This window comes from Balaenoptera musculus, chromosome 8 (assembly GCF_009873245.2).
Source record: "Balaenoptera musculus isolate JJ_BM4_2016_0621 chromosome 8, mBalMus1.pri.v3, whole genome shotgun sequence".
NCBI lineage: Eukaryota > Metazoa > Chordata > Mammalia > Artiodactyla > Balaenopteridae > Balaenoptera > Balaenoptera musculus.
In genome coordinates, this window is record NC_045792.1 from 83,293,623 (window position 1) to 83,417,644 (window position 124,022).

Genomic DNA, 124,022 nt, shown 5'->3' on the forward strand with positions numbered 1-124,022 from the left:
TAAAAGTCATCATTAGACTAATATATCACAATGGCAATTCAACAATGATGTCTAAAAGTTTTAACTGTGATTTTAGAGCAGCCAGTACCAAAAAAGCCTTGAATATGGGGTTGGGATGTTTTTGTTCATACGATTTGGGGGTGACTGAACGCTCTGAGACGTGTAAGATGCCGTGAACCGTGGAAAATGCATGTGCATTCACATAAAATTTCAGGGTGCATGAACTCCTGAAGTCCATTCGTGGATTCCCCTGGGGATCCACGGGCCCCTGTTTCCTGCTCTAAAATTTACACTCATGGAAAGATATCCAAGATATTTTTTAATGAAAAAATAAATAAATTGCAGACAGTATATACAGCATGATTCCGTTTTTCTCTTAAATGTTATATATATATGAACATTCCATACCTGAGGCGAGTGGGATCAAGGGAAAGGATTACTTTTACCGTTTATTCCATATACTTCATTTTGAATTATTTCAGATAGCAAACATTACTTTTGTAATAGTAATTTTCTTGAAAATTTAGCCTCCAAAAATAGGAATCATGGCCATGACTGAATCAGACAGTGCACACTTACCATTTCTGGGCAACTGATCTTGACTGAGAACCAATACTTACTGGAGACTGTGGTGTGGACCAGAATAGAAGGGGCTGAATACAAGGTCATGTGGAAGGTCTCTCTCAGGGCAATTTAGATATAAGGTTGCTGGATTTAAAAGAGTTCAGTTGGAAAGCCATGGAATAATTTGGAAGTACATTTCTGAATGCATTTGTTTAAATTGAGGAAAGAGTAAATTAAGCATGCAGAATGGTCTCCTCAGATGATTTTAGGTTACATTGCAGAGGTCTACAACACAAAGCATTTTGATCAAAGATCTCTGTTCTTAGAGACTGATGCCAGTAATAGCCCACGATGAGTCCTCATCAGAAAGAAGCAGAGCTGACACAGGCAAGGGAGCGATGAATCCAGCTTCCACAGTTCCAAACCTGGGCACCATTCGCAGGGAAGTCTTACATCTAGGGGGTATTTGACGATGCAGAGAAATTGGGTATCTCGTGTTTTAAATCATGACCTCCCTCCCATCTGACCTGGAGCTGCTCCCTGCTAAGGTGGTGAGTAGAACAGATAAAAGTATTCAGGGGTCTTTGGTGGTCCAGTTGTTAAGGCTCCGTGCTTCCAGTGCAAGGGGCGAGGGTCGATCCCTGGCCAGGGAAATAAGATCCCACATGCTGAGGCCAAACAAACAAACAAACAAACAAACAAAAAAGTACTGAAAAAGGCACTTTGCATTCAGGAACATTTATTGTTCTGAGCGTGGGTTTTTACAAAACCATTCAGCTTAGCAGATCACACGGTATGTAAAAGGGAGCTCAGCCGTGCAAAGAAGAGAGACCGGTCCCTCCTCTGAATTAAGTCCTGGTCTGCCTTTGCTGCTTTCCTCCCACCGCGAAACCACGAGCTGCCGAGAGCAGGCGTGGGTCAGCTTCTGCTCCGTTTCCCCTGGCCTTGGGGAATGGAGGCCAGTTACATTTACTGGAGCCACTCCATCTGCTGCGCACATGCCCAGGCCTCTTGAGCTTAAGCCGGACAGGGTTAATCACCACACTTCAGAATGGCTCTTCCAGGGGAGGCAGGAGAATGAGGTGATTAAGTTAGCTATTATCAATGTGATTTTAGTGATACAGCAGAGCTGCTGCAAGACAAGGCCTAGGTCTTGCAAAGGTCTACCTGGCATCTGGGGCGAGGGTGACACTTCTGTCCCACGTCCAGAAAGTGAAAGCATTTATGGAGTTAAGATCATTCTGACCCCTCCTATCTTCCATCCCCTGTCCCTCCTTGAGACCAAGCCCATCAGAGGGTATTGGGATGGCCCATGGCATCAATAGCCTATTATCCAATAGCTCATTCATTACTACCACCATCTTCCATCCCTAGAGTGCTTTCCAGCCTACACAGTACAGCCCCATGAATTAGTTATCTAATTTGAACTTCACAATATATCAGTGAGCACCAGATGAGTGTCCCCACTTGACAAATTAGGAAACTGAGGCTTGGAGAGACTAAGGAATTTTCACCAAGTGCGCTCATCTCATTAGTGGAAGAGAAGGCACTTGAAACCAAGTTTTCTGACCCCAAGTCCAACGTTCTTTCCCCTCCACTAGGTGAAATTAGGCAAGTCACCACAAACAAAGCACAGTCCAGCACTGAACCAGAAAGCATCCCTGGGCGTGATCTGTGTTTTTCCTGGACACAGCAAAGGAAGCAATCCTTTGCCCCCCAAACAAAGATAATAATAGCTAGCTACATAGTTTTTACTCTGTATCAGACACCTCATGAATATTACCTCTCCTGCTCCTCAAAACCACCCTAAATAGAAAGTACCATTACTCACTTTATTAAGGAAGAGACTGAGGCTCAGAGACATCAGATGACTTGTCCATAGTCACAGACTAAAAGTGGCGGCGTCAGGACTTCATCCAAGCTATGGGACTCTTAACCACACACTTGCCTCCCGTTCCCAGTGGGCTTGTTCCTCAGTTCATTTGTCAGGCCACCCACCCCAGGCCCGACGCCCTCAGGACCTTTGCTTGGTAGCAGTTTACTTGATTGAATCGAGCAGAATGCTTCCACCTCATCTGTTAACACCCCTTCAGCAGTGGCGCGTTAGGGCCCTTAAACCAGCAACACAAAATCCTCTCTTTCTGCCAAATTGATCTTTCAGATCAGTCCATGAGGACACACAGACAGATTCCTCAAACAGAGTCTCACTCGGCAGCATAATTAATAAATGTCCTGAAAAGGGTCAGGGGAAAAGATTTGCTGCCGTTTTGCTGGGCATCTGGGGAGTGAAACACAAGCAATTGAAATACATTTTTTATTTCCACTCATTGCCTTTGTCAAGAACCTCCATATTCCATAACGCCAGATGAATTAGGGTGGTTTTTTTTTAATAGTTCCATATTTAAGTGAAATAAGACACCTCCCACCTCCGCCTGATAAAAAGAAAAACCACATACAAAGAAAGAGGAAAGGCAACAACCTAAGCCTCTGCTGTTGACAAATGCCATGGAAGAAAACTTCCTTTTGTCCAGTACACTTGCCCTCGTGTTTCAGAAAAGAAAATTTTTTCTGAAGGAAATAAATGCAAAATTGATACAATTTTGGTGGAGAGAAGTAAACTTGCCATGGATTGCCCCCACAAAAATGTGCTGATAATGAAGGCGGGATTTAAGATTTTGGAGAGGGTTTATGCCAAAAAAGAGAAAGCAATGCCTTTGCCTGTGACCTGGAAGTCTCAGCCCTCCGAGTCCCGGAGTTCAGCTTCGGGTTTTGGTGTTCTCCTTGAAGACTCTGGATGATAGCTGGTGTCTCTGAGGATACAACTTGAATGAATTCCCAGGATAATGACCCGGCCTCCCGTGATTTACTAACCTCACCGCCGCACGGCCGCCCCATCAGGGCCAGTTAATCCTTTAATGGTCCCTGCAGTGTGTCCAGGGCTGCGCCGAAAATTCCACAGCCCTCCCTGGAACACTGAGGGGAATTGAATGCCCTCTCCCCTCCCCTCCACATCTCCCCAGCCTCACCCCCTTATCTTATCAGGTAGCTAATTCCCACAAATTATTGTGTGATTCAGGCAGAAAAATGAAACTGCTCTCAAATCATAAATTTGTCACTTTCCGGACAGCTGCTAAGTCAAGAAAATCTTGACCAAGTGGCGCTGAGTCATTGTTCTGGACAATTAAGACCCATCCGTGCATTTGGTGAACTCTCTCTCAAAGCAATGTTTATTGATGGGTCGGAAGAAAACCGTTTATATAGAGATTTAACACGGTATCCACTCTTAAGTGGAGTGTAATCCTTCATCACGGGTAATGGGACTCCAGCATATTGTCCCAGGCAAAAGGTCTCTGTGGCCCACAGCACCCCATCACTGTGGCCATCCTCGGGCCCAGGACTTGCCTTGAGATGAGCAATACCCAGGCTTCCTAGATCTAGTCCTGCTCAGTGTTGAGGGTAAATACCGGAACTCTCACAGACAAAGCCCGTGGGGGCCTCAGAGGGGACACCGAGGAACTCTCCTTTTAGGTTGTGTATACAAATCTGCCGACTTCTCACCACCTCCACCACTACCAGCCTGTCCAAGCCACCTCTCTTGGGCTGTGGCAGGAGCCTCCTTACAGATCTTCATCCTTACCCCACTTCGGTCTGTTCCCCATACAGAAGTCTGAGGGATCTTTAAAAAAATTTTTTTTATTGAGTTAAAATTCACATAAAATGAAATTAAACATGTAAAAGTGCACAATGCAGTGGCTTTTAGTGCATTTACCACGTTGTGCAACCATCACCTCTATCTAGTTCTAAAACATTTCATCATCCCCAAAGGAAACCCGTACCTAGTAGGCAGGCACTCCCCATTCTCTCCTTCCCCCGCCCCTGGCAGCTGTTAATCTGCTTTCTTTTTCTATGTATTTGCCCATGCTGGACATTTCGTTTAAATGGACTCATACAATATGTGACCTTTTTTGCCCGACTTCTTTCACTTAGCATGTTTTCACGTCTCACCCATGTTATACCGTGTGTTCTTTTTTATAGTTGAATAGTATTATATTTTCTGGATAGACCACATTTTGTTTATCCATTGATTAGTTGATGGACATTTGGTTGTTTCCACCCTTTGACTACCGTGAACAGTGCTGCTGTGAACATTCTCCTACCAGTTTTTGTTTGAACACCTGTTTCCAATATTTTTGGTATATACCTTGGATCGGAATTGCTGGGTCACGATCCTTTTAATTTTTAAGTCAGATCATGTTACTCTTCTGCTCAAAACTCTCCAATGGCTTCCTGGCCAGAATGCAAACAAAAATCTTTACAGTTCCCTGCAAGCTCCCTCCATGATCTGGCTCCTGAAACTTCTCATCCATTACTTGCCCACTTGGCCCCAACAAACTGGCCTCCTTACTGGTCCTCAAGCACATGATGATGCCCCATCCCAGGCCTCTGCACTTGGCTGTTTTGCCTGGAACACTCTCTTCCCTCACCTCCCTCAGATCTCTTTCCAAATAACGACCCTATTCAAAATGGAACACCTATCCCCTTTACCCTGATTTGCTGTTCTTCACCTGACCTAGTAAATATTCATTTGGGTTAGTTGTTAATGTTTTTTCTATTTCCCCCAATGCAATGTAAGCGCCATAAGAGCAGAATTTTTTGTTTTGTTCATTGACATTCCCGGTGTCTGGAACAGAGCCTGCACAGGCTAAAAACAACTAGCCTGACCCACCAGCAGAGTGCTTTTCATATCGAGCTATCGTCTCTCTTTATCTCCAATTACAGCACGCGACATTAGTTCAATCTTTATGCATATATCAGATTTTTTTTAAAGGTTCAACACAAGTAAATTAGGCAGCGCATGCAAACAGAAGTATTCTACATATATTAGCTCAAATAATCTTGACAAGAAGCCCGTGTGTTAGCCTAGTTCATAGGCTTCTTGTAAAGAGGTTAAGTGACTTGCTCAGGGTTACACAGCTAGCAAGAGAAAGAGCAACGATTTACACCCAGCAGAGTGTTTGGTCTTAAGCACTATACTATATAATCTTGCTATCTGAATGCATTGAACTAATGAATGAACACACAAAAAATATTAGGCTTAGAGATCCAAATTTTCATTTCGAAAATCAAAAAAATAGGCTTAAATCACTTGCTGTGGTATGGGATATTAAAATATATTTTCTTTGACAGCTAAGAAGGAGTTTTGCGTTGTGGCAGGATAGTTACTTAAGCCATAACAGAGTTGACTTTTGCAGATATGTGAAAGCAAGAAGCACAGACATCAAGCCATGGAGTGGTTCGTTCATCTGATGGATGCATGTGGTGGGTTCGAATTTCAACCCACACATTCAAGAGCATACGCAATATAACTTTATTTTCTTAGAATGGAACTTAATTCCTATACGTCAGACTCCCACATCACTGAGGTCTAATCTTGGTCAACTTTAAAAGTTCTAGCCTATGTTTCAGGGGGACTCATTGCCAAAGCATGGAAGGTAGTCTTTCTGCTGTTCCAGGAATCTGTGTGTGTAGGTACCCACTGAGACGCTTCTCCTGTCTGCCTGGCCCCTCCAGGCCGGGAGGGCACTAGATATTCAGCTGGGCTGCCTAGGGTCCTCCTCCACCCTGACTACCTAAGACACATCACTCAGCCACCCCCTCCTGGGGGCTTCCCTACTCCCTTCTCAAGCCGCATTTTCTTTTTCCACCTCCTCCTCCCTCAAGGAATGTTTTTCTGGTCTTCAAGAGAAATCCCTCCTTCTTTTAAATCTTGGTAATTTCTTCTTAGAGTCATTCCCTTTATGACTTTTTGGCAAATACAAATATAAAAATACATAAAAATTCAAAAGCAGGACCAGCTGGCCATTTCTTCTTGTCATACCTGTTTCCTGAGGAAAAGAACCCAGGGACTACCTGCTAGAGTAGGAAGAGGGAGAGCAGAAAGCTAGGAGAAAAATAAAGAGGATAATATTCCCAAAATAGCATCTGCCACATGTTATTGAGTACATACCATGAGCCAGTCACCGTTCTAGGTGCCAGTGATATAGAGGGAACAAAATCTGCACAGAGGATGTGTTTGTTTTCTATTGCTGTTACAGGAAATTACCGCAAACTTAGTGGCTTAAAACAACGTAAATATTTTTATAGTATACTTCTGAAGATCAGCAGTCCAAAATGGTCCTCACTAGGCTAAAATCAAGGCATCATCAGGGCTGCATTCCTTCTGGGAGCTCTAGGGGAAAATCTGTTTCTGTGCCATTTGCAGCTTCTAGAGGCTGCCCCTTGGCTCATGGCCCTACATCGCTCTGAGCTCTGCTTCCTTTATCGTATCTCCTTTTCTGATTCAGACTCTCCTGTCTCTTTTCCTATTTATATGTAAGGTCCACCTCAAAAATCCAAGATAATCTCCCCATTTAAAAATCCTTAACTTAATCACATCAGCAAAATGCATTTTGCCTTGTAAGGAAACATATTCATAGGTTCTAGGGATTGAGACATCTTTGGGGAGCCATTATTCTGCCTACCATAGGAGGTTTAAAGTCTAGCGTGGCATGGTAAGTGCAATAATAGGAGAAATGTGGGATTGTGTGAGGGGTCACAGGGGTAGAAGGCTTGGGGATCAGGAAATGCTTCTCTGTTTAGGCTGAGACCTGGAGGATGAATAAGAGGGGTTTGGGAAAAATGGGAAGAGGAAGCTATAGAGGGAGGGATTCAAACAAAGTTTAGAACAAAAGCTCAGAGATGAGAGAGAATAAAGTAGATTATTGGAGCTATGAGTTTTGGGGCAAGGTAAGGTTCAGGTGTTCAAAGCCCTGGTAAACCCCTGGGAAGTTTAGGCTTTATCCTAAGGGAACCAGGTGATGAGGTGAGATGACTTGCATTTTACCCAAGTCCCTCTTGGCTGCTGAGCCAGTATAGATTATAGGGAGCAAGACTGATGACGGAGAGGATAATTATGAGGTTGTTATGATAATCCAGAGACAGATGATGGGGTTGGGGGCTGGGGACAAGTGGAAGCAGTGGAGAGAGGTTTAGATTTGGACTTAGGGCATCATGAGTGATTGGATGTCGGATGGGGGCATAAGGAAGGAGGAGTCCAGGAGGATTCCCAGGTTTCTGGTTGGAGGCACTTTGGAGCCACTGAGGAGGAGAAGGAGGAGGGTTGGGGAGGAAGGTGATGGGTTCCATTGTGAACATGTTGATTTGCTGATACCTGTGGGAGATCCAAGTGGAGATGCCTCGGAAGCAGCTGTGTCATTGGATTGTGGGGATTAAACGATCTATGGAAAGCACTTAGCCCAGTGGCTGGCACATAGTTAAGTGCTTAATAAATATGAAGTGCTGTTATTATTTTTTAGTTTTATATTCCGGTGTGGGCTATGCTTCAATAAACCATGCTCTGAGAGCCATCGGAGGGCGGGGTGGGGGGGACAAAAAGAAGGCAAATAAATGAGAGGAGAGCAAGGAAAAGGGTTATTCCACAGCTGTATCCATGTCCATGCTCTTATTCTGAATCCCTTGGATTAACAGATAAAGGATGGCAGTTTGCCTGCTGAAGTGGGGTTATCAATTAGCATTAACCAAATACAGAGAAAGCAAAACTATCCTGAGTGCACTTTCAGGAATTTGCCAATATCCCCTGGAGGAGGCAGGAGGGAAACTTGGGTCCATTGCTAGGATTAACTCCAGGCTGGTTTGTTTTTGATGGGGAGCTGGGTGGGCGTCAGAGGTGGGGCGGCCCTTTCTCGGCAATATCATCAGCAGCGACAAAAGCGATGAGTTGATTCTTTTCTTCACTCTGATTTCAATCTCATGTTGTCATCAAAGAGAGTTCTCCGTCTACACATCTGGGCACACAAGTACTTGTAAGAAGACTGGGGCAAATTCTCCTAGGGTTTTAATATTAATACTTTCCCCTCAGAGAGAGGAATTAATTAGTACTTGCCCCTCAGAGAGAGGAATTAATTTTCCTGGGCGAAAGTACCATTTGGTACAAGGGAAAGTTTTGATTTATGAGGCACCAGAGGCAATTTATTTCCTTTAAATATTATCATTATGAACGTAGCAACTTCATAAGAGAAAAATGGAATTCAAGGGACATTTACCTCTAAATAGTTACAGCATTTCAAATTCCTGTCCTGTCTTCATTGTCCATAGGATAACTTTGAAAGTTGTGAGCACAAGGTCAGACAATGCAACGAGAAATATCCAGGATCCAGCTGGGTGTTGTTTCAGTATCTTTTATTTGTTGTTGGACTCCAACACTGGAAAAATATTAAAAGAATGCAGGATTCTACCAAGTTTAGAGGTCTTTAAAACTAGACCAGAGACATTTAAATATCTTAAGAATCAAAGAAATGCAAAATCCAGTCAAGTGAAGTAACAGATTGGGATGTATACAGACTTCTGAAAGTAGAGACAAGGGTTAGGCATTTGTGTGACCTGAATCCAGGGGAGCCTGAGATACAGGACCAAAAATAAAGCTCACTGGGTCCCATCAGTCTCATGGAAAGTTTTGTAGTCAGCATCCAGGCTCAAACATACCAAAGGTAACCCCAAAAGCGTTTGGGATAATGAAATTGTTTCCTTGGAGGGTAAAAGCTTCCTTAATTCAAACACTGGGGGGACTTTGAATACTTAAGTATAGACATGGCAAGAGAATCAGACAAAAAATACCAGTATTTTTGTGTTAAGACATCTGTATGTATTTGGTGTTTAAAGTGTAATGCTTAAGAGAATTTGTTCTATCAAAGTTGTATTTCACATACAAGGCACAAATAAAATCCATTCTAGTGAATTTTCTTATATTTTCAGCTGCTGGACTCATTTTCTCTCACTAATCTTTCTTGGGTGCTTTCCTGAGATCAACGAGCTATATAATTATGTAATCTACAAATAAGTGATATTTTGAATATATTTTCCTGTGCATCTTCCTCGATGAAGTATCTGTTCAAAACTTTTCTATTTTTGTATTTTGTATTATGCCATTATCTCTTGTCTCTATATATCCTTGAACAGTCATTGCCAGTGTTGCCAATTCCTGTTAAATAGCAGTGGTAACAAGGGACATCCTTGTCTGCTTCTATTATGAAAGAGAATTTCTTGGGTTCTTCTACTTTGGCTTTTGCATTTAATTTTTTAAAAATATTATGGAAATTTTCAGCATGTACAACGGTAGAGAGAGAAGTACACTAAACCGCCATGTACTCAACAACCAGCCTCAACAATCTTTACCGCATCTCCATTCTTATTTTATCTACTGACCTTACTCCAAACATTCTTTTCCCTTCCTCCTCCTCAAAGATGATGAGGCAAACTGGAGTATTTTTTTAACTGAGGTAAAATCAATGAAATGTCTTGATTTTAAGTGTACAATCTGATGACTTTTGATAAATGTATACACCCACGTAATCAAAACCTCAATAAAGATAGAGAACATTTCTATCACCCTAGAAATTCCCTTATGCCCTCTTCCCCACTCTCCATAGGCAACCACAGTTCTGGTTTCTATCTATGAGTAATTTTGCCTTTTCTTGAACTTCATATAAAAGGAATCATGCAGTACATTCTCTTTTATTTCTGGCTTCTTTCATTCAAAATTTTTTGAGATTCATCCATTTTGCTGCATTGATCATTCATTCATTCTTTTATTACCAAATAGCATTCCATTGTATGAATGTACCACAATTTATTTATTTATCCCTTCTCCTATTGGTGAATCAACAGGAATCAAGAGGACAGGTTCCATTTACTGAAAGTTATCAGGCATTGTGATAAAGACCCTCCATGGTCTCTTTCAATTAATCTCTCAAACAACTCTTTCAAGTCTTGTTCCAGTTAATCGGTTTATTGCCTCTCAGCTCCAAATTCACCCTTCAGTACCTGCTTTGCAATGATAGACGGGATTCTTGATGTATTTCTTCTTCACACTAAGCACAGTGTTAAGCTTTGTCAGTAGAGGGCAATGGAGAGACATTACAGGAGGAAGAAGTTTACCTGGTTTTGATGTGCTGTTTTGCCTTTGCTTGTTGCTACTGCTCTGTGCATCTGCCCATGCACGTGTGGAGACGTCTAGTGGTGTTCTATCCCACCCAGGGTGCCTAGTTCCGCAGCAACCTTGAGCCCTGTCCGGAGCCCAGTGACCACCTCGCTCTGGCCTTCCTGATGCAAACACTCCAAGTGTTCCCCAGGCTCCCTAATCCCCTGTACATCTGCCACCAGCCTCTGCTTGCCTGTGCCCTGGACAACTGTTTACCATGGCCTCCCAACATCAACACCATGAATGCCAGGCCAAGTGTCACCTGCCAGGAAGTAGACTCCCAACACCCTACTTCTCTTTGCCCACCCACCTTGGCTCACCTGTACGTGTGCTGTTTCCTACTGCCTCGCCACTGGAACAGCTCTGGGCCAAACAACCCAGCAGACCAGGTGGGCTCCACCCATACCTTCTCCAACGGAGTCTGAACCTCAGCCACAGGTAGTGTTGCCCTCAGCCCTGGCGTCCCCTTTAGGATTCTCTTTATAGCTTTGTAATTAAGCACCTATCTGAGTTTAATACTTCTTTAGATTAAACCACCCCTGTTCAAATCACTGTGTGGTTTCTGTCTCCTGATTGGACCCAGACTGATACAGGCCAGTTCTATTATTACTTCCTTTTGGAAGATAAGAGAATGAGATTGAGAGAAGCTGCATGATTGCTCAGGATCATATGAGGAGTATGGCGGCAGAGGTGGATACAAACTCGGGACTGTGGGCTCTAAAGCCTTGGATTTTCACCACTCTGCTCCACTAACTAGGAGTCAGTGTAAACATACCACATGAGACAGAGCGATGGGCTCACCTCCCCTCACCCCCTCCTTTCCCATGCTTATATGTCCTGGGTGTTTCAGATTAAAACAAGGGCAAAAAATGCAAAAATGAGACCAGCTCCTAGAGGAAGATTTTCAAGAGTCAAGAATGTCAGTAGTCATCTCGAGCTAATGGCCAAAATAAACACACAAGAATAGAAAAGGGAAAAAAATCTACTTAAAAATCACTTTTACACACTTTACATATGGTCAATATTCTTCTCCAGATACGTTTGTTTTGAGGCTATTTGATTTTTGCCAATTTCCCCAGCTTTGTCTTATCTGCTAAAATGCCTCATTTTGCTAAAGAGAGCTGAAACCTCAGTTTCGGGTCTCGTCTGTATTTGTATTTGGCTCAAGGCAGCCAGATTTCTGGATGATGTATGTCCCATAAGCTCTCAGGGACTCTGGTCCCCACTGGGGTTGTGCTCAGAGGCAACGTGTAACAGCTTCCATATTCCTGGAAATGAAGCCCCAGCCTTCTCGTACAGTTTCTCCCTTGGGGAACACAGCAATGTGAGTCCTAATTAGCCTCAAAATAACAAACCGCAGTACTAATGATCTTCCTTGAGGGTTGTTCTGGTCTTCCAGCTTCGATAGGAAAAAAAACAACAACAACAAAGTCCTGTGCAAGGATTAACCATTTCCTGCTGGTTAGATGCAGGGAACTCTGGACTCTGAGTTGGGATACCTGGATTTGAGTCCTGCCTCTGCCACTCATTATGTGGCCCTTTGTTTGTCTGCAAACAAGAAGACTGGATTCTAAGCTCCCTTCCAGATCTATGGTCCTTTGACTCAGAATCCTTTCAAGCCTATTTCATCACAGCAATTTAGATCATAGCGGCTTCCATCATTGAGGGCTCTCAATGTGCCAGGCAAATTGCTGAGTACCTTAAATGCACTATCTCGTATGATACTCACTGCAAACCTATTATTATCCACATGTTACAGATTCAGAGAGATTAGAGCATAGTGATAATAAAGCCACAGCTGTAAGTTCTCTCCCCGGATGGGTCACTGACTGTTCCCCTAACCTAACGAATGGGGTCCAGCAGAAGAAATGTAGGTAGATCGGTCATTGATTTTTTTAAAAAAAGTTAGCATCAGCCTCAATTCACTAAATGAAGATAAGGCAGGGGGTGGGAGTAGTCAGGGCAATAGGGGAGGGAAAAAGACATTAACTAGCAAAGCCAGGTGCTTTGTACACATAGTCTAGGTTAATCTTTACAGCAACCCTATGAAGTGAGCTCGTTATTCTATTTCCACGACACAGATGAAGAAAATGAGGTTCAGAGAAGTCAATATACATTTGCCAACTTGTATACATTTGCCAACACTGGTCAGCAGCAAAGCCACGGTCTGAACGTGTTTTGTTTGACTCCTTCTATCACACTGCCCTGGGACAACTGTTTGTGGCCACAGGTTTCAGGGTCTGAGCAACTATACACACAGTTATCAAGCCCAAGGCTATGGCAACTGACAATGAAATAACTGGTCAATTCAGTGAAAGGAAGAAAAATATATTTCTTTAAAAAGTCAGTCCTTTTTTGACTTTGGCTGCGCTGGGATCTCCAGGGTCTGAGGCCCAGCCCCTGCCCTGCAGGATCTCTTTCTGGACAAGTGCTGTCCCACCCACGAGAGAGGAAATCAAGGGCGTGGAACTGATCACAGCGGGGACTGACCCTAGGTTCTAAAGTGACGGAGGCTTTAGAATAGGCACGTGGGAGGAAGTACAAGAACGTAGGCAGGGACACAGGCCTCGCAAACCAAGCCATCTTCGAAACAGAAAGAATCAGATTGTTGTTCTATTTCTCTTTAGAAATTGAGTTGTTCTATTCCTCATCCTTTAGGAGCAGCTGTTGAAGAAGAACCACACAGCCGGGCCTTTGGGAGAAGGGAATAACTGACTCTGAGTACAGAGAGACACGTTGCCCAGACTCTACTGGGATGTAACTACACATCTACCACCCAGAGCAGCCTACAGCAGTGTGTGTAAACCGGCTCTCTAAAAAACAAACTAACAAGAGCAGTCCTGCTTTGCAGCACTTGCCAATTTCCACGGTATAAACACTCCCAATTCAAGCTACTAGTGTTTTGACAAGCGGATTGCAGAAGTCCTACGTATGTAACAGCTGGCTCTCACAAGGGAGTGGAAGCCAGCTCCATGCACCACTGGGTAGCCAGCTCTGAGGACGTACCATCTGGAGAAAGCAGGAGTCTTTTTGGACATGGCCCACTGCCTTCCTTCCCCACTATGGTTCCACGTGTACCAAGATATTCCCGGTCCTTTTAATCCTTACAGTTCCTTCTGCCTGGGGTGTTCTTCCCCTTCCTTTCCTTCTAAGAAAGGAAGGAATGCATCCTTCATGTCCAGGCTGAAAACTATTGTCTGGTAAGCCTTCCCTAGCCTCTTTAGGCAAAGCTCATTCTTGATCCTTTGCCCACCCCTGTATTATCTGCTTAAATTTCTGCTTCTCCTACTAGATTGTGAGGTCCCTTGGGGAGAGGGCCATGCTTGCTTCATCTCTGAACTAGGAGCCAGACACATAGGAGGCTCACAATATATGACTGCTAAATGAATGAAGTTATAAACTTATCTCTGATTTTAAGTTAGGCAGTGAATGACATCACTCCTTAACCTAGTTTAAATGTCCCTGTCTCTGGAAGGTCCATAAAAGCAGTTCTACTGGTAGTGGTTGGACAAGAGTGGCTAGCAGGGTATGTCTTTTCTCTAGCTGTGGGCAGGAAGTGCCCACTGCAGGGTAAGAGCTCCTTCTGGCCAACCTCAGCTCCGAAGGGATGTTCTGGGAAGACTCAAGCCACTACAGTTGGCCTTAAATTTTTTGGCAATCACAAAAAGGCGGTGGATGAGGTAGATGTGAAGGCAAGAACTTGATTCTTCTCTTAAGCTGCCCCCAAACCGATAAGCCTTCCACAAGGATGGACGGTGTCCTCTAAGATGTCCCCTCAGGACTGACACAAGAACCCCAGAGTCAGAAGGAAGAGCTAGACCGACCCTCTCAAACTGGGAATTTCCAACCTGCAAGAGAGAAGTAGAGGGAGGGAATGAAAAGGGAGAGAGTGAGAGGGGAAGGATAAAGAATAAGAATGACCACAGAGAGTAGTAACGTTCCCTATATACACAGGTGATAAAAGCTGATAACTGCAATGACAAAATTAAGAAAATAAAAACACTGCTCTGAAGATTTAAGACCAGCTAACCCAGAACTAAATAGGCAATAACTCGGGCTGATAAAAAGCAACAGGGCATCAACCACATAAACACCCGGCCACTTCAATGCTTCTGTCTGTATTATGATGACACTGGTTTGTTGACACCACACCGTCCCCATGACCCCAGGCACCAGGAGTGGTGCCCTGACTCACGGAGGGGGGAAGTTGTGCGGGGTTGATGCGGACGAGGAGCTTTTGGGGAAAGACAAGTTATCCTTGACTGGATGCAGATGGCCCAGTGAAAAATGAAATCTGCCAGCAGAGGCTGCCTTTATCAGCTGGAGAGGTTCAGCAGGGACAAGACTTCCCCATCCCCGGCCTGCCTGAACGAGCCTCCGGTTTCAGCAGCATATCACAGACTGTCCTAATGAATTCTTCTGACGGGCTGGAGCCTGCACGTATCTGCTTCTAGGAGTGCATCCTGGCAGGCTGGGGCATGGTACGGAACTCGCCTGGTGTTTGCATTCCGCCTCATGGAGTTGGCAAGGAATGCTTGCCACGGGGAAAGAGCTGTCAGGTTCACCAGGACTGAATGCCCTGACTAAACCGGCCATCCTGCCACTATCCTGGGCTCCCCTCACTGACTTCCAGGGGGCAGGGGGGTGCCCAGGAAAGGCCAAGCCAGACACCCAGTGGGTGCCCACAGTATCAAAGACAAAATTATAAGAACAAGCTGCTGTTTATTAACTAACTTCCCATTATGTGCCGAGCCCCACACCAGGCACTTTGCCACGTTTATCCTGTACAACTGTCCCATGAGGTCAGTGTTACATTCCCACCTTAGAGGTGAGCAAACTGAGGTTTCCGTCCAGCTGTCCAGAGTCATGGGGCTGGTTAAGTGGCGGATCTGGGGAATGAAATTGAGTTTCACCTATCCACACAGCCTGTAATCCTAAAAGGACTAGTGTGGAGGAAAATAGGCACAATGAAATAAATATCTGGAGACTCTGCAGTAGCTAGTCAGATAAACCTTTCCTTTTTCATCCAGGTTTAGTAGCACCGTGAGGACCGTAGTAAAATATTGATAAAATATGAATCTATCATTGGGGTTTTAAAAAACCCACACACTATAAATTCGTCTCAGAACCCAGAACCAGGAGTTTTTAATTGCCGCTGCTTTTGGTTATTTGAGCCATTGTTCTTCTCGTTCAGTATACCAACCAAGGAATGCGGAGCCAGCAAGGTGTTTCCGAAGACCCGAACTGGCCCCCAGACTGAGACCCACAGCTCTCCCGGTTCCTTGATACTGTTCCTCTTGCTGACACACTCCATGTTTCGTACCTGAGCCAAGGCCTCTGAATACTTTCTTCCTCTCCTCTTCCTTGGGAAGTTGAAACCAGCAGCAGGCATTTTGATGGGTTCAGAGAGGACCTTTATACGAAAGATGCCTCACGACACCTGGGCATGGGCCTGACATCTGATGAGGGTGGGTCCCAGCTATCCTTGCCTGATTAGCCACCAGCTGGCCAGGGTGACCTGACAGGTGGCGAGGTGACCTTGTGTCCCAGTCCCTTCAGTCTCCTGGAGGATCACAGAGACAACTGTGGGACAAGTGGAGTTTGGCAGTTGCTGACTACCTGCCCCTCCTGGCTTTGCCCAGCGCGGCCCATGTCTCCTCTCTGCAGTGGGCCACGGCTTGCTGGTGGGGTGGCCCAGGGCCAGTGCGGGCGAGAACCCAGGGACAGGCTCTGACTCAGTCCTCGATGCACAGCTGGAGACCTGGCTACCCTGCCTGAGCGTGTGGACTAAGCCCCTGTGGCATCCCCTTCCGTGGAGGGGAGCAGTGTTGTTAATCTGAGCAGAAGCTGAGGTTCAAGTGTTTCAGGTCTCATGGTCTGAGCCTGTATCCCATTGCTGGGATGCTCTCGCCTCCTGGAGGGCACGCCCACCCCAAGGCCTCTTTCAACAATCCTCATGCTTTGCTTTGGGCCTTTCTAGACCGCTCCTGATAGAGGTGAATGGAGGGACTCGCCAGGGGCGGGATCAGCAAGCTGAGCCATTGTATCGTGCCACCAGCAGTTGGAATTTACTAGACACTTACAGGTGGGGGGAGGGTCTTCCAAGATTCACAGCCCCTCAGCTGCTTCTCCCAGGGCCTAGGAGTCTCTGTCTAAAAACAGTGGCAGCTTGTCTCCACGTGACAGCATCAGGAATCTTCCTCAGAACGTGCTTTGTGTTGCCCACCCAGCGAACTCAAAGGCATCTTCATCAGGAGGGGTCTACAAGGAGGGATGAACTCTGCCTCACTCGGCCTGGTGCTAGGATGAGGGCAGGGGCGGCCTCCCTGGACTTCTTCCCCCATGAGACCTTTGTAAGCCCTTACCAAGGATCACTGTGCCCCTTCTCCCCTGCCAGGGGAGAAGGTCTGCTGCAGTGGGGACCGGAAGGAAGGCTGTGCCCATGGTGAGTGATAAAGGCCACTGAGATGGATCATTATATTTGTAGACCTCAGAAAAATTAGGACAAGAGACATCTGTGACAGGCTCCCTGGCCTTCCTCCTTTGGATGGTAAGGACCCAGAGACATCTTAGAAAAATGGAGGCTGCCCGCGGAGACAAGGGGATAATCCTATCCATGGGACCCGTCAGGAGCTTCCCTCACCTCCACCATCACCAGACACCAGCAGCTTCCTCCTGCACCCGCTCCCTCTGACGTAGAACTCCTGGGGAAAGCAGGATGCTGCTTTTATAAAGTATTCATTGACCTTGAACTTTTAAATGTGTTTCTCAATTTTCCCCTTTTATCACTGTCTGGCTAACATTATGCTAGGTCATTTAAGTTCCGGTATTTAATATAAAATATTGAATGAAAACATACTTTACGAACAGGCTCTGCAACTGGAAACGGGAGGAGGGAACATTTTGCCAATCATGCCTATTCTTCCTCTGGACACCTGGCAAACATTCCTAGTATCCGAACAAGCCGGTGGGCAAGAAGGCGCCACTGTTGCCTTCTCTCGGCATTCCTGCTCCTCCTCCAGGCCAACATGCCCTGAGACGAGGGGGATAAATACCGTAAAATGAAGGGGTTGAGAGCGTGGGCTCTGAGTCAGAGTTGGGTTTGAATCTCTGCCATACGCGAGCTGTGAGACCCTGTGTGAGCTACTTCGTAGGGTCTCAGTTTCTTTATCTGTAAAGTGGGAACATTCTCAATAAGAGAATGCATGTACAATGGCACTGGTCTGTACATAAAGGTCCGATAAATGGCCCCATTATTATCATTTGCATGTTAGCCCTTGAGCATCTCCCACTTGGGAAGGCCCTGGGTGCGTGTTAACAGAGCTGGGGTGGGTTCACATGGGGTGTCGGGCCCTGTCAGACAGAAGCCCCCTCTTCCTGTCAGACCTCCCTGATATCCGCACTCCACCCCTCATCTGTCTCATCTTTCTTCCCAGAGTTGTCCCCCTCTTTCTACCCCTCCTTTCTTTCTCCTGGAGTCCAACTGCCTCCTCAGTGGCCCTCAGAATCCCTGCCGTGTCAGGCTATCCTTCTCACCCAGTGTCAACGTCAATGCTCCCAGGATGCCGAGAAGGGGAGAAGCCACTTGTTTCAGCCAACCCACCCTCTACGCTAATCTTAGCCCCTCCTCCTGGACCACCTCTCAATCCTCCCTGTTCCATAAAAATATCTTGTTATCTCCTAAACTCACATTTGCTAATTTGGTCTGCCTTAGCTGCTTATATCTGAGATCTGTCTGAGACTTCCACTCATAGCTAGCTGATTTTCACAGTGTGCTTAAAGGCACTGACTTTCCTGCATCTGCATCCTCAGGATTTTGTCCTCATCCCCTCACGAGTCTCTGAAACAAAACTTTATTCAGGAGGTCCTGACTGCGTACGGCTGTCTGCTGGCTGGTCTGGTGGGTTTCCATCCCTCTGAGAGATGACCCTTCCTATGCTGCCTGACTCTCTCTTTCCTTCTCAAGGCTGCTTGAAAAATGGAGAAAAGCCCAGAGCCCTCCACTGAAGCAGCTACTTTCTCAGTGTAAGAAATCAGACCATGTGGTCATCAACATTGTATCATTTACATTTATTTATTAAGTTTTGTGCAGATTTCAATCATTTGAAATACAATAAAATAGTCACTAGAAGCAAAGACCTGAATAAAAAGGGCCAAGACCTTCATGTTTTCTTGGGGATTTGTTTCCCTTACTGTAGTTCTTATACATTCACCTGTGAGAAGTTCCTATGAGCCACTCTGCCTGCTGCAAGCCTTTGAAGAAAAATGCCCCTAGTTGGGAACCACTGTTCTATTTACACACACACACACACACACACCCCTACACCTGTTCTTGACACACCTGTTAGTCCAAAATCAGTGATGCAAACACCCTGCAGGGAGGACAGGGCTCTGGAAGACATTGCCTTTTTCCTTTTCCCTTTGGTACCCAAAGAGCTAAGCAAGTGGCTCCTCGTAGGGACAAGACGTGGGGAATTCCTGCCTGGCTCACAGGGAATAAATCCGCTCCAAAGCCACGAGGTTTCAGTTTGCGGGTGCTGGAAAACACGCCTCAGGGAGGGAGAGGCCTGCTGTGGAGATGTGACCTGAGTGAGGTGTGAGGGCTGGATATGCAGGTGGGACCGTGTACCGCCTTCTCCTTACCTGGCGGAGGGGGTCTCCCTTGCTTGGGGAAAGTCACTGACAGAGGACGGTCAGGCTGTTTTGGAAACAAAGCTCCTCACGGATGGACTCTCCTGCATACAGCTCTTCTGACTGCATTCAGCACCAATGTCCTGTCCCACAGCCCCGGGGCTCATCGCAGTGGGCCCCGGGCCATCTTCACAGACGCTCTCTACAGGCTAAAAAGGTTCAGGGCAGTCTCAGGAGCGTCAGGTGCAAAGCTCATCAGTCACCTTATAGCAAGTATTTCTCGAGCCCAGCCGTTAGGTCTTTGTAAATTGTCGTCCACAGACCAGCAGGGTGGGCGTCGCCTGGGAGCTTGTTAGGAATGCAGTCTCAGGCCCCACCCCAGAACATGCCTCAGGGAATTCCTCAGGGAATGTCTATCGATATTAAAGGTTGAGAAGTCCTCAAGGAAGTAACACAGGAAGGGAGACGATCCACTCCTCTAGAAGCTCACGCATGGTTAGGAAGATACGACTTGTAGATATGAAACCGTGGAGCAGAGTGCATGTCTATATCATCGAGCACGTTTTGGAAGAAAACTTGGATACAGAACACCTAAACCAAGTCCTGCCTCAGCCACTACTTTCACCGAGCCTCAGCTTCCTCATCTGTACAGTGGGAATAATACTTGTCCTGTCTACCTTATAGATAGATGGTCCTAGGTGGGAAAGCATGATACCCATAAAAAATACTATTGAATGTTATGTACTCTAAGGGCTACAGAGGTGCCGGGATGAGAGAGTCTGGGAAGATCCACTGGGGGGCTGAAGGTGGCCTTTTAAAGATATTGGACCATGCACTTTACTAAAGCAAGATGGAAAAATGTACATTTTGACCTTTGCACCTCATATAGACTCTAGCCTGAGCTACAGAGAGCTCCCTCTGACCAGCTTTCATCCTGACAATCTGCTCGTGGTCAACTCCACGGGTCTCAAAACACACACTCAGTGCCACTGGGTGTGTTACAAAAGGCACAAAGCAAATAGATGTGGTCTCTGTGGGGAGGCTGACAAGAGCCCTCTTGCTGCAAACCTTAACTCTGGTTTGTAGCATATGGAAATGGATTTGTTTGTCATTTTGCATGAAGATGTCTGGACACCGCAAGAGGATGCAGGGGGTGAGGGGGGAGGTAAAGGAAATTAGCATGAGTTCTCAGGTAATCATTTTCCTAGATGATGCCTATTAAGCCTTTGCTATGTACTAGATGCTTTCATGCTTTTTCCCCCCATTTAATCCTCACTACGACCCTATCAGACAGATAGGGACAAAAAGTCCCCACTTCACAGATAAGGAAACCGAGGACTTAGGATCTGAACCCAGGTTGGTCTGCTTTCCAAAGCCCATGACCTTAACTGCAAGCTAACCTGCTAAAGTAGTGTGAGAATCTCTGGGCTTCCTAGTGCAGATGAAACAATGTGACTGCTCTTGTGAAACCTGGCTCGCTCTGACTCGCTGACGTTTGCCATGCTTGTCCTGAGCTTCTCCAGAGAAATGCCGTCTTCTGGCAGGAAAAGATAAAAACTGCTGATACAAATGAGTCACTACGCTGGCTATAATTAACAGTGATGCAAGAGCCAGATGCAAACCAACAGGGGCCTCAGGACCTGACTTTTCAGCAGCCCAAACTTTGAGCTGCACTTCAACGCAGAAGAGTCTCTGTTGTGAGCTGCTGTCTGCTCAAGATACATTTTAAATGAAGAAATGAAGCCTGGAATGCACACGAGCTCCCAGATACCGGAGTTGAGAGGGGTGGCACCAAATTAATCTCCTTATTTACAACTGAAAAACCATCCACCAGAACCAGAAAGAGAGTTTATAGTTTATAGATAACGTAGATATTTGCCTTTCACACTCGGCTGCCCTGGAAAGTCTAAGCAGTTTCCAACCTGCTGAGCTAATTTATAGCAACTACAATTGTAAATTTGGTTGTACTAGGTGTTCAGTTTACTCTCCTGATTGCAGTGTATACCAGTGAACTTTTCAAAAAAGACCAGTTATCATTTGCATCTCTCTACTCTGTTTTGCTGACCTGGAGTAAGCAGTGATACAATGAGAGCCCAATGAAAATGACTCTGAAAATACAATTCCCCCCACGCCATCCACATGGCATGATGAGAGGTGAAGGCGGTGCTCTCTGGCTGCTTCTATGACCAGTAATTGCCTCTTGAGGTTCAACTGAGAGAAATAACGAGTGGTCAGGACCTGGACAGACTTAAGTGGTCATTGATGTCAGCGTCAGCATCTTACCTGTTTAAAAGAGGCTCAACTGTCCTCAAGATTTGTACACAATACAGCTGATAGAATCTTACCACTTTCCTTTTGAATAGACTTTAATTGAGAGCGAAGTGAAAAATGCAGGTTACATTTTTAGTGTTACTTAGTGGTATACGTTGGAAGATCAACACCAAAACAGTGATGCATCTAACATTTATACATTTCCTAACTTTAGTTGTCAAAGAGCAAATCATTATCAGATATATATATTTACACAATAATTTCAAGCAACAGTAAATAATAAACTCCCTCCCTTAAAAAACAAAAACAAAACACACACATACACCCAACCACCTTTAAACAATGGATTTCCTCACACTAGTAAGTCTCATTTTTTTTCACATATACTTGTAGACCCAAAGTTACTTAAGTTACTAAAGAACAGTCTTATCAGTGGAGATCCCGGACCAGCCCTTATTTTCTTTTAGAGTCACTTTAATTTTTACAACTTGAATCCACATAACCAGTGTGGTCTGTACACTCTTAAGGACACCCCAAATGATAAAAATGAATTCCACTTCCTTTGTGTGAGGAGATACGTACATCTCTGAAGATGCATATGATTACAACTCAAAAAAGTCAAAAAGAAACACAAAAACAAAATCTCAGATCCTCAAGCACGGTTTCTTAAGAGCATTGTGCTAATGTTAACATTGAATTAACTGAATGATAAGATTCTTTTAGATATCTCTGCAGAGGTACTGGTTAGTTCTGATTCTTTTTTCAGCTGCTTGAAATGCTTGAGTTTTAAAAGTTGCCTGGTGGCGCTACATCCTGCTTTCCAGGTTAGCAGCCTGCCTAAGCTCCGGAATGTCGGACGAGACTCACCCCCAGTGCCTTGCTCTCTGATTTATTTCTTGCTGTTGCTGTTAGTAAATGGAAACCATGACAAAGTTTACATTAGCAGACACATCCACATGCCCTGGCCTATAAATATTCTATGATGGAAAAAGGTACAATGACTCCATTCCTCATGAAAATGAGCGTAAAGGGAGAAGGGGCAGGGGGGAACATTACCAACAATGGCTCTTCTTACAGTGGAAAATCCAGACCAAATGGCAACGGGCTTTTAACTAACTGGACGCTGACAGCCACTTCTCCAGAGCCTTATGAGTCAACTAAAAGTTGGCTAAGCAGAGACCAACTCCTCTGAGCAAACCTGGTAGGATCCAGTGGTACAGGCATCTTTCTCGGAAGCTGGATGAAGAAGATCAACCTCCGTTTCCTTCTTAGAGAGGCGAGTGAGGAGGAATTTTAAAGTCAGCTTTGAAGGTAGTTCACACACAGTCCTGCCTGAGACACAGAACGGTGCCTGGCGTGGACCCCTCAAAGCGCCAGCTGGAGTTTGCTCATGTTTCTCTGGTGCATGTTGTGATGGCGGACTAATTCGTCTGACCGGGCAAACTTTTTCTGACAACTGGGCCACCGACAGCTGAAGGGCTTTTCACCTGTTGACACAATGGCCAGTCAGAGACACTTGCGGTGGAGAGATGGGGCGCAAGTTCAATCATCAAAGGCCCAAATTAAATCATCACAAGACACCCACTCCAGATTCTCTCTAGCTCTTTCCCTAAGCTAACAAATCGGGCTCATCTCGCAAGCAGCCTTGAAGTGGCAGCACCTCTGGGGCCTTAAGGATTAAAATACTGTGACAATTATAAAGTGTTATTGAGTCAGAAGACTTGGGAAATGGGAGAGAAAGAATGAGTCTAGTTAATGGAAATGTCTGGGCAATTCATATTTAATCAAGGGGGAAAAACATCTGGTAAAACCCCTGCCATTAGACTGATTTGTGAACTGCGTAAATGTTTCCCCTTTGCTGTTTAAGGAGGGAATTGAGCTTAACTGGGAGGCAAGGGCCTCAGGATCATCACCCTGGATATTGCTGATTGACAGCCATCCAGTAGCGGAGCTGTGACTGTAGCTTTAATATCTCTGTCTGTATAGATATTCTGGATGGGCTGGGTGTTTTTAAATAAATCACTGACATCAGTGCACATGGTATTTGCTTCTTTCACCTTAAAGGATTACTCAGCATAATACCCATTATACAGAAGATTCTAACTGAGGCATGGTTTTGAGATTTTTTAACAAGCTTGCCAAAAAATCGAGGCTTCTCCATCTAAGGAGGCCTCAGAAGATCCTTCCAAGCCTCATTTTGGATAGGGAAGATAATTAGCATTTATGAATGCCTAATACATGCCAAGCCTTGTGCTGGGGGTGTGTGTGTGTGTGTGTGTGTGTGTATATATATATATATATATATATATATATATATATATATAACACACACACACATATACATACATATATATTCAAATATATATATATACATACATGTACACACACACACACACACACACATATATATAATTTCGTGTACTCCTTACAGCAGCCTGTAAGGCCAGCATTATTATCCCCACTCTACAGATGAAGCTGGACCTCTGGTGAGGGCAGACCCAGGCAAGACTTAAATCCAGGTCTGTCTGATTCCAAAGCCCACACACTTTGCTGCATCATACCTCTTGGACCTTGACATAATGGAAATACAGCCATAGCTTTATCCTAAGTACAAACGTTGCAGGAGCCTATTCCTGTACCACGTGGGGATGTTCTCAGGATATGGCTAGTCCCACATTGCTTTCTCTGAGAACTACTGGATGGGACAAGCACTGAGAAATGTCCCAGGAGAGGCGCTGTTCCAGGGTCAGAACTGGAGGCCAGTCAAATAGAGCATTAAACAGTCTGCTGGTGACATACGTCACTTTGTACATATACAGATATGCACGGGGGGTAGGGGGCAGGGTACAAGCGATGATAACTCTTTCCCACCAAGTTATGAGCTCAGGACTAAGGCAAAGAAGTGACACCAAAGGCACCTGAGTTGGGGAACGAGATGCCCATCCCACCAACTCTGGGGCACAGGTGCCTTGACTGTCTGTAAGTACAGCCTGTTGGGGCTGAGAATCCAGGACTTCACAGGGGCTCATGACCTCCCGTTTCCCTCACCTCCTACTCACTGTCCCTCTGCTCCCCACTCCCACCGCCAGCCATGCTGTCAAAGATCACCTCCTAACGGACAAATCCCAACCTCTTCTCCTGTCAGTCATCATTCTCCTCAGTCTCTCAATGGAATTCAACTCTGCTGACCTTGGGTCTCTTCTTTATTCTCTGTCCTCCCTGGGCTGCAAGGTGAACCCAGGCTCTTTCCCCAACAAAGAAGGCAGTGGGTAGGTGGGCTGGGAGAAGACAGAACTGGGTTTGCTACTTACTAGCTTTGGGATTTTAGACAAAGTCATTTTATCACGTGCCTCAGCCTCCTCATCTGTAAAATGGGGATACAACGTGCCTACCCTACTCTTCTTCCAAGGATGTTGTGAAGATAAAATGAGATAACCTAAGCATTGGCCCTCCCTCCAAAGCCAGAAAATACACAACAAAGATGGTGCTGTTTTCATTATGAATCACACCAGCCTTGTGGAGAAGCAAAAACTTTCAGCAGCCAGTGAATTAATGTCCTTTTCCCCTCTCTATTCTAGTATGAAGGAAATAATACCCACACACTGATATGGGTCTGGCAGAAACCATGACTGCTCCTGCAGCATTAACTTTTAGCAGAGCAAAGATTCAGGCCTCTGAAAATAGTGTTGTGAAACACAAACTTTCAGGAAAATAAGTGTTTGGCTTGCTAAAATTTTTGCTGTTTTTCTGTAAGGTTGATTATCCTATCAAACTGAGTTGATAAAAATGTGATGCAACAAATTGGGAACAGCAGGGACCTAGCTTATCTCTTCACTTCATTCTGGACACTCATGAAGAGTTCTTTTCACATCTCTTATGCTCTGTGTCCCCCACCCTCATTCCTTCTTAAACAATGTTGTTATTTAAAGATAGCCATGCAGTGTTCTTTCTCTCCACTGAATCTAAACCTGTTTAGAACCTTTACACTTGTTTTTTCCAATCTCTCTCATCACAAGCAACTCCATTCAACAGTAGTTTAAAAAAATAATGAAAAATAAATGTGAAGAAAAGTTTACGCACTTGTTTTACCTGTATGAGTCCTGGTGTGGGTCTTCAGATGGTCAGACCGGGAGAACTTTCGCTGACAAGTTTTACACTGGAATGGTTTCACACCTAAACGGACAGAGAAGGTCTAGCCGTGGCCCTAACCATGTGGGGCAAAGCAAGGCCCACAAGGCCTGCTTCCCGGCGGCCCGAGGAGCCAGGCATCTCCAGCCACGCCTGCAATATCTGCCTCGCCCTCAGATTTCCCCAGTACCCCAGGCCCCGCAGGAACCACCTGATTCTACACAGTAATCCTTGAAGACCTGTGGTCTTGGGAACAACTACTGCTTAACCACAAATGTCCAGCTTCTCACCAAGTTCTCAGTTGTGTCTGAGACTGAAAAAGTGAATCACACACTACAAATGGGATTTTGCTCTCCACCACCCATGTTCTTTACTGACACTCAGTGTATCATCAGCAAACTGCTAGTGGGAATATCATGGCTCTGTGGTTTTCAGGGGAAATATGGGATGTTTCTTTTTCTTTCCTTTCTTCTTCTTCTTCTTTTTTTTTTTTTTTCCTTAAGGGAAGGTAAATCCCCAGAGATTAGGGGGGAAAAATTATTGGAGAAACTAAACAAATGGCTGACCCTCTCACATCCATATTGAACAATAAAGAGAATCACAAAATCAACCATGACCCGAGGGAACACACTGCCAGCAATGAGAAGTGAGCCTACAAACCTGTGTGTCTCCTTTGGTGTCTTTTGAGCTGGTCTGAACGAGAAAACCTTCGCTCACAGTCCTTGAAGTCACACTGGTATGGCTTCTCACCTTGGGGAAGACACATATTCCGTTGGAAAATGATACTGGAAATGAGGATCTCATTAGAGGCAACTTCTCTTACTGGGACTGAAGGCATCCCAAAATGCTGAAGGCACTTGGGTGGAAGGTTTCAGGGATGTGCTGCCAACTGCAGTGTGAGGTTAAAGGCCCACCTATACATACACTCATGGGCAAGAGGCGTAGAAGGGGGTTGCGTGAATAAGGATGTGTTAGAAGTGAACGGAGGGGGACTTCCCTGGTGGCACAGTGGTTAAGAATCCGCCTGCCAATGCAGGGGACACGGGTTCGAGCCCTGGTCCGGGAAGATCCCACATGCCATGGAGCAACTAATCCCGGGAGCCACAACTACTGAGCCTGCGCTCTAGAGCCTGTGAGTCACAATTGCTGAGCCCACGTGCCACAACTACTGAAGCCCGTGCGCCTAGAGCCCGTGCTCCACAAGAGAAGCTACGGCAGTGAGAAGCCCGCGTACCGCAACAAAGAGTGGCCCCCGCTCGCTGCAGCTAGAGAAAACCCGTGCACAGCAACACAAGACCCAACACAGCCAAAAATAAATAAATTAAATTAATTAATTAAAAAAAAAAAAAAGAAGTGAAGGGAATTCAGGTTCTGGAGTCTGACGCTGGGGTCACATCCAGCTCTTCCACTTAAAGTGCTGGTTGAGGTGTCATTTCCTCACTGTGAAATGGAGCCAATAATCCGACAACTTCCAAGGATTTATAAGCAGATTACAACAGACCATCCACATAAGGGTCTTAGCCCAGTGCCTAGCACAGAGACAGTGCTCAAAAAAGTACTGGCAGAGAATATTTAAACAAATAATAAACCAAAGCAGTCTTAAGCCCTAGGCTGAGTCTGAGGCAGAATTTTGGGATGGATATGCCTTGGAGCCAGCCCCGTGAAATAAGTGTTTTATGTTTTATGGACTGAAGATCTGGTGTTCTCTGCTACTGACTTCCCATTCCTGAGTCAGGGATAAACAGCTGCATGATTATGAGGTGCTCAAGTTAAACCAGGAGCCAGAGCCTTTAGAGTTTTTGGTATCCCTTTACCCGAGAGAAGTCAGGAGTGGGATTACACAACCTCCTGCCTCAGAATGGAGAAGCCCCACCCCTGTCCTCGCTGGAGAAAGTTCAGCCAAATCCTGGGAACTGCGCCCCCTGAACGCATTGAGCGACTCTGGGCCATCCCACCTTCTTATGAGAATTCTGAGTCACCAGCATTCTGGATGGAGAGCAAGGCTTCCCAGGATCAGCCGGCTCTTTCTGTTGCTGGGCAGTCCCTGGTTACCTTTCCAGCCTCATGACCCCCTCCGTTTCCCTGATTAATCTATATTCCTGCTATACAGAGCTCACCATTCCCCAAAACTGCCTTGTACTTTGCTCACACTAAACATCCTTCATCCCTATCTCTGGATTCCTAACCCATCAAAAACTCTACTGCACATCCCTCACAAATGCCGCTTCCTCTGCGATGCCTTCTTGGAAACTTCATGTTCACATAGAAAGCCCTTCCTTCCCTCATTACAGAACTTATTACAGAACATCTAACATGGGGCCGTGTCCAGGTCTAGTTCTACCGCGAGCTGGAAAATCCTGAGGGCAGGAGCCTTTCCTTAACTTTCTATTGATATCCAGCCCAGCAACTTAAGCTTCACCTCTTCAACCTGGGAAAAGCAACATTCCTGTTCAGTCTCATGTCTTTTCTCTGCCTTTCTGCTTCTGCTCATCCTTTATTTCCTCTGCCCAACCTTGTCAATCCTTTGATGGTTAACCCAAGCCCTTCCTCCTCCAAGAAACGAACGACGCTCACTCGAGCAAGTCTTCTCAGCACCTCCAGATTCACACACTCTCTGTCCCTTTTCATTTGTGTATGTCTTGGCTCCAAAACAGACCACAGACTCTTTGAGAAGGGGGCTTGTGACTTGGAGTTGAAAGTCATGAGCTTAAGTCCCGCTTCCCTATATCCTACCCACAGGATAATTGTGCGTGAGGATTAAATTAAATAATGCATGTAGAGAATTTGGCACATAAAAAGTATTTAATATAAAAGTACTTAACATAATAGTCTGTACTATTATTATAAATAAATACAAAAAGATGGCACTCTTTCAAGAAGGGGACTTCAGCGTTGTTAAATACCCTGCCCTCCTCGTCTTCTGCAAGGAAGCGCTTCTTAAAGGTTCCAGCAGGTCTGGGGGTCGTGACTATCTTGCCCACTGCCTTCCCTTCCCACAGACATCTAACCCTGTTTTCTAAGTGCCTCTTTCCCATTAAAATTTCTACAACCACATTGCCTTCAATGTATTACATCTGTCTAGGCAGAATTTTACCTTATCATTTTCCTTATAATCTTAACAGATACTTTTCAAATGATCCCATTTGGGGAAATACGTAAAAATATAACATGCAACTGGTTCTCTCATCTTTAGCTTCAAAGCAAGTGGTTTACTGAGTGCAAACTCAGGTCTATGCCAGAAATACATCCTCAAGACACAATGGCTTAGCAAAGACCAATGGTCTAAAGAGATCTGAATGCAGCTCACTTTCTTCTCCAGCTTCTCCAAAGCAAAGTCCACAGTAACAATAAAATAATAATGGTAATCATAACAATGTAGCTTCCCTTCTGTCGTGGAAAGAAAGGTACCAACTCCCCAGCAGGAAAGCCTGTGCTTTGCCCGGCTTTTCTGCAGGGGGTACCTAGCCACACTCCTATCTAGTGCCCACAAGGCCAAGAGCAGACATTTGTGAAATGGCTGTTCACATTCAAGGTAGCCAACAACAGCACATGGCCAATTCTCTCTTTCCCAGAGGCAGACCCCTTGACCTGTGGGAAAATCCAGTTTTCTTTAAAACATCATCAAAAATCATCATCTCTTTTTTTTAAGATTGAAAACAAAAATTAAACCTACAATCCATTTTCCCATTCCCATCTGGTTGGTTATTACTATCCCAAGCAGTTAAGTTCTTCTTTGGACCATCTTTTCCTAAGTCTTATGATGACCTTGCATATCAAGCTCTCAGAATCATCTGATTACCAAGCTCCCAGGCTAGCTCCTCTCCCTTAAGAGATACTAATAGAATTATAAAAGTAATACTATCATCTATTCAGACCTATTAACATAGGAACTGTACGTTTCATATCTCTAACTCCTTTAATTCAATTTGATTTTAGAAGTTAATCTAGTCTCAACAATTGTATAAGGTAGGTGAGGCAAGTGAAGTTTGAAGAACAGTTCCGTAACTTGCTCAAGGTCACACCACCTGGTGGTGAAGCCAGAATTCAAACACAGGTCTCTTTAATTCTGTGGAATTCTCCCTCCACCTACTCTGCTCTGCCCTTCTTTAATAAAGGATGGACAATCAGGATACAAAATGACCTGGCATCCTTTTTCCATCACCTGGGCCAGATCTTTGAAAGCAGCACCTACTTTCCATCCCAGAAATCACCTGTGTCCTGGCAGCGCAGGAGCCAGGAGCAGGAGCTCCTGGGCCACCGCTGCCCAAAGGCCACCAGAGCCAAGGCTGGACAGTGGACGCACTTACCAGTGTGCTTCCGGCTGTGCATCTGTAAGTGAGACAGCTTAAAATATCTCTTATTGCAGCCCGGGTAAGCACACATGAAGGGGCGTTTCTCACTGGTCTCAGATGCCGACCGAACAAGAGTCGGGGCTACTCCGGGCACTCGCCGCACGTCCTACAAGCAGAGTGTAAGAGAAACGGAGGTTTTAAGGCACACGTGAACATTCATGTTGGTCCCAAGGAAAGTGAGCCTTGAAGTATTCCCAAAGAAGGGATGGCAGATGTGAGGCCTAAGCCACTCCCCGTCACACCCGAGGCGCCCGTAGCAGATGTCACTAATGGGTGACAGAGCAGTACATTCTACAGTGCAGTGCTCTAACATCGTCATGGCTATCAACCAGAACGGGGACTTGAAATAAAGTCTGTCTGCTGCTGCTGATCCGGAGCTTATGGAAAAGAAACGCTGGTGACGGGAAGAGCTCCCAGTGCATCCTGTCTCTCAGCTTCTCCTCTTGAGGCAGTGAGGTCTGGAAGTCCGAAGCTCCAGATTCTATTCTATTCCCTCCCACTCGGGACACCGGGCCACATGACCTCGGGCCCAATCTGCAGTGGGTGGGGAAGTCCTTAGGAGAGAAAAACAAAGCATATTAAACGAACCCCCAACTGAGCAGACCTTCCACCTATGAGTAAATGACAAGGAAGAAGGAGCTCCTGGGATGCGGAGGTTCTGTCTGTGAAGGGAGCTGAAACTCCAGGAGGGCCATGGTGTGGCCAGGGCACTCCTTTACTAGAGACACTCAGAAACACTGTGTCCGCTTTCCGTCCACTTCACGTGTCCGTCTCAGGGCATTCTTCTGATCCCCCTTATCTTGTGCGAGTGAGTGTGTGCATGGCCGGTCCTCCATGAAAAGGAGCTACAGGGAAACAGTGAGGCAAAAGCCCCTTAGGCTCCTGGGACCAATGAGTCATAGACAGGAACAGTGGAAGTGCCTGAGGGATCACTGTATCCCTTGTGCTCTCACAGATGTGCAGTCAAGGCCCAAGAGCACGGCCACAGTTTGTGTTAAGACCTGGAAACACTTCTGAGCTTAACCCACTCCTGCCCTGTGCACCTCCCACACCACCCCCAAGCTCCTGTTTGAGTTCCTATTTCATACTGCCTTGCACCGTGAGATCTTTTTGAAGAAAACGTACAGTAGTCTCATACAGCTCTGCTATTGATGGGCCACAGTGCCTCAAGGCAAAATGTGGCATAAGTTTAAATGGTGAGCCAGTGGTGTCCGATTGGTCTACTCTAGCAGAAGATGAACACCCGTCTGGTCTGGAGTCTATCAGAGGCCATGACAGCAAGTCTGACAAACTGCGCTTGGTGGAAAGGAAGGCAAAAGGAGCTTTTTACATTTCCTTTAATTCATCCTAAAGGCAGCCCACACGGCAATAGGATATAAATCTGAGCTGTCAATGTCAGCCGGTCCCGGTGGAAGAGTCTGATGGTACTTGTCTGATTTCCATCTGATTGCCATCATATTTCTGTAACCCTTGCCTTTATTCCCACCACTGGAAGGCCTGAGATGAGGGAGCATGCTGTTCTATCACCATGACGCTTCTGGAAACATTAATCAGAACATCTCAGAGCACTTGCCCCACACATCACGTGAGGACTTGGCCCACACACAATTTGTTTCTAGTGTGCTGACTAGGCCGGTGAAAGTATCTCAGCCGTTCCTCATGTTGCAGACACTGAGTCACATGCCAGAGTCACAAACACAAACCCTTGGTAACTGTGCATGGTTCTGAGCATCCAAAAGAGGCTCCCTGGAGGTGGCCTTCCATCGAGTTTCCTGAATTCTCTGAAAACGTCAGCCTTTTTACTTTACTTTCTTTACTCTCCCTTAGAACTGCACAACACACAAAGTGAACCCTAATGTAAACTATGGACTTCAGTTAATAATGTATCAATATTGGCTCATCATTGTAACAAATGTACCACCAATACAAGATGTTAATAATAGGGGAGACCAAGGGATGGGGTGGGAGGTGGATATGGGAACTCTCTGTACTTTCTGTTTTTCCTTACACCTAAAACTGCTCGAAAAAAATGAATTCTATTTTTTTTAAAAAGTCCATGTATAAAACTGAGCACAATGCCTGGTATATAGAAAGTGTCCAGCCATACATGGTGCCGTTATTATTGTTATTGTTATTATTAGCAATGATAGACTCTAACTTTGGGCACTTTACCTTGCAGACCAAGTCTCCTTACAAGTCAAGAGTCCAGGTCATTAATTCAAGCTCATTTACCCCCCCCACCCCGATACAAGATGTGCGCGGCCCACCCTGGAGAAGGCGAGTTAAGCAGTGAAGGAGGAAGGGAAGGGGTTCTGCAGGAAGCATCCTGGTCTGAGTCAGGGAGGCGGCCACATCCACACCGGCCTCTGGAGAGGAGGAGGCCCCCAACCTGCCCCAGTGGAAGAGGAGGGGTCCCTGCTGTCACAGGAGCCTACAATTAGGAACAGACTTGCCAGGGCCAAATGGCCTTCAGCAAGGAAGTGAAAGACTGTTGGGAAGGAAAGAGGCAGCTGAGGCCCGGGCATACTCACCTGAATGCCCCTGAAGACGCCGTGGGTGTGTATCCTGTACTGGGCACCACAGAGGATGGGGGTGGTGTGGTTATCACTATCGTACCCCGTGCTGTGGCTGCAAACACAAAGAAGGGAGAACAAGACTCAGGCTGGTTCACAGGCACCCTTTGGAAACGCACATCTGCAGCGGAAGGAATGTTCTTTAAAAGCTCTCGGGACGATTTGGTTGGTTTCTGTCTTCCTCCACTGGGGCTGCTGGAAGCAGGGCTCTGTGAAAGGCGGGGCTGCTCGATCCTCGGGTCACCCTCATGCAGCCCCTCACGCTCAGATTCTCGAGGGCACACCTCCTATGCCTCTCTCAGACAAGACGGGCAAAGTCACAGTGCAGGATTTCATCCGCAGCAAGTTGTTTACCATCAAAACGGGGCTGACAGCTGTGAATATCTCAGGAATGAGCAGATGCCTCAAGTTTCACATTGAGTGCAAGGAATTCTTGTCAGCACCTCATGACTCAGTTTTTACCAGATAGCACCAACTAAGTGATGACACTTACAAGAAGAGACATCACATCCTCAGAAGTGGGGATTACACATCTGTGGCTCTGCTCCGCTCAACCCACAGATCACTTTTCCAGATCAACTTAACTCTTTGCAGCCACCCCATACCCTAGGTGGACACTGGATAGGAGATCTGTCTCCTTCCTTCCTCTGACCAGTCCTCTAGTCAGAGCTCAGCTGACCTTCGACTACTATCAAGAGCTGAGGGATGGAGAAGGTTGAAAAGAACACCTTGGAAGGGGTGGATGTTCTGCTCTAAAAGTATTCTCCCCTTCGGATACAAGCTGATCTCTGTTCTGCAGTTATTTTACTTCCAGATGAGGCAGAGTGAGGGTTCCAACCCACACGGGCAGCACAGTATAATCATATCTAGACCCACCACGGGGAGCTTTTATGAAACGCCTCTGTAAAATGGTACAGCTGCTTGGACAATGTCTGGCAGTTCCTCAAAAGGTTAGACACAAAGTTATCATATGGCCCAGAAATTCCACTTCTAGGTATATACCCAGAAGAAATGAAAATACATTTCTCCGCAAAAACTTGTACACATTGTTTACTGGCAGCATTATTCACAACAGCCAAAAAGTGGAATCAACCCAAACATCCATTGGCTGACGGTGGATAAAGAAAATATAGTCTGTTCTTAAAATGGAATATTATTTGACAATAAAAGGAATGAAGTACTGGTACATGACAATGGGGACAAACCTTGAAAACATTATGCTAAGAGAAAGAAGTCCGTCACAAAGGACCGCCTGTTGTGTGACTCTCTTTATAAGAAACGTACAGAATAGGCAAATTTATAGAGACAGAAAGTAGATGGGTGGTTGGTTGCCTAGGACTCAGGATTTTGAGGGGAAATGGAGAGCGACTGGTAAAAATGTCCTCAAATTGTGGTCCTGGTCCTACAACTCTGTGAATATACTAAAACCACTGAACTGTACGCTGCAAATGGGTGAATGGTATAGTATGCGAAATATATAAAGCTGCTTAAAAAATTACCTTGGGGATGGGGGAGGGATAAATTGAGAGACTGGGACTGACATATACACACTACTATATATAAAATAGATAACTAATAAGGACCTACAGTATAACACAGCAAACTTTTCCCAATTCTCTGTAATGACATATATGGGAAAAGAATCTAAAAAAGAGTATATATGTATATGCATAACTGATACACTTTGCTGTACAGCAGAAAGTAACGCCACGTTGTAAATCAACTATACTCTAATAAAAATTAAAGTGATTGTGCCAAAAAACTAAAACAAAATAAAATGGCAAGCATTTATAAATAAATTACCTCTGGGGACTACTATGCATTTTTTTAAGCCTTTGGGTGCAATCAACTGTCTGTCAGAGCTGAGAACCCCTACCCTCTGCCTCTGTTACTCTAGACATTCCCAGGGGCCCGATGCAGGAGGCAGGCGGCCCACTCCATCTGGGACTGGCTCAACTCTCACTCACCCAGGAGACAGAACTCCTGGAAGGGAAGAGCACATGCCAGGGCGACGGACATGTCCACACACCCTGTGGCCACAGCAGCTGTGGCATTTCACATTTGGCTCTGGCTCCAAACTTTTTAGAAAGAATTGCCTTGTCTCCTTCGCACAGAGCAGTGAGAGCAGTTGGGGGAGGTGGGTGGCAGCTCTGCTCCCACTAACCTCCTACACCTCATCTCCACATCCTTCAGGTGATTTCTGACATACCTAGGGAAAATGTCCCAAAGAGCTGACCCAGGGTCAGACACACAAAAACTGGAAAGAAATGCCAAACTCAGATAGTGTCTGCCCTTCAGAACCTTAGAATGCGCTTGCCAAAAGAAAGAGGCCCTATCTACCCTCCTTACAATTACATTATATAGACAGTGGGGAAGGGAGAGCTGACGAGAACGGCGATGTGGCAGCAGAAAGAGACAAGAATGGTGCTGCCAGATTTTGCCTCAAAGGCTGTGAAGAGATGCTGCCTTTGCTAGGTTTAGCCTTCTGCATGGAGCCAAAATGTGACTTACAGGTTTTGTAGGGCTGAGGGATTTTTAGGGACCCAACGATAGAAGTCTGACTTATTTTAAAGTTCCACCATCAAAGAGGAAGAACTTGGGCTTCCCTGGTGGTGCAGTGGTTGGGAATCTGCCTGCCAATGCAGGGGTCGCGGGTTCGAGTCCTGGTCTGGGAAGATCCCACGTGCCGCGGAGCAGCTGGGCCCGTGAGCCACAATTACTGAGCCTGCGCGTCTGGAGCCTGTGCTCCGCAACAAGGGAGGCCGCGATAGTGAGAGGCCCGCGCACCGCGATGAAGAGTGGCCCCCGTTTGCCGCAACTGGAGAAGGCCCATGCTCGCATAGAAACGAAGACCCAACACAGCCAAAAATAAATAAATAAATTAATTAAAAAAAAAAAAAAAAAAAAGAGGAAGAACTTGGAATCTAATCTCTGGATGTTATCTGGATTCCTGGCCGGGGTGGGGGGGGGGGTTGCAGGGGGGGATGACATAGGAAATAGACTTTTCTCAGGATACTTGTCCCAGGAAATGAAGTGTTGCACCACTCAAAGGGGATGTCATGATCCTCAGAGCCAGATGCAACCAACAAACAGAAGAAGCAACAAGATTGTACCTGCCAAATACGCCACTAGATTCTTCTACCAGGTCCGTGAACAAGAAAACCAGCCAGGTCCCTGCTTACTGGCTCTTGTGTCTCCATAAGACAAACTCACCAGTGCAATTCCACACAGTAGAAACCCTGCAACCCCACACTCTTCCCAGCGTGGTCTGCCTAGAACACTGAGTACAACCCGTGGGCATTCAGTATGGTAATAACTCTCTTTGGGTAAGTAAAGGAAAGCAAGTCAGGGGACTTGGAACCATAGATTAATAAAGGCAGAAAAATCATCTACTCTGACCCCCATTCAAAGCTCCTCCAGTTCATCCTCATCAGCTGGACAACATGACTGGTGACTAGCTTTGAAGGCAGCCCACTCCACCTGGGGAGAGCTCTAATTGTTAGGAAAGGGCTTTCTAAACTGAGCAGAAATCTGCCTCCTCATTTCTGTCTTCTGGAGAACCAGAGAGTATTACTATTTTACAGCCATCTCTGTGTATCTCCTCCACTGTATGGTAAACTTGGCCTTCAGGACAGACTGATTTGCTCCCCTCTGTATCCTCTCAACTTTGTGACTGAAGTAAGGTGCATAGTCCTGAAAAATTCCCGGAGATGGACTGAATCTAACTCCTCTTCCACATGACAATCCTTCAGGTATCTGAAGACAGCTCTCCAGACTACAGAGCTGTGGCTCTCACAACTACGACAATGTGAACTGGCATCTAATTTCCGTGCTTTCCAGATCATCCTCTTCTTCATCCCCTTCATTTTATGAAGTCCCTCTCAAAGTGTAAGCTTAGGATGGACCCCGGTACCCGTGAACAGTGTTTAAATAAGGGACTGAGAAAGGAGGACCACAAAAGTCTTTAGAGGGACTTCGCCAGTGGCACAGTGGTTAAGAACCCGCCTGCCAATGCAGGGGACACGGGTTCCATCCCAGGTCCGGGAAGATCCCACACGTCACGGAGCAACTAAGCCTGTGCGCCACAACTACTGAGCCTGCACTCTAAAGCCCGTGGGCCACAACTACTGAAGCCCGAGCACCCTAGAGCCCGTGCTCCATCCGCAACAAGAGAAGCCACCGCAATGAGAAGCCTGCGCACTGCAACGAAGAGCAGCCCCTGCTCGCCACAACTAAAGAAAGCCCACACGCAGCAACGAAGACCCAAAGCAGCCAAAAATAAAATTAAAAAAAAAAGTCTTTAGAATCAGAGAAGTAACATAAATACCTAACACTGGAGAGTATATGCCTTACCCAAAGAGATTCCATTCCGAATTTTTCAAAATCAGTATGCTAGTCAATACAATGTGTTATGCCCACAGGCTGCCAGAGCTCAATCCCTGGGCAGAGGGTCTGGGGCTTCCCTTCTCAACCTGGACAGAGCACTGCTAACACACCTAGGAGCACACCCCGTCTTAGGACTCAGGTCAGAGTGGTCTTCCTCAGTCAAATAAAATCTCCAACTCCCACCCTAGCACAAACCACAATTAAGGCAGGTATTCCAACCTTGAACTTGAAGGCGTGATTTTTTTTTTAACTGCAATTCAGGACTACACATTTATCCTTCAAATCCCATTCTATTTCTTTTAGCAAGCTATCCTCAACTGTTGAAATCTTTTTGATTTGGCTTCCAAAGCATTTGCTTTCCATCCCATTTCAAGTTATCTCAACATTTGAAAAGCACCTTTTCTGTTTTCATAAGAGGAAAAACTCTTCCTTGCTGTTGTTGGGAACTATTATATTAACAATATGTATAGTTATTCTCTGGTAACCAAGGCAGTGATAAGATTCTAGAAGGTCTCTCCACAGGGCAACCTGAGGGAAGCCATCATAAAGAATCTGGTCATTTAAATGGGGTCCAGTCCAACAGAGCATAAGCAGGAGTTAATCTGAGACAGAAAAGCTCAGGAAGATGGCAGCTGCCATTGGGTCCATAGCTATTGTTAAGACCCAGCTGCTAGCTTAAATGGTGGAGTGAAACCAAGCTTTACCCCCAAAGAGATCAGACTTTAAAAGTTCCAATAAGTATGCTGTGGATGAACCAAATAGGAATGAAGGTAGGATTCCTAGAGGTCTGAAACCATTAAAGGGCAAGGAGCTATCAGCCTAGAGAAGAGATTTCTGGGGCCAATGATATACCTTTCAAATAAAGGACAGAGCCCCGGAGAGTTGTGGGGCAAAAATTGGTCATGACCCAGAGACAAGGGTGTTATCATTCATGGAGCTGATATCAGAAAGCAGGTTCTAGAGCAGAGCATGAATCCCACCAGACCAAGCAGTTGAGAGACCCCGTATCTCCCTTAGGGTAGAAATGCATGCAGTGACTAGGTCTACCTTCCAAGCCAGATTAATGAGGGAAAAGTAAAGGAACCTTGGCACTACACACAGAAAGGCACATGAACCAAGCCTGAGTGAGGCTGGAATTTCTTAGGGAAAAAAACTGGCACTTTATAAAATGTTTTCATGTTTTTCTGTTCTGTTGCCTCATAAATTTCTCTTTGACAGTTAAGATACTGGACTTGGCTGAATGACAGGGGAAATGGATTTGTTGACTCTTTGGCCAAGATAATCAGGGAGAGCACAGGGAAGTACAGTTGGGTGTAATGAGGGCAGCCATGGGTGCAGCAGGTGGGGAGAAGAGCTAGTGGTAACCATATGGGAGAGGAGGCTAAGAGTAATGCAATTGCTTCTTCCTTCCTGCCCCGGAGCAGCTCTGCACGAGAAACCACTCACCAGCTTGATAAAGATACTTAAGACAGATCCTTTGGTTTTATTGTTCAACTAGGCACAAATCATTCATTTAAGCACTTGGCCCATAATTATCTTATCCACAAGGACATCAAAATATAACTAAGCTATATGGGGAGCAAAAGTTAACTTTCAGATGTCTTTTTGCAATAAAGATCCATTACATTAGTGACCTTCCACTGAGACTAGTAATTCTAGAATAGACTTGAGCACTGCCTTGCATACGATTAACATACCTTCGTTCTTAATCTCTCTTTTCTCCCCCATGTGCTTTCCGAAATCCAGCTTAATAGCTTTACCAACAACTCACGCTAATCTCACTGCTCTATGGGTTCCAGAATCTACTGGGTTTTTTTTTTCCCCTACTTTAAGATATTTGCCTCATTTAAGACTAAAACTAAGACAAAAGTCTCAACTCTTCTGTCACCTCTCTAATTCTCCATGAATTTCCAGATTATTGGCCAAGGGTCAATAATTTTGCTAAACTGGTCAGAATACAGATTTGGGTTTTTTTCCTTAAAGCAAAGTCACAAACTCAGGTACCTACAGGGACCAAGTAAGTGAGAAAAATAAATGACGAAGGCCCCGGAGAGAAAGATGGCACCGAACTGGCAGGGACAACCACCCCACCCCCTGCCCAAAGGAGGCAGCCAGGACCCCACTCTACCAGCCAAGTACTGTCGATCACATAAACCCAGTGTTGTCAGATCTTTCCAGTCTCCAGAAAAGTCAGAAATCAGGACTTTTATATGAGATCACCTGAGTTTTAAATTCTGGCAAATTATTGAAATTTTAAAGAATCACTGTCAGGTCAAACAAAACGTACCTCTGGCCTAAGGGCCACCAATTTGCAACCTCTGCTTTGAAGGCTGAGCAGTGAAGTTTAAGCCGCAAACTGGAAAATTCCATCTGGATTCTGTTGCTTCCTCCTACACGGCAACAAAGTGGAGGTGGGGATGTGCCTGATTCTTTGAGAACTGAGTATTAGAACCTTCCAAACCCTTGAAAGCTTGAAAGGATGCTGTACTTGAACAGCAGGAATGGCCAGTGTTGCTAGAGCAAAATCCAGAAGTTACCATCTACAGGGGTCAGTGGTTTACCTCTAAATGTCACTGGTCCATTTGAAAGTAGGCTTAAGCACTGAGGTTACAGATAGAAAAATGCAGTTGCTGTGCAGTAAGTTGAAGTGTATCTATTTTCTACAGTTACTGTAACAAATTACCACAAATTTGGTGGCTTAAAAGGACACAAATCTATGCTCTTACAATTCTGGAGACCAGAAATCTAAAATCAGCCTCACTGCACTAAAGTCCAGGTGTTGGCGGGGCTATTTTCTTCTGGAGGCTGAAGTGAGAATCTCTTTCATTGCCTTTTTCAGTTTCTAGAACTCACCTGCATTCCTTGGCCCCTTCTTCACATCACTACATCACTCTGACCTCTTGCTCCCTGCATCACATCTCCTACTTGTCTTCTATAGTCAAATCTTCCTCTGCCTTCCTTTTATAAGGACAGTTATTATACTTAGGGCCCACTCAGATATTTAGGATATCTCCCCATCTCAAGATCCTTAACTTAGTCACATTTGCAAAGTCCCTTTTTGCCATATAAGGCAACATTCACAGGTTCCAAGGATTAGGACTTGGATATCCTTGGCGGTCATTATTCAGCCTACCATACCAAAGGAACTGGATTTATTTGGTTTCTTCCAGATACATTTGCCAGAGCTAAATTAACCTGGATCCTTTATCTCCAGATTAATCTGAAAAACTAGTCTGAAAGAACATGGGTTCTGCATCTGAAGGCATGTGTTCCAGGCCCAGTTCTATCATTTATTTGCTCTGTGGTCATGGGTGAGTCATCTAAACCCTCTGTGACTGAGATTCATCCTCTACAAAATGAAGCAATAACCTATTTCATACATTTGTTTGAAAACCAAAGAGCTAAGCTATATGGGGAGCAAAAGTTAAATATCACTCAGTAACTTTATCCTAACAAAATGTTCAGGTCTATGGTTATATGCATTAGGTGACTAACAACCACAGAAATTATTTCTTGTATGCTTCTTATAAGCCTGGTGATTGAGATCTATAAAACATATATTTTTATCCTTAGCACAACACTAGAAGTCATTAAGGGTATCACTCTAGGCAAATGACTTAGCCTCCCTGGCCTCAGCTTCATGTAAAGTGAGAAAAACAGTACCCCCGCCATTAGACTGTTATAAGGTCAAATGAGATTAGGTAAGTAAAGCACAATGCTTGTTACATGGTATGCCCTCAATAAAGGTTACTTAATAGTATTACCCCCATTTTACAGCAAAGAATACTGAGGTTTAAGGAGAGATTGAGTTATTTGCCTAAAGTCAGATAGATGGCAAGTGGCAGAAATGGGGTTTGCGTCCAGGTCAGTGTAGCTCTTCTTCCTTCGAAACCAGCTAGACAATTCTAGTGGTGCAAGCCCATCCTGGGTTCACTTCTGTCATCGTGACACTTGAATAATTCCCAGCTCTTTTCTCCAGGGGTGTGAATGAAATTAGCTACATTTGAAGGCTTGAGAAATGCAGTAGGAGTGGGTAGGATAGGAGGATGGGGGCTGTGAGGAGGGGCAAGTTCAAATATGCACTCAGCACACTTCAGCTTCTGCTCAGAGGCACAATATTTATTTGGTATAAGAAAGCGCAAGGTAAACTGCAGGAAATGGCCTGCTTATGTGCGACAGAGCAGTTGAAACTGAGGACAATTTTTACAGGAAAATTTCTTTCTACCTAACTGGGAAAATAAACTAAGCAGAAGCAGTTATCAGCAGAGCATACATCTCGCCACTTCATTTCTGGCGGTGGCACGGACTGTACATTTTCCTAAACAGCTTTAAAACGCATTAAAATGTATCTTGAGAAAGTGTGCTCTTCCCAGACAGCTTTAAAATACATAAACATGTGACCTTAGAAAGTTTGTAAAAAGAGAAAAATGTCCCTCATATAACACAAATTATGAGCCCTATTCATGCTAAAAACTTGTACATTGAGGTTCGGCCCAGAGAAAAGTTAATGTTTAAAGAGTAGCTTCTTTAGAAATGATTAATTTTGATATTTCACAGGCACAAGAAGATTAATAAAAAGGAATTGAGGTTTTACACATGAGGAAAACCAGAGCTGCCCTGAAATCCCTTATCAACAGAAGAGGTTTAAAAAAAAAAAAAAAAAAAGAGCCTTTTGAGGGCAACTAGCATTTGATAAGAATATTCAAAAAGGGGAAACCACCACCTGTGATTTCTCTCTCCCACCTCTAACCTTTGGCCAGGTGGGCATCCCCCCATCTTCACCTCTGTCTTCTCACCTCTGCAGAATTAATCAGATTTAAAGGGAAGCACATGGGAAAACTTCATACTCTTGTGTATCCAGAAAATGGAATTTACCCATCAACCCTTCTTCTCTCTCCACCTTTGCTACTCAGGCTTATATATGAGATGCTTAGGTGCCTGATTCCTTTTGGTGTTGAAAATACATTTTGCAAAAAAAAAGAAAATACACTTTGCTGCCAGCCTTGAGAACCATCATCCCTGTCTAGTGTGCCAGTTTTGAGCAATGGAACCATGTTTAAAAAGTGTGCTTCCTTAAAGTTTAAACCCAAGAGATGAGACTGAACACACCACCACTCCTCAATTATTCTTGCCAAAAAAAAAAAAAAAAAGGAACCCAAATCTAATCAAGCCTCCAGATCTAACTACTTACTTATAGGAAATGCAGGGCATGGACATCCAAAGTTAAAAGACTATAAGAGGAAGTGATCTGCCAAATCCTGACTGTGAGATATTCTACTGACCAATTGACCTGCCATCTTCAACAAAACATAGCATGAGAAAAAAAGAGGAAGTGGGGGCGGGGAGGGCAGTTACAGCATAAAAGAGACTTAAGAGAAGACAATCAACAAAATAAAAACCAACAAAACAATAAGCCTCTGCACAAATGTTCACCGTGCACAAGGATGAGCCAGAGACAGCTGGACTTGAACCGTTCAGTTCTAGAGGCCTTAGAGTCAAGAAGTCCCCGCGGAAGCCTCAGTGGTCACATCAGAATGCTTGGGTTTAAAGCTTTACTTTAAAGCAAATGTAATTTCCCTACAGCCAGAGTAATTTCAAAACTCACTTTCATATTCATTTATAAAATCTGACTTGGGAAAATGAATAGATATAGAACTATCTTTTTGTACATATTCAGAGCTGGTGTCGACCTAGCACAACTACCTCTAGTTCAATATGAATGCTATGTTATTCTCTTGCCTGAGTGTTATGATCTACAGGCAATATTTAAATAAAATTCTGCACATATATTATCAGCAATGCCATCGAGCCATCCTCTTTTCTTTGTGTGATTTAATCTTTTATAGTGGAAGTATAACAAATCAATGTATATAAATATATGTGATATATAATGTATACATATATGTACGCATAATATAACACATAAATACATAAGATAATACATATAAAGTACATATCAATACAAAAAACAAAGGATTACTCTGCTACTGAGAACATAAAGGGAAAGGCTGAAAGATGCAGTTTCTTTTACTAATCCAGCATAGAAAGTAGAATCTAAAAATGAAACGACCAAGTTAAATTTGACTGAGTTTAAAAAAAACACAAATAATATCTGTAATCTGATAACTTATGAGTATAAAATTTCCTCAGTAGTCTACAGAAAACAATCAGCCATATTTTTACTTGAAATATTTACTTTCCTCCTGCCCTCAGGTGTTTCATTTCAGTTCACACCTCAAGAAAAAGACACATTTTTTACTTTTAATTTAAATATATTGTATGTCACTTTTCATTAAAAATTATACTATGGTAATAATTCTAACTATTGTACTTTTTAATGAACACTTTTCCCATGAGCATTAGAAAGAAAGCTCCTCCCGCCCACTCCATCCTTCATTTATTTTCTATCCGGGTCATGTACATCCCTGCAGCATCCAGCTCCACATAATATCTGGAGGGGAAGAGGACTCACCCCACTTTCACTAACTCTGACTTTTTAAATTCTCTATTGAGTATGTTTTTTTCTTTTTTGCCCACCGTCCTCTGGTAACACAGCCTCTTCTCCTTTCAGGGAACCATCTCTCTCTAATCCCACCCTCAGGCTCCAGGGGTGAGTACATGCCTATGGCCTGGCCAATCAGACCACTGCATTCTCTAGCTACCCAATCCAGGCCAATCAGAGGCTTCCCTGGGTCTTTTGGTGGAGAAGAACCAATAGGGAGGCAGTCTTCTTGTGAAGCTGTAGGTGCCAAAAAACAGCTATTTTCGCCACAGTGAAGAGAGCCTGTCTGAGAGGACAGCCAGCACAGAGGAGAGCAAAGACAAGGGACAATGAAACAGTGTTCTAAAGACACTGTCTCAGCCCCTGAATCCACACATGGGGTTTTAAAACACAATACAATAAGCCACTAAATTTAAATTCCCTCTTTGACCTATGCCAGTTACAACTAGGGTTCTGCCACTTGCAATAGAAAAAGTCCTGATAATACATAATCTAACAGTTATCTAGAAGTAATTGTATTTATTTTTCAGCAAATATATCAAAACATGATACCTATAAGTGAGTACTGCAAAAGGTCCCTTCAAAGTATTACCTTTTGGGAACTCTGCTCAATGTTAGGTGGCAGCCTGGATGGGAGGGGAGTTTGGGGGAGAATGGATACATGCATATGTATGGCTGAGTCCCTTTGCTGTGCACCTGAAACTATCACAACATTGTTAATCGGCTATACTCCAATAAAAATTAAAAGTTAAAAAAGTAAATAAATAAAAATAAAAACAGCCCTCCATCCACATTTCATGATAAGACACAAAACTCAGTGAAATGACATCAAGAAAAAGGTAAAAAATAAAAATTAATGTATTCATTTAAAAAAATATATTACCTTTTGGAAGATGCTCACTTGTTCCAACCATGCTAGCTATTATTGCTAAAACTTGTTTGTATTCCTCTTTTGTAAGTTTCTTTATAGTCACAGCTCGTATGTTTTCACTTCCATGCAGCCTAGTCCTTAGCCACTATTTAATAGGGAATACAGGCTGAGTGGTTAACAGCCTGATAACAACGCTTGTATAAATCAGCCATTATGAACCATCAAGCTTTCCTCACCACTTGAAATGGTACACAAACCTCTTCCAACTGACTTTTTTCTCTTATTTCACACTCAGAGCAGAGCTAGAAGCTATTTTAAATCTAGTTTCCCATAACAGTTTGGGGAGAATACAGCTCCCCTCCAAAAATAAAACTCCACACTATTTACTGGCTCCTACTGCTGGGAAGAATATTTTTAGGCATGACTTTCCTTCCTACTTCAACACATACAAACATAGGAACGCACGTTCTCGTAGATCACCTCATCAGACCATATGAGAAATATCTGGATCTCCCCTTACATGCGTCTGGTATTGAAGTGCTAGTTCATCAGAATCCCAGTTTCATCTAACTCACTGGGTTCTATAATATCAATGCTTTGGCTCCATGGCCAGAGACTGCTGCTAGATTCACGCCAAGAACAGCTGTCCCAAATTCACGATAGATAAATTCTACACAGGGAAAAGAAGCAGGATCTTTTCAGCCTGGGCTCCCACCCAGCTTGCTCACACACTCTTAAATCTGAAAAATGTGACTCAACCATTCTCAATTATTTAAAAAAAAAAAAAAGTCCTGCCTGAAACCCCAGAATCAAGCAGAGCTCTCTTAAGACTAAGCCCTTTTCTGCTTCTCCAGTTGAAACGGAGGTTTGTACACGTGAAGGCCACGTGCATAATCATCTCTACCAAAAGCACAACCTTTCAGCTGACATTAGTAACACAACAAAGTATTTCAAGGTAAAGAAACAAAAGAAATACCTTGTAATACATTCATAGGAATCACACTCATTCTCAAAGAGATTTATGAAGCCAGAGGCATTACTGTTAAAATTCCCGAAAAGGAGAAATTCAAAATAGGAACATCTGACATACAAGACTTGAAAAAGAGTTGAGAAATGCCATCCATGTTCTTGAAGAAAGGACTAGCAATTTTTCAAAGGTCAAAATTCTCCAAAATTAATTTTTAAACCTGATGCAATTCATTCAAAATTCCAATTAAGAGTTTTATAAAATAAACTTGTTACTTTAGAATGGGTCTTTATTTCTAAAGATAATATAGACAGTTGCGATATACTCTGCACTGTTTCCTCTATTCTTAACATCTCACATTGGTATGGTGTATTTGTCACAATTAATGAACTAATATTGATAAAGACTTTCTTTGAAATTAACAAAATGAATCTAAAGTTCATCTTGAAGAATAAACAAGAGATAATAGCCAGAAATAGTTTGAAAAAAGAAATACAATGCTAGGGAACTTTCCTATCAGGTATTTAAACAGACTATAAAATTATAGCAAAGAAAACAGTCTGATGCTTGACAAAAAGAGCCGTACTGATCAAAAGAAGAGAATAACGAGTCTAGAAATGGATCCAAGGAATTTGATAGGATTCAAGAATTGATAAAGGTAATATACGAAGTTAATGAGAAAAGGATGGATTATTCAAAGCAGTTTGGGGATACTGGCTAGTCATCTAGAAACAAATCAAGGTGGAATCCAATCGCAAAATAAATTCAGAATAAATTAAATGTTTAAGTGTTAAGAAGTCAATCAAAAAATATACCAAAATACAATAAGTAAATTTTTTAAAAATGGGGGGACTTCCCTGGTGGCGCAGTGGTTAAGAATCCGCATGCCAATGCAGGGGACATGGGTTCCATCCCTGGTCCGGGAAGATCCCACATGCCGCAGAGCAACTAAGCCCATGCGCCACAACTACTAAGCCTGCCCTCTAGAGCCTGGGAACCACAACTACTGAGCCTGTGTGCCACAACTACTGAAGCCCGCGTGCCTAGAGCCTGTGCTCTGCAACAAGAGAAGCCACCGCAATAAGACCGCGCACCACAACGAAGAGTAGCCCTCGCTCGCTGCAACTAGAGAAAGCACGCGCGCACTAACGAAGACCCAACGCAGCCAAAAATGAAATTTAAAAAAAAGAAAATTGGATATTTTTTGGATTGGATTGGAGAAATCTTTTCTATATAAAAGCCAAAACCTTGTAACTATGAAACATAAACTGATAATTTTTACTATGAAAATAAAAATTCCTGACAGAAAAAAAACATTAATAGTTAAAATACAAACCAGATAAAACATTTGCAGTACATATGACAAGCAAAGGGTTAATATCCTTAGAAACAAAGATCTGTTGTAAACCAATTTACTACTAGATGAACTATCCCAGCTCCTAGCTAACCAACCCCAGTTGCCCACGGAGCCTCTTCTCTCTCAAGGACCCTGTTCCAGCAATTCTATCCCCTCCCATCATTAATTATTTTCCCTCTTCTTGAACATTCTCAACAGCAAACATGCAGGTACTTCCATCTAAATATAGATAAATCAAAGCAATAAAAAACCACCTTCTCCCAACCCTCTTTCCCCATTGAGCTAGAACCCCATTTCTTTGCTCCCTTTTGCTGCAAAACTCCATGGAAGTGTGTTGACTTAATACAATGTCTCCAGCTTATCTCCTCCTATGATCTCTTAAACCCATCTCTATTAGGCTTTTTCCCTTTTCCTCTAATCTTTTCAGAGGCAACTACAGTTAATAGTTCAGTAAATGTTTCCAGAACTTCTTCTCTGCAGATACAAATATACCCCAATATGTTTAAAAACTAGTTATCTCTGTGTGGTGAGATAACAGATGACTTTTCTTTTTTTCCTTTATAATGTTTTGGTACTGTCTGAATTTCTTCAATATATAATAAGCCTGTGTTACTTTTATAATCAAGGGGAAAAAAGTTGTTTTCATTTTGATAAAGTCACTATCTTAGCCTTAAGAACACTACATCTGTGGCTTTGCTTTTAAAATGAAGAGTTAGAAATAAAACCAGAATAAATGAAATTGTTCACTTTTAAGAGGAAAAAAAACCCTACTAAAATAAGCAGTAACCCCTCATTCCAGAGATGCATTTATTTGGATGACTTTTTATGAGTGCAGCTTCTATATTGACGTCTTTCTAGCTAGAGGTTATGATTTTTTTCCTCGAATAGATGACAGGGAGAAGGATAAATGGTGAGCAGAGGGTCTCAGAAGGGCCTATGATGGGATCATAGACATGAGAGGTCCAAAAGACACCTTGAGGTCATGAAAGAGATCCTCCACTCATCTGATATACCTTCTTGCCCTCCAACACACACACACACACACACACACACACACACACACACACAAACCCTTTATCAACAGACTGGAGCCCTCATTAACCCCTCCCTGCACCGAGTCCACCATGCTCCTCATTCCCAGCTTGACCCCCTTCATCACCACCTTCCTTTGCTATCTTTCCTGCTTGGCTTCTTTCTTCTCCTGACCTGAACAAACCTGTTATTCATCCTCCCACTTATGAGATAAAACTAATTCCTTGCTTTAAAACAGAACAGTTAGAAACATAGTGTGGAGATGATAAGTCTACAAAGCCCAAAATACTTTTTAAAGTAAAGTATTTTTAAGACGTTGAGAATATTTTCAAAAACACTCTCATGAAGGTTGAAACACAGAACTCGGCAATGGCCTATAGAAGTGCAGTTGCTGAATTAGATCTAAGCCGAAGCCAATCATTTGTTATAAAAAAGAAAAGGACACAAATGTATACCGATGCATGGCAAAAGGTCTGAAAGTGTATGCAACATAATATTAATAGTAGTTTCATCTGGGCTACTGGGGGGAGTGTTAATTTCCTTTCCTATAAAGTTGTATTTTCTAACTGTTCTATAATTTATACATATTACTTACATAATAAAAAAATTAAATACATGAATTGAATATAAGCCCAAAGAGAAAAGAAGGGGAAAGACAAAAAGCTAGGGAGGGGAAAGTAGCGGCAGGGAAGTGAAGTGAAGGCAAAGAAACTACTGAATTAGTCCACATTGAGAGGTACAGGGGAGACAGCTCTAAATCAGAGTCCCCATCTTTATCCTGCAAACCCGGGAGAGTCCCCTGCTTTGTTCTGGTAAGTATGGCTAACAGACTCTAGCCAAGTCCAGCACAGTTGAAATGCATAAATGTAACCATATAAAAGAAGAAATTAACAGCTTTATCCTGGGAGTGGAAGTGGAGGAGTACCCTCAGGAATGCTGATATTCCCAGAGCTGCTTCTCTCCACCTTTGTGTTTTCATCACAAGCTCCAGGAGCCCCTGAAAAGCAAGCTATCCATTTTCAAGAAGTAAATCTCTTGGACGAATACCTTCTGTTCACTAGCTGGAGAGGAAAGGTGCTGGGCTGTGTATTGGAACTCCAGCTATCTCTTCTGGCACAGGTTCTCAGGGATGAGACCATGTCTAGTGGGGATTTTCTCCAGATTCGACAGCCTTGGCCCTACCAAAACACGCAGCTTTGTTTTCACCATACATCACTCAACCTGAGTCTTTCGTTTTTCCTTTCAAGCAACCACAGGTCAAATACTGTGTGTTCCCAATGGTCTGAACTTCTTGGACCAGCAAAGGGACATTCATTTTGCTCAGCACTCCTTTCACATTTCTATTGTGTTCGATTTCCCACTCCCCCTACCCAAGTCCCCAGAGAATAACTTCTTCCTTGTTTTAATAACTTGGACGGCACTCAAGGTTGATGTGTTTCTCCATTTTGCAGGATATTTTCTTCAGAAGAGACAAAACAGAGGCTGACAGAGTAGCCGGGCTTGGGAGCAGCGTTAGGAAATCAGCAGGCGTTAGGAACACACAGAAAATGATTCTAAAGAAATACAAAGCAGACAGCAATGCGAGGCACCATACACAGAATTATTCATAAAGGTGGACTAGTGCTTAGAAAGATTCCCCTGCAATTTTTTCTCCCAATGACCCACTTAGAAAATATAATTTCATTTGTTTGTAAGGAAAAGGGTCAGAGTTAAGAAAGTGGCTTCATAAAGTACCTTCTCTTCGACTTAAATTGAAACACAATATTCTCCCATTTGAGGTCATAAAAGTAGCTCTGATCCCTACGGGCACGCAGAGATTAGAAAATGAGTAAAGGGAGGAGGAGAGAGGAGTAAATCAGTGGTAAGATTCCCTCCTCCCCACCCTGTTTCATGTTTTCATCTCGTCTTGCCCATGTCCTCCCTACAATCCTATCCCCACCCAGTATAATAACACTGCTCCCCAACGCCTAACGAAAGATGTCTCTGTGGACTTGCTTAAGCAAGGAAACAAGCTCACTCTTTTTTTAAAAAGTAAAATTCTCAAGGAAAGGCGATGTGAACAAATATTTAGTGGGCGTTAGTGGGAGGCACATGATCTTTTAATAAAAACATTATAATGCCTCTTTTTTATGAGTGATTTAGAAATTATATCCTTTTTCTCCAAAACATGACTCAAACCTCCAGTATTCATGTTACAGATCTACCTTGTCACCATGATTTTTCTTACTACTGATTTCAGATAGTGTCCAGACACTAGTAACAGATAAATGTAAAAACACAGTTATTTCTCTTTGTCTTTCTTCATGGAATATCTTTTCTCAAATGTATTTTCCGTATTAACAGCATTTTCATACCATGGCAAAGGAAAGCAAATTTGGTACAGAGAATAAAGATACCTACCCAGATTATGTACCCCCTGGGAAAAAACCACTTTCTACTGGGGTATCAGCTTCAATTGAATCCAGTTCTCTGCTGTTCATGGGCTTGGAGGAAAGAGCTAAGGAGTCGCTATTTTTAGAGCTAAGAGAGGCAAACTGTGGGTCATGATCTATTAATGAGTTGTAAAATCAATCTACACATCTCAACCAGCATTTTTTAAAATGATATGGAATAAAGTAGAAAACATCAGTATGCACAGCATGTAGTAAGTATTGTTTTGTGAAAACTTCTACGTGTGTGGGTACATCTGATCTCAGTGTAAAAGGTATTTCTAACTGTGGTCGCAGTCTAAAAAGTTTAAGAAACTCTAATCTAGGGCCCAGATACTGGAGTCAGACAGAAGTGGGTTCCAACGTGGCTCTGACCCTTACTTGCTAAGTGAACTTAACCTCTCAAGCCTCCTCATGTGAAAGATGGGTGTGAACATAATACCCTAGGATTGTCATGAGATCAAAAGAGGAGAGGTATATAAAGCCCTTCACACCCTGCCCAATAATGTTAACAACCATCTTCAGGTAAATGTTCAGCTCACACTCAGAAGCAAACATTTAGTTGACTTACAACATGTGCTAAAGGGATAAAAACACAGTGTGAGAGAAGATATTAGGAAATTAGACAGTTGTAATGTTTTGCTCTCCAAAGAGTTACTCTTCTATAAGACTATCTACTGGAGGAGTCCTTGATGCTTTTTATACAACTCTCTGAATAAAGTATTCAAGAAATACATTTTAATTTCAGGAATCCTTTTCCAAAACGTAAGCACCAGATCAAGGAAAACACTTCTAGTTTTTGTTTCTTTCACAGGATTGAACAAAACAAATTATATGCATTTTGTGCTTCATCTTTGTAATATAGCTTCTGACTCCCTAGCAAGTGACTAATATCATGTGTCTAAAGATCTTAAAAGGTACCAAAATTATCTCACCTATGGAAAGACCCAGATTCAAATACATGCCAAGATTCTTTATATGTAATTTTTGCAATTAAGCAAATAAACTAACCCTGTACTCCAGCATGAAGAAATTTTAAAAACTGAAAACATACTACTCACTTCACAATCATGTTCTATCTATTCTTGGCAGGTAGTTTGGTGAGAGTTACTGAATTCTGATTACAGTAGAGAGAAGAAAAGCAAGGGATCCAGAAAGAAAGGCTGGGACCACGAAACATAGGACAAGTTTTGAGTAGGTGGAAAGATACAGTGCTAAAACTGTCAGCAGCCCCTTGGATGGAAGTGGGGAGAGAAAAAAATCCAAGTCAATAGCAGGCTTTTTTACTTTTGGGTCTAGAGAGACGAAGTGGAGATTTGGTTAAAATAGAAAAATTGGGGGCTGGGGGTGGAAAGAAGGATCTAATAGTGAGTCTTAGAAGATGAAAAACAACTTCACTAATCACTGAAGGATGATCCAACAAACAGGACTGAACCAACAAAAGAAAGATGAGAAGAGGGAGGCTGGTTTTGGTGTTTAAGCAGAGAAAACGAAATCAAAAGAAACAGTTACAGAAATGTCCAAGGGTGCAGGCTATAATAAGGCTGGGGAAAACACAGATGTTTAGGAATTTTCAAAAGTCTTTGCAGAAAGTCTGGCCATAGACTTGGGGTAAAAATTAAGTTCTCCCTGAGAGATTTAAAGGTAAATAGAGAAAAGGCTGAAAGATTTGACCGATCTAACAGGAATATGTGTAATGCCACAAATTTCATATTTTTTGAAACGTTCACCAGGAAATGAGCAGGGTTGCTACAGCATCATTTTTTTAATTGTTTTCCAGGAGTGTGTTGATGAGAAATGTCACCACCTCCATTTTTACCCACAGTATATCTACAATAAATAAGAGGAGGCAGAGAGAGACAGAGGGAAAAAATGAATAGATTCTTCCCATCCCTGTGCACCAACTGCTACCCTGATTACCCATCATCAGTCCTAACTCCTGCATCACCCCAGGTGCCAGTCAACAAGGCCTATGTCATTTGCTTTGCCATCATCGCATTGTCCACTCACTTGCTCTGCCCTTCTGTCCATTTCACTGAGCTGGAGCTCCCAGCAGCAACTCTAGAAGAGAAGAAGAGGTGGGGAATGGGGACTGGAGCATGCGTGGCTCTAGCAAGCCCCCCAGATCCCACAGTCCAATGAGAAGCCACTAAATACACAGAGATGTAAAGCCAGCTGTCTAGTCAAGAGTGCTGAACTGAGTCCTCGATCCCACTGGGGCTGATGGGGTGGGGGTGTGGAAGGCAGCACAGGGAGGCTGGAAAGAGCCTTTGCTTTGGAATCAGATCTGGACGTGGAATCCCAGCTCTACCACATAGTATGATGTGAATTTGGGAAGTTACTTAATTCTCTGAGCTTGACTGACTTATTTGGAAAACAGGATAACAGTACCTAGGCATCATAATGCCATCAGGAAGATTAGATGAGGTGACCTAGACGAGAACCTGATACACCACAGGTGCTTCATGACTGTCACATCCTACTGCCCACCAACTCAGATTCGAAACCAAAAGTGAGTTCTTTTACTGTTTAAAGCAAGTCCCACCTGCTTTATTTTTTTCACTTCCAGGTGCAAAGCATTGTCCCTACCTATGTTTGATTGCTATGTTCTCCCTATTCTGGTTGTGTATCAAGTGTGATAAAAGTCTGTTCAGGCAACCAGGTGTGAACACGTCTGACTTTGGATGGTCCAAATCATCTTCACTCAAATAGGAGTTTGGATCCTGGACTTTGTAAACTCAAAGCATTTCTTGATAAGATAATGTAATGATTAACCTCTGTGGTATCACTAGCAAAACACAAACATTAAACAAGTTTGAATGGACACAAGTTTGAAGAACTCTAAAACATTCAATAAGGAAAGGCCATATTTAATTTTCCCAGTATTCTCAACCCCCTTGTTCTAGACGAGAACATCCCCTATTTATATTCCTAAAAATTTAATACTGAACAACACTGACCAACTGGGAGAGGGAGGAAAGCATCTTAATTCTACAGAGAGCCATGCCTATTCTTCTAAAACTGTACTCTCTTCATACAGTATAAGGACCTTTAAAATGGTTCAAACAAGTGTAAGTTACTGTTTAAGGGAAATGGAGTAGAGAAGACCTTACCCCTTTAATGTGGCTCCTAAGTTCATCTGATTCCAGGTCATGCATTCAAGTTGGGAGGTCATTTGGTATAAATTGTCACTGTTAGAAAAACATTCAGAGTTAGAAATGCATAATACAAAAGACATATATATATGCAACTGTTTCTCCAAAAAGCAATAGACTTTTAACTTTTCTTTACAATGAAAGCCTCCACATTTTCCAGAATGACAGAATACACGAGTCTGAAATGATTTTCATTTCATCCCACTGATCTCTGCACGTCATTCACTTCACACACAGCAGAAAGGATGTGAGAATAATTTGGAAGCCTTTAAAAAACCTTAGTAGAGCAAACACTGAAGTTTCTAGAGAGGTACTAAACCTCTGAAGGGAAGAGGCTAAAGGGAGTGAAACTTTGAAAGGCAACACAGGCTGGATAGCTCAACATTAAAGTTAAAAGCCTGGAGCTGAAAGTAAAAAGACAGCAGATTAATTATTCGTGAAAAGGCCATTAAGTTGTTTTAATCAAAAGGATAAGTATCATGTGGATTATGAGGGCCTGAAAAGTCAAAGAGTGATGGGTGATGGATGGTCTAATACTCAAGGATGTGACAAGCAAAAGAAAGAGGATGATAAACTCTAGATACAACTGAAGGAATCATTCTCTACAAATTTTATAGTCACGGAGTTTTTTTTTTAAAGCCCCCAACTCAGTTCTATATTATATGAGGGAAAACAATGGCTGATCATTTACATTAAGACCCCAAAGGAAAAATATCCCACCATATAAACCAACCAAAAGTTTTTCTCTCCCTTTTTTTTTGCACATACAACTCTTAAAAACATCATTATAACATATGTTTTAAAACACATCTCTAAATGCATTATAGAAGAGCTATCACATCTATTTCCTGGAATAACACTCTTGTCAAAGTATCCTGCATGCACGACTCATGAACATCTTTATTATATGCTTTTATGTTTATTAATTTATTAATTTTATATTTATCTCCTGCCTAAAAAACTAGCACATAACTCAATTACCAGAAATCCCCTAAGTAACCAAGCTCAACTAGGAATAAATGTAGTTCTGAACTGAAATGGTTAATTATGAAATTTGAGACCCAAGAGATTAATGGTTTGTCTGGGAACGCTTGGTCTAAACACATTACAGAAGAACATTTCCACTCCACCGTCACAGCAGAAGGGAAAGAAGGTAAGAAGCTTTCAGTATGTAATGTATGATACCAGATTGCAAATTCTGGACAATATCCACCTTGTCACGGCATTCCTTTGGACTGCTTCATCCATCGGGCAGAGGTAACACCAAAGTTTAATTAAGAGAAGGTTCTGTAAGGCCAGCCAAACTGAGGACTTGTGGAGGGGTGAGGGAAATTACAGTATTTATCCCTTGGAATAAATGAACACCATGCTCTCTCTCAGCATAGCTTGATAAATCATGGTGGAGTCCATCTGCCTCTCATATAATCACTGAAAATTATTTGGAACTCCTTAGTGGTGGGTACACAGGATAAGGAGGAAATCAGATTCCAGGAGGGAATTTTACGTATGAAATGTGAAGTGACTTCAAACTCGAAGTACGTGTAGTTTCATTAGTCAGTGCATATCTGGACCCCATCATTCATCCCCGTGTCTGACTGGCTATTATGCTACTACAATATCCTACATATCAATGAAAAAAAAAATGATTAGTCTCTCCTGCAGCTTCCCTGTTCTCAGCAGCGGCCGGTGCTGGTCTGTGCCACTACGTTTCGCAATTCCACGAATTCTTGCTGTAAGGCCAGTGTAATTAATTCCTGAAGGACCCCAATTTTTATTAGAAGTGCCAGCCTGCTGCATTTAACATGGGAGAGTTTCTTGAACTTTCTTTGGGCTGACAGTTCATTAATAAGCGGCCTCCTCCACAATCTCTACTGGTTTTTGTTCTCCTGCGCCTTTTCATCAGGCAATCCATTTATTAATCTTGCCATTAATCTCAGCCAACAGGCATTGTATTCCCCAGGCAGCTCTCTATTTTTGTCACTGATTTTAAAAAATTGTTCACCAACTAAAATCACTCAGCCCCAGTTGACAATTTTCCTAGGTCCTATTGGGATGTGGGATCTTTCTGAAATTATTTCCTCCTTGCATAAGACTAAGAACACTAATTTTCAAGAGGTCTGAGAAGCAAGATGAGTGACAGAAGTTTACACACATGGGTCAATGAGTCCCAAATATCTAACTTTATGATTTAGGGATTTTCTCACAGACTTAAAGAATAGTCCAGCAGATTCCTAAAGAGAAAATAATTTTAAGGACATTTTCTTGGCCCCCAGAAAGCAAACCTTCTAAAATACAGAACCTATGTCTTATATATGTATCTTCCTAGTGGGTGCTTGATAAATACTCTCTACCACACTGCCCAATATGGAAGCCACTAGTCAGACATGGCTATTGAGCACTTGAAATATGGAGAGTACCACAGGTTGAAATAAGATTTGGGCTTTTGAGGTTAAATAGAATATTTTAAAAATTAATTTCCTGTTTCTTATTTTTTTTAATGTGGTTACTAGAAAATTTCAAATTACATAGATGACTTGCATTATGTTTCTATTGGACAGTGCTACTCGGTAAATTTTAAGACCTTGAGCATATCAGTTCAGCTCTCTGCACCTCAGTTTTCTCATCTGTTAAATGGGAATATTAATCTCAATCAGTCTAACTTTACTGGGATGTTGTGAAGCTCTAATACTGGCTCTTTCAAGACTATACAGATAATATATTTTAACTTTTTCTAATCCATCAAATTTTGTATAGTACATTCACACATCACCAATACTCCTCACAACAACTCTGTGAGGCAGGTGTAATTATGATTCCCATTTATCAGAGGAGGATGGGGGCTCAAGGAAGTGTCTAGTGCTGACTTGCCTGATGCCCCCACCTCTACCCTGCCAGGCCCCTTTAAAGGCTTCCTGGCATTATTTGACCTCTGAGTCTTGTCCTCTCACTACCATTTAAATGATAGTAAAAATAATATAGTAATACAAACAGGAGTCTGGAGGTGAAAGAGAACATACTCAAGGGAGCATCATGACCTACTCTGTCTCCAAGATGTGGTGTCCAACCACATCCTCTTCACCTGATTAAGAATAGTGTGCCAAGATCCCAGTAGGACCCTCACTTCGATTTCAGTGGTCCTGATAGCTCAGCTTGCAAATTCTCATAAGGGGAGAGAAGGTGGAAAGGGCCAATGGGGAAGGACTTTCAGAAAATCCCCAAGCAAAAACCAAAAAAGAAAAACAAACAAACAACAACAACCAGCAAATAGGTTTCCTGAGGCTGGTCATAGGATCAGAGCACAATTTTAACCACATCCTGCCTTCTGTTGGCTGCGGCTCCTCAGCAGCTCAGTCAGTCGGCTTGGCTGGCACCACCTTTCAGCTGGATGACAATGACAGTAATGACAATAGCTGCTGCTGGGAGAGGACAAAATGTGAATTTGAACTAAAAATACTGGTCCCAAGCATGCTCAAGCTCTGATCTCTTTGGGTAGTTGGTCAACACCCAGCTCTCATCATGAAAACCCACGAAAAGAGGCAGCACCAGTAAAGGAAAATATGACCCCTGGAAAATAAAGCATCTAATTACTAAATAACCACTGTAGGCGTCGACCACCTCATTCCCAGAGGAGATCAGATAAGCAGGTGGTTTGGCTCACAGTGACCACAGTGGTCATGTAGGCATTTCAGCTCCCCATCTAACTCTGTCTGTTTGGAAGTGAACTCTGAAATTGCTGGCTGCCAAAATATATTCCAAAAGTCATGGTGTCTTTTATATTTTTAAGTAGATCTTTAAACAGAAAAAGTCACTGGTTTCCTATGTAAGAAATGTTTGAAGCTGGAAGCAAGGCAGAGAGGAAAGAAACTTCTACAACTGGGATTAATGCAAGTTGGAGTAAAATAAAAGGAAGTCAGTCCTAGCAAAAAGGGGAACTTAAAAGGAAATCAGTAGTAGATCATATAGAGTTTGCTTTGGCCTGGACTGCAGTATTACTGAGTTCTTGACCTCCGCACAAAAAGAAAGGAAGAGAAAAGCTCTCGGCTATTATCTGGACCAGAACTCCCCCACTCTTCAAATGCATGTGTAATTCAAGTATATTTTCATCTTTAAGTGTGTTTAAGTATATTCAGCAGAACAAAGTAGAAAAGTCCTTATTACCACTGGAATGGAACTGTCGAACCTGATTAAGACTGGAGTTACCTCTGCCAGATGGTTGCTGGCTGGCAAACCAGTATCTTGGTAGAAGAAAAGTATTTCCTGAGATCAAGGAAAAGAAATTCCCAATAAGAAAAAGGCACATGTAACTGGCATCTGTGAACAGAATTCATGATGTTTCCAGAGTTTGCTGTAATAGCTCTGCCCCACGCCTCTACCTGATGACCAACGCTCATGCACAGAGGCTGCAGCCAAACTTCCACGCAGACTTTTTCCTGCGTTCTTCCCTCCAAGGCGCCACAGAGGCTGCCTGTTCAGAAATTTCTGCTCAGCAGGCCATGGTGAATAATCATTTTACAGTCAATCTCTTGGTATTGTAATTTCTCTCTAGCTCACCAGTTAACCAAAGAAAAACCCACTAGGGATTCAACTTCTATTAATAAACACTTGGTCAGCACAAATGTTGCAGGAATAATTGAAACTAGATTTTTCCCACTCCCTGGAGACAAGTCCAATTCAAGCCTTTCTTTGGCTTTGATAACACTGCCCACCACCCTGGAAACCATTTCAGACTTTCTGCCTTCATGCTTACCTATATGGGAAACAAATATCAGTATTGTCTTAAACGAAACTTGTACACCATGTAAAGTGTTTGTAGACGACACGTAAGAAGAGGCATTATTAATTATGATTTTATTTCTTCAGTGACAGATGTCCTCTGATTTAACTCTACATTGAAGGCTAACCTAAATGGTAGATCATGTACTTCCCACTGACCGGATTCCCCAGAAGCTCTATGGCTGCTAAGGAAGCTTCTCTCACATGACAGTCTACCAGTAACAGGCTCCACTGTCAACTTCATCATTGGATTGAATTGTCAACATTCAATTAAAAATATTCAAATTAGCAATTACTGCTTCTAAATTGGAATAGTTTTACCTGCTAGGGGGCCAAAGGAAACATGCATTCTCATTTAAATTGGTAGCACAGTTGCTAAAAATGAATATGTAAACCTAATAAGAGTGCAAAAAGAAAAGGAAAGTAGAATGTCTAAAAAAAAAGTGTGCGTGGGAATATTTTTCAAACACAGGGCACAGAACTCCTTTTCAAGGTAGCTGTGAGAATCAACCTGTGAAATGGGCATGGTCAGGGATTGTGGGCTCCAAGGAGCTCAGCAAGCTGAGGGAGAGAGGGGGACTTGTGGAAGAGGATTCAAGGGAAGTGAGCAGGGAAGGCCCAGCTAGCTGCCTGTTCTAGGTCAAAATCAGGGGAAAACTGTGCTTGGTGTGGTTGCACTTCACTACTTTTTCCCCTCAGGGTAGCACGGGGTCCCCCCCTGCCCTGGGAACTTACCTCTGAGCAAGCACAGACCAGGGTGGCCCTGGAAGCTGTCGCTCCCCCTGGGTCTGGATGGAAGGGAGAAAGGTCTCTGCCATTTCTGCCTGTTTCTTTAGGAGCCTGGACTGAACTTCAGTAGTTCACGCCCAGTGAGCGGTAAAGGGAAAGCTGGAGGAGTCTGGAGCTTGAAAGACAGCTGCTTTGTGAGTTAAGACTTCAGGAGACAGCTCACGTTGGCTCCTACAATACTCACCAATGAAAATACTGCCTCTGATCCACTGAGCGATTTCAATTGAAAACTATGGGTAAAACTAATGGATAACGGGGTTTCTTTCACAAATGTGAGGAATAAAGACCTTCCTCTAGCAAGACCTAAGGCAGATGCCACGTTTGGAAAGAAGTGGCACTTAACCATCAGGAGAGGCAGCAGGGTGCAGAGGGTGGGAAGATGGATTCTGGAGCCTCACACTTGCTCTGTCCCTTACTGTGTCACACTGGGCAAATTCCCCTCCAAGGGCTTCAGTTTCCTCCTCTGTAAAATGGGGGTGATAACCTATTGTCTACCTCAAAGAGTTTCAGATTAAATGTAAATAAGTCAATACTTGTGAAGTGCTCAGAATGGTTTCTGTAAGTAGTAAGTTTATATAAGCATTTGCTCTTATTATTTATTAGCAAAGGTGCTGGCACAGACTGTATAAGGGGAATATTCCAGGTGGAGGACACCAAGTGGCTTGGAATCCCTCAGCAATTCAGAGCACACATGAGCTTTGAAGGCAGAGAGACTAAATCAAATCCTGGTTCTGATTCTCACTCGCTGTGCAACTTGAGCAAGTTACCTGGAGTCTCTGAACCTATCTCCTCTGCAGTAGAGTGCGGATTACCGTACCAACCTCGTAGGTAATCAGAAGAACTAAATGAGTAAACTGAGTGCAGCACGCAGTGCAGTGCCCAGCAGCACAAAATATGCAGTAAAGCCTAGTGATTACGTAATGAGGGCTATGATCGCTGGGCTCCAGAAGGGCTGAAATCTGTTCCAGAATCCTTAGTGACCTTTAGACAAGATTCTACCCACTCTCAATACGGTGGGGAGAGAGTATGGAGAAAACTGTCTCCTAACACTTCGCATAAGTTGATTGGGATGTCACTTTCTATTCACTACTGATCACATCTGTGTATAGCTGTAACTCCTCAGATCTGTAACCTGAAAGAGAGGAGAGAATCACTTCACAGTTCTCTCAGAATAGGGAGAGAATTTTGAGAATTTCCTCAAAGCAAATTCACATTGTGCAGTGCTTATTTAATGTCAGTGTATGTACCATTACCTTTAGGTCATGTGGGAAGGGAGACTAAATCCAAGAATGGGGAGACAGAAGCTTTGGAAGGGCAGGGCAAAGAAGCTGGGCAGGCTGCCTTAGGGGGTCAAGTGCAACAAGTCAAACAAAATACAAGCAAGCCTTTCCCAGGAGGTCCCAATTTTAGACAGAAAAGGGAACAAAGCCAGGGATCAGAAGAACCACTGAATATCTAAAATCTAAAACTTTAGCCATTAAGTGATTAAAGTTTAGTCGTACTTCCTATGCTTTTTCAAACACTGTGTTCACAAAAGCATTTAAATATCCTTCAAACATTTTTAGGAGTAGGAAAGAAGGAAATGACATAACCGTAATGGTAGTAACGTTGATGCACAGATCCAATTTTAAAACATCCTTACAAATGTCCATCCATCATTACTGCAGGGGAAGTACCTGATCTTTGAAAAGTGATTAGAAATGCTGTCAATTTAGAGTGGATGGAGCTTCAAAGACTCAGTCAGCACAAACTTCAAGGAAGCAAACTTTTCCTACGGGGTCACAAATTCTTTTTCAGGAGATATTACTTAGAGATTTTTCTGTAACAAGAGAAAATGGTATTTTTATGACATTCATATAAAAATGAGCAAAGAAGTTCCAATTATGTAGAAAGAAGAAAGGGATAAGCAAATATCTCTGAAAGATGAACCTGACAAAACTGCTTTATACAGTGGCCAGTTAGAAGATGGATTAGAAAATGTGAAATTTTTATGTATAAAATGCAATCCAAGTGACTTTTCCTGCTTCCATAGCAACCATTAATTCAGTCCTAAGTCAAAATCCACCACAGGGACTCAGTTTGGAGAACTGCTGTTAAGACAGAAGTTGTGATCACTTTATCCCCTACTCATTTCTAGGCTGTTCAGTCCCTTCGTAGGGACCCACAAGGTGGATCTAGGCTTGAAGAGGGGAGAGTAAGAAATGTGTGTAACTGTGTCACTACTGAACCAGACTCCAAAGCCTCCCACTCCCCAACCTCCAAGGAGGTATCCGAACCCATCTAAATAGCACCCATTCCAGCATCAAGGTCTTCCTCTCTGCTTGGGGTGAGGCATCAACCAGGAGCCAAGGAAGAATGACTGGGTCAAAGTCATCCCACTGGGAGCCATTCCAACTGTACCCCCAGGGGCTAGAATAAGAGCAATGCTGCTCTGGCAATGGGCAGGAGCAGCTCCTTAAAAAGGATGGCAATGACCCCACCATCTCAGTTTTGCTTGGAGAGGGGGTTCACAACAGAGATTTCAGATCCTGTACCCATTCCAGTGAGTTGACCCACCAAGGGAAGGTGCAAAGATGGTTGCTCGGGACAGATCACTGGGTCTGAGGTGCCAAAGAACAGAACTGGGTTCTAACTAGAGAGGGAGAAAAGGAGGGTGAGAAGCTGTGACCATTCAATACCTCTATCTGGGCAAAATGCATGCCTTTCCCCCCCCTCTCTAAAATTATTTTTTAAAAAAAAGGCGGGGGGAGCAGGGAGGAAAAAAAGTTATCTTGAATACAAGATCAGATTAGATATGCCGGATTTCCCGATCAAAAGGAAAGGTTTCCAAAATCTGTGTACCGTAGGCGTACAGAAGTAGACGGGCTCGACCCTGTCCCTCCCCGGGATGGGAGAATCAGACCAGTCCTAGGCTCGGTTTCATAAACACGTCGGAACATTGGCATGAGCCGCCTGCGGGCTCAAGAGCGAACACTCCTTCCCCTCCTCCACCTGTGGGACTGGAGGTCCCCCAGGCGCGGCCATTCCTTCCACCAATCTCCCAGGGCAGGCGCTTTTCCTTCCTTTATTACCTCACTACCTCCTTCCCTTGACGTCAGCCCCGGGTCTTCCAACAGAGGGGAGGGAGGATGGAGATGAGTCTGGGGCAGTCGGTATCAGGATCCCCGCAGCACCGGGTGGGGGGTAGGGATGGAATATGAGGTAATGCGCGCCCAATCCCCGGCATCCAAGGCCGCGATCTGCCACTTCCCTCCCTCCGCCCCACCTTCCCGCCCAGCTCCGGCCGGTATAGTTACTAGGCAACCCTATCGGTGACGCGGGAGGCCGGCCAAGTTCACCCAAAGTTGAAGAGTAAATTTGGGGGAGAGAAGGTGGAGGGTGGAGCAAGAGCCTAGAGAAGGCACGAGGAGCTGGAAAAGAGTCTGCAAGGAAAAGAAGCTGGTCTTCGGCCTCAAGGGAACAGGAAGAAGGGCGGGCGCGGGCTGGAGCGGTCTCCCAGCAGGTACCGCTGCCGCCCGACCACAGTCCCGCACACAGTCCGGGGTAGCTGGGCGCTGGGGACGACGCCCACAGAGTGGTGCCGCAGCCCGAGACTCTGGGGGACAGGAGTGGGGAGAAGGTTGTGGCCCGAGTGTACGCGCCCTCGAATTCGTCCCAGAGAAGGCTGGCGGGTGTGGCCAGTGCGCGAGGAGGGGCTTGAGGAGTGAGAAGAACCGAGTGGGAGTGGACCCCGTGTTTAATCTTTGATCCCGAGGAAGCTGAAGTCCTCCCAGCAAAGAGCCCTTTTAAAAAAAACTCCTCAAAGCGCCGCTCTTCCTTCTTCATCTCCAAACAGTAATCGCCCTCATTTATATTCAAAGTAAGAACACTGGGGGGACTTCCCTGGCGGTCCAGTGATTAAGACTCCGCGCTGCCACTGCAGGGGGCGCGGGTTCGAGCCCTAGTCGCGGAGCTAAGATCGCGCATACCGCGCGGCGCGGCCAAAACCAAAAACCAACGTACACACACAAAGTAAGAACACCGGGAGACAGGGAAAGCTACTTCTTTCAAATGGGAGCCAGGAGAGAGGCTTTCATTTGCTTTATGGAGACGAGTGGGCTAAAGGCGTACTTTGCCTCCAGGACCCTGCACGGCCGCATCCGGGCCGCCCCGCGTCGGACGTTCCCGTGCTCGCTGGCTCGAGCGCCCCCTCCGAGGTCGCGTGGACCCAGATGTGGTGCCGAGCGCCTTCCTACCTGCTGTAGGGCGTCCTCAGCAGCAGGGCCTGGCTGCCTGTGCAGCTGTCGGTGGGCGTGTGGCAGCCGTAGACTGGGGGCGGCACGGAGTACTGCTGTTCACCTGCAGAGAGCCAGGAGAGCGGGGTGAGAGCACACCAAGGGCTGGGGGTGCGGGGGTGCGAGGCTGCGGGCAAGGGCTGGGGCAGAGCGTCCTGAGCTGGGCTCCCAGGCTGCGCTGGGGGCACTGGGGCCTGGATGCCGGGGCCGTGCAGAGAGACGGCCTACAGGTCACAGCGAGCTAAGCCTCTCACTTCACATTCCCTTAGCAGTCACGGCACAGAGCACCGAAAAGGCCCTCTGGACATTCGCAGTCTCGGCTGAGCGGAGTTAACATACTTGGGGTGGGGGGAAACAATCTTTTCTTTTGAGTGAGATTAGGCTAATTATTTCTAAAATTCTTTTAGCTATCCTCTCCTCCCTTCCCCAATTTGCTGTGTGCTGGAAATTCCTGGGGAGGGAGGGGTAGCATGGAAGAAGGGGAGAAAGACCCCACATCATTCCCTCCGCTTACCCAGCGAGCCCTGCTGGCCCATGGGGTCCTCGTGCTTGAAGGAGTGATTGGGGAACTGAGCCGCGTGGTGTGAGGGCGTGTGACCGTAGCTGGGCGTCCCGTCGAAGGTGACCGTGCTGTATCCTGCGGGCGCGGCCGAGAGAGAAACAGCGTCGGCGGAGAGTCAGGGACCGTGTGTCTGAACCAGCACCCGGGCGAGGAGCGCCCAACCTCGCATTCGGATCCCGCTCCCTCAGCCCCCAGGGCTTGCGGCGGGAAGCCGGGCCCAATGTGACCTCGCGACAGGCTCCCCGTCCTTTCCCGAGTAAAGCCCAGGCCTCCCCACCATTTCCCAATTTATTTACGCCCTTGTCTTTCACGGCGTCCGCCGCTTCTGCACACCTCGCAAGTATGAAAGCCGCCAACCGCTCGGCGGAGAAGGTTGTTCTCCCCCCAAAACAGGGCAGCGCGGGCGACCGAAATGAATCTGCTCGCCTGACCCGGCGCTGACTCGCAGCCGTAAATCAGAGGCCCGCGCACCAACTTTCATTAATTACTCGGGGCCAGTTAAACGGCATGGGCTTTAAATGGGGAGAGTAATTACAGAGTAATGTTATCTGTCTGAGGCTGCGCGACCCGACACCATTGACACCCAAGGCCCTCGGGAAAGCTGGTGAGGGGGAAAAAGAAGGGGCCTTTCAAGTTGGGCCCATGGGCCTCGACCCTGCGCCCTCCTCCTTCCTACCTCGGACCCACCTCGCGCCCAGCGGGTCGGACTGTGACCACCACTGCCGGGGCGGACTTCCTCGCGCACCAGTCTGGGAAGCCTGTTTGTTTCAGAGTGTGCCTGAGACTGTACCTCCCTTTCCCTCCATGGTATGCACTGGTCCTCTGCCTCAGTTTCCCTGCCGAGAAACCGAAGGCAATACCGCCCGTATTCTTCCCCAGCTCTCCGAAAGTGAGGGAAGAAAAAAAAAAAAAAACGTGTTGGTTGAAAAACGTAGTCTCCTTCTGTGACTATTTTCACTAAATTACTTTAAACATTTACCGCACTAGCTTCTGCAAAACTGTAGCTGCCTCTGGGGAAAAAGCATCCTCCAGCTGAGATAAAGATCAGTTCTGAGCCCTGAACCCAATGGTGGGGTCCCTTCCGATGCGCAGGCTCCGTAGTCTCTGGCCTGAGGTCCTGACCAAGTGACGAATCAGATTGGTCCAGACGCTCACATCGGCTCCCTGCAGGGCCACTGGGCCGGACCCAGTCCCCCCCACCCTCGGCCCCGCCTCTGGGCACTGAGCTGAGTCTCCAAACCCCGCTCAATTCTTGGGAGTGGGATGAGTCAAATGAACCCCATTCCCCCACTCTTGCCCCAGACATGGTCAAGGCTCTACAAGTGTCCAGTGAAGACTTAGATTGAACAGTGAAAGGTAGCCATTACCCACATCTTTCAAATACACATCCCCAGAACAAAAACAAAAACCGACCTTCTACAGTCCACTTCGGGGAATGTGGTGTGTCAGTGTGGGAGGGAGGGTTTGAACAGGTCTTCATTACCGGATTGTACAGGGCAGTCCAAGTCTCACGCACCAATTGGCGCCACAGGTTGACAACTTAAGAAGCCACCAGCTTTTATAATTTACATGACCCCAGAGGCCTCCATTTCTGGCCTGCTAAGTGGGTAAAGATAACCCCCGCCCCGTTAGCTGTCAGGAGTGGGTGAGCACGCTTGGGCTTCCAGGCACTTCATTTTGGGAGCGGAAGCCAGACCGTGTTTAAGGCCTACCAGTCCGCTGACAAACGAAATTTGGCTCCAAGCACCCAGTTTTGCAGAGGGAAGGCCGAATTTTCAAAGACCATTTTTTAAATAAAGAGGAGAAACAGAAGCAATAAAGAAGTTGTCTCTAGACGAACCCTTCTCCATTCTTGAGCCGATGAGAAGGCAGTGGCCCGGGCACCGTGCTGTCCTCGGAGGCGGGCTCCGCAACCTTCGGTGCACGGCTAGGGCCACGGGTTGCGGGCTGCAGCTCCTGCGCCGGCCGCGTCGCCTCCGCGCCCCGCGAGGCTCCCAAGGACCCGTCCCAGACCGGACACCGGACCGCTGGGCAGAGGCTGGCCTCCAACCCCCTCTCGCAGTCCCCTCCCCGGAGAGGGGATGGGCATCGGTGAAAGGGCCCTCAGAGAGGAGGGAGGGCTCTTTAAATTAGAAACTTATCGGATGCGGAACTGATCAGAGCGTGCTGTCCCGGGGCCTAGCGCTGAGCCAGGCGCGGAGAGCGCTGGGGCAGAGGCCGGGGGGAGGGACAGCTGCCGGCAGAAAGGGGCAGCATGTTCAAAGGCTCCTTGTACAGGCCTTAGAGGGAGAGGCTCGAGGGGCCAAGGTAGCGCCTTTCCCACGATTAGTCTCGGCCGGGGAAGGGAGTGCAACCTTGACCGCGGGGAGAGGCGAGACACGCTGTGCGCCTCTCTCCCCCGCCTGCCGCAGCGGAGGAGCCCGGGAACCGCTTGGCCGAGCCAGGCCCCGCGGGAGCTGAGGGATGGAGTGGATAACAGGCTCTGTCAGGAAGGTGGTCCCAAGGCTGAAAATCATGACTCCGCAGCTTCGGCAGCATACGGGGAAATTTGTCCCGCAACGAAATACCCTCTCCAATGCGACCTGAGGGGGGCGCCCTTGGCCCTAGGGCTGAGCTGGTGTCCCCACGTGACACTAGGGTGGCCTGGTGATAACAAGGCCTCCTGTAGGTAAAGGGTTCTGCGCGCCAGCGGGGCTGGGGGAATCGCGCACACTGTCAAGCAGTCTTTGTCTTCCCTTCCCAAACCCCGCACTTAGTCTAGGGCTATCGAAGTCCTCGCCCTTCTTCTGCCCCGGCAAATTCCCCACCTCTCACACAGACTACAGTGGGTTGGGTGCCCATCCAGCAGGGAAGAGAAAATCCATCTCAACAGCGGGGCCAAGATCCCTGGGAAAGGAGGTAGAAATAACCTAGAATGGTCTGGGTTTGAGTCCAAGTTCTGCCACAGAGAGATCTCCTGCACACATTATCTCTTAGAGCCTAGATTTCCTCATCCAAAAATAAGGGGCTCCTCCAGTGTCAGGCTGTGAGCTTCCTGCAAAGGTTGAGGCACTTTAATTGTCTTAACATTCAATCCCCAGTGCCTGGCACAGAGTAGGTGCTCAATAAATGTTTCCTGAATTAATATTTAGAAGCAAGATTAGAATACCAGCTATAATATTTAAGCAATTGGAAAAAAACGAGGTGTGATACCTTGGGGTGGGGGGAGGTACAAGAGTGCCAGCAATTGTCCCCACCCCTGGGCCATCGCTAGGTTGCCCTGCCTGGGGACAGGGAGCCAGAAGCTTCATTCCTCTCCGCCTCGGCCTGCTGATGGCCATTCCCACACTTTGGGGAAGGAACTGATGCCCTTGCTTTCCCCTGGTTAAGCCTCCTACCAAGACTCTACATTGCTGGGAGAGCTGCAGGAAGCCCAGAAATCGAGAGAATAAATCTGAAATCTCAGGGCCCCAGGGCCCACTCTGGTTGCCAATGCCAGGGCTGAGGCACAAGTGGCTTCTGATATCCGACCCCAGCTCCCAGCTGCTGACTGAGTCCCAAGGACTGGTCAAGTGTGATCCCTTTACGTTTTGATTACAAGAGAAAACCTAAGCCCGAAGAAGACAGGAACCGGCTTACAGGCTGTGGCCTGGATCTGGGGCCGCCTCTCTACTGGGCTATTTCCCAGGATGGGGAGGGGGGATTCCTTTACCTGCTAGTTGGTCTCCAGCTCCCAAGCCCTTTTTCTCTTTAACATCCTGGGCCTATCCTCTAGAAAGGAACTGGGATTTTTCCTTTAAGCATAGTGCCCACTGGCTAGGAAGCCCACAGTCTCACTCCTGAGGCTGAGTTGATGAAATTCTGGGCACCAGACCACCCTGTAGAAGGATGGACCCAGGGATCCAACCAAAGCTGCAGAGTCCAGGTTCCAAAACCCCGACAGAACCTAGATGGTTTCAAATAAATGATAATGGTAGTATTTTGCACAGGGGGTACTTAGATCAAATAGCTTCTCAGGTGTCTTCAAATAGCACACATCCACACAGAGACTCACTCACGTCACACACCTGCCTGCCAGTCTTGCCGTTTCTGGTCCAACCAAGTTTATGTGGCTGCTGCCTTCTGTGTTTAGAACCCCTTGGGTGGGGGGGGGGTCGGACTTCTGCTTGTGTGGCATAGAACTTCAAACCTGAGCCAAACACCAGGTTGCCCATCTTGGCTCTCCTCTTACAGATGGGGAAACTGAGACCTGGAGATTTGCCAGAGGTAACGTCAGCCTGCTAATTAGAGGTGGTACGATCAGAGGAAAAGAATCTGTAATAGTCACTGAGCTGTTTCAATACTCCTTGAGTCTGAAACACTAATTTCCTTTAGGAAAGACCTAGAGTGGAGGGACCCCATGGGTGGGCTTGAGGTTCTTCCACAGAACATGGATCCCAGGTTCCCCGAACGAAGAGAGGAGGAGGGCGGTTTCGGTTTCGCCAGGGCTTCTAGTGGGCCAGGTGTTCCGGGCTGGCCTAAGATACGAACAGCCTGGAAATACGGTTTTAAAACGTGCGTGCGAAGGCGGGAAGAACAGGGCCCTTCTGAGCCTTGGGAGCCGCAGCACCTCCTGCATACAGTACACACTCTACTCCTCCTAGCCCACGCATTCTAGAAACATCCCAGTCCCTAGGCCCGAGGGAATTTTTGCTCTAGGAAAAGCATCCACCCCTTTTTTAAAGCATTTCCTACAATATCGAATCAACTCGAATTGGTTTAGGTTCACAACAGCGCAGAAGTCTAATTAGAATAAACTTAGAAATCAAAATACAAAGGTTCGGCGTGATTGGTTCCGCACTGGTCCCTGAGAAAAAGAAGTGAGAGGGAGCCGGCGCGGGATGAGAAAACCACCAGCTGTGTCCCTCGATGTACAATGACTGAAAACGGAAAATAAACCTGTCCTTGTTCTAACCTCCAAGTCTTGCAAAAATCTTTCTCCAGCTAAGCCCCGTGTTCAACGACGAGGAGGCGCCAGAGACGGGCTGGAAGTAATGCCGACGCTCGGGCCTCATTCCACCGCCTGTGGTAGGACCCGGTCCCGCAGAGATTGGAATCAGATAAACGGGGTTCTCTTCCAGCCCTGGAGCCCGCGTGGCCGCCACCTGAGCTGGAACCCAGGAGAGATCCACTTACACACTACCATGCGCTGGAGCCATAGGCGAACACGGACACGGGTCCAGGAAAGCCACTATTGTCTCTAGCTCATTCATTTACTCATTCTAGTGCTCCAAGGTGCTTACTGTGCCTCCCTTAGGTCTAGAGTGGCTCCTGGACATTTTGGCGTGGCGGAGGCAGCAAAGGCTGCTCACCCTGCGCTGGTCCCACTCTGAATCCAGGGTCTAAAAAGTCCAGTGCCTGGCGACAGTTTGGTGGTGCCTTGAGCGACAAAACCTCTTCCCGAGGCAGAGCCAGGCATTGCACCGGTTCCCGCTTCCCACTCCCACGGGGAATAGTCTTAGAATCTCCTGAGGTCCGAGGGGCCCCAGATGACCTCCCGGCTCATGCGAAGAGTCCGGTTCCCCGCTCTGGAGGATGTCAGGGGGCCATGCCCTGGACTCCCTCTCCTTGCCCTCCTCTCCCCCAGCTGCTGCTTCCTCTACCCTCACAGTCCTTGGGGAGGCAGCCGAGTAAGAGCTGTGGTCAGGTAAGGGGTAGGACAGGGGAGTGTCCGCACGCAGCCACAGCCCAGTCGCCACCGCCCCGCGTGTAGGGGGCGCTCCCCAGTCTGCTTACCCTGGTTGCGAATAGCGGGCTGGCTCTCGAGGCAGCTAGGCAGGTAGGGCGCGTTGGGGAACATCCTGGCCTGGCCGGACGACGCCTGGCTGGGCGGAGGAGGACCGAAGGGTCCGTAGCGACAGGCTCCAGCCGTACCGGTGAACTGGCCCGAGAAGTGGACGGTGAAGGCGCTCAAGCACTGCTCCTCGTGCGGCTCCGCGCCACCCCAGCTCGGCTCCTGTTTGATGAAGGAGTGAGGCGGCGGCGGCGGCGGTGGTGGCGGCGGAGCAGGCGGCGGCGCAGGACCGCCCAAGGAACCGTAAGCCGAGGCGCCCGGGGGCGCAAAGTCCAGCACCGGCGCCCACTGCGCCGCGCCGCTCACGGGCAGGGCGCAACCGCCGCCGCCGCCCAGCGAGGGTACCGCCGGCAGCAGCGCGTTCAGGTCCCGCACGTCGGAGCCCATTTGCTGTGGCTCAGCCCCGGACGCTCCGCGGCCCCACCGGCTTTGCAGACGCTCGGCGCTCGATTCCGCCGCGCCTAACTTGGCCCAGATGCCTTCCGGGCCCTGGATCCCCGGCTGCTCGGTCTGCTGAAGGCACCCAGGCCCGGAGCGGAGCGTGTGCGAAGACGCTGGCTCCGGGGCACACGTGGATGCCGGCTCTTGCGGCAGGGGTAAGTCCAGGATCGCGGCGAGGAGGCGGCGGGGCCCCGGCTCCTGGGCTGCAGTCCCGGCTATGGGTGGGTGGGTGGGTGAATGAGTGGGAGGGAGGGCGGGAAGGGGGGAGCGGATAGGCGGGCGAGTTTCGGAGAGCCCCCGGGTGTGGGCGCTGCCTTGAACTCCTTACCCCAGCTGCCTGGCTACCCCCAGCTTCCCAAAGCTCAAATAAGAGGGGCCGGCGGCGGGGGAGGAGGAGGAGTCAGCAGTCTCTGCGGCTCCATTCACACCGCAGCCCTAGCAGATTAGGCAGAGCGCGCGACTCCTTGGGGGCGTCCTCGCAGTGGGGGTGGGGGGCGGGCCCGAGGGAGCGTCCCTCTCGGAGACACCCTCCTCTCCTACCCGCCACGCGCTCTCCGCAGGCCTGTGGGACACAATCCTCCCCCCACCTCCCTTTCTCGGCCTTCGCGAGTGTGGGCGCCTTGGGGTACTGGCGAGCCTCTCCAGGTGAGCACTGAATGTCCCCTCTGCATCCCTGTGTGATGGGGGTAGGGAAGGGGTTGTTAATCAGGGAGGGCGGGTTGGAGGGAGGGGCAGGGGGCTCCACGAGGGCGGGAACTTCAGGATAACGCAGAGAACTTTACCGGACTTCAAAGAGGCGGCGGCTCTTCCTTCTAGAGCCGTCAGACTGGACTGGTGGTCATAATCTTGGGGTCACTGGGGAGCGGGGTGGCTTTTTGTGGATTCCAGAGGCCAGACTCAGGCGAACGTGGGTCACCTGGAGGTTGCATCATTTGTGATAAACGGGGCGTATATCCACCGTCTGGTAGTTGGCGACATGGTGAGGTTTGCGCCCAGAGAAGGGCGGTTGCCGCCTACCTAAAAACGGTGTCAGCGGCACTTAATCTCCCTTTCTAGTGAGGAGTACCTAACTCTTCTACGGGGAAACCGGGAAAACAAAACGGCGGCTAGTTTGGGAGGGAAGAAAACCCTTAGGGAAATGCCCAGATTCCGGTCGGAGAATCCAGGCGCCGAGTTTGGAGGTTAGGGGGTGGGGAAGGTTTAGATACGAAGTCCTTGGGGCGAGGTTGGCTCTTGGAGCCGCTCCTGCTGAGCTCTGCCTCCTCTCACTCCAGTCGGGAGTACCATTCTGCATGCGTAGTGACTGATCAGGAGGCGAAAGCCAGGGTACGCGGACGGAAGAGAGCCTCCAGCGACCCAAGGTCCAAGGCAGGGTTCTTACTGTTCAGAGCTCCCAGCGCCTGGCATGGCCAAATCAGATTCCTCCCTCCACCTAATCATTCTTTGGGAGCCCCGCGCCCCAGAGCAGGTGCTTGAGGTTTTGTTTTGTTTTCTTTCTTTTGGTCCTTCCAAAAGAGTCGGCTTCTATCGGGAAACAGACCCTAGGCTAGAAGCGCCGGGAACCTGAATGGGAGTGCGCTTCAGGGGCGCGTGGAAACGCCCAGGAGGCAGCGGCGACGGCGCAGCCTGGGACTGCCAGGAGCGCCGGGCGGGAAGCGGCCTGTTGCCGCCTGGCCTCTGACACGAGGCTGGCCGGGGATGGGGCCCGAAGCTTTTCAGCCAAGCCCATGTGAAGCAACAATCAAGGTAGTTGCAGTTTTATAGAGAAGCCGGGAGTTTTAAAGCCTTGATTTACTCACAATTTCTTACGCGTTGGTTTTAGTTAATTTCCACTAAGTAAACGGTAGCCAGGAGTTCTCGCTGCGGACCCGAAGCGTGTGCCAGCTCAAGATCTACACGCTAAGCGCAGTTCCCTCCTGTTGGGGTCGCTTGTCTTGGAGGCGCAGGAAACCGTGAGGGCAAAGGTCAAGAACAGGCGCTACCCGTTTGATCGCCGGACCGCTTTCGCGGTGGTGGACACTTCTCCGCGCTACTTTGGTGCCTGACTTTGCGAAGTCTTCACTCAGAAACTTTTTCTTTCTTTTTAAAAAATAAGTGAAAAGGCTCTCGAGGCCAGCTCCTTCTCCCCTACACTCCCTGTGGGCCGCCCACTCCTCGCCCGCATGTCCCATCTCTAAACCTGCGCGGGACTCCAGGGCTGGGCAGAGGACAGGCGCTTTTCGTATTTTGGGTGGAGAAAGGCCTCGCGAGATAAAACTTCTCAGGCCAAGTTGTCCCTAGGACGCCCCAGACCACTGTCTCACACCCTTCACTTTTATTTCTACTTAGAAGTCGTTTTTCTTAACTAGGACTCACTCAAGCGCTACGAGGAAAGGCGAGCCCTTTATGAAAGCCCGAGATTTCCACTTCTAAGTGAAAAAGGTTGAGATTGTTTCTTTTTTTATCCTTCTTTGCAATTTTGGGGGGGGGGTATTTGGAGGAAGGTGGCTTGATTGTGAGCTTTTGCGGTTTTGAATCCCAGATAGAGGAAGGGCGCTTAACTCTCTGAGTTAAAAAAAAATTTTTTTTTGGTTTTTTTTTGCCTGGGGGTGGGGTGAGAGGAAAGGAGGGGGCTAGCAAATTTAGAACTCCTCTCTCGCCCGCCATTTGTTGCCTGACACCTCTTCAGGGAGGGAAGAGCAGTGGTGAGATCCCCATTTCAACCCTGGGGTACCCCCTCTCCCAGACCTTGTAGTCCAAAGCGGTGGGAGGAGTTCCCTGCAACCCTCAGGGCAGAGAAGTAAGTGCTGCGCGTCCGAAGCCGCAGCCAGAGGGCCTCACCCGAGACGAGGTCTTTGAACGCCCCTAGCCCGTGCCCACGCCCGGGAGCCCAGGCGCCCCAGGGCCAACCCTGGGAAACCCGCACACTGCTGCGCTCACGGGGTGCCCTACGCTCCCCACTTGTCCCTCCACTAGGTGACGTTCTCCGCGGGAGCTCTGCAGTTACCCAGGCGGACGCGCCCGCTCTGCTGGCCTCAGCGCCCTGAGCTGGGCAGAGGGGGAGACAGTCTGGCCGGGAAGAAGGTCCAACCTCCGCCCGCCCCAGCAGGTAGAGCGCGCTCTGCTGCACCTCCTGTGGCTCGAGGCCGGCCCAAGGTCCCAGGGATCTGAGGGCTGCGGAGAACTGGCCTCTCCTTTCTCTCAATCACCTTCCCACCCCCGATAGCACTGAGACCTGTGGAAGAGGATGTGGTCTGAATCGCCGATTGGCAGAGCTGGAAATTAAACTCGTTCTACAGAAAAGGAAACTGAGGCCCAGGCAGAGGGAGGAAAGGCAGATGTGGAGTGCAGTGGTTAAGAGCAAGAGATTGGTGGCCAGAAAAAGGAATCTCAGCTCCACCAGGTAACCAGCAGCTGTGCAACCATAGACGAGCTCCGCAGCCGCTGTGAGTCTCAGTTTCCTTATTGGTCACATGGAATAATGGGATATTAGTACCCACCTCAAGGGGTCCTGAGGATTCGACGGAAGAGAGTGTTGGCCTATGCCCTCAATAAACGTTACAATTTTTGTTACTATTGTTCAAGGACACGTAACAAATTAGTGGCAAAACCGAGCTGAAACCCTGGTCTCTCTCTGGGCTTAACCCACCACTCCTCTGCTTCTTTAGCTAATGGAATGGAGAGTAAAGGAAAGAAGGAGGAGGAGAGACGCTAAAAACCCATGTGGCTTTGTATCACTGGTAAAGTTCATCCTGGCCTGGAAGGGGCTTAATTATTGCAAGCTTTAAAAATGGATGCTGAGTGGGAGGGGGCAGTGAGGTCCTCTACCCCCCCGCCCCCCACTTTGACCCCGGCGCCGTCAACTGCATCTGACCGAGAGCCCAGCCCGGCCCTGCAGCCGCGGCCCCAGGGACCAGCGCGTACTCCCGAGCCGCGCTCCGGGTGTCACCCCGCGGGCGCCGACAACTGAATAAACACACCGTAGCGCTGTGATCTGTCAAGGGCTGGGGCCGCCTGCCCGCGCCCGGGGCCGTAGACAGCGAAAAGGAGTGGTGGGCGGCCCGGGAGGAACCAGCGCTCGATTAGCGCCTCGCGCAGAGGCCAGTGTCCGAGCTCCACGCTCCCGACCGCTGCTCCTCTCCTCCCCGCCGACTCCAACTCTTAGCATTCTGCCTACCTCGGGCTGCTGGGCAGCCGCTTAGGCTGGTTTCCATCCCCGCGCAGGCGGTAGAAATCCCAGCTTCATTTATCTAAATTAAAAAAAAAAAAAAAGTAAGAGAAGAGCTTTTGGTATAGTCTACCCCAGGCTTCCTCTGTTCGTTTGAAAATTAACTCTACTTTTTGGCCAATCCCCCATCTACGGTTCAAACTCATTTGGTTTGGGGGCCAGGACCGGTGCGCACTACCAGGTGCGCAGAGCAAAACTCCCCCTTTCCCCCAGCTCGCAGTGCCTAGAGCGGTCAGGGTTACCCGTCTGTTCTGATGCCACCGCGAGATGGTCCCCGAGCTCCGAGAGAGTCCCCAAAGAAAGGACTGCGCAGCGCTGCCACTATTATTATACCGTAAATCTTTTTAAATTCTGGAACTAATTATATAGAGGATATGTCTCAATTTGTTCTGCATTAATGCCACAGTGGGGATGGAGGCCGGGCTGTGGCCAGAGCAGATACGCAGGCCCATGAAATTGATGAGCTGAGAGTTGCTTCCACTCCTGAGCGCACCATCTGGAATTCCAGTCTGAGGTTACAATTAGAACTACTGACCCCAGATTCAACTTTGCAAACAACAGGAGAAAAAAATGGGAAAAAGAACCAAGAGAGAAAAAAAAAAAAAAAAACGAACTTATTCTGCACCTGTTAAAAAAAAAAATCCTCGCACAACCTTAAAATCTTCCCATCTTAGAAGATTCTTTCCAAGTGTTTCTTTTGTGTTTTTTAAACCTATAAAAGATAATGGAATATATTTTATAGATTGGATTTTATCTTATCCCCTTTCCCTCTCCCGAGTGCACTCAGTTTAATAGTTGTCAGTTTTTCCTCAGTGTTGGATTTAATTATGTAGGACCAAAACATTCCTCAGTAAATTAGCTTGCTAAATATTGTCACTTTTGTGATTCTGCCTTTGAGAAACAGCTTAATTACTGAAATCTATCTGGATCTAGAAACTTTTTTTTTCTTTTTGACGGTTGCTCCACCTTAACTGTAATCAGAGATGTTATGTGTGTTGTAATTTTATTTGTGTTCTAAATCGGTTGTGCCAGTTTCTTCTTTCTTTAGTTACACGCTGCTTTATTTTCCTCTCACTTTGACCCCCTGAAGAAAACGAAGGACCAGGCAGTACTGGGGAATCTGTTAAATTTATTAGCATAAATGCTTAGACAAAACGAGATATAAATCATTCAGATGTATTAAGCCGTAAAGTATCCCAATGAAGTCAGTCCCTTGCCAGGGTCCTGGTGTATAAATGTTCATATAAAACAAGGTATCAGTATTATCTTTCAAACTGAATATATGTTGTAAAAATATCCAAATGTTAAGTTAGGAATATGGGGGCAGTGGCAGGGCAGGAAGGGAATATTCTTTAGAGCAGCCTATTAGCATTGTAGTACTCAAAAAGTGTGACAGAAAGGAAAAATCTGAACAGTTTGCATTTGGAATATTCAGTAAACCGTTTTTTTAAGGCTATATTTGACTGGAAGCACAGGAATGAGGCAAGAAGAGATAAATAAAGAACAAAAGTCATTGCTTTCTATAGAATGCATTTTTTTTTCTCCAAAGGTCAATTTAGCTTCAAAAAAAAAAAAAATCTGCTCAGAAAAGCACTGGCTTTTCATACAGATAACGGATGAGCCATTAATGAAGAGCCACCTGGGCCTTCATCTGTGAACCCGGATATGCAGCTGGTCGTCAGGAGAAGGATGTGTATTCACTAGAGGTGGATTGGGAGAAGAGGGGTTGGGGGAGTGAGGAAGGGGAATTGCCAGAATTCCTAGCAGAGGTTTACGAAGACAAAAATCAGATAAAACGTTTCAGGAGCAATGGCTCGCATAGCTCATAACTACAGCTCTCCGTAAATCTTGGCAAATCAGGGCTTTTTTTTTTTTTTTTTTTTTTTTTTTTGCCTCTTAGAAATGATTACTCTGAAGCTTTTTTTTTAAATCAAGGAGTCAACCAGAGAAAGGGAATAGTCCCCCTTTTTTTCCAGCAGGGGCATCCTTACCCTTTCACTTCCATTCATTCATTCGCCGTGCAGCAACTATTCATTGGCACGTCCTATGTGCCAGGCATTGTGGCAGGGACCGAGAATACAGCAGCGTGGGGACAGGCTCTGCCGTGCTCCCATGGATCTTACATTCCAGTAGGAATGACAGACAAACTACAAGAAACAAGTCAGATGCGTTCAGATAGTGGTAACTGCTGTAAAGGAACAAGGAGGTCTGCTGGTCTGAGAATGGCTTAAGGCGAGATGGGGATGGGAGCAACGTATTACCCTCACTTCATTCTGCCCTCAACCCAGACTGCCACATTTTAATGTGTTTAGTAAGTATCCCACCCTACAGTCGAGATGCAGGGAAAGTTGGAAGGATTTGGAATGCTTGGTCTAGATAAGTCTCTGCCTACAAGGCAGCTGAACTTTTCAGTGGGGCAGCTGTTCAGGTAAAGCTGGATTAAAATTGCCAGCACTAGCTGAGTGACTGAAAGTTAGTTAAACTCTGAAAAACTTGATTTTCTCCTCTTCAAGGTAACAATAACGGTGCCTATTCAAGTTGCAAGAACTAGATAAGGTAAGGCATGTAAATTTTTTAGCCCATAGAAAGCATTTAATAAATGGTGGCTGTTATCTATATTAACATACAGTCTGGTTTTGGTTTGGTTTGGTTTGGTTTGGTTTTTGCTTCTAATTAACTGATGAGTTCTAGACTTAGAGTTGATATTGGTGTGAGTTAAGAAAAGGTAACAATCTTTGCTCTCGTTGTGTCAGGGAGAAGGGCAGTAAGGGAAGCCCTTTGCTCAAGAGTCTGACCTCAAGCAAGGATGTTGCCACCTCAAAGTAAATTGAAACCATTTTGTCCTACGCCTGGGTCCCGAAACGGGAAATATGTCGCTTTTGCTTCAAAATCAACTTCTTTCCTTTCAGTACATAAGGCTCTAGGCTAATGTCAGCTTGAAAAGTTTAGGATTGCCTTCTTCCTCATAGTCACATTTCAGGTGTGCAGCCAGGTCCAGAATAAAGAATTAAAGAACCCTGGGCTAGCTACAAAAACACCTGGGCTCAAGTCCTGTCTCTGCCAATGACCATGGCCTTGGGGAAATAACTTAAGCTCTTGGTTTTTCATTACCCTTATCTGGAAAAGGAGGAGGATGATAGCAATGAAGTAAAGTGTGCAGAATGATCTGAAAACTGTAAAGTGCTGGGCAATGCACGGAACCATCAGGATGATCTGTAACATGGGAACTAACCGTGGAAAGGAATACTCTTGGGAGCACGGGGGTACATGGCTTGCTCTCATGCCTCTTCATTTGTAAAGTGGGCATAGGGCTTTCCTCTTGGGCTTGTGAGAATTAAATGAGATATATGAACAATACTTGGCATAGAGTGTGTGCTACGTGGGTGTTGCTGTTGCTCTTATTGTTACCCTTCTCTGGTCATTTTTCTGGGCTCAGAGGTGGGCCTTAAGTTTTCACACCAATAACTTCTTATTCTGGAAGCACAGACTAGTATAAGTAATTTGGCTTATGGATAATACGGCTGGGGCTTAAGTCCTCCTCTGCTACTTATTTTCTGTATGACTTTGGGTGACTTCCTTATCCTCTCTGAGTCTTAATTTTCATAACTGTAAAATGAGGCTAATAATACCTTCACCTCACAGAGTTGTTTTGAGAACAAATTAACACAACACGTGTAAAGTTGCCTGCATGGCGCCTGGCATGTAGTCGGAAATCAGTAAATGGTAGTAATTAAAAATTTAATTTGTCTAATCAGAGAATATTAGCTGACTTCAAAAAACAAATCAGCTATCAAGAACTTGAATTACAGCATGATTCTGAGCACGCAGAGAAACGAATTACCATCTTTTTTTAAACTACCCCGTGCCACGTTGAAATCTCACTCTCTCATATATGAACGGCTTTGCAATCAAGACATTGACAAGGTTTCCTTTTTGACTATGAGCCTGTTAGGATAAAAGTCAGAATCCTATTTATTTCCACTGGGTTTCTTTGCAGAATATCTTGCATATATCAAGGATTTTGGCAATCCCATGCCCTTTCAAAATAAGCAGGAAACTGTTTTCAGCCAATGGAGAGAAAAAGCAGTTTGACTCTCTTCCTGGAGTTGCCACATAGCATTTATTAATAGCTCTGTAAACAGGCTTGAACATAGTATCAGCTGGCTGCTCAACGTATTACAAAAGTTTATGAGAAGTTGCTTAGGAAAAACAAGATAGAGTCATTAGAAATCTGATACTGGTCAATAGTGCATTTATTCCAAGTCTCCATAAATCACAGACAAATGAAACTTCTATTGTGATCACTGTTCCAGATCTAAAGGGTCCCTGTCTTCCCTTTGGTAGAAATTAAATACATTTAAGAACGCCTAAGATTTTTTTCTCTGCCGATACAGAGGCTAATTACAAAATTTTCCAAGAGATAATAAGTATCTAACTCTAATCAACAGATTGACACACGATAAATAAGAAGCACATAACTTTGATTATTTAGGGCACATGTTTATCTTTAATTATCCCCAAACTGGGAATAGAGTAACTGTTGTTATCTGTTATATTTATTATCTATTTCTAGAGTGACACCACATTTTGATTTTGCCCAGGAAAGCCTCAGTTTAAGCTGTTGTCCCAGCTTAATTATTATTTTCCCTTTATTCCCAAAAGCATCCTAGTTTTGATGGTAAATGATAAGGATTCCATTTGCTTAAAATTTTATTTTATAAAAAAGATTTAAGAAAGCTGGTACAAACAAAAGGTGAAAGGACAAGAGTTAAGTGGAGCTAGTGAGAAGGAAAGATTGGCTTAATATTAGAAATGAAAGGATGAGGCTAGCTACTGTAACTGAGCATAAATCTTAGTTCTGAGCTTCCTGATGGCCAAGTCAAAAAGGGAAAATAAAAGTAGTTACATATCTCTCTTTATGCAAGAGAAGGAAGAAACCCAGTTTTTCAGAAGAGACAAACTTTTCTAGCACTAAACTTTAAGAGGAACTCACCTCACTGGCTTTTCTATAAGGGTCATCAGCAATGGTTAGGAACGTCAACAATAATGTTTCAAAAGCTGCAGAGACACTCTGGTGGTTTCTCATTTCAACTCAGTGGTGTAGTATTAAAATTATAGTTCTATAAAGCTTTTTCTAAGAGGGGAGAGGCAATAACATACTCCTATTAAAGTTTTCTTAGGATCTAACCTGATTCAAATTAACCTTCTGTGTTAATTTTCAGAAACTCCCAACTGATAATTTTTAAAAACATCTTTTATTTGTTAATCATCAAATAACTTTGAACATGAACCAAAACACTACTAAAGACCTGACCGTTATTCTTCAGAATCTGTGATCTGATTTGGGGAGAACTGTAGGGCAGCGGTTAACTGAAGTGATTTGTGCCCACTCCCCCCGGGGGCGGGGGTTACATCTGGCAATGTCTACAGACATCTGTGATTGTCACAACTCTGTGGGAGTAGGAGACGGGTGCTACTGGCATCTAGTGGGTGGAGACCAGGGGTGCTCCTGAACAGTCTTTAAAGCACAGGGCAGTCCCCCCGACAACAAAGAATTATCTAGCCTAAAATATCAATCGTGCTGAGGTTGAGAAACCGTTCTCCAGAGTATTATCAGTAGAAGAGACCATTATTTCTAGCTGGGGTAAAAAGGAAAATGTTTCATGGAAGAGGGGCCCTTGAACTAGATTCCCCCCACCCAACCCCAGAGGAGCTGGAGATGCCTCTCCCCAGGCTCAGGAAATGGTGGGAACAGAAACAGGCAGGTAAGAAGAGGTAAGGCGTGTTGTAGGAATGCCATCCACAAAGGGAATTGTGGGTCAACTAATTTAGCTAGAAAAGAGGGAGAATCCATGTGGAGCAAATAAGAGAGAAAGCCAAAGAATACACGCAAATTTAGGGCAAAGAGTTTCTGTTCTGATGTTATGCTCCAAGATCCCTAAATATTGCTAGTGTTTTTTAAAAACCACACAAATCAAAGGCAGCATAAACTTTTTATGTTCACAAAGCTCATCTTCGGAATACTGGCTTGGGGTGTGTATAAGGATAGGCACATGTTTTGCTTCCTCTCCCCCACATCATTTTCACCACTTCCATATTAGAGATTCCTTGGAACTCAGTTTTATATATCACATTAAATTTTTAAAAATGGGTGCCTGCTTAAAAATACAACCTATCAAGGCACAGAAAATTCTGAACTGCTGCTGTAATTAATAGAACATTGTAGGAATCGCCATTAAGAAATATTATTCTGACCTAGTTTGCCATGTCACGCTGCAGATTGTCCTTTTCTTGAATCGTGGAACGATTTGTGAGAAAAGACCATGAAGCTGGGTCCCTCGATATTAGCCATCTCACCCCTCAAAGTTCAGCCAGGAGTGGGACAAAACCCTCCTCACCATGTTGACATGTTTATTTCTGGTGTAAGAAAATATTGCTGTTGCCCAATTTGGTTTTCCAGTCTATTCACTTGCCTGAAGTCATATATTTTATTCTTTCCTTTGATGATCTACAGATAAATTAGCACGATCCCCTAAGGTCTGCCAACATATATGCGTTACTGGAGAAATCTGAGATGTTGAAAGATGATTGCACTTTATCGTATCCCAATACTTTCTTCTTAAGGACCGAATAAATAGCATCAGCTAGTTTATATACCTGACATGTTTATTGAAGTATTCCCGCTGAGTACTTCCCATTGTCATGTGTTCTCACACATTGTTTTCACAAACTGTGTTTTGAAAGAAGTCAAGGGAAATTCAGGCCAGAGAAACAAGATGTTATCTTTTGGAAAGGATGAGCCCACTCTAATGGAAGAGGATAATCCATTCAGCAGTTTGGAAAGCCAGTGTCCTCCAGTGGGTGTGATAAATCCACAGGATCTGAATCCAGAATTTTGCACTGGGACCTTGAACTCAGCAGGAACAATTTAATCGTGTTCCAAATAAACACAGTGTATCATTATTATTATTATTGGAGAAGCATGAACATTTGTTAGGTCAATTTAGCCCCATTGCCTTAAGGCAATTGAATTCACTGAACACAGTTCTAATTATGTCTGTCACAGATAGATCTAAAATGGATCTATAATGCCATAACTGCTCCTTGATCATCTCTGTGTTTGAGACCAGGTTTAGAAAAGAAAAAAATTCACCTGCTTATCTCAGATGGGTCACTTGCATGGAGAATCCCATAGAGACTTCAGTTACCTTGTGGATTCTATCAACAGAACCATTTTCAAAAGATGAGAATATTTGAGACAGCTGGACTTTTTCACGTTGCATGTGCTTTAAGTGATCGTTTGGGTCAAGAGGAATCCAAATATCACTTACTAAGAAGTTCATCACCATGTCCTTTTCCTAACTCAGTATGGTGCCTTCCCAGGTACCACTCATTTCACACAAGATACATAAGATAAATTCTCTCCAAGGCAAAGCAGCAGTTTCGCAGCAGGTTACAGCTGTAAGGGACTTTAAAAAGCTTCTAGTCCTACCCCTTGTTTTTCAGACAAGACATTACATTATTTACCCAAGATTACACAGCTAGGTAGTGGCAGAGCTGTCCCTAAAGCAAGGCTGGTGGAGAGTGAGAACCATCTTTGTATAATAGCACTCACTCTTCTACACTTACTGTGTACCTGTTACAGACCCAGCAACTGAATTAGAGATACATAGTCCTTGCTGTCAACTTGCTCACAGTCTGGCTGTGCTGTAGGACTTGGTCACAATGGAAGCAGGATGTGGAATTTGTGCTATAAGAAGTATCCTTGTAACAGCCCTCACTTAGACCCAGTCCAAGAATGCTCTTCAGCTCCTCTGTATGGTGATCAGGGAACCTAAAGGCCACTTCATCAGGTTTTAGAGAGAGGGCCTCTTGTGGGTCTGTAAAATAATTAGCTAACCACAATATTGTTAATATTAGGAAAGCATCAGTGTACTTTACAGAGGACTCAACAAGATACCTAATATGCTGACAGCATCTTTTTGCTTGAATTAGTCAATGATGCCTCATAGAGGTTTAGCAACAAGGATACCCCAAGGGGGAGCTCTTCTGGTTTGGAACTGAACTGAAGTGACTGGCTGATCAAACCCAAAAGCACAAGCCTCTTTCAGAGCTGCATTTAGTAGCACGGTCAAAGGAAGATAACCAGAAAGCCACAAAGAAACCATTCATTCTCTCCACGGTGTATTTTGTTGTTGCCTTTTTAAGCTGATGAAATCCTGATAGCATTTGGGACCGGGACCTCGGGTGGGGGTGGAAGGATGGAGTGTTACACAATGTGCAAACATCACAGACATTTACCAAAGATCAAGTTCCAAGATGTAAAACAAAATAAAACAAAAAAAAGATTTTCTCCTAATTTGAATCCCAAAGGACCTGAAAAGCATTGCAAACGTGTCCAGTAAGGCATTAAAAATCCCAAAGAGTAATCACTCCCTTGGTTGTTTTAATGTATTTTTGTCCACAAATGAGAGAAGTTTTCTAAACTGCTGCACTGGCTTACTTTGAAAGGTCTCTGGAACAAAAGTACTTTGGGTGACCCTAGGATACCTGGCAACAGTAACTAAGGATGTGGATGAGGCTAAGAAAGATAAAAACAGATGATGCACTTTTTGATGTCAGACCTGAAATATTGTATAATTAAAACGTAATAAAATGCTGAAGCTTAGAAACAAAGAAATAATCCCATCAGGGAAATTAGCAAGCTTATTTAAGAGAATGTTGAATATGATTTCTTTAACGGGTACTATAAAATCACTCTTATGCTCCCCAGATGGCCCTGTGGGTGACTTCTTTATGTAATTAGATTCAGCACTCCCCCTCCTTCCCTCCTTCTTCCCTCCTCCTTCTCTTCTTTGCATGATAGTTATTATTATCAGCCATCATTTATTAAGTGCCTAGGCGCTCTCATGCATTCTCTCTATTTCTCAAATTTTAATTAGCAGTTATTATCACCATGTCCAAGATGAGGAAATAGATGCCAGTAGGTTTGGGCTGTCCACTGTTGGCTATCTAGAAGGTGGTGTATCCGGAGCAACAGTCATCATTCTGTACAATGTAGCTTCTGAATTCTGGAAGGAAGTGAAGGGATTAAACCTCAGGGATCCACTTCGGCCTCAGCCCTTGACAGAGAGCTTATCCTTAGAATCAGACTTATTGTCCTGCCCAGTTATGACAAGATCCACGGGCCAAAGTAAAATCAAACTGCTTCTGCCACAGGATCTGCTTCCACCACACAGTGTCAACTAAAGTCTAACCCACCCACTTCCTGTTTATATCAAATTCTGGCATACCCTACTTCATACAATGGCTGTGTCCCTGAAATTAATTTTTTTGTTAAATACGTGAATATCGTGTCAATGCACTGTGGGGGAGTTACACAAAGAATGTGCTATTTCAAGGAATCCCAAGGTGATTTTTTTTCTCCCCTGAATCATTCTTCTCTCTCTCCCTCTCTCCAGACTTTTTATATGCCAGGATGGGATGGGGAGCAGAGATGGAATGTAGGAGCACACCCTTATTGTGTCTAAATAAAGCAGGAGGCAGCTCTACTGAAGAATCCACTCAGGTTTTTAACAAGGTGGCTCTCAATAGATCTCAGAGCTAGGCTATTTCTGGTGGCCACAGGAAGAAGGATGTACACATATATAAACCTAGAAGCTCATATGTATGTATAGCTGTTCCCGTGAGGGTGCATTCACATGCGCGCACATGCACATGTGCACATTTCTAACATTTACAGGCCTCGGCTTTCTCATTTTTACCTCTACTGAAAAAGCAGCTTCTATTTATACCTCCTCTCCCTTCCACACCCCCCTTCACACAAACAATCCGCAAGTCTTGAGCTAAAGAAGTATTGCAAGTTTAGAAAGGAAGATGGCTTCTTAGGGGCAAGTTGGGAACTTTCAATTACACTAAAAGACGGAACTCTGTCAAAGTTGACTTTACGGAGGTTCTCATATGTTGGTAGGAGAGCGGGGTTAAATATCCCAGGCGGGAAGTCAAGCCCTCCAAAGCTAAAATAGCTCGGCCTGGCTGAGCACCTTAGGAAGATAACCAGGGATCCTCAGCCAGGTATTAGGGATCACAACTCTTCTGAGAAATGCATCGTGGTTTCAGTTTCCCCTTTATCTCTTGCAAAGAACACTGTGATCACCAGCGAAGGATGGTGGGCGGAACTTGGAGCCAGCTGCCAGAGGATGCCCCACCCTGCCCATGAGGGTCCGCCCCCAAAAGCAAGAACAGCCCTCTCAACCCAAACCACGCTTCAGGGCTGGGCACGAGGCTTCCCCACTTAGTTCAGTTTCCTTGGGCATCCCTTCAGGAGTCACAAATGAGGCTTTGAGGCTTATGAGGGTGGCATCCCTGCCCTTTGAGTCATTTGACCCCTTCGAAGAATGGGCAGCTCTTGGCAGGCTAAGAATGGCACAAGGATAATAATTAATAATAATAACTGCCTTTTACTGAGTGCTCGTTAAATGACTGGGACTGCGATACATTTTTTCCTGGATTATTTCATTTGATCGTCACAGAAATTCTGGGAGGAAAGTCACATAAACATCCCCTTTTTTTTTAAATTAATTAATTATTTATTTATTTTTGGGTGTGTTGGGTCTTCATTTCTGCACGAGGGCTTTCTCTAGTTGCAGCAAGCGGGGGCCACTCTTCATCGCAGTGCGCGGGCCTCTCGCTATCGTGGCCTCTTTTGTTGCGGAGCACATGCTCCAGACGCGCAGGCTCAGTAGTTGTGGCTCATGGGCCCAGTTGCTCCGCAGCATGTGGGATCCTCCCAGACCAGGGCTCGAACCCGTGTCCCCTGCATTAGCAGGCAGATTCTCAACCACTGCGCCACCAGGGAAGACCAACATCCCCATTTTATCTGTGAGGAAAGAGAGGACAAAGAGCTTGTCATGTGTCCAAAGTCCCACAGGTACAAAATGGCAGAGCTGGAATACATATCCAGGTTGACATGACACTGAAACCTTTCATCATAACTGTACTGCCTTCAAGGAGTCAGGAAAACCATCTACTGGTCATCCAGGCATCTGCGTAGGTCAGGGTCCTGCAGGAAACAAGTGAGTGACACACTCACATGGGATAATTGAGGAATGTTTAATGAAGGGTCTATTTTAAGAGATATGGGTGGGACTTCCCTGGTGGTCCAATGGTTAAGAATCCATCTTGCAATACAGGGGACACCGGTTTGATCCCTGGTCAGGGAACTAAGGTCCCGTGTGCCAGGGCAACTAAGCCCACGCACTGCAATGAAGAGCCCACGTGCTGCAACTAAGACCTGATGCAGCCAATAAATAAATAAATAAATAAATAAATATTTTTTTTTAAAAAGATATGGGCAGGGTTAAGGGAAACCAACAAGGGGTGGTGAAGACCCTTGACCCTAGTCACTGCAGGGATCCTGTTACCTTCCCTGGGACTGAGAGAGAGGCAAGCAAAGGAGGAGGTTCCCGGAACCCAGAGAGAGGAACTGAAGTTGTTGGAGAGAGTGGAGAGGCCCACCTTTCAGGAATGCTGACCTCGGGTAAGGAAGTCAACCTGAGCTGACTTGGCAGGGAGGGAGCCAGGGGACAAACAGCCTGACCTCATCTTCTTTCTCCCTCCAAGCTCTGCCAGTATTTCCCACTGGCCAAATCCTACGGGAAGTGGAAGATAAGAGAGCCCATGGATGCAATCGATTCAGGTCAGCCTCCTGGGGCCCAGGGTAGGGTGAAGAAAGGTGGAGGTGGACTTGGAGGGGGCTTGTATGTCTGAAAATAACTTTATTCTAGCCTTTTCTTGACTGATATTTGGCTGGCTATATAGGTTGGAAATCATTTTCCCTTGGAATTTTGAAGACATTGCTCTTTGCTTTTTAGCTTATAGCATTGCTTTTGAGAAATCCAAAGCCATCTGATTCTTGAGCCCATATGTGAAGTAAGCTTTTTCTCTCTGGAGTTGATAGGATCTTTTCTTCAGGAATTCCCGAAACTGCCCAATTCAATTCCCGATAATCTTTGTTAAAAAGGATCTATCTATTAAATAAATTATCCCAACTATTTTAGAATGACAATTTACAGAGAATTTATATAGACAGAAGAAACAACTTACCCATTTTCATAGAAATCCCTTTTCCCTTAAGTAGCATTTCAAGCCCAATCTAACATAGGTATTGAATTTTAAATTCAGATTTAAAATACATTCTCTGGGCAAATAATGTAAGAGATGAGGAGAGAAAAATTCATGATAGTGGGAGCATCCAAAAATCATAGTATTTCTATTCAGCATCTAAAAATGCCTCAGTTATCCTATCCTCACATGAAAATTGCTGCTGAATGAGATAGGCCTAGGTTAGCACTGAACTGTGTGTGTCTTTTCAATAATAACTTGGGGCCTCAGACTCTCCAAAATGCAGACTTATCAGACATTTCTCTTAGAAAAATGATGTTTTATTCTTAATGATCTTATTATTTTACAAGAAGATATTATAGCTGGGAGAAGAGATTGCCCGGTTTTAGAAACCACCATGCAATAAATTGTTGCCCCAGTGCAGAACAATTGGTGACAGAAATTTCTTTTGTGGGTTGTAGTCCCCCGATGGAGCCAAAGTTGGTTGTCATGAGATGATTTCCACGGTCAGCTGAACACCAAAGATGAGACCAGCTCTTGGCCACAGTCAGTAAGACCTGCGTCCATCAACCCAAGGCTGCTCTGACTTCTGATTTTTTTAACAATAGAAATGAAACTGCCACAGGGAGGAGAGAGAACAATGGTGTTTTGACAAATGAAACAAAGATAGAGCTTGGCTGACCATTCAGGTCAGAAGGAAAATGAACGCACAGGAAGACTGATGTTGGTTGACCTCCTTGCCAAGAAGCAAACATTCTGTGGGAGGTTTCCACCGACTTGACGAACAGGCTCAATGGTGGCCTTTTGGATTTGGCAATTTTGTTGGCTATTTTCTGGCAAAAGAGCACTTTTTCTAGGACTTCAGACAGAATGAGAGTAAGAAATGCACGGTTAACACATATAGACGTAGTATCCTTGAGACCTAAGGAAGGAGGAACTGGCAAGAGCTTAGAATCACTGGAAAATGTTGTTGTCCTGTTTCCTTAGAGATCTTCTAGAATGGTTCAGATGGAGTTCTGGCCTGTGGAAGGGGTGAGGCTAAGAAACCTCTAGTTGCCCTTGCTAGACTTGTAATCCTCAAAAAATGGAAATTCGAAAGCATTTATTCATGACCTTGAAAACTTGTTTATAAAAGCATATTATAATGTATCAGTAAAATGAGCTGAGAAGAGGGTTTATGAGAAAGTTCACGTGAGAAATGCAGCTATTAGCACACATGCCATTCCCCACCTTGACCCCAGCAGGAATGCGTAAATGGTGACATATGGAATGTAAGCATCTGTTGAGATGTTTCATAAATCTGCCTGGCAACGGGCATCACAGGGCCCTGGGTGAGAACAGGCCCCAGGAAGGGAGAGATGGTGAATGTCGCATCTAATTTTAGGCTACTAATCAGCCCAGAATTTGACAATCAAAAATTTCCAGATAATTCTCTTTAATCATATTGATTATTTTCTGACAAGGTGACACTTTTTCATGGGACCCACTTCAGGAATAGGTCATATGTTCATCCATCCATCCATCCACCCAGGAAATACCTATCGAGGGCCTTCAGCATGGAAGGCAGCGTACTAGTACTGCAGGTACAGTGGAGGACAAGAGAGACACTGCCATGCCACTGCAGAACCTACTGCGTGTGGGAAAACAGATATTAAACAAATAGTAACACAAATAATTTTATAATTACAATTTGGATAACTGCTATAACAGCTTATACTCGTAGTACACTCTTCCAAACTTTCTACATGGATTATCTCCTTTAATCCTCATCATAATACTCTGCAGTAGAAGCTATTGCTAGTCTCACTTTAGAGATGAGAGAAGAAACAGAGGCATGGAGGTCTGCATGTCCTGCCCAAAGTCACACAGCTAATGAGTGGTGGGCCTAAGATAGGGAGTCAAGCAGTTGAGTCCAGGCCTCAAGTTCCTGACACTACACCGTTTTTTAGGACCTGGGTGGGGAAGGGGTGCTGATTTAGATTTGCAGGTTAAAGAAACTTTCTTTCAGTATATGATTTTAGGCCTAGCCCGAGGATAATTAGAGATTAATTGGGCACAAGAAGGTAACAAGAGTATTCCAGAATTAGGGAATGAGATGTCAAAAGGCCCTGAGGCAGAAGAAGTTGGTCTTGGAGGCCGGGGTGACTGGAGTTGGGGGCGGGAGTGGTGAAAGGTAAGGCTGGAGACGTGGGCAAGGGTTAGAGTGCGTGGGACCTTGTAAATCCTGCTGAGAATCTTGAACCATATCCTGAGCAGAGGGAGAGCTCCTGAAAGACCTGGTATTGCTCCAGACCCAACTGCTACAGCTGGGAGAAGAGAGGCGTTCTCCCCATGGAAGCGTAAGGCTGTTGCTAGGCTAGCAACTCGCCCTTCCTTCCCACTGTCTTCTGTAGGAGTAAATGGATGCTGCACACTTCCGTTCTTATCAGACCGCTGTCCTCTGGTGCAGTTAAAAGACAGCGATGTCAAGAAACAACTCATGCTTTGGACTTAATGTTTGTGTCCCGACAGCAACAACAATAACAGCAACAATTCCTGTATCGAAATCCAAATCCCCAGCGTGATGGTATTAGGAGGTGGAGACTTTGGGAGGTAATTAGGTCATAAGGGCAGAGTTCTCACAGATGCGATTAGTGCCCTTATAAGAAGAGGCCAGAGAGCTAGCTTACTGTCTTTTCACTATGTGAGAAGTCAGCGGTTTGCATCCTGGAAGAAGGCTCTCATCACAACCGGACCCTGCTGGCACCCTGATCTCAGACTTCCAGCCTCCAGAACTATGAGTGATAAGTTTCTGTTGTTTATAAGCCACAGTCTATGGTAAATTGTTATAGCAGCCCAAACTGGTTAAGACAACGGGCAGATTTAAAAATTCATTCAGCACTGAGTTCTGCTTAATATTTTTTTTCCCTCTTTTTCTGGCCACACTGCAACAGCTTGTGGGATATTAGCTCCCCGACCAGGGATTGAACCCGGGCCCTGGCAGTGGAAGCTTGGAGTTCTAACCACTGGACCACCAGGGAATTCCCAGGTCTGTTGAATATTAACCTCAGTTTACCACCATTAATTTTGGCATTGCCCAGATGTGGGGCCCCATTAAGATTTCTTTAAAAAGATTTCCTCCAAATTTCCATGCTAAAAATAGCAGCATTTCCTTAAACTCCTAAGACAGATACTCTATTATTCTGTGTATTTTTAAATCAGTACTTTCATTTATTCATTCATCAAAGATTTGCAGACCTGTTGTGTGACAGAAGTGAAAGATACAAAAGTCTGGTTCCGGGGGAGCGCTCACACCACATGATGCCATCAATCCCTGTGGCAGGCAGAATAATGGCATCCCAAAGATGTCCACCAACTAAGCCCTGGCACCTGTGCCTGTTACCTTGCATGGCAAAAGAGACTTAGTAGATGTGATTAAATTAAAGATCTTGATATGAGGAGATTATCTTGGATTGTCCAGGTGGGCCCAATGTAATCACAAGAGTCCTTTTAAAAGTGGAAGAGGGAGATGGGTGGGTCAGAGACAAAGAAAAAGACGTAAGGACAGAAGCAGAGTGATAGTGATGCAATTCCTGGATTGGGGCCACAAACCAGGAAATGTAGGCAGCCTCTGGAAGCTGGAAAAGGCAAGGAATGGATTCTCCTAGAAAGAACCTCCAGAAAGGAATGCAGTCCAGCCCACACCTTGAGTTTAGCCCAATGAGACCCATTTGGGATTTCTGATCTCCATAACTGTTAGATAATAAATTTGTGTTGTTTAAGCCACTAAATTTGTGATAATTTGTTACACTAGGAAACCAGTACACTCCCTACTCCAGGCACGACTTGGCTCAGGACAGACATCGCTAATCCCTCACAGTTTCCTACTGGGCCCAGATGCAGCCTCATGATCTTTCTCAACCCAGCAGTCCAGGCAGTTACTCCCAATCAGTCAGTGGAATGCAACTCACTTGCCATCCCATGGGGTCTGTACAGAAATTTACACCTGATTGTGACCCCTCCGCCATTGCCACATATGTAAATATTAATTACTTGAATATTTCTTGATAGTTCTTTTATATCTGGGTTCCTAAACTAGTTCCACCACTTAATTGCTATGTGTCCTTGGGCAAATTACGTACATCTCTCTGCTTCAATTTCATCTCTAAAATAAGAGTCATAATAACGGGAGTTCCCTGGTGGTCCAGCGGTTAAGACTCTGCGCTCCCAGTGCAGGGAGCCCGGGTTCGATCCCTGGTCAGGGAACTAGATCCCGCATGCATGCTGCAACTAAGAGCACGCATGGCGCAACTAAAAGATCCCTCATGCCACAACAAAGATCCCACACGCAGCAATGAAGATCCCGATCCCGCGTGCCACAACTAAGACCCAGCACAGCCAAATAAATAAATAAATTTTTTTAAGATAAATAAATAAAATGAGAGTAATGCTATTTATCCATAAGGTTGTGAAGATAAATGGCTCAGATATTCAAGCATTAAAAATAGTGCCTGCCACATTGGGAGTGCTCAACAAATTTTAACAATGGTGATGATGATTGTTATCATTATTCCCTACAGGGGTTAACATGAGGCTTAAAAGGCCTTTTCAGTCATCCTGTCTACAATGTGGGACATATACACTGAAAAGGCAAGAGTGGGTGCAATTTCATAGGAGCTAATTGGGGGAAGACTGAATTAGGGTGAAGATGGTCAAAATGGAAAGAAATGTGTGGACTTGAGAGATACTGCAGAGGTAAAGATACTGTAGAGGCAAGGCCTGTTGGTGAATTGCATTTAGGGGGTGAGGCTGTGCCTAGGATGACAAAGTTAGAAGCCTTATAATGCCCTGCTAAAACAGCATGAAATAAATCCTTATTTTGCTTTTCTGCTCTCATAACCCTCCATCTTTTCCTACTGTGATATCTCTTTCCTTTCTTCGCATAATAAACATCAGAAAAATAAAAACCAGGGCCAAAAGGAGTCACCAAGTTTAGGAGTATGAACTATTTGGCAACATATAGCAAAAACAGGAGAGTTCTGTCTAGATTTTGGCTTTTTGGTGCCCATATGTGAAGAAAGCATTATATTTGGGCAGAAAGAGGGGGTGTATGACAGGAAAGGAAGAAAAATTAAATAGAATTAAGATGTCTGAATTGATTTTTAAATACATGAGTTAGCATAAGCAAATGAGTTTTATTTTTAATGCCTGTAATGAAGTTGGGCTGGGGGTGTAGGCAACAGATGGAGAAGAGGAACCAGGCCCATGGTGGCTGTGCAGGGTATGTGATGGGGCCGGGGGCTGAGTGATGTGGAAGAGGGAGGCATCCTGGAGATGGAGTCAGGAGAGATGGTTTCCAGCCTCTTGCCACCAATGCGCATTTGAGCGTGGTGCCTACCGCACAAGGATTCTATGGGATAGCGCTTGTGTTCATGGGCTCTGTAAAGTTGTAGGAAACTGTAGGGAAGGAGTCCTCAGGAGAAGCCCATCTCGCTGGCACGTGAGATGCGTCTAGCATCGCACTGGCTCCACCAGCTCAAGGGTGGCTAGAAGGAACCACCTTCCCCCAAAAAGACCTTCACGCCCTTCTGCCTTTGCCCTCCCAAAGTGACTCCCATTAAAGATGGAATGTTTCTGAGCTGGTGGGCCAGGAACTGCTGACCGGTGGAGTTTATTTCTCCATGAAACAAAACACACCCACCCCTTATTTTTTCCCTTCTGCCTGAGTCTAAGACTTGGCTGTGCTCAGCAGAAGGGAGGTGGGAAAGGCACCCTTGAAACTGTAGCGAGCATTTGAGCAGACCGAATTCAATTTTGGATACAAATGTCAAGGAAAGGCTGCCTTGGCTCCTGCTGTTTGTTTACTGAGGCGCGATGTGATGCTCCATTGAAAGGCCTGCTGATTTCACCTGCGCAGGTTTGATAATGATACAGTGCAGGGAGCGCGAGGAAGGATGACCTTCCTGAGGATGCTTGGAAAGGCACAGCCAGGCTGCTCCGCGCTCACCGGGACAGCGGGCAAGAACCCGGGAGCTTCTCAGGTCCCAGCCTGGCCACAAATAAGCTACCTGGACTCTTCCCGCAGCTTTGGCTTGATCTTCCTGGTCCATAAAATAAAGGGACTGGAATAGATGACCCCTAATATCTTTTCTTTCTGATGTTTTATGATTCTGGCATTTGGAGCATTTACAGATGCTGGTAAGGAATGCCAGCAAAGCGTGTAGGATATTTGGCCTAACCATTTGGGAGGGTAATTCAGCATTAGCTTTCAGATTTTTTGATGTATACCCTTTGGCCCAGAAGAATCAATTCTTGGGATTTATCCTCTGGGAATACTAGCATAAATATGAAAACATGGATGTTTATAACTGCAAAACATCAGAAACAACTTATGTGCCCATTAGTAGGGAAGTGGTTAAATAAATCTACTACACAACTGTTATAAAAAAATGCAGATCCATATGTCCTGAAAAGGAAAAATATCCAAAATATAATTTTAACTGAAAAAAATTAGATTGAGTAAAATATATAGCATGATTTTTCTGAAATGAAACCCAGATATGTGTAATATACATATATTGTTTAATTATACATTTATATATGTATATATGTGCATAGAGAAAAGGTCAAGAAGGTTCCACACCAAATTTACGTTAGCAGTTCCCTCTAGAGCTGCACGGTCCAATATGGTAGTCACTACCCACACGTGGCTACTGAGTACTTGAAATGTGGTGCAATTGAGGAATCAGATTTTTTTAATTTATTTAATTTTAATTACTTCATATTTAACTTAAAAACTGGTACTTCATTCAGTTATTGGAAAAATTTTGAGTACGTTTGCAGCAACTTGGATATGAGTCTACTTTTTCAACTTTATGTTTTAGGAATCTCAATATAGATCAAGGTTTTTCAATGAAAATTTAGCATCCAAATTGAGAGATGTTGTAAGTGTAAAACAGATACCAGATTTAGAAGACTTGGTACAAAAAATAATGGAAAATATCTCAATAATAATTTTGTAACTCATGAATAATTTGATAATGTTGATTACATGTTGAAGTAACAGCATTTTGGGTACGTTAGGTTAAATAAAATGTATAATTAAAATTAATTTCACCTGTTCCTTTTTTACTTTTTTTAATGTGGCTACTAAAAAATTTTTAATTGTATATGTGGCTCACATTTAATTTCTATTGGACAGTGCTGCTTTGGGGAGTGGGATAGAGGAGAGGGCTAGGCTTTAACTTTTTGCTTGATATACTTTTGTATTGTTTGATTTTGTTACAGTAAGCCTCGGTAACTTTCATAATTTATAAAGAATAATAAAGAGTTTTAAAATATTAAAATTAAAAGTTAACTTCTAGGATACAGTTTGGTATATAAAGAAAATTATTGAGAAAATACTTCTAATTTGTTCCTTTGTAGTTGGAGTGTCAGGGTCTGAAATAAATATTTTGCCATCAGCTTATTAGAAAATGGAACTCTCACTGTGGTGTCTCTGGGATTTACCAGCATCTTCTAATTGCCTGACTCTTTTCTGGATGACTGCTATCCTCAGCAAGGATACCTTTGCCTGACACTCTGCCTGACAACCATCCCAGCTGTGATGGAAAAGGATTGTTTCTCTGAGAGTAGGAGTTAAGCCCAGGAGGGTTAGAAAAAAAAGAGAAATAACCCTTAAAATAATCTCCCTTCTTCTCTCCTGCTCCCTCCTCCCGTATCAAGATTTCTCAAGGCTTTGGGGATCTCGAGTTCTAGGCTGAACTTCCTACCTCACTAAATGACAAGGCCAGGATGTTAATGTTCCCCACACAGACACGTCTGCATTAAACATAAAGATGTCTGTGTTACACATAAACACGTTATGGCTGTAACAATATCACTTTCAAAGGAGCGCTAATCCACTGAAGTCATCGAGTTAGAAAACATTTGCTTCTCCATGTCTTGTGTCTGAACTGTGTGTGAGAGAGAAAGTAGGAAGGAGGGAGGGAGGAAAGGATGGAGTAAAGAGAAAGAGAATGCACTTTGTAAAACCCTACTTTGTAAAGATAGTTTTTAAAACTATCCCTCTGGTTTCTTACTCATTTATTATGGTGTCACTCGCTTACACTGTTTAGTCTCTGTTTAAAAAGTTGATTATAATCTTTTCTGTACAAACTTACAGATACACAGATAACCCCAATCAACATTTTGGGTATGAAGTTGTTGGGCTTGAATGGATGTCACAAGGTGACTTGGGTGGAGAAAAAAATCAGCTGTGGTTCTCATAAAGCTCAGGAAATTGATAACTCAATGCTTCCCTAAAACCCTCTACTACCCATATCATAGCTCGTGATTCCATAGGTCATATTTGCCTAAATCATATTTGTCTTCCTTGCTAGGCACCTCTAACCCCAGCACCTAGCACAAGGTCTGGCAAATACTAAGCTCTTAATAAAAATCTGTTGATTGACAGAATGAAGAAATGAATGGACCTACCATTCAAGGGTCAGCCGTTATCTAAAACATTTATAAAATTAGAGTTCCAGCTCAAAAATGAACTTGTAAAATTTTCCATCTTATTAACACTGTATTTATTAAATGCCTATTATGAGCTAAAAGCTGACTAAACAAAGCCAGCTTTTAAAAACACGCGCACACACACACACACACACACACACACACGGTCTCTGCCCTTGTGAAGTTTACAACCTGGGGAGGGGGGGGAGGCAAGGGTAAGACATAAATACACAAAATAAAAAATTACAAATGGTAATAGGTGCTCCCAAGGATACAATCAGGGATGGTGACAGAGGATAAAGGAGGGAGCTATACCAATTTAGCCAAGCCTATTTGTCTCTTCTCTGAGGAAGTGACATTTAAGCTAAAGCATGGGGGATGAGAAGGCGTCAACTATTAAACTATTAAATAAGCAAATTTGGGAAAGGGGGTTATGAGAGAGAGGGAAGAGCCTTCCATATACCCAGGAGCACTGTCTGCTGCTTGGGTGACTCACTGCCCAATGTGCTATGAAATTCAAACTTGACTTGATTCATTTGGGTTTTAGAGCCCACGCTAATCTGCGTGCCTGGCTGGGTGTCAGTGTTCACACTGCTCTGATCAGAGCTGTTACCAACTGACCTGACAAGTCAGGCAGGTGAGGCGATGGGACAAGAGGCAGAATTCCAGGTGCCCAGGAATCAGAAATGGGTAGGCTGAAAGGATTCTAGCCGTGGAAGCCCCTACATGGCAGGACTTGAAAAAGGGATCCTCAACTGATTACTCTCCAACAAAACAGAAGAGCAGCCAGGGCTGGACCGTCCTCATGCCAGATCAGCCTGTCTATCTCCAAGCCAGCAAATACACAAAGATCCATTCCAGCCTCGAACCTGACGTTCCCCTTAGTTACAATCCTGTGATTTCCAAAAAGACTATTTTCTGTTTCTATTCAGCTTATAGCAACCTGCTCTCTTAAATACCTTCTTTATCTGGTGGGGCAATTACAGCCTGTAACTAACAGCTGCAGTTCATAAACATGAGTTTCACTGTTTGGGTCAGTAGTTCTTAGTCTTTTCTGAATGGCAACTCCCCCAGCTGATCTTGGCGTGAAGAGAGGCACCTTCCATCAGCACTCTGCTTGGTACTCGATAGTGCAGTTTACTGTTGGAGGGTTCTGTTTCCCCATTATAAAAGAGGTGACATTTTTATTAAAGTTACAAGTGCTTGCATCTAATACCAAATGTATTTCTGGATTTCGGTTTTACTAGTGATTTTAACTTTCCTCATTGAGTTTTTCCTTATATTCCAAATGGTCTACAATAGGCATGTCTTTCTTTTATATTTAGGAAAAAATGCCCTTTCAAAAAGTAATTCATAACTATAAAAATTTTAGGAGAAAATCTGTAGGATCTAGGGCTTGACGAAGGGTTCTAAGACATGGCACCAAAAGCACAATCCATAAAAAAAAATCTATAAATTAGACTTCATCAAAGAGGATGAAAAGACAAGCTATAAGCTGGGAAAAAATATTATTTGCAATGACTGCACATCGGCATCTCAGAGGATGGGAAGCCCATTTATTGAGCCCTTAGGATGTGCCAGGCCCTGGACCAAATGTTTATCAACCCATTTCGATCTCACAGCAATTCTATCAGGCAGGAGCTGTTACTATTCCCATGTTCAAATGCAGAGGCAGAGGCTGGAAGAGTTTTAGGGTCCAATCCAAGATCCTATCACCACTGAGGGGCATGGCCAGGATTCAGTCCAGACCTGTCCATCACCCAAGTTCGCCATGATCCTGGTACTTGGTAGCGTCCCTACTTGGTATCTATTTGACTTTGCCTCCATTTCCCCAACTGTAAAATGGGATTAATAATAATACCTACCTCATAAGGTTGTCGTAAAAATTAAAAACATGAATCTGTTTACGGCCTAAGAGCTATGTGCCTGGCACGTAGCAAGGGCCATGTGAGTGATCACTATTGTGATGGTGTTGTTAGTATTCTACTGACTCTTAAAAATAGGATGGAGAGACAGGAGAAAAGCAAATGACCCAAAGAGGCACCATTTCATGTTGCCTCAAGGGATTTCTCCTAGCCAAGTAACACAAGATGTACCGCCTCCAGGCTGCCACTCCCAGCCTCAGGGCTTTCAGCAAAGTGAAACCGGCCATTTCCAAAGCCAAATTCTTCAGGATAGCATTAAGTCTTTGTCTTATCAGGAAAGGGGGGTTGGGGTGGGGGGGACAACTCTTTCCTTTAAGAGCAGCAGTGGATTTCCTCTGAAGAAACTTGCCTTTTACAAGTATTTGTTTAGGAGTATCCAGTGATCAGTGATCTTATTTTGTGTATCTCTGCTGCCACAACATACCATGGACCGTCAGCATCCTCTTTACTACAAGAAATACAGTCCTTAGTGCCTTTAAATCTAATCAGATTAGAGAAACAGTTCAGAAAATTCATCTTTAAGATTCTCTTCCTCTAGAACAACTCTAGGTACCTAAAGTTACCAAAAAATAACAAGAGGCACCACCTGCCTGACAGTGACTTGTTACAAAAGTGAAGAGCTCCTGGACTTGAGGCTTTCTTAACTCCTCCAAATTGGTCATGATTATTATGCAAATGATGGCTTCAGTCAGGGCCAGGGTTCAGTTTTCAACCCCAGTCAACAGCCCTATGAAAGACTTCTCTTTGAGAGGCCCTGAGGTTGCCTTTTGAGATGGGTGGGCCTCACAGAGCTCAGGGGGCTACAAATAGAGAACCCTCTGGGCAGAGCAGTAAGAATGTTACTGCTGGCGTAGGACCCTGTGCCAGGTTTATAGCTCGGAGTCCCTGATGCCAACTCCAGGTTATCATAGCCTTCAGGAAGGACACAGTTTACAGCTGATCTAGTTACGGAAGGAGACCTCTCACCGGAATCCCTGAGTACAAGGAACACCTGATTTGGGGGAAAAAATCTGCCCCAGGACTGGTGTCCCAGAAGAGTCCCCTTAGAATCCCCAGGATTTTGTTTTCATCTCTATAAAGAATCCTATGTCTTTAGAATTTGGAAACTTATCTTAATATGATTTTGTCTTCATCTCTATAAAGAATCCTATGTCTTTAGAATTTGGAAACTTATCTTAATATGATTTTGTCAGCATCCTTTATCCTATACACTAATAGAAGGCACGATCCTCCATGCCACGGTCACCTTGTTGGACTCTTCATTTCATGATGAAGAAACTGAAGCCCAGAGTCAGACAGCATTATAAAAATAAAGGCCTGGAACCCAAGACTGCTGACCTCATTCCAGTTCTCTACCCTCTGAGCTACCCTGCCAAAATGACAATTTAAAGAATGACTTCCTAAACAGATTATTCCTTCTCTCTTTCACAATACCATTGGGTCGCCTCCCTGCAGATAATTCTATCCATAAGCAATTCAAACACTCTGAAGCATGTCTCATTATGAACTAGAGCTTCTGCTGGGATGGGGAAAGAGGATTCAGCGGGGCTTTTTTGGGGGGCACGGAGGGCACTGAACTCACTAAAAGACTCAGCAGAACAATCCTGATGATTCAGAATGACTAGAGAATAGTCTTTCTGATTATCTAGTGGTTTTGCTCATATTTATGGAATGAATGAATATGTGGGACATTGAAATATAATTCCAGCAATTCTACTGAATTTAATTCAATCTTTCTTTCCCTAGTATGTCAAGATCATAATGAATATGGATTACCACTCTGGAGAATTCAACTGATGAAGAACAGGGGTTGGCAATCTTCCCGTTGGTGTATTTTTGGTAAATTGCTGACCCTGATGTAGAAGGTGAGGTTGACCAACCTGGCTCCTCTCTCTCTCTCTCCTTTAAAAGTAAATCCCTCATATCGGTTTGCTTATCTTTCACTTATCCCTTTCTCATAAAAATATCTTGAGGAATGTACACACACACCCAAGTCAAGTTATTTGATCTCTGGTTGACTGGAACATAGTTACCCAATCAGTAGGACCATCACACAGAGGATATGTCTTAAACTTTTCCATTGAATTCTCAGTTAACGAGACTGAAGACCTGCCATGGGGCACTTGATTCTTTTTACTTCATTTAGGAACATGAATGCTGAAGCCAAGAGGCAGAAACCAGCCAACTGACACAACGCAACTAGACACAGAACATCTTAGTGGTGGGTTCAAGAAAAATAAGGTCAATTAAAAAATTTTTAAATTCAATGTCCAATTACAATTTAATACATTTTTTGAGCAGGCAACAAATTAAAACACAAAGAACAGTAAGCAGAGAAACATGTCAGGTAAATTACAAAACAGAGGCTTTTCAGTGAAACTATTTTTTAACTTAGTGCTTTTCAACTCAAGATAATATTTTTAAATTTTCAAGTTATTTGTAAAGTCACAAATCAAGATTTATCTACATTCAGGTAGGTTCTGCTGGCTCATGTCCAAAAGGCTTGGTCCTCTGGGGAGAAGTATTCCTTGCTCTTTCTTCAAGTACTTATTAACACCTTTTACTTGTCAGGAATTATGCCAGGTATGGCGGCTACGAAGGACTGACTAAGACACAACCCCTATCCTGTGGGGACTGACATGGAGACTAAATGCTCACACATTTTCTCACCCTCGCCATCATTTTCCTTCTTACAGTGCCACCAATCTGAACTTTATAATAATCATACGGTTTCTCTACAGGGTTTCTGTACACTCGATAATGATCCTTAATTCAGTTCACCCAAGCTCTCAAAAATCCTGCTGTGCTTTCTTTTTCCTTGCTTTTTCTATATATATTTTTTAAATTTTTATTTATTTTTTATTTTTGTCTGCGTTGGGTCCTCATTGCTGCGTGCGGGCTTTCTCTAGTTGCAGCAAGTGGGGGCTACTCTGTTGCAGTGCGCAATCTTCTTATTGTGGTGGCTTCTCTCCTTGTGGAGCACAGGCTCTAGGCACGTGGGCTTCAGTAGTTGTGGCACGTGGGCTCAGTAGTTGTGGCGCATGGGCTCAGTAGTTGTGGCGCACCGGCTTAGTTGCTCCATGGCATGTGGGATCTTCCTGGACCAGGGCTCGAACCTGTGTCCCCTGCATCAGCAGGTGGATTCTTAACCACTGCGCCACCAGGGAAACCCTCTTTTTCCTTTCTTTAACTTGTTTTTTTCCTGGGTTCTTTCTTCGGTGTCAGCTGTCGCTCCGACACAATGAAGAGCTAAACGGAGAAGGGTCTGATTCCCCGCACTGGGCTCACGGGTAAGGATTTTGTTATGTACTATCCTTCCCAAATTTGCTGTAGCCCATTTATCCCTAGATTGTTTCCTTTCATATTAATAAACCATCATTATTATTTGCTGAAGCATTATTTGTTAATGTTAAGGGGAAAAACACAGCAGTTACCTATATCTCCACCCATAGAAATGGGGCTAAATAAACTATGGTATATCCATACAAAGGAACCCTCTCCATGCTTTAAAAAAAATGAGAGGTCTCTAAAAAAGTTGAACTCCTAAAAGCAGAGATTAAAATGGTGGTTGGAGGAAATGGGGAGATACTCATCAAGGGGTACAAAGGTTCAGTTATGCACCATGCATAAGTTCTGGAGAGCTAATGGACAGCATAGTGACTGGTTACTAATACTGTGTTGTATTCTTGAAATTTACTGAGAGAGTAGAGCTTTTTACCACATACGAAAATGTAGCTATTTAAGGTAATGGATATGTTAATTAGCTTGATTTTGGTAACCATGTCTCAATGTGTGTGTGTGTGTATGTGTATATATATATATATATATAAATATACCAAGTCATCATGTGGAGCACCTCAAATATATACAATTCTTATTCATCAAGTATATCTCAGTAAAGCTGGGGGCAGGGAATGAGAGGTCTGTGTGAGCAAGTATCTATGATACATTGTAAAGTTAAACAAATAGGCAAGTTGCAAAACTCTCTGTGTTATGAGACCCCATTTAAAAACACATATGTGAATCCATATGACATGCATCTGAAATACACACACACATAGTATTTAAATGGAAAACATTTTAGGGGACACAGAGTACATGTCTGGGAGCTAGGGGAGTTTAGTGAGTGAGTTAGGGGAGGAGCAAACGAAAGAGGGAATGTCACTTTCTCATTCTACACTTCTCTATTATTTTGACAATGAATAGATATACTTTTGTAATAACTAAATAAATAAATAGAAAGGAGAAATGTATTATTTTCCTAGACATTTAAAAACTATATATTCTTCTAGAATCGCATAGCTGTTGAGTTTTCATTCCTTTTGATGATACACTTATCTCCTCCTTTGTAGCTTCGGGGAATTAAGGCCCCAGGTGGACCAATCTGTGCCCTTGCTTCCCTATCTGCCCCTTCTGCAGGTTCTCCAGCCCCTGGGATAATGAGCTATGCACAACTGCTTGCAGCTTCCAGGCCACCTGCCAGCTTTGTAACCATTCTGCACTTGTCTTTTGCAACCAATGTCATTTTAAATCTTCACAGTGCATCTCCTGCAGACCTCTGCAGCATTCCTGGGGTAGATAAGGTGTTAGCAATATTCCTTTGGGCTCAGCAGAGTGAACAATCTGCCCTCTGTATCCGCGGATGGGAAACCTCTGGATAGCTCCAGCTGACTCTCTTCACTGTCATACGCCATTTTATATCAGGGACTTGAGCATCTGCAGATTTTGGTATCTGCGGGGGCTCCTGGAACCAATTACCCGCAGATACTGAGGCACAACTGTATTTCATTCAGGTTTATCATACCCTGTTCCTGGAAATCTTGGTCACATCATAGATAGACTTGGCCCTGGAAAATCTATCCACCAGTCCCTGAAAGCAAGCCAGAGAGGTATTATTCTCATCTCACAGACCGGGAAACTGAGGCATCAAAGATTGACTGGGGCTGCCTAGACCACATGGCAGGTTAAAGGTGATGAGGTGTTGTGGAAAAGGTATTGGGATTAAAACCTAGCGTCCCAAGTTCAAGTTCTTGCCACATTATATTTTCTTTAAGCAAAACTTGAACTCCCTGAGCCCCAGTTTCCTTATCAGTAAAATAAGAATTATAATACTTGCCTCCCAGAGTAGTGGTATTACATGAGAGTATATACAATTGCATTTTGTAAAGTACATATTTTATATATATAATATATATATATATATATATATATATATATATGATAGGAGGACAACAAGCAGGAAATTATGTATGAAAAGTTAATCTTTGTGGCTGTATATCCAACTAGATTTTTGTTTGTTTAGTTTTCTTTTGCCCAAAATAGAAATTTAAAAATTTCTTTGAAGCATCTTAGAAGCCATTCCTTTACCTTGAATAGTCTTGTTCTTTAAATTCAAGTGTCTTTTTATACCCGAAGCATTTCTCCAGATGGGTTTTAAAAGGGGCACAAAAGTATCAGTTCCAGGAAGAAGGCAACAACACTCTACCCGAATGCCATGCCAAATTGCATAGCACTCTGAAAGCAGATTAAAGTTGTTTCAAATGCTTCAAAGAGAAGGAAAAATCTAATCCCCCAAGGCTTCCTTTAAATCCATATTCCTTAATTTCAGAAAATTTCCCAAGTCTTTTAAAAGGCCCAAATATCATTTTACAGTTTGGAAATAGTAATGGAGAACATTTCCCAATTTTTTAGAACGTTCTTGTTTCCTTTAAAAAGGGCTCAGTAAAGCTGGGTCTCTCTCATAAAGGAACTGGCCCAAGTGGAAGACAGCCCGCCTGGCTTGAGGGGAATGGGTGCAGCCACCCCCAGGGCCCTGAGCCTGGAGTCTATGGCTTATTGTTACCTGGAGAATTCCTTAAAGAAGCAGAGTCGGGCATTTTCCCTGTTATTTCTGGGCAAGATTTGCATGTCTGTCATTGTGGGAAGAACGCCCAGTCTCCTCACTATGTAACACTGAAGGAAAGAAAGTTTCCAAATGAGAAGAAAAACAAGCCCCGCTGCAATAGAGGCAAGCAGGACCATTTTCACTGCTTTGGAAAAACTGCTCTTCTTAAGCCATCTTCACCCACCCAGAGAGGCAAACTGTTTTCCTGAAACACTTTTCCTGATTCTTACCTTGCTGACCTATGAAAACAGTTGTAAGAGCCCCAGTTACAACGAGTATTTATTGAGATTAACATGTACCAAGCACTGTGCTAAAGGTCCCACATGCTGTATTTCATTAAATCTGCTCAGTAGCCTTGAAGCAGATACTATAATTAGCCCCATTATACAGATGAGAAAGGTGAGATCTAAAGAGATAACTAAGCAGTCAAATGACACACAGCTACTTAAGTGGTTGAGCAGGGACATAAAACCAGATCTTTCTGACTCCAAAGTCCAGGTTTAACCAGAGTAAGGCACTGCCTAAATACAGTCCCAAGGCAGTGCAGGGACGGGTCCATGTTGTACACGTCTGTTCTACCTCAACTCTGGAGTTATTTTAATTACCAATAGCTGGCCTGTGTCCCAGCTAACTGTGCTAAGTGGTTTACATGCCTGGTCTCATTTAATGCTTCCCAGAGATTTAAATGGTATAAACTACCCTGATACTTTCTGCCTCTTCTGTCAGACTCTCTTCTTTTCTCCTTTTCTCCTGTTTCTCTCTCTCTCCCTCTTCAGCTCTGAGCCATTGAGTGCTTGGGTTGCATTTTCACCTTGCCTTCAGCCTCGCTTAAAATGTAGACTGTGTAGTGAGGAGAGAGATAAGTGCATCTTTTCAGGTGCCTTCCGCTTTAGTTTGAGGGCAAGTTACAAGTGCCCGTCTGCTCTACAACTTCAGGACACCTCCCTGTGGATAGTGCCAGAACGGTGACCTCAGGCCACAGCTTGAACACCGATTGCAAGTAATCCAGCTCCAGAGGTGATAGAGTGACCTCTCTTTAAAAAGGAGATAAAAATAGCTAAGAAACAACACTTAGCTTAGTGCTCTGAAAGGTTGGCATCCTTCCAGGATAGACTTATGTACTTTTTGTACTTGGAGGAAAAAAAGAGATGGGATTTGATCCAAGAATGGTCCTCCAAACGAGAGAAATATGGAGCAAGCAGCTGGAGCAGAGTGGCCAAGTGGTACCACCAGCTGCAGGCCCATTAATTAACATTCCCTGGTATGTAGCAGCTCCAGTGACCTTGATTCTTGTTGAATTCACAGAGATAACTTTTACAGAGCCTCTACTTTTCTCACTGCAGTATATTTATCCAAGGAGTACCTTGCATATTTCCCCCCATCTCTCTGAGCAGTAAATTTATTCTAATTACAAAGAGATATAGTAAAAGCCTGATTGAACGCTTGGCAGTTTATAGAAATTTATTTCTGGGGCTTAAGGGGGGTTTTTAGAGTGTGTGACTAGAGTGGGGTTGAGGGGAGCTGAGGAAAGGAGCCCAAGAGAAAATGTAGATTTAATGGACCTATAAAATGACCCTGCGGTAGATAAATGCTTGTTCCAGAGAAGCTTAAACAGCCTGACCCAAACCAGGGTCTGTGCCAGCCAGTCTGACACAAGGTGTCTGAAGCATTGCATATTTCTCTTTGGGTTTTCGGGTTTCCATATGAAATTTGTTATTCCCCAGGCAGAGGTGAGAGAGCAGGGAAATCTGTTTTCCAGAGGGAAGAAAGCATATTTACCTACAAATTTCTAAGTACTCAAAGCTATGAAAAGAGGAAAAAGTAAACCTCCAGCACCTGCCCTTAAAATCACTTTGCCTTTTCTCTAACTCTCTTGAAGCTCAGTTCTGAATTTTAAGCCTAAGATCCTGGAAGGCAGATCATGAGAGCCTGCCCTTTGTACCAGGATTTCTGCATAAGAACCAGCAGCCTTCCAAAGCCCAGTTATCCCAGGCACTTCCAGCTCATAATGAGACAGAGGGACACTATCGTCTAACAGAGCCTTCTGTTTAGAATAGGCTTTGCATGCACACACTGCTGAACTTTTCCACGAAATCCTTCTAGGCTTTTGATCCCATGAGTGACATTCATCTTTTTTGCAGCTGCTTTGCAAGTTTTGCTGAGGATGAATTTTAGGGCTTTCAACTGTTAAATTTGTTATACTGTAAATCTAACCACTACTAAAATGGAGACATTTGTTCTGGGGGAAAAAGCAAAACAGAAAAGGGTCTAAAGTAGACACTAGGGGGGAGGTAGTTTGGAGAGTGAATGCACTGGCCTCTTTGGCCAGAGGCTAAATGGGGATTGGGCCAGTGTTTCTTGGGGTTCCCTGTGTCAGCTTGAATAATGCAATAGCATCAATTATTTTACCAGCAAAGTGAGTTTATTCATTAATGCCAGAGGAATTGCAACCCGGGATACTGAATTATGGAGGACCACAGGCAAACCCAGGGAACAAGGAAGGGAAACTAGCTTTTATAGGGAAAAGGCGAGACTTGGGAGGACCTGTAATAACCAAGGAGCCATTGGAGGAAGCTGGGAGTCCAAAGTATGGAGGCTTCTCATTGGTTGGACTGCTACAGTCTCGGATTGGCTGGGCTGTCCTTCAGGGAGAGAAGTTTTCTTCTTCCTGTTGGATAGCGCAGTAGGCAACGCGTTCCTGTGGGAGATGCAGGAGAGGTGTAGGGGTAGTCCCTTCCGGTTTGGAGTAATTGAAGAGGCATGGAGGGCGCAAGAGCTCCCCCTACAGGCCTGTACTGACTCTAATTTTAGCTGAGGGTTCTTTTAATTCCGCACCTGCCCGTTTTCTCTTTTTAGGAACTGGCATAAGGAGACCTTAGGGAAAAAATTTAAACTTTTTGATTGTTTAACACTCACACAGAGAAAACATTTTACCATGTTGTTTTAAAGTTAACACCCAAGTCAAGAAGTATAATATTGTGAATTCTCCCCCCCATCTCACATGCTCCTAGAGATAACCACTATCAGAACTTTTATGGGAATCACTTCTTTGCTTTTTTAAATAATTATTTAGCACCTAAATGTGCATCTACATAGAATATAGCTTAATTTTGTGTGTTGCAACTTCATAAATGGAATTAATGCCTTGTTCTTTTGTGTCTGGCTTCTTTTGCTCAACCTCCTGTTTGTAAGAGTCATCCAGGTTGTATGTAGCTGTAGTTCATATTTATTACAGCACATTTTTTATCTACCACGTACTGTTGGTGAACATTCTGGTTATTTCTAGTTTGGGGATTTTGATAATGAAGCTGCTGGGAGCAGTCTTGTGCATATACACAGGGAGCATGAGAATTTGCTCAGCTTGCCTGGTTGATATCAAACAATTCAATTTGAACACATCTTGAATCACGGTTAGTCCTAGTTTTAAAGGCAAAATGGGCAAGATTTGTCACTTGTTCGTTCAATAAACACAAACCAAACTTCTAGTGTAGGAATAGAAAATATAAGACACAGGCTGCCTCTCCTCTCTTCTGTGCTCAGAGCAGACATTACTAGTTCATAAGAGTGTGCTTTCCTGTTAAGTCTGGACGTGACTTCAGAATCGTTTGCAACGTGGTGCTCAAGGCAGCCACTGGTAAGGATTAGAGATGAGGGGTGTGATGGTTAATTTTCTGTGTCAACTTGGTTAGGCCACAGTACCCAGATATTTGGTCAACATTATTCTAGATGTTTCTGTGAAGGTATTGTTTTAATTGAGATTAACACTTAAATACTTGAGTAAAGCAGATAACCCTTTATAATGTGAGTGGGTTTCTGCCACTGAGTTGAAGTCCTCAGTAGAAAAAAGACTGACCTTTCCCAAGGAAGAGGGAATTCTGCCACCAGACTGCCTTTGGACTCAAACTGCACCTCTTCTCTGGGTCTCTAGCCTACGGCCTACCACCCCTGCAGATTTTGGACTTGCCAGCCTCCACAATCATGTGAGCCAATTCCTTGCAATTTCTCTCTGTGTATATATAGACATCTTTTTGGCTCTCTCTGGAGAACACTGACTAATACCGGTGGCGTACTATTTGCATAGGGTCGCCTGGTGGCACAGGAACAGAAAGCCTCTCGAGCTAATTTAAATAAAGGAGATTTACTGTTGATAGAGTGGAACTTCTTAGCATCAAATACCAGGAAATACTTTTAATATTCAGGATTACCCCCTCAAAACCAATTCATTATAACACTACTTATGTCTGAGATATTTTCCAAAATAAAATTGCAGTGGTGTCCCAGTTTTTGAGTGTCATCAGTTGCTGTCAGCCAATGAGATGTAGAGCAAAGAAGCCATTCTGAGTGTTCTTAACACATGGTACCACGGCTGCTTCCAGTTGGTGAGCTGAGTTGAAAGCGTCCTGATGTGTATGTTGTTTATTCTGCTCTGGGCTCCTTTTCTGCCATTGCTTTTGTGTTCTGGCAAACAGTATGACTCAGACTGGCTGACCAAAGGAGCATAGGTGATAATATTGGACCTACTGTAAAGAAAAGGAAGAGTATCGTGCTAGATGTTAGAACACAGGTTTTCCAGAGGCTATAGATTCTCCAAGTTGGGAAGTCCACTTATAAATAATACTTATATTACAAAGTGCTAAGTTCTGTAACAGCGAGGTGTACAAGTGTAATGGAAGTAAAATAACCGTAGGTTGGGGCATCGAAGTGTGGGTAGAAGCTCACCAGAAGAAAGGGTGTAGAGAGGAAAAGGAAAAGGAAACAACGTTAGCAAAGGTATGGGGAGATGAGAGAACACATACTACTCCTTGGCTGCCTGGCTACAGCAGCACCTTCCTTTTGTGTTTTGATTTCTCCCAAGGAGCAACAGTGAGGCTCCAAGAGAGAACTTCAGGTGCTCTGGTGAACTTCAGGTGAACTTCAAGCCTCCTGTTATTTTCCACATCTATGGGGAATGTGTCCACATGTTTTGAAGCCAGGGAAAATATTACTTTACAGTAAACAGAGAAAAGGTTTAGAGGAGGTTAGAAAATGGAAAACTGGAGCACAGAGTCAGTGATAAGAAGACAGTTTTATATGGCACATAGCAATTGCTTCTGGAGTCATTAGGAGTAATATTTATAATCAGGATAAGCTAATGCTTTGGATGAGTTCCTGTGATTCTTCTGTTTCTGAGAAGCCAGATTACCTCTGGCTCCTGCAGACCTGCAAGAGACTTGTCCTCACATGGAAGAGACCTGAGAGTAGGAATGACATTCAAAATATTTAACCAGTGGATAGTAGATACCTGACCAGTTGGAGACGACTGGGATGGCTGGACCCAGTGCATATAGGCTGAACTCCAGCCCTCTCTTAGGGACCATTAAACCCAACACTTGTTCACTGAAGAGATTGAAGGATTTACCTGAGACCATGTGGTGGTGGCAGAGCTAGGAGTGGAACCCAAGCCTTCCGTGTTCACCCTCTAACTACCTCCGCTGCAGCCGTCTCAAAGCCCCGGTAAGGCAAGTGGGGTGCCCTGTTGGTTTACCATAGATTCTACTCACACCCAAGGCTGTCCGTGGGGAGGATACAGCTCTCATTCTGTTCATGAGTAACATGCTGAAAATTCTTTATCCATTAGTAAATAAATACCTCCTATTTATTTGCAAATATAACTTATTTGCAAATACAGTGTATTACATAACATACTATAAAGGATGCAGGAAAATAGTCAGTTAAAAAGAAAGCTGCCTGACAAGTGTGCAAGATGTCACTTATTTTCCTTAAATCAACATAGTTCCGACTCCAAGTCCTCATCCTGCCAAGCTTGTGAGAAAGGTAACAGCCTCCCTCTCTGCAGTCCATAGGCTCATGCAGAAGTCCAGGGGTCTTATACAACACCAAGGCCCTGCCTTATCACCATCATTCACTTACTTAACAAATATTTACTGAACACCTACCAGCTGCCAAGGCCTGCTCTAGGAGCTGATAAGTAGCGATGTGCAAAAGAGATCAAACCCCTGCCGTCTGTTCCAGGCTGGGCAGGTACACCTGGGGGCCCAGGAGGGACTCTGGCGAGGCTGGGACTGGGCCTCGCTGGCAGCACGAGCAGCCGCTCCCCACTAGATGCTGCCCATCCAGGCAGTGCCAGGAGGCAGGGGGCACACACCCCCTCGAGATGATCCTGCACTCTTTCCTGACAGGCAATTTCTTCTCCCAGACTCATCACTTCTCAAAGGCAGCTTCCCTTTGCCCTCTTTCTCCAGAACTCACTTCATAGTCCCTCAAGGTACAAAACTTTTTTTTAAAGAAAATAATAAATGCTATGTTTATTTGTTGTTACAACACAAATGTATCAGAATCCTCAGAACAAAATGATTTGTATGTAATCCAAGTTTTTTTTTAATTGTGGTAAAAAGCACATAACATAAAATTTACCATCTTAACCATTTTTAATTGAAGTATATTATTATATTATAATATTCTTTTTAAGTCTTTATGTTTGAGAGCTTCATAATAATATTTTTAAAAATTAGTTACCAAATCTATATAAGAACATAAGAATGTTTATAATATTAGGTGAAAAAAACATGTAGTAATTGTTAGTGACGTTCACTGATATTTTCAGTTCTCTTCCTTCCTAAGCACTTCCTTGGAGTTAGGTGTGGCCCTAGGACTTGCCTTGGCTAATTAAAAGTGAATGAAACTGTTGTGTGTCACTTCCAGATGGAAGCCCTTAACAGCCCGAGTATGATTCACTGTATTTTCTCTCCCCTGTTACAGGACTGATGTTCTTCCAATAGTCAAAGCTCCATCAGCCTGAATCCCTGAGTAAGAATCACACAGAGCGGAGGCCTTGCTGACCTGGGATGAACGTGTAGCATAAATGGGAAATAAACCTTTGTTTTTCTAAGCCACTGGAGGTTGTTTGTTGCTGCAGCATAAGGTAACCCATTCTGACTGGTTCAAAGCAGGAGGTAGCTTCTGGCAGTATAGATAACTAGATACTCAGAAGGCCTTCCAACTACAAAAGAACTGGATCACATTTTTGGCCATGCGGCTTGCGGGATCTCAGTTCCCCAACCAGGGACTGAACCCGGGCCACGGCGTGAAAGCACAGAGTCCTAACCACTGGACCACCAGGGAATTCCCTGGATCACTTTTTAAATGGGCTGTTGGGCTTGTAAGTAGTAAAGTAATTGTCTAGGACAGCTCTTATCCTCAAATATGAGCTGAAACCAGAACTGGGAGCCAAGAGTGCTAAGAAAATAAGAAAACTGGGTTGTCCTAAGGGCCAGTGCCATTGTAGCACGGTATGAACTCTAAAGCATCAGAAAGTGGGGAAGCCAAAGGTCTGCCACTTCTGCGTTAGGCCAGGACACTCCGAAAGGGGTGAAGTGTCTCAGGCTGGTGTTTTCCTTCTGCTCCCAGCAGAAGCAAATACAAATCTTCATAGTAGGCCATTAAGAGCCATCAAATTTGAGTTCAAATCTAAGATCACGGAAGGAGGCAAACCACCAAGAGAGAGTGAGTTGATGGAAAAACAAGCATCTAGTTTAGACCCCAAGAACTTTGGATATATATTTTCATTTACAAAAGTGTATAGAGCAATTATTAAGTGCTAGGCACTATTGTAAAGTTTTTTTCCCCCAATTTTAACTTATTTAATTCCCATAACAACTCTATGAAGCAAGTACTATTGTTATCCCCATTTTATAAAGGAAAAAAACTGAGGGACAGAGAGATTAAGTAATGTGTTCCAGGTCAACATTTCTTAAGTGGTAGAACTACAATTTGGATTCAGGCAGTTGGTTCTAGAGTATACACTCTTCATCTCTACATTTTGTTGACTTTCTAACATAGAATGTCTATGTGTGACAAATTTTTTTTTAATTAATTAATTTATTTATTTATTTATTTTTGGCTGTGTTGGGTCTTCATTTCTGTGCGAGGGCTCTCTCCAGTTGCAGCGAGCAGGGGCCACTCTTCATCGCGGTGAGCGGGCCTCTCTTGTTGCGGAGCACAAGCTCCAGACGCGCAGGCTCAGCAGTTGTGGCTCACGGGCCTAGTTGCTCCGCGGCATGTGGGATCTTCCCAGACCAGGACTCGAACCCGCGTCCCCTGCACCAGCAGGCAGACTCTCAACCACCGCACCACTAGGGAAGCCCTATGTGTGACAAATTTAAAGAAATAAGAAGGACTTCCCTGGTGGCACAGTGGTTAAGAATCCACCTGCTAATGCAGGGGACACGGGTTTGAGCCCTGGTCCGGGAAGATCCCACATCCCACATCCCACATGCCACAGAGCAACTAACCCCGTGCGCCACAACTACTGAAGCCCTTGCACCTAGAGCCCGTGCTCCGCAACAAAGAGAAACCACCGCAATGAGAAGCCCGCGCACCGCAACAAAGAGTAGCCCCCGCTTGCTGCAACTAGAGAAAGCCCGCACACAGCAATGAAGACCCAACGCAGCCAAAAATAAATAAAATAAATTTTTTAAAAAAGTTTAAAAAAAAAAAGGAGTGGAATGCCAAAGATAACCAAGCAACAAAGGACCATCAAAGGATGACCAGGTAGATTTGAAAAAGAATAAAAAAGAGACAAAAATAAAATGGTTGAAAATAAGCATTTAATAAACATGTTAAATGTCTGAAGAGATACTTAGTGAATTAAAGAAATATCTGAAGAAAACATCCAGAATGTAGCTCAGGAAAAAAAGGAAGTGGAAAATATGAAAGAGAAATTTAAAGATATGGAAGATAGAATGAGAACTTCTGATATAAATTTAATTGGAGGTTTGGAAGTAGAGGGTAGAGAGAATGGAAGATACATAATATCTGTAGCTGAGAGTTTTTCAGAACCGATGGAAAGACCTAAGCCCACAGATCTAGGAAATACAGCACATCCCTGGAAAGATAAATGAACAAGAAATTTATGCTTTAGACATGTTATAGGGAAACACCAAAGACACTGAGAAAACCTTAAAAAGCAGCCTGAGAGAAAAGAAAGATCACCTGCAAAGGACTAAGAATTAGACTGTCAGGCTTATCAAAAGTAATTGTGGATGCAGGGTGTCTGTGAAATAATTATTCAAAGTGTTGAAGGGAAATAACTATCCATTGCACATCCAGAAAAGCTACACTTCATAAGTAAGAGTAAAATAAAGTCATTTTCAGCTAAACAAAAGCCAGCAGACATTTACTAAAGGAGTTCACATCCATCTTTCAAGATTCATCTCAAATGCTGTTTCTTCCATGGAACTCTGACCTTTGAGTCCCCATAGCATTTTATTTGAGGCTTTCTCATGACACTTCCCAAATTCAGACATAGACTGAAGTTATTTGTGCCTTTTCATAACATGCTGTCGCCCCTGCCACTGCTCTTACCCCACGCCCACCACCAATAAACGCCCCAGGAACTCTTTGGTGTCTAACTCACTTTAACTCTTTGTACAGCTCCTATCATGATACTTGCATGAAGTAGGTGCATGGTAAGTATTTGCTGAAGCCTACTGGTCAGCCTTCTCCTATGGGTTTCATAGACCATCAGTTCCAAAATATGCTCCCTTCAAAAGGGGTTTTATGAAACTGGTATAGACGGTCTTATTTACAAAGCAGAAATAGAGACACAGGCATAGAAAACAAACATACAGATACCAAGGGGGAAAGGGGGGGGGTGGGAGGAATTAGGAGATTGGGGTTGACACTATATACACTATTGATACTATGTATACAATAGATAACTAATGAGAACCTGCTGTATAGCACAGGGAACTCTACTCAGTGCTCTGAGGTAACCTAAATGAGAAGGAAATCCAAAAAAGAGGGGCTATTTGTATACATATAGCTGACTCACTTTGCTGTACAGCATAAACTAACACAGTATTGTAAAGAAACTATACTCCAATAAAAAAAAAGGGGGGGGTGGCGTTATGGCCAAACCCTCTTCCAAATGCTGAGATCCACAGTTTAATTGTTTTAAGCCCACATTTCCCCCAATTTTTTGCCCACAGAACAACTCCTTCCACTCTTTACTCCATGAATATCCCAAGAGACTGGTGTTTCTAAGAATACCTTTTGCAAAAATACTGCAGAAGGCAATCACTTATTTGAGTGTCCAAAGCCTGAAGTCAACATCTTGGATCCTGGTTCTATTCACAGCTAATCATATAATTAGTTCTAAGTCATTTATCCTCAGGTTCCTTATTTGCGACATCATTAGCAGGTGACCCCTTCTAACTCTAAAATTCTATGAATTAAAGGGCATTGCCTTAGATCCTTTTTGACCTACCTCCTAGAGTAATGGAAATAAAATCAAAAATAAACAAATGGGGCCTAATGAAACTTAAAAGCTTTTGCACAGCAAAGGAAACCATAAACAAGATGAAAAGTCAACCCACAGAATGGGAGAAAATATTTGCAAAGAAGCAACTGACGAAGGATTAATCTCCAAAATATACAAGCAGCTCATGCAGCTCAATATCAAAAAAACAAACAACCCAATCCAAAAATGCACAGAAGACCTAAATAGACATTTCTCCAAAGTAGACATACAGATTGCCAACAAACACATGAAAAGATGCTCAACATCACTAATCATTAGAGAAATGCAAATCAAAACCACGATGAGGTATCACCTCACACTGGTCAGAATGGCCATCATCAAAAAATCTACAAGCAGTAAATGCTGGAGAGGGTGTGGAGAAAAGGGAACCCTCTTGCACTGTTGGTGAGAATGTAGATTGATACAGCCACTATGGAGAACAGTATGGAGGTTCCTTAAAAAACTAAAAATAGAACTACCATATGACCCAGCAATCCCACTACTGGGCATATACCTTGAGAAAACCATAATTCAGAAAGAGACATGTACCACAGTGTTCACTGCAGCACTATTTACAATAGCCAGGACATGGAACCAACCTAAATGTCCATCGACAGATGAATGGATAAAGATGTGGCACATGTATACAATGGAATATTACTCAGCCATAAAAAGGAACGAAATTGAGTTATTTGTAGTGAGGTGGATGGACCTAGAGTCTGTCATACAGAGTGAAGTAAGTCAGAAAGAGAAAAACAAATACCGTATGCTAACACACATATATGGAATCTAAAAAAACGGTACTGATGAACCTAGTGGCAGGGCAGGAACAAAGACGCAGACGTAGAGAATGGACTTGGGGACACAGGGTGGGGAGGGGAAGCTGGGATGAAGTGAGAGAGTGGCATGGACATATATACACTACCAGATGTAAAATAGGTAGCTAGTGGGAAGCAGCCACATAGCACAGGGAGATCAGCTCGGTGCTTTGTGACCACCTAGAGGTGTGGGAGAGGGAGTGTGGGAGGGAGGCTGAAGGGGGAGGGGATATGGGGATATATGTATACATATAGCTGATTCACTTTGTTGTACAGCAGAAACTAACCCAACAATGTAAAGCAATTATAAAAAAATAAAGTGCATTGCCTCTTATATTCAATTAGTCAGTCATTCTACACATACTAAATTCCTACCGTATGGCAGTGTGCAAAATCCTGGGCATAGCATGGTGAACGAGATAGGCATAGTCACTGCTTTCATGGAGCTGCAAGTTGAGCATGATTTTCTAGAGCTCACTATTAGAACAGTGACTTCCAGAATCAAATGTCTTCTAGTTAAAAATTGGGAATTTACTGTTTCATGTATTATGTGTATCAGGTTGTGGAGTAAATCTTTAGAATCTAAACGTATGGTCTAACTAGGCTTATGATTCTATTTCACCTAGGAGCTCCATTGTAAGCATTGAGAATTGAACACGTCAAAAGCTGAAAACTAGGTGTATCTAGTTTTTAAGTCTTCATCTTTAACTTTCCTTGTAATGGCTCAATCCTCTGTAGTTTAAAAAGCAAATTTTGATGATACGGCATCAACTGAGCACTTTTGTTGAGTAGACACTGTTCTAAGCACTTCATACGTCATCCAGCTGGTGAAACTAGGCTTTGACCCCAGGAAGTATGGATTTGCCGTCTGTGCTCTGAACCTCAACTCTAAACTGCCACTATCCCTAATTGTCAAACACTGTTCAGTAGGTTTTCTGCTGGAAGTTTAAGGGTTAACATCTCTGAAGAGCTGAACAATCATACGGGATTTTTAAATGTCTAACTCCAGCCAGGTAGTGTACTGAGGGGGTAATGAAAAATTAACAGCTCTTTTTTTTTTTTTTTTTCTTTTTGACTAAGCACTAATCTTCGTGGTTATGGATGTATCCATGTGCCAGAGAATATTGAGATAATAAGTTAACATAAAATTGGTGATACAGCTCCATGTGTCTGATATGTTTTCTGAAAGTAATTTTAAGATAAGACTCCACTCTCAAATCTAAAATTCTTTCTTCAAAGATTGCCAGCACCACACAGTATTTGTCATTGTATCAATTATATAGAGAAAAACTACAGTGCTAGGAGTAGAGGACAGTTTTAATCATAAAATAGTAAAATAACAAAATATAATCAATGAAATGCGAACCACACAATGTCAGTGAGAATTCTTGGCATTTAGTTTTAGAAGCCATTTTGCATGGAAATGAATAAAATATAAACACAGTACTTTATCTAGGATAGGACAAGAAACTTCAAGATTGTAGTGTGCATTAAGATAACATTCCAAACCTATCCTTTCAAGTTTTCAGCCAAGAATTTGTTTTTATAATTTCTTTGCAGTTGGCAAACAGCTAGCCTCTACTTGAGAATATCAATTTTCAGGCTTATGGTCCCAATCCCATTGTGTGTAACTGTTAACTTGCTGTGTGACCTTGACTAAATCACTCCCCGCCAACCCAACCCAAATGGAGGAGTGGGATCTCTCAGGCCCCTTCTGGTTTTAAAATTCTGTAGTTCTAGCCTACGGATCATGACATAAACACCATAAAAAATGCTTGCTAGAAGATTGGATTTTTTTAAAATTTGTGCTATTTAAGCATTTTCAAATGACCACTCTTATAGCCAGCTGTACAGACCATAAACCACGGCAGCCAGTTCCTATGGGTGATTTACTTGGTTTTGATGCTGGTTAGCAGCAGCTGCGCTGTCTCAAGTCACCAAGCACCTTCTGTAATTCACAGAAACAGTCCATCCACGTGCTTCCTGGACTCCCCAACACGAACGGGCGCTGAGAGATTCTGGGCAAAAGAAGTAGGATCACAACCGCCATGGGCCATCAGATGGCCTTGAACACCCTCCAAAGATGGAGGCGGTGTGGACCCCTTGATCCACTGCTTAGATCCCTGCCTCGAGACTGAAGTGCTTGTGCCCCCAGCTGCTGGGAGTGTTGGCTACTGATGGTTCTTCAGCGGAGACCCTCTCTGGAGATAGCCTTTGGCTGAAGAGAGCTGCTTTGCCCAAACCCACACCCCTGTTGGGGGCAGGCTACATGCAAGGACCGCAGATTCCACTAACAGGCCAACCCCTTGCCCCAGTGGGGTCCAACTCTGAAGGGCCGGGCCAGTGCTGGAGCTCTGGTAGGGTGGCCTTTCGTCCTGTAGGGTGATGCACGTGTGCTGCATCACAGAGCACCTTCTCCCTTGGCCCACAGGTGTCGACCCCGAGCACTCCCCTTAAGCTTCCGGCACCAAGATCTCTGTCTCAGAGTCGGCGCCAGGAATCAGAACCTGCCACAGAGACTTACAGACCTGAGTTTAAATGATATTTGCTTCACTCTGGGTCCAGGAATAAATGTCCTCTCCAGTGAAATGGAATAATAACTACTCATAGAATTGTTTATTATATGAATATGAGGAAATGAATCCAAAGCACGTAGTGGATGATTAGTAGCATCAATTTAACATGTATCAAGCATTTATTATATGTCCGGTGCTGTTTTATGTACTTCACCACATAAGAACTCTGTGAGGAAGATAATATCCCTATTGTACAGATGAGACAGCTGTGGCACAGAGAAGTTAAATAATTTCTCCAACGTTACACAGCTAATAAAAGTCAAGAATTCAAACCCACGCTGCTTGACTGCAGAAATAGCATTCTTAGCTTAAAAACTCTGCTGCTTCCCGCTGAGAAAGGAAAATTGTTTAAATATTTGGATGATGGTAAACAAAAGCCTAGTAATGTCACCTGATTCCAGAAGTATCTTTGAAACAAAACAGTTAGAAAACATTTACGAAGAATTTCTGTACTCCTGTTGTTTATATTTTTGTGTTGCTATAGATTGTTTATTTTTGCTTCAGATCACCCTTTTTCATCAAAAGAATGGATGAAACAGTTGGAGGGTAGGAGACCTAATCTGATGTGATAGTGGTTGTTCCACAAGATAATATCTTTTTGCTATTTGTTTCTATTTTAATGAAACATGTGCTGAGTTTCTATTTTAATGAAATGTGCTAAGTACAAGGTCAAAGAATAAATAAAACAATGACATGTTTCGTTGTTAGCTAGTAATTTTGTATACTAATAAGGTTTAGGTTATATCATATTTCCTACAATTTAAAATATCTCCCTCACCTGGGTCCTTATAATGGAAGTACATTATAACAGAGAAGAGCACTATGACAAAGACCCCTACTAGGCCCCTTCTGACCCCTCATTGGCAGTTTACACTTGTACTCACTTCAGAGTAGTTATCTGTTAGCATCCGATGGAAAGCATTTGTTTCACATTTCACTTATAATCCGAAGGAATTTATACCATAATTTTTATCTCAGGGGATAATGTGTTAACAGTGCTTGTTTGGATCCCCGTTATACTTTTAAGGTCAGGAAAGTCTCTTTTGCTTTTTAAGGCACAAGTCTGTTAAAGTTTTTATGATTTGCCAGCAAAGTGGTTTTTCATCTTCTGCTATTTGATAACTAAGGTATAAGAGAGTTCCTTCTACACCAAATAAATTAAACATCTAAATAATTTATAGCTCCAGGTACGTTTGCCAGACTAGCATAACTGAATAAAGCCAACAGATTAAATGTTCCCTTGGCAATCAACAAGGGTATGATATACAGCACCTGGGCTGCCCCATTGGGTCTCATTATTAAATCACAGGCAAGAGCTCAGAATCCCAGGGTCCCGAGTGACAGGTAGAAGCAGACTTTGGGCGGAGGTTTTGCTCCTCCCAGGTATCATAGCAGTCATTACTCCTGATCTTTGGAAGTGGAAAACTCTTAGTACAATGGAGATAGAGAGAGAAAGAGAAGGGCAGAGGCAGAGAGGAAGAAAGAGAGACAGAGACTGCATGTTTCAATGAAGAAAGACTCTAGTTACTTATATATCACTAAGTTGGGAATTCATCAACATAACACTGTGTATTTGCACAATCTCAGAGCAAAAGTTGAAAAGAGTTAGGGAATATTTTGTATATGGGACCACCGTTTATCACTGTCAAGGGTCAGAACAAGAACTAGCTTCAAAAATAGACTACATTTCCCTCTTTCTACTCTCCAGGTTTTGACCAGCACCTGCCTTTGTGTAGGGAAGGAAGGTTTGGTTTCCAGAGCTGATGGCAATGTTTCCAGAGAAACATTAGAACTCAGGATTTAGGGAGTTACGTGTAATATCCAGTCTACCTCCTGGAAAAGTTTTATGTGCCAGAAACCAGTCATCGGCTCTTTAACAAAGGGAATTTATTAATTAAAATGTGGTTTTAAATTTGCACATTTAATGATGGGAGGGTCCAGATGATCAGTAGAAAGAAAAGGTGGGAGGCAGCAAATATATATTTAGTCAGTGGAGAGCCCATTTTTAGATCCTATTCTCTGCACCAGGCAGACAAGCAGAGTACCACCTAAAACAACAGCAATGTCAACAACTTCTCTCCCCTCTTGAAAGGACTTATGGAAATCTAAGTGCCATAAGGAAAATATGGAAGGTAGAACTAAGCTTGTACTTCTTAACTATTGTTGGCACAGCTTCTCTGAAGACGAATGGGATAGAGGAAGAGAAAAAACCAAAACATTCCCAGTGTATTGTATACTGACACCTCTAGCAATTACCTGATGTCTGGTCCTGTGATAGTCCCCTTGGGAGGGGGGAGAATCGGAGGGAGCAAGGATAAGGGTAGTGGGGCAATGATTTAGAGTGCCTAACCTCCTAAGTATCTGAATTTAAAGTAAAACCATTAAATCGGGTTCATTGCTGAATTCTCATGGGGTACACTAATTTTTCATTTTCATTTAGGAAGAAAGGGTGAAAGAGAAGCTTCCCATGCCTGGTTTATGAAGGTGGCCTTGAAAATGTCCACAGAACTATTGTTGTCTTGTTGAGTCTGCAGCCAGGAAGGCAGAAATCACTGCAGCAAAGCAGGTGTGAACGTCCCCCTACTTCAGAGGCAACTCTCTTTGAAGCTGGAAAATCAAGGACGCTGGTACCTTCAAGGAAACAAGGATATAATTATCACAACACCCAATTGGCCGGTGACCTTCCATTCCTCAGGCCTGCCCTACTCCCTTCACTGGCACCAGCCCAGGTCCTCACAGACTGAGCTCTGTCCCAGATCGCTCAGCCAGAGGAACAGCCCACTCCCTCACCCTTTGAAAGTGTTCTTAATCTCTTTCTACTGCGCTGCTCTTGCTGACATAAATCCGCCAGCCCAGGGGGCCTCTGAGCCCCCCACAGAGGGAGGCCCTTCAGGCCAAGCGGAGTCTGAGCAGCGAAGGCGTAGAATTTATGCTTCCTCTCACCTGTGCCGTCTGTCTGTGGCCTCTACTCCAGGCTGGTTTTGAAGGTTTGACCAGAACCTCCCAGCTCCTTGCCAAGTCTGCCATCGTCACCTCAGTCACAGAAGCAGACTTCTCAAGGCCACTGGAAGCTAATAACAGGGACTCTCAACTTCATTATTATATTTGCAATGTTGAAAGCTAAAGCCTAATAAAATAAGTTCAGAAAAACAAAAAGAGCTATAAATTATCATTTGAAAGCAGTGGCTAAAGAACTCATCTACTCAAAATACCTGGGGGCTATTTCTCAACTACAGCAATAATCCAGTATTTGGTTTCCTTCCCTTCACTGTGCGAAAGGCTTGGCTGTGTTCTCTTAGCAGGGATTCTTTTCTGCTTCTAGGATCAAGTGTCTAGAATCAAAACTTATGCAACAGACACTCTCTACCCAACTTTTTCACACACACATACACACACACACAGACACACACACATACACACACCCATACTCCCCACCCAGCCTTGGCCCTAAAGGGTCCACTGAATTGTACTAATTCTTTTTGACCGCAAGGAATTATCATCCTACATTATCACCAATCAATATTCATTGCAAATTTACCTTTTCTTTATTTTAAGATAAGAGTAAAATTCTATTTCCTTCGTTTCACAAAGACTACCTATGTTAAACTGATATATTAATGGAAAAACATAATAATGGAAGCATTATTTCCTGTAAAATCAGAAATAAACTAGAGATGCCCATATCACAGTTATCATTATACAATATTTTGGAAATTCTAGACCAGTGGACTCTGCTGGTGGTAATTTTGCTTCCCAGAGGATATTTGACAATGTCTGGAGCCATTTTTGGTCGTCACAACTTTGGGAAAACTATTGGTATCTAGTGGGTAGAGGCCAGGGATTCTGTTAAGCATGCTACAATGCACAGGACAGCCCCCACAAGAAAGAATTCTCCAGCCTAAAGTATCAATAGTGCTGAGTTTGAGAAACCTTGTTCTATACAATGCAACAAAACATAAAACATAAATAAGAGAAATAAATTTAGAAAATAATTTTCATTAATTGAAAATAACAAGTATCACCTAGAAAAGCAAATAAGAAACAATTAAACAAACATTATTAAAATTTATAAAATAATAAATAAAATATTTTCAATTGCATGAGAGACTAAGAGTCTTTAAATTTTCCTATGGGTCTATTTATCTATTCTACAAAAATTTTCTGAGAACAAAAGGATTAGTTTATAAAAGAATACTCAAGAGGGATGCGAAGACTTTTGCATTTCAAAACTATGGAAACAACTAAGAAATTTTAATAATCTAGCCTATAATACTGTAATACAAAATATTATAGGAAACCTAAGTAGACATATCTTCCCAAACCATAAGCTGGACTTGAGGACTTTTTTAAAAGGTTGTCTAAAGCACCACAAAATTATTTGGGGGCAATGAAAACACACACACACACACACACACACACACACACACACACACATAAATGCCCCTTTGGCAGATAAAAACTTTCCCAGTGTTTCTAAATAAGGACAGTATTCAAATGCATCATGGAAATCAAGATAATCTTTAACAATAGATTATTATGATTCAGCAGATCATATTGTAGGTAGATGTAAGTTTCTTGAGGGAAGGGCCCATATCGTACTGATTTTTCCATCTCTGTAATTGACACATATCAGGAACCCAATAAATATTTGTGAATTAATGAAATAAAGAAAATATAAGCAGAGATGATCTTTGAACTCTCTAGTCAAAAGTTAACTTACAGCTCTAGCAGTTGTAATTCAACATCTAAGAACCCACATCTGAAAGGTTAAATGAAGAGTCAACATTTTAATAGAAAGTTTTGCCTCATGTTGCAGCTATATTATATATACACAGGGTGAGCCAACAAGAATCAACCAGTGATGTTCTACTGAGAACGGTAAACCCAAGTTTTAAATGTTGAAGACTTGAAATAATCTATAAATATCTACATGATATACCTAAGTATATCGAAAATTTCCTTTATCTTTCAGTTCATTTTCATAATAAGCCTTCAAAATTTGAGGGGAAGGGAGGGAGGAAAGAAGCAAAGGAAGGCCAGATGAAAAGTAACAATCAGGAAATAATCAAAAGCCTTCCCTTCATCCCTTCCATGCAATCTCACAGCCTCTCCCTAGAATCCTTGGTCCTGAATGTTTAATAACGAGTATTCCATAGTTTCAAGGGTATGAAGGCCCCACAATCCAGTTTAATATAAGGTCATTTGAAATGCTGTAGTGGGACAGGTTCATGGTCCAGGAAGCCTCAGACAGTTTCACCAGGGAACATATTCCAGAAGGTCATTGTTCTCTTTGATATAAACTTCAAAGCTTAGGGACAAGAAAAATAATAGTTACTGTTCACTGAGCACTTGCTCTGTGCCAGACATCTTCCTAAGGATGAGTTACATTTTTCTGGGCTAACTTTCATTACAGCCCTCATCTTCCGATGAGGAGACAGATGTTATGGAGGTAACATGAGCAGGCCACCATGAGCTGGCAGAGCCAGGATGGGAATCAACACCTGTGAACCTCCAAACCCAGGCTCATAAGTACCACACTGTAGATGTCACCACAGCGTCACATTTCCCTCAGTAACCCACTCTTCATGGATTAGTCATAAAAGCTTCAAGTCAGCAAGCATTTGGTGGGAAAATACTAGCACATGAAGGGAGAGAAGGAACATAAAGGAAGCACATGTCCTTGGCTGGAAGGACATGCCATCTTCTTGAAAAGATGTGACAGGAAATAGGCAGCAAAAAGTACCAACTGTACAGAGTGCTAAAGGAAAGTTACACCACATGTCAAGATGGATGGTATAGGCAAAAACATGTGGATGACCAGTGAGCAGAAAGATAAATCACCACATGGCATTAGTAGGGAAAGTCTCACTGAGGAGCCGAGATATGATGGGACTCTTACAGGATTTGGACAGAGAGAAGAAGAAGCAAATGTTGTTCGGGTGAGTTCATGCTCACCTGGGCTGCTAGACCAAATGGTGGCCAGGCTGCAGAGCACAGAGCAGCGCTTGGCCGAGAAAGAGTATTCAGGGTGACAGCTTATCAGACACATAAGCACGTCTAGAGTTTGATGAACAAGTCAACATTCATGTGATCAGTATGACTGTTTGAGACTTGAGTCCCACTTCGCGTTCGTCATCTGCTAAGAGTGAATCTCAGCTCTGCCATTTACCAACTGTATGACCCTGGGGGAATTACTTATCCTCTCTGTGCCTCAATGTCCTCATCTGTAAAATGAGCATAATAATAGTATCTACCTTCTAGGATAGCTGTGGGTTGAACAGGTTAATCTATATCATATGCACGGCACGGAGCCTGGCATGCGCAAGTGTGATGTGAGGGTTTGCTATTGTTCCTTTTCCATTTTCACCATTCCGCACTCAATTTTGCGGGGTGTTGAGGTGGGGTGGGAGAAGAAAGGAAGGTTCCACACAGCAATTCCTTCTCCTAATCACCTGATTTATTTTAAATGCCTCTTTTGGATATTGTCCAGCTTCTGAATATCTTTCCTGTGTTCTCCAGAATGGCACAGAGAAACTGTCAAGTTTGCTATGAAGACTGCACCTCTATAACAGCTTTGGGTTCCAATATTCATCCCTGGCCTTTTTTCCCATCAGCAGTATACTGGGCTGATGTTTAACAGTTATGACTGGTAGCACGGGGTCCTCCACCATTCTTTCTATGTCATGTGCATTATTTCAGCAGACTTAGTAAGAACAAGGATGAGAGCAAGGAATCAAAAGAGGATGAAAGGTAAAGAAGAGAAGAGAAATAAAGTGAGAATTTCCTTGTACTTAACTGTCACTCTTCTAGCATTTCAAATGGCTTTTTGCCATTACTCAAATTGGGAGAAGGCAAGAAAGTAAATATTTATTGAAATTACTGTAAGCCAAACATGGTCCCATATATTTCACACATTCGAAGAGATTAAGTATCTTACTCGTACTCATGCAGCTATTAAGTGGGAGAGCCCAGCTTTCGATCCAGGTCTACATTTAATTTGACTCAATAAAAATTAATGGAGCAGCTTGACAGGCCAGGCACTGTTCTAGAACTGGGGACACCAGAGTGAAGAAAACAGATCAAAATCCCTGCCCTCATGGAGCTCACGGTCCACTGGGCAGACAGATGATAAGCCAGATAGGCAAGTAAAACATAAAGTGTGTTAGACAGCAATAAGCCTTATATAGGAAAAAAAAAAAAATGGAAGAGGAAGAGAGGTTGGGATGGGGAGGGTCTAATTTTGGAAAGGACAGTCAGGGAAGGTGTCACTAAGAAGGTGACAACTGAGCAAAGATATGAAGAAACCAAAAGTACGAGACAGGTGTGCATCTGGGAAGAGAAACTTCCAGGCTGGGGGAAGGGCAAGGGCAGAAACTTTGAGGCAGGAGTGTGCCTGCGATGGTGTTGGAGGAACAGCCAAGACCAAGGGTGGTGGAAGTGAGGTGAAGGAGGAGGGGAGCAGGAGGGAATGCAGCCAGCCGGTGACAGGGCAGAGCATCTATGTCTCAAAAAGCCCCAGTAGGGACACCTTCTAGGGAGATGAAAGGTAGCTGGAGGTTTCTTTTCTTTCTTTCCTTCTTTCCTTCTTTCTTTCTTTCTTTCTCTCTTTCTTTCTCTCTCTCTTCCTTCCTTCCTTCTTTCCTTTCTTTCTCTCTCTCCCTTCCTCCCTTCCTTTCTTTCTTTCTCTCTTCCTTCCTTCCTTCCTTTCTCTTTCTTTCTTTCTCTCTTCCTTCCTTCCTTTCTTTCTTTCTCTCTTTCTTTCTCTTTCTTTCTCTCTTCTTTTCCTCTTCTTCCTTTTTTTTCTCT

At 44.2% G+C, this 124,022-nt stretch overlaps 1 protein-coding gene and 1 long non-coding RNA gene across 2 annotated transcripts; one reads left to right on the plus strand and one right to left on the minus strand.

The window, feature by feature from the left end:
* Positions 1-20,198: 20,198 nt before the first annotated feature.
* Positions 20,199-69,934, minus strand: WT1 (WT1 transcription factor). Its single transcript, XM_036859194.1, has 9 exons — positions 69,407-69,934; positions 63,605-63,727; positions 63,052-63,154; positions 53,213-53,290; positions 32,514-32,610; positions 29,938-30,088; positions 26,291-26,380; positions 25,583-25,675; positions 20,199-22,989 (listed from the first exon to the last, which is right to left on the minus strand). Exons 1-9 carry the CDS (start codon positions 69,849-69,851, stop codon positions 22,868-22,870), a joined length of 1,302 nt encoding a protein of 433 aa, XP_036715089.1. The 5' UTR covers positions 69,852-69,934; the 3' UTR covers positions 20,199-22,867.
* A 432-nt stretch (positions 69,935-70,366) lies between these two features.
* LOC118898736 lies at positions 70,367-109,411 on the plus strand. The gene is made up of 3 exons (XR_005020811.1): positions 70,367-70,550; positions 98,385-98,503; positions 109,282-109,411. It is a non-coding gene; the product is annotated as an uncharacterized LOC118898736 (long non-coding RNA).
* Positions 109,412-124,022: the final 14,611 nt, after the last annotated feature.

What these genes read in the sequence shown, in the direction of transcription:
- WT1 (XM_036859194.1), bottom strand. Translation starts at nt 69,851, where the DNA reads ATGGGCTCCGACGTGCGGGACCTGAACGCGCTGCTGCCGGCGGTACCC. An exon ending in GCACAGCCGGAAGCACACTG is followed by an intron (nt 26,381 to 29,937) that starts GTAAGTGCGTCC and finishes GTCTTCCCCAAG; the next exon opens with GTGAGAAGCCATACCAGTGT. An exon ending in GACTCATACAGGTAAAACAA is followed by an intron (nt 22,990 to 25,582) that starts GTGCGTAAACTT and finishes TTGTGTCAACAG; the next exon opens with GTGAAAAGCCCTTCAGCTGT.